The sequence below is a fragment of the Eptesicus fuscus genome, chromosome 9 (genome assembly GCF_027574615.1).
Source record: "Eptesicus fuscus isolate TK198812 chromosome 9, DD_ASM_mEF_20220401, whole genome shotgun sequence".
Taxonomy (NCBI): Eukaryota; Metazoa; Chordata; class Mammalia; order Chiroptera; family Vespertilionidae; genus Eptesicus; species Eptesicus fuscus.
In genome coordinates, this window is record NC_072481.1 from 28,690,085 (window position 1) to 28,812,501 (window position 122,417).

General features: G+C 46.2%; 5 protein-coding genes, 2 long non-coding RNA genes and 2 pseudogenes across 10 annotated transcripts; 5 read left to right on the forward strand and 4 right to left on the reverse strand.

Moving 5' to 3' along the window:
• Nucleotides 1-406: 406 nt before the first annotated feature.
• TMEM125 (transmembrane protein 125) lies at nt 407-3,613 on the reverse strand. Of its 3 annotated transcripts, none has more exons than XM_054720817.1 (3): nt 3,599-3,613; nt 2,023-2,173; nt 407-1,793 (listed from the first exon to the last, which is right to left on the reverse strand). In XM_054720817.1, exon 3 carries the CDS (start codon nt 1,647-1,649, stop codon nt 990-992), a length of 660 nt encoding a protein of 219 aa, XP_054576792.1. In that variant the 5' UTR covers nt 1,650-1,793; nt 2,023-2,173; nt 3,599-3,613; the 3' UTR covers nt 407-989. The 3 variants fall into 3 exon arrangements, with proteins under 3 accessions (XP_054576792.1, XP_028016031.1, XP_054576791.1); XM_028160230.2 differs by lacking the exon at nt 3,599-3,613 and adding an exon at nt 3,520-3,592; XM_054720816.1 differs by lacking the exon at nt 3,599-3,613 and adding an exon at nt 2,415-2,536.
• Nucleotides 3,614-8,921: 5,308 nt separating this feature from the next.
• CFAP57 (cilia and flagella associated protein 57) lies at nt 8,922-66,304 on the reverse strand. 2 transcript variants are annotated; one of them, XM_054720811.1, is made up of 22 exons: nt 66,148-66,304; nt 62,975-63,291; nt 61,277-61,563; nt 58,557-58,764; nt 56,367-56,519; nt 53,291-53,430; nt 52,358-52,523; nt 50,208-50,321; nt 47,321-47,533; nt 45,250-45,423; nt 42,107-42,268; nt 38,232-38,387; nt 36,960-37,053; nt 36,165-36,355; nt 33,435-33,608; nt 32,293-32,451; nt 29,833-29,976; nt 26,465-26,548; nt 24,823-24,957; nt 24,603-24,746; nt 17,253-17,385; nt 8,922-9,307 (listed from the first exon to the last, which is right to left on the reverse strand). In XM_054720811.1, exons 1-22 carry the CDS (start codon nt 66,302-66,304, stop codon nt 9,078-9,080), a joined length of 3,735 nt encoding a protein of 1,244 aa, XP_054576786.1. In that variant the 3' UTR covers nt 8,922-9,077. The 2 variants fall into 2 exon arrangements, with proteins under 2 accessions (XP_054576786.1, XP_008149486.1); XM_008151264.3 differs by having other exon boundaries at nt 26,465-26,581.
• LOC129150216 (uncharacterized) lies at nt 27,144-30,404 on the forward strand. Its single transcript, XR_008556940.1, has 3 exons — nt 27,144-27,183; nt 29,959-29,982; nt 30,369-30,404. It is a non-coding gene; the product is annotated as an uncharacterized LOC129150216 (long non-coding RNA).
• A 455-nt stretch (nt 66,305-66,759) lies between the features above and the next one.
• On the forward strand, nt 66,760-73,999 carry EBNA1BP2 (EBNA1 binding protein 2). Its single transcript, XM_008151265.3, has 9 exons — nt 66,760-66,999; nt 67,087-67,170; nt 67,394-67,563; nt 68,117-68,240; nt 69,302-69,391; nt 71,206-71,281; nt 71,505-71,598; nt 73,467-73,629; nt 73,761-73,999. The coding sequence occupies exons 1-9, from the start codon at nt 66,934-66,936 to the stop codon at nt 73,809-73,811; spliced, it is 918 nt and encodes a 305-aa protein (XP_008149487.1). The 5' UTR covers nt 66,760-66,933; the 3' UTR covers nt 73,812-73,999.
• A 4,724-nt stretch (nt 74,000-78,723) lies between these two features.
• On the reverse strand, nt 78,724-87,656 carry CFAP144 (cilia and flagella associated protein 144). Its single transcript, XM_008151268.3, has 4 exons — nt 87,403-87,656; nt 84,687-84,746; nt 82,159-82,262; nt 78,724-78,918 (listed from the first exon to the last, which is right to left on the reverse strand). The coding sequence occupies exons 1-4, from the start codon at nt 87,533-87,535 to the stop codon at nt 78,808-78,810; spliced, it is 408 nt and encodes a 135-aa protein (XP_008149490.1). The 5' UTR covers nt 87,536-87,656; the 3' UTR covers nt 78,724-78,807.
• Nucleotides 87,657-87,755: 99 nt separating this feature from the next.
• On the forward strand, nt 87,756-89,512 carry LOC103294832 (spermine synthase). Its single transcript, XM_008151269.3, has one exon. It carries the CDS (start codon nt 87,995-87,997, stop codon nt 89,090-89,092), a length of 1,098 nt encoding a protein of 365 aa, XP_008149491.2. The 5' UTR covers nt 87,756-87,994; the 3' UTR covers nt 89,093-89,512.
• Nucleotides 89,513-90,534: 1,022 nt separating this feature from the next.
• On the reverse strand, nt 90,535-91,802 carry LOC114235050 (uncharacterized). Its single transcript, XR_003621232.2, has 3 exons — nt 91,238-91,802; nt 90,940-91,093; nt 90,535-90,685 (listed from the first exon to the last, which is right to left on the reverse strand). It is a non-coding gene; the product is annotated as an uncharacterized LOC114235050 (long non-coding RNA).
• Nucleotides 91,803-114,526: 22,724 nt separating this feature from the next.
• Nucleotides 114,527-115,406, forward strand: LOC103294920 (putative olfactory receptor 2B3; annotated as a pseudogene).
• On the forward strand, nt 115,357-120,720 carry LOC103294921 (protein N-terminal asparagine amidohydrolase-like; annotated as a pseudogene).
• The last annotated feature ends 1,697 nt before the right edge of the window (nt 120,721-122,417 follow it).

Consider the following 122,417-nt stretch of genomic DNA (forward strand, 5'->3'; position numbering starts at 1 on the left):
CAGCCAGTGCCGCGAGGACACGGACCAGGACCAGGACCAGGGTGTTCCGGTTGCAGGGGCGGGTAGGGAGCTGCTGCCTCCCGCGTCACCAGCTGACAAAACCCCAAACCTGAGGCTTCCTCGTGAGCCAGCACATGAGCTAATGGCAAGGACCCCCCTGCCCTCTCTGGGACCAGAAACCCACCATCTTCCCGAAGCCAAGCCCCCCTCAACCCCCATCTCCCCTCAGCTTCATAGCAGCTAAGAGGAGGAACCCCAGGCTTTACTGAGGACACCTCCAAGATGCTTTTGGCGCAGAATAGGCAAGAGTGTTCACTTCGGATGGGGTGGGGGGTGGGGTGGTGAGAAAGGGAAAGGAAGGTCTCTAGGTGAGATGGGGATGTAAAGACAGTAACAGTAATAGCAGCCACCACTTTTAATGCACACCTGTAATGTTCCCAGTCCTTCCATACTCGATCCTCAGCATTGATGACCCCAACCATGACTCTCAAAAACTGAGGCGCAGAGAGGCTGAGTCACTTGCCCAGGTTCCCCAGCTGGGAACTGGTAGAGGGGGATTCCAACGCAGGCCTGTCACGCTCCGGAGCCCACTGCGCCACCAGTGACTCTCCTCAATGAAGGCTTGCTGGTGTGGTCTCTGGGGTGGGCAACAGTCACTCCTGGGGAAGCCCCTGACGAGTGCTAGAGGGCAGGATTGGCTCGAGGGGTGCTGGGAATAGGAGCGAGCTGAGAATCTCCAGGGGCCCCAGATACTTGTCTGCTGGAGACCCCGGATGCAGACAGGCAGCCGCTGACCGTTCCGTGGACACAACACCCAGTTCCAAGAAGACACACACTCACCTCCCGTAGAAGGGCTGGACAGTGCTGGGGACGTGCACACACACAGTCACACACACTCACACTCACACACACACTCACACTCACACTCACACTCACACGCCAGCACAGGTCCACGAGGCTGAGGCAGCTGTGGCAAGGGCCCGGCTTGGTCAGATGAGGCTGGCGATGCTGGATGTGGTCTCGTGACGCTGGCCAGCGGAGAGCCGCCCTGAGATGCTGAAGATGCTGCCGCTGCCGCTGCGGTCACTGCGGGCGGAGGGGGCAGCTGCGCGGAGGGGAGGGCAGTGTCCACTCACGCCCACCTGATACAGCAGCAAGCCCAGGAGCAAGAGTGAGCCGGAGGCAGCCAGGGCGATGCCCACAGACAGCATGACGGTCAGCGGCCGGGCGGGGGCTGGGGCGGCGGCCAGCCCGGCCAGCGTCAGGCCGGTGACCAGCAGCACCAGGCCACTGAGCAGCACCACGAGGGCGTCGGCACCGCCACCGCTGCGCAGCAGGGCCACATGTTGGGGCTGGCGTATGCAGTTCATGTCCTGCACGGCTGAGCTCATCAGCTGCTTAACCAGAACCAACAGGGCCAGCAGGCAGAGCACGGTGCCCACTGCCAGCCGCCACTCGCCCGAGCGACTGCTGGTGGAGGCGAGCAGTGCCACGCCGCCGGCCCCGCAGCCAGCCACGAGGCCCACTGCCATGGCAAAGCAGAGTGCCGAGCGCCGCGGCTCCTGGGACCACCATAACTCCACCTGCTCCGCCAGCACATCTGGGGGCAGCGCCCGGCCCCGCGGGGCAGGAGCCTCTCCTTCCGACATGGCCGGGTCTGGCGGGAGTCAGGGCAGAGGGCAGCACCAGCGGTCAGAGGGTGCAGATCATGGCCTGGAGCCCCCGCCACCTGCTTGGCAGCTGGGAGCCCGAAGTCCTGTTCCTCTCGCAGTCCAGGGCAAAGTCACCATCGTCTGTGAGGGAGAATCACTGTTGTTACCTCCCCAGCCCACCTGCCCCCCATGGTCTCTCCTGGGGGCTGTGGGGATGATCCCTGAGAATCCTCCCAGGTCCCCTGAAATACTCCCCAAGAAAGCCCCCTCCCCAGCACTGCTGCTTGGGAATGCCTCCCCAATGACCCCAGGAGAGTTTCCCCATAGAAAGCACCCCCACCCCTCCGGGGAACCCCCTTCCCCAGCTGACCTCTCTGGCTCTCTCAGTTGCCTGTCCCATCCCAGCTGGCCGAGGGAGCTGGTGCCATGGTGGATGGTGGACGGTGGCCGATGACGAAGAGCCAGAGATAAAGCCTCATTCAGGATCCGACTCACATGGCTTCAGCTGTCACCACTGACTCCTGGGGGGAGGGTGACGGGACGGGAGGGGGGGGGTGACTTAACCCTTCTGGAACCAGCAGCCTGACCCTGAATATTCTCTCTTAGGGCTGTGGTTCCTTCTCTGCACGTTAGGATCTAATCCCTAACACCCTCCTTCCCCTAACATCCCATCCAACCTCCCAGCCATGGCCCTCAAATCCCAGTCTCCCTCCTGGGCTCCCGACCCATAAGCCAACTGTCACCTTGATGTCCCATAGTCACCTCTGATGCAACAGGTCCAACCCGAGCTCGTCATCTTACCCAAACCTGCTCCTCCTCTTCTGTTCGTTCCTCACGTATGCACGTCCCAGGGAGGCCACCTCTAGACATTTCTCCATCCCAGTCCCTGCCCTCATCCCCTCTGCTTCCCGACGCTTCAACACCCCACCTCCTCACGGGTCTTCCTGTCCCCCAGCTCTTCACCCCCCGGCCCCCCCCCCCCCCCGCCCACCCCATCCTCCTCCTCCAAGATTTTTCTAAAGTTGTGCAAAGGGAAAGAAGGGCTCTGGACCTGAACCCCAGCTGCAGTCCTTACAGCAGGGGAACTCGGGGAGGGACCTCAGAGTGGTTCCTCATTTACTCATTTAACTTGTCCCGAAGACACCAGGCAGCAGGACTGGGCAAAATGGAGCAGCCGGGGTCCCTGCCCTCAAGGAGCTTCGGTTACAGCAGGTTCGCGCCATAAATGCTGGGTGTGGATTAGTCAGAAAAGGGGTTTGGGGGAGGGTCAGGGAAGCTCCCTTGCGTTCACCTCTTAGAGCCCCAGGCTCCGTATCTTAAAATCGAGGACAAAACATTTATCTTGAGGGGTGGGGGCGAGTCATTTGATATCTCCATTTACAGAATTTCAGCGGGAATTCTGGGGCCTGCACAGATGCCCAGAGCATGCTTTTTGAATAAAAGAACACAACGTTCGTTCTCTCCTCCAGTTCAGGATGGGACTCCTGCTATATACTTAGGACCCAGGCCCTGGGTCACTTCCGGAATGTGACTATGAGGCTGTACATGGGTTACGCCCCACGTGAGGCATCACCAGTCCTCCACAACCCCTCCGCAGGGCAACCCGGCAACCGGGTAGGAGGGGCAGGTGCGAATGCCCCTAAGGGAGATGGAGAAGGGGCCGTGGGCGGGGCGCTGGGGTCAGTGCCACATTCCCCAGGGCGGTGACTTCACTGGTCAGAAAGTGCTTGCACAAGCGTGCTGGGACAGTGGGGCCAGGCTGGGGGTGAGGTGGAGGCTCTCAGGTGACGAGCCAGTGGGAGAAGATGGAGGCGGCCGGCGGGGGGCGGGGGGGGGGGGGGAGTAAGGGGGGCCCAGGGACACTCACGAGAAGCCTGGGAGTGCTGGATCCAATCCGAGCCCGGCAGGTGGAGCGTCCCAGCTCCGTTTCCGGGGGAGGTGCTCACCTGCCTAACCTGCACCCTGGTGAGCCCTGGCAGGGGGGTGGGGAGGGGAGGGAGATCAACAACAGGTGTTTCCTAGTCCGGGCTTGAGCTGATTGGCTGACGTGGCACTCCTTCTCCAGCGGAGGCATTCCTGGGAAGGGAGGGGCTTCTGTCAGCTGCTGTTAGGGCTCCGGCAGAATTCCCAGACCTGGGCAGCAGGAGAAATGTCTCTGCCCCAGCGCCTGGGCCCGAACCCATCCCCCCCAGCTCCAACCCCATCCTAGATTTAGCCCCAGCTGCAGTTTCAAACCCTAACTAGAACTCCTAGCTCCAAACCCCAGATCTTACCCCACATCTTAGCCCCAACCCGGAACCTTGAAACCCAATCCCAACCCCCAGCCTCATTTCCAAAGCTAATTCCTGTCCCAGCTCCCAACCCAACCCTGAATCGGGCTTGGAACCTCAGCTCAAATTCCTCACCTGACCCCAGCTCCAAATCCTGGAATGAGGTCCTGGACCCCACTCTCACCGCAGTGCCGGCTTTGCCTCCTGTTCCTGAACCCAGCCCCCAAATCCCAAATCCGGACTCAGACTGAGCCTCAGCGCCCCCCGCCCCCCCCCCCCCCAGCCCCCAGCTGGTCCCTAAGCCCCAGTCCCTCCATCCCTTGGCACTTTCCCTGGGCCGAGGCCCCCACAAGCCCCCTGCTCATTCTCCTTCAAAACTCCATCCAGTGCCTGACTATGGCAGGTCTGCCTGCCCCCACCACCCTTCCTACCCCCCTAACCGCCCCCCCCCCCCGTGGCTCCCACTGGGGGGCAGGAGGAGGCAGGATTTGAGCACAGGAAGGAGGGGTAAAGGCACTCCTGTGGGAAACAGGAGCTCCCTTGCTTAAAACACTTGCAGAACAAACCTCCAGATAAATGCCACACTCCTTCACTGGGCTCACAAGCCCCTGCCATACACACCAGGCCAGCTAATTGCCACGGGTCCCTGCCCTCCAGCCAGAATGCATGTAGTTCAGTTCAGCATGCTCTGCCCTTCCGGTTAGTTCTTGAACCCAGAGTTCCCTCTGCCTGGGATATTTGCCACGCCCAGCCTCAGTCAGGCCAACAGGACTTCTTTAACTGAGATGTTACCTCCTCCAGGAAGCCCTCCGTGACTTCAAGTCTGGTGGAGGTGCCCCTTTGGAGCACCTATGGTCCCTGTGCTTCCTCCACAACTGCTGACATCGCATGCGCTGTAATGTTCCTTATTTACTTACCTGTTAGCCCCCACTAGACATGTGGTCCCCAAAGGGTACAAGTTTATGCCTATTTTGCTAACCATCGTGGCCTCAGCAGCCAGCACTGTGCTCGGCACATGGGCAGTAGTCAGTAAATGTTTGCTGAATGAACAGAAGTGTGAACTGACAGGGTTTTGAGCAGGGAGCATGTGAGCTGAAGGGCAAAAATGAGCTGCACTGGGCCTTGAATGCCACGGGGAGGTACTGGGTCTCGTCTGAGGTACCGATGGAGGGTCCTGAAGTATAAGTGGACATGGTCAGGGCTCTGCTTCTAACAGGTGAGCCTGGCACCACACACCACATGTGCTCTGGGTGGGCTAAGGCGGGTGCTGGTTGGAGCTGGTTGGAGGCCGTCACCCGTCCCCTGGATTGAGATCCATGAAATGAACGCCTCTTGCGCTCTCTCCTCCTGATGTGTTTGAAGGAGACAAGAAACCAAAACCGAAGTTACCTTTCCACCAGCAGCTCGCAAAGTGCTTATGCTTGACCTGTCCATGCTTCTCTTCGCTTTGTGCTGTGGAGACGATTGGGGGTCAGTCCCAACTCGAGAGCAGTGCTGTCCAGTAGGAACATAACATGGGCCGCGTATGGAATTCAAGGTTCCAGTAGCCACGTTAAAAAGGTGAAAAGAAATCGACGCTACTACATTAAACTTGTTATTTAACCCCTAAATATTTTCACTGTAATATGCAAATGATTAAATGAGCTATTTCAGCCTTTCATTTTGTATGAATTGTTGAAAATGAGTTGTGGACCTTAGACTAGCCCCGTTTCAAGCGCTCCATCGCCACACGTGGCTTGCGGCTCCCTTACTGGACGGTGCAGCTCTGGGCGGTTCTGTCCCTGGGAAAGGTTAGGGTAGGCTGCCTAGTGCGGGGCACGGTCTGGGGGCGGGGGGACCACGGTCTGGGGGCGGGGGGACCACGTGGTTTGCCATTTTGCAAAGCGTTATAAAGGTGTCCCCTTCCCTGGGAGGAGCAGGGGGCCTGGCAGGCTTGCTGGCTGTGTATTCCCCTTGCACATGTCTGACATCTATGAGTATTTATCTTCCTGGTCCCAAGGAGGGGCCAATCCCGGGCAGACCCACGGTCCAGCTGTCCCAGGTAGAGCTGGGCAGGGAACTTGTGAAAATTCCCCTCCCTTTCCCCAGTCCTGGTCCCGACATGTCTTCTCTCTTACCTCTCACTCCAAATCCAGAGCAGTGAGTGCCAGGGGGGTCCTACCTGGACACACCGACATTCCCATGCTCACCAGGGTCCCTCAGGTACTACTTGGGAGCAGCTGGCTGGTAATGGCTGCTCACACTCTATATGGGGAAAGATGGACACTGATGCCAGAACCTCCTATGGGGCAGGGTCTTCGGTGCTGGGAGAACAGGATGGCAGAGGAGGCTCAGCTGGGAACCCACATGGTGTGGCCAGAGCTGATGCTGACTCTAGAAGAAGGGCAGGAGAGCACATGGCGGTCTGGGGCCCAGGCAGAGGGCAGCCTCCAAAGGCACCCGCGGTCACCCCAGCATTGCACGAGTTCCCAGAGCTCCATGATGGACTGCAACCAGAAGAATGAGAGTGGAGTCCATATGCCAATGCCTGGCCACTGGAGTGGCCAGCAAGGTTCCTAAGGCTGCGGGAGGAGGGACTGCCAGGCCCACTCAGTGAGGCGTCAACTGGCTGAAGAGACCCCGTGAAGGAGGAGGTGGCACCGTGAGGTGAGAACCTGCCCCTGGGGTCAGCACAGGCCAATGGACGGAGGTCTCAGGTGCAGCAGCCACCCAATCAATGCCACCCAACAGGTGGATGTCGGAACACACAAGACAGAGCGTGGAGAGGTAAGCAAGGTTATTCCTCTGGCCCCAGCTTTGCTAGCAAGAAGCTGTGCTCACCCTGTGCAGCTGAGAAAACACCTTGCGGACGCGCTGGCCACAGGGCCAGGTTCTGTTGTGGCGGGCTCTCCTTGGCTGGGCTTTCTCCTCCACCTCCTCCTCCCCAGCTGGGCCACAGCCAGCCTCCGGCTTAGGTAAGCTTAGCTGGCAGGTGTCAGCGCCGTTTTCTTCTGGGCTGGACTCTCCAGATGTCACCCTCCTAATACCGCCAACACTTGGCCCAGTGCTCTGTTTGGACGCGTCTCCGGGGCAGGCTTACGATCATGGGATGGGGAGGCCACTGGGGAGATGGCCTGCAATCCTGGCTCCATCGTGTGACCCTGCGCTGGTGACTTCATTCCTCCTTGGTGTCGGTTTCCCCATCTGTAACCTAAGGCTCATCTTACAGGGGAAATGGGATATCTTGATTCTAAGGCATTTTTAAGTTGAAAAGTCTGTCATTTGAATGTTGCTACTTCATAGCCACAGCGAATTCATTTCCTTCTGGCCCTGAGAAGGGCCCGTTTCTTTGGCACGTTCCTTCTTACTGGGTCTTTCTCCCCCCCACCCCCCGCCCCCAGCCCCCCTTGCTTGGACAACTCCCTCTGGTCCTAAAGTCAGGATTCACTTCTCTGCGTCTCCACCGCCACCATGTTGGTTCCAGCAGTTGTCCTCTCCCATGTGGTCAGCCACCGTGTCCTCCTAACTGGTCCCCCTGCCTCCACTATTAGGGCCCTTAATCAGTGACCCACCCAGGTACCCAAGTGAACTTTAAAATCCGACAGAGCCTTGCCTCCGTGGAACGAGAGCCTAGAAGGAGAGGCAGCATCTACAACTGAACGGATCTGTCACAGAGGGTTATGAAAGGAAGCCATGTGGGAGTGTAATATAGGGGGGGGGGAGGGCAGAGTCAGGACAGTCCCCCGACATTTCAGTTATCATCTGAAGGATGAGTGGAAGTTCTCTGAGTGAGGTGTAGAAAGACCTGGAGGCAGGGAAGAACTTGGCCTTTTGGAGGAATTGGAAGGAGGCCAGTGTGTCAAGAGCCTGGGAGGTGGTGGGGAGGGACTCTCGGTGGCTCAGCACTGGCCTCTGTATGTGCCTTCACTGCCCTGCACCATCTGGCCCTGCTGACCTCCCCAAACTCATTTTGAGTCCGTTTCCTCTACAAAGGTCAAGGCAAGGTGCTGGCCGGGAATGGAGAAGTCCGACTCCCAGAAAGCCCGTCTGCCCAGCGTGGCTGTGGTCCTGGTGGGCGAATCTCTCAGGGTGCCTGAACGTTGTCCTGCTTCCTGGGCCTGGTCTGGAGGAGATAAGCTGGCCACTGTGGCAGGTGTGGGCTGGGTGGGGGTGTGGAACTGCGGAGAGAGAGAGTCCCGTGTACACTTTGCTTTACAGCCTCTGCCCTGTGCCTTCTTTCTGCTCTTCCCAGCCCTCAGGAGAGACTTGCCAAGTGTGACAGCCATGCCTCGGCGCTCACTGGGGAAACTAACCCGAGAGCAGTGCCCAGAGCAGATCGGGGAAGCTGGGGAGATGGCCTGGGGTCACAGGTTTAAGAGGCAGCAGGGACCAGCAGGGTATTAGAAGGGTGCCTGGCCTCCGCAGGTGGGAGGACAGGGCCGTCTGGGTATACTGCTTTGCTCTTTAGTGCATAAAAACGACCTTTTCTGGTATGTGTGGCTGGGTACCCAGGATGGGTCCCAGAGGAAGAGGTGTCCCCCAGAATTGCAGGGGGGGGGGTAGGACCTTGGGGAACAAGTCTAGAGTGGCATGGAGGTGAGAGAAATAAGAGTGGGGCTCTACTTCTAATTCTAACAACAGGGTCAGCAGATAAGGGACACTTGAGGGAACTTTGCCATGTTCTCTCTTTTACTCTGATCTTTACACAAACCCTCAGAAAGCCTCCTTAGGTTTCATAAAGGAGGACAGATGACGGAGGCTGTGTCGGGTCCTGTTCTGGCTGGCGGAGGAGAAAGCCAGGTCAGACACGCGGGCAGTGATACTTAAAGTGGGAGCAGGCAGCCCATCTGTGGGGCCCAGAGAACGTGGTGGCAGGAACCAGCTCCAAGTTCAGTGTGATTTCCACAGGGAGAGGTGGCTTTGGATGAGCTGGAGACACCCCCAGTCCTCAGAGTCCCCCCCCCTCCCTTTCCCTTCTTCTTTCCCCAGCTCCTTGGCTAAGCAAAGAGGTGGGCACAGCTGTGGGCAAACACCTTTATTCTGACCAAGTCTCCAATTCCCCAGGGCAGGAGAGAGGCTGGGGCGGTGAGTGCCGCAGGGACTGCAGCCCAGAGTCGGCCCGGGGGCAGATGCGCAGCTTCCCCTAGTGTGGCTGGAGGTGGCTCACCAGAGGGAGTCACTTGTTGGGCACCTCAGCGTCCACCTTGGCAAAAGAATGAAGCCTCGTTCCGAGGGAAGGAAGCCGAACTCCACCGATGGAGTGGAACCCTGGGACTTGCTCCTGTTCTTGGATCTGGTTTCTGAGGCGCTGGATTTCTAGGCGTTGCATTTCAATAATTCTCCCAGTTTCTTCTTGCTCATTCAGTCTCATGGTGGGAGTGACGCGGTGTGTGGCCTCACTGGGCCCTGTAAGGGACAGAGCAGGATGAATGCGGGCCTGTCATTGGACTGCAGCATATCCTCCCTTCCTCCCTCCCTGCCTCCTCCAAGTTTTATTGAGCACCTACTCAATCCCAGATGCTAGGGATCCAAGGTGGAGAAGTGAAGAGACACACCTGAGAGTGATAGCCAAATACTGACCTCAGCCCAGCACCTCTCCGGAGCCCCAGGCTGCTGGCCTTGAGGCCCCTCCCGTGCAGGCCGCTCATTCTCCCATTCCCCACCCCAATCAGGGTGGCGCTCTCCTGTTGACGTTGGTTGGCTTCTAAACCTCCAGTGCTCCTCCTCGGGTAAAACCCCTGCTCCTGGAGACAGACCCCTCTCTACCCCTCCTGGTGTGGCCACTCATTCATGTTTCTTGAGGACTTTCCCTTAACTCTCCCGTCCCCAGTCATCCTCAGATGCTGCCATCATCCTGGGCGACGCTGGTGTCCACCAGGGTCCAGGGCTCATCCATTACCTAGCCTCACAGGCTGGACCCTCAGCAGGAATGTTCTTGGCTTCCACGATGTGTCAGCACCCACTCCTGTAGTTTCCCCTCCCTTAGCACACACGAGGTCTCCATTCTCCCATCATGACCTCTCTTACTGCCTTGTGCTCAAGGCATCTGTTCTTTGACTGAGTTTGGACCTCTTCTTCCTGGACAACTCTATTTCTTACCTACCAAATGGGATCTTTTTACATCCACTCCCTTTTCTGTCCAGTTAGATCCATTTACAATAACATCAAAAAGAATAAAATACTTAGGAATAGACTTAACCAAGGAGGCAAAAGACATTTACATTGAAAAGTACTTTTTTTTAAAAAAAAAAAGGAAAGTACTTTCCTCTTACACTACAAAGCCACCGTAATCAAAACAGCCTGGTACTGGCATAAGAATAGACATATAGATCAATGGAACATAACAGAGAACCCAGAAATAGACCCAAGCCATTAAGTTCAATTAATATTTGACAAAGGAAGGCAAGAGCATATAATGGAGTCAAGAGAGTCTCTTCAATAAATGGTGTTGGGAAAATTGGACCGATATATGCAAACAACAACAACAACAAAACTAGACCACCAACTTATACCATATACAAGAATAAACCCAAAATGGATAAAAGACTTAAATGTACTAGTAAGTTGTGAAACCATAAAAGTCCTAGAAGAAACCATAGGCAGCAAAATCTCAGACATCTCTCATAGCATTATGTTTACAGATACATCTCCTAAGGCAAAGGAAATTAAGGAGAAAATGAACAAATGGGACTATATCAAAATAAAAAGCTCTGCACAGCAAAAGAAACCATCAACAAAAGGAAAAGAGAGTCCACTGTATGGGAGAACCTATTTGGCAATGATACATCTGATAAAGGGTTAATATCCAAAATATATAAGGAACTCATACAACTTAACAGAAGGAAGACAAACAATCCAATTAAAAAATGGGCAAAGGACCTAAATAGACACTTCTCCAAAGAAGATATACAGATGGCCAAGAGACATATGAAAAAATGCTCTAAGTCACTAATTATCAGAGAGATGCAAATCAAAACAACCATGAGGTACCATCTCACACCTGTCAGAATGGCTACCATCGACAAATCAACAAATGACAAGTGCTGGCGAGGATGTGGAGAAAAGGGAACCCTACTACACTGCTGGTGGGAATGCTGACTGGTGCAGCCACTGTGTAAAACACTATGGTGTTTCCTCAAAAAATTAAATATGGAACTGCCATTTGACCTAGTGATCCCACTTCTAGAAATATATCCTAAGAAACCCAAAGCACCAATCAGAAAGAATATATGCACCCCTATGTTCATAGCAGCACAATTTACAATGGCTAAGATCTGGAAACAGCCCAAGTGCCCATCAGGAGATGAGTGGATCAAAAAGCTGTGGTACATTTGCATCATGGAATACTATGCAGCAGTAAAAAAGAAGAATCTCTTACCCTTTGAGACAGAATGGAGGGACCTGGAGAGTATCATGCTAAGTGAAATAAGTCAGTCAGAGAAAGACAAGTATCACATGATCACACTCATGTGGAATCTACATAACAAAATAAACTGGTGAATGGAGTGGATCCAGAGACATGGAAGCATGGAACAGAGGCAGAATCTCAGAGGGAAGGTTGGGGAGATAAACAACCAAAGACCTTGTATGCATTTATGCATAACGCATGGACACAGAGAATAGGGTGTTGAAGGCCTGGGGTGAGGGGGCTGTGGCGGGGGCTGGAAGGGGTCAATGGGGGGGGAGGGGGAAAAGGGGACATATGTAATATTTTCACCAATAAAGATTTATTTAAAAAATAAATAAAAATAAAAGTTACAATGATAGAAGAACTGGGCTGGCAGTGAATTGTTTTTTAAAAATAGAAAAAGGAAAAAAAAAGTTATTTTTTTTAGTGTATAGAAATGCAACTGATTTTTGTGTGTTGATTTTGTATTTTGCAATTGGAATTTTTGATCCTTTGCATGAAATCTCCCCTTATTTTCTTTGGAAGGCTAACATTTAATGATGATGGCCCTATTGAAGGTCTATCATTTTTTTTCAATCCTTACCTGAGGATACTTTTTAATTGATTTTTAGAGAAAGTGGAAGAGAAAGGGAAAAACAGAACTATCATGTCAGAGAAGAAACACATCAATTGGTTGCCTCCTGCAAGGGCCTTGACCAGGGCCTGGGCCAGAGAGGAGCCTGCAACCAAGGTATATGCCCTTGACTGGAATCTAACCCAGGACCCTTAGGTCCGCAGGCCAATGCTCTATCCCTTGAGCCAAACCAACTAGGGATGGCGAGGGTCTATCTTTAACCATTCTATTAGATACTGGGCAGATCAAATAACTTTTTAAAATGTCCCTTTTGTTTTCAGGCCCACTTTACTTCCACTTCCAGAGATGTCAGCTTCTGCTAATTTCTGAGCCTTTTGAGGGTTCTGTGATTAGGTTTCCTCTAGTTTTCCCAAACCTGGCTTAGGAGTCAGGTTTCTTGTGCCTATGAAGTGGAGTTACCACTCATGTATCCATTTTCAGCTTTCCAATTTTTGTGTCTTTCTTTCTTTCTTTTGGGTTGTTTTTTTTTTAGATCTTATGGTTTACTTGTGCTATTTTAGTAGGTTTTCAATGAACCATCTTTAATTAGAAGTTCTAATGATATGGTTTTAGTAATTGAAAACAAGCAGGTGTATCTAGCAGACCTGTTAGTTAATTGTGTGAATAAAAACTTAATATGCTGCTGAAACTAAAATGGTGGTTTGGAGATGGCAACCTCTCCTGTTTGGAAAAAAAATTCTTAAAAGCCAACCAAACTCATCAATTCCTTAAACAACTTGAGGGTGTAAATTTTGAGTTAGCCTGTCTTGGCGGGCCCATGTTCAAAATCAGAGGTTTGACTTAGGCTGTACATGATCAAGGCAGGCAGTTGGTAATATATGTCTCCAACTGTTATCCTACCTTATAATAGACAAATATGCAAATTGACCGCACCTTTGCTATGCCCAAGCCACGCCCACCAACCAAGCCACGCCCACCAACCAATCAGGACGAGTATGCAAATTACCCCAACAAAGATGGTGGCTAATTTGCATATCAAAACAGCATAGAAAGAAGCCAAGATATGCTGAAGGGAGCAAAGCTGTGGAGAAGCAAGCAAGCCGGGGGGAGGAGAAGGGCAGAGCGGAGGCGGGGCCTGGGGAGAAGGAAGGAGAGCGGGGCGGGCTGGTGGGGAAGGCGGGCCGGGGGACAAGGGAGGAGTGGAGGCGGGGCGGGGTAGAGTGCAGCAGGAAACCCTATTGCAGGATTTTTCCTGCAACGGGAACGCTAGTCCTATCTAATAAAAGAGTAATATGCAAATTGACCATACCCCCACCACACCCACCACCAGCCAATCAGGAGTGAGTATGCAAATTAACCTAACCAAGATGGCTATGGCCACAGAGCGAGCAGGAGGCTTGGGTTTCCCCGGTAATGGAGGAAGTCAAGCTTTCCGCACACCCTGGCTGGCCTAGGCCTCCACTTAAGGCTACAAAGTTTCAATTATAGAAGATAAATAAATCCCAACAAAAATGGTGGCAGCCATGGAGCTGGAGAGAGCAGGAGGCTTGAGTTGCCCCTGGCGATGGAGGAAGCCAAGCTTTCTGCACACCCTGGCCGGCCTAGGCCTCCACTCAAGGCTACAAAGTTTCTTTCTTTTTTTTTTTAATTTCTTTATTGATTAAGGTATCACATATTTGTCCTCATCCCCCCATTCCCATCCCACCCCCCTCCCCACGCATGCCCCCACCCCCCTGTTGTCCTTAACCACTGGTTAGGCTCATATGCATGCACACAAGTCCTTTGGTTGATCTCTCCCCTTTACCCTCACCCTCCCCTGCTTTCCCTCTGAGGCCCGACAGTCTGATCCATGCCTCCTTGTTTCTGTGTCTGTTCTTGTTCATCAGTCTATGTTGTTCATTATTTCCCCTAGATGAGTGAGATCATGTGCTATTAGAAATACACTTATAAGAACCGAAAATGAGAAAAGCAATAATGGTTATGCTGACAGGCAAATGAATCAGTCTGTAGTGAGTTTCTTTCTGGGCCAACAGTTCTTTTGAGACCCAATTTCAATGTCAAGGCTACAAAGTTTCAATTATAGGAGATAAATAAATCCCAGATACCAGGGCCTACACTTGGGTCGCTGGGGGGCGTGGCCGACCTGCAAACCACCACAGGACCCTCGCCCAGGCCACCCCATGCCCCAAGGGAACCCCCACCCTGATCCGGGACACCCTTCAGGGCAAACCAGCTGGCCCCCACTTGTGCACCAGGCCTCTATCCTATCTAATAAAAGAGTAATATGCAAATTGACCATCACTCCAACACACAAGATGGCTGCCCCCATGTGGACACAAGATGGCCACCACAAGATGGCCAGCAGGGAAGGGCAGTTGAGAGGGACCAGGCCTGCAAAGGAGGGCAGTTGTGGGCGATCAGGCCAGCAGGGGAGGGCAGTTGGGAGGGACCAGGCCTGCAAGGGAGGGCAGTTGGGGGCGATCAAGCCTGCAGGGAAGGGCAGTTGGGGGGGGACCAGGCCTGCAGGGGAGGGCAGTTGGGGGGGACCAGGCCTGCAGGGGAGGGCAGTTAGGGGTAACCAGGCCTGCAGGGGAGGGCAGTTAGGGGCAAACAGGCTGGCAGGGGAGCAGTTAGGCATCAATCAGGCTGGCAGGGGAATGGTTAGGGGGTGATCAGGCTGGCAGGCAGAAGCAGTTAGGGGCAATCAGGAAGGCAGGCAGGCGAGCACTTGGGAGCTAGCAGTCCTGGATCGGACTAAAGTGTCCTCCTGTATCAGGTCACATCCACCTGTGAGGACCTACCACATTCAAATATACGCAGGTCCAAAATCCTTAGAGTTAGCCACAGTGTCAGAATCTTTCAGATCTTAGAGCAGTGATTTTCAACCTTTTTTCATCTCGTGGCATGCAGAAACTACTAAAATTCTTTGGCCCATCAAAAATATATACTAGTATTTTTTGCTGATCTGACAAAAAATAGGTATAATGTTGATTTGTTCACATTAGACAGCTATTTTTGTTGGCTCTTGTCATTTCTTTTATTTGACAATCTAAGGGAAAAGAGGCCCCAGGGGAGGGCAGTTAGGGGCAAACAGGCTGGCAGGGGAGCAGTTAGGCATAAATCAGGCTGGCAGGGGAGTGGTTAGGGGGTGATCAGGCCTAAATGAGCAGTCGGACATCCCTCGAGGGGTCCCAGATTGGAGAGAGTGCAGGCTGGGCTGAGGGACACCCCCCCCCCCCCGCCACCATGCATGAATTTCATGCACGGGGCCTCTAGTGAACTATAAATATTTCCCATGAGAAAACTACATTACATGAGTGCCATGATGTTTGTTTTATTTAAAAATAATCCATGGTGGGTGTGGGGGCAATTACTGTGGGGTAGGGACACTGATGAAGCAAGAGTGACAGAAATTGATGCTTGTTGAAGTTGGGGGATGGATTCATTAGACTTTTCTCTCAATTTCTGAATATGTCTGAAAATTTCCATGATTGTAATAAGAATACCATAGATAGATATATCATACCTCATCCTGAGGATGTCTCAATGAATTATTTGCTAGGACTCTCAGGCATATTCATTTTTAAAAAATATTTTATTGATTTTTTACAGAGAGGAAGGGAGAGGGATAGAGAGCTAGAAACATTGATGAGAGAGAAACATCGATCACCTGCCTCCTGCACCCACGCCCCCCCCCCCCGCCCCCCCGCACTGGGGATGTGCCCGCAACCAAGGTACATGCCCCTGACTGGAATCGAACCTGGGAACCTTGAGTCCACAGGCCAACACTCTATCCACTGAGCCAAACCAGTCAGTGAAATGCATTTTAAAATTATGAAGTTTAGTGTAAATATACAACTGTTTCACAAAAGAAACACTACTCTACGCCATGCCGGAGGCTTCTGAAAGGCCTGGTGCACTAGCAGACAGACACCCAGCTCCCCCATGATCAAAAGCAGGGAGCTGTGTGTCCGCTCTGGCACCAGCAGACCCCCTGCCATCAAAAGCGGGGAGCAGGCTGCTAGCAGTGTCCACGGAGCATGCTAGGCTTTGCGGGGCAGTGGATATGGCCTGGATGGCAGGTTAGGCCTAGGGGACCCTACACGTGCATGATTTAATCATGCACTGGGCCTCTAGTCTTATATAACCTCAGTACATGAGACAACTCATATTTGAAAGACCCAGTCCTCAGCAATGGGCTGTTTTGTCAAGGTTTCTAAGCTTTATTCCTGAATGTAAATCACCAGAACACAATATACTTGAACCACGTTGGCTTACTTTTCCACAGAAATGCCTTACCCTCTTGGTTTTTATTGACTGTCCAGGTAAGAAAGAAATGGACACCTGAAGAATGTTTTTTTAATTGTCTGAAAACCTACAATTATAGACTATCAATTATATTATTCAACACCCCTTTCATAAGCATCCATGTGATAAGCTTTTCATGCAATTTAGTGCCAGGGAAAGGTTTTTTTCTCCAGAAAAAGAAAATTCCTTTATCCATAAATGAAAACTATATAAATAATCATATTTCTTTGTTTCCTTTTTTGCCTTGGTTGTCAGAAATTCAGAGGAACTTTAGGATATAAGTACAGTAATAACTCATTTATAATTTCTAATATCATTTCCCCCTCTCCCTTTAAATAGTCTCTGATTTTTTATGTGTTTTTAATTATACAGGTCTTCCATCCCTTATCCATAGTTCTAAGAGGCACAAAGCTCTAAAAATGAAATGCATTTTAAAATTATGAAGTGTAGTGTAAATATACAACTGTTTCACAAAAGAAACACTACTCTAGGGCTGCCATGTAATATACAGTATACAGTATGCTCTAAGACAATGATTTTCAACAGGTGTGCTCCAAGAATTTTTTAAAACATGCAATACCTGACTATTTAGTCAGGGCCACTGACCTCTTTTCCCTTAGATTGTCAAATAAAAGAAATGACAAGAGCCAACAAAATAGCTGTCTAGTATGAACAAATCAACATTATACCTATTTTTTGTCAGATCAGCAAAATATACTAGTATATATTTTTTGATGGGCCAAAGAATTTTAGTAGTTTCTGCATGCCACGAGATGAAAAAAGGTTGAAAATCGCTGCTCTAAGATCTGAAAGATTCTGACACTGTGGCTAACTCTAAGGATTTTGGACCTGCGTATATTTGAATGTGGGAGGTCCTCACAGACCCTTTAGAGAGCAGGTGTGTGGCATGAGAGGCTCCCAGAAGGCCATGGGGTGGATGTGACCTGATACAGGAGGACACTTAGGAGAGGCTACCTCGGAAGCCAAAAGGTGACCTGCCCATGGCTGCCATTGGTCTGTTTGTCCCAATGTCCATCTCCTTTAGCCACTGGGGACAGTACCTGTTTCTGGAGCCTCTTGTTGTTGGAATTTCTTGGTCGGTTTCAGAGCTGCTTCAAGGTCATAGACCTGGGAGCGGGTGAACTTCAGCTCCCTGCGGAGCTCATTAATCTCCTTGATGAGGGAGACATTTTCCTGCATAAAAGGAGGAAAAGAGAGTGAATATGGATGAGTGATCAGTGGGCGCAGGGCATTGCCCTGGCTAGGGGCCGAGGGTGTGGGGAATGGGTGGGGTTGGTCCTGAACCCAGATTAATTATCTGGTGCCTCTATTGGGGTATGAGTCTTCGTCCTAGCTCATGGCTCAGCCTCTTGAGGCATCAGCTAACTTACCTTCAGGTGGACTCTAGCAACATTAGATACAGACAGTACACACAATTTCCATCCATCCAGGCTCTTTCCAACACCAACAGTGACAACACTTTTCTAAGAACTTCATATGAATTTAATGCATTGAAGAAGCATAATAACCCTGTAAGTAGATTCTATTATAATCACAATTTTACAAAAGAGGCAATCGAGGCACAGAAAGGTTATGTAACTTGCTCCAATTACATAGATAGTAAGTGACTGTGTCAGGATTCTGAGCCTGACAGCCTGGCTCCAGAGTTACAAGCTCTTAAGTACTGTGCTATCCTTTATTCATTTTTTTCATTAACTGCTGAGCCTATGTTTATAGGGTATCTGCCATGTCCCTGAGATGTAGACAGAAAAAGACATGGTTTCTGCCCCCCACAGCATACTGTTTAGTTAGGAACCCAGAAAAGTATGTGGATAATTAACATTTGCAACATCCATCTGAAGTTCACTTCTCTTGTGTTTGATAATATCCATCCATCCATCCATCCATCCACCCACCCACCTGTCCATCCATGCATCACCCATCCCATATGTATGAGTACCAATTATGTGCCAGGCACTGCGCTGACCCTGAGGTATACAGAAAGTGAGACCTGGTTTTGAGGAGGTTAAGGTTTCGTGGGGGACCTGGCACAGTGCAATGCGTGGCTGCCCTGCTGAGATGCAGGAGTGGGGCACAAAGCACAGGTGCTTAGCTCTGCCTGAATGACCAGGGTGGATTCCTAGGAATAGGTCCGTGGGCTGAGGCTTGAAGGAGCTGCCAAGGAGAAGGTAAGGGGGTCCTAGACAACTGGAACAGCAGGAGAGAGGCACAGAAGTAGGACACGGCGGGTGGGCGACTAGCAGCAGTTCTGCATCCTGGAACACCCAGTGAGAGAGGGGAGTGGCAAGGAGTGAGGATGAAGGGCCTGCTGGGCGCCGGGTGGTGGGGGCTCTGCCCCTGGGAACACTCTTCCCTTCCCACACCTCAGATCACTGCCTTCCTTTTCTTACTCAGCACGAGGGCAGCCAGGGTGGCTCTGCGGAGGTGTCCCCTTCACCACAGGCCCAGAGAGACACTGGCCATGTTGCTCTGAGCCCACAGCCTCAAGTACTTGGCTTGTCTACAGCGGCACCTCCCATAGATCACGCAGAGGAATCACCTGAGGATCCTGTTAAATGCAGCTTCGGACTCGGTAGGTCTGGAGCTAGTTCTGAAAGTCTCCATTTCTAACGAGCTCCTGAGAGATGCTGCCGCCGGTCTGTGAGCCAGGCCATCAGTGGGTAGCAAGGCCTTGGAGGTCTGACTACCAAAACAGTCAATGCGGGCCAAACCTACATGGAGCGGACTTGTGCCGGGAACAAGCTGTGCTTCCACAGGGGACATTGTGAGTGTGGAGTCTGAGCCCAGAGAATGGGATGATCCCAAGCACTGTTCTCACTGAGTTCTGACAGCACGTCTGGGTTATGGGGACAGGCCCGCGGAGCCCAAGAGGAACACCCCATCATAGTCTTTCCCCCCAGAGCCTCTTTGTCTAAGCATGTCAAACATACCTTCCGATTTTCAGTGTATCACTTAATTTCAGTGTTCTTCTTCCCTCCCTCGTGGATGAGGTGCCCAGTCATTGCCAACCGCCTGTTCTCAGGCAAGGCCCTGTGCCTGTCTTTGTAGACAGTCAGCAGCTTTTCTCCATCTGATCTTTTACCCTTTTAACCCACCCAGGCCTGGGTGATGAATCGGCCACATTTCCTCCCAGATGCTCTCCAGTGAAAGTCTCTGCCAGCCCTCCCCGCCTCTCCCCATCAAACTTCTCTATGCTGACTTTGTATCATGACACGATCAATTAAATGTGTACTAGTATTTATGGGGTTCTAAGACCTTGGACTCTGCCTTGCCCCTAAGAGGTGCTCCATAAATATTTGTGGAATGGGTAGGCAAATGAATAACGAATGCAGTGGATACCAAGTTGAATAAGACGAGATTCTTACTAATGAGGAAATTATAAACCAGGGGTAAAGGTCAGGCAGGGGAGAGAAGACCGAGAGGAGGCTCGGGAGAGCTGCAGTGAGCTCATGGGCCACTCGCACACTCAGGGGCTCTCCTCTCCTCTCACTTGGTGTCGCTTGGCTTCACTCTCCTGCCTCATTCCACAGAGTAACAGTCATCAGAATAAAAATTAGAGGCTGAGGGTACCATTTCCCCAGTCCTCTCCATAAACTTCTGTAGTTACTTCTTCTTGGTCATCTCTATCCATTTGGTCACTGAACCCTGTGGATTCTGTGTCTGAACAGAATTTCGTGTCTATCCTTCCTGCTGTGATTCCTAACCAGCTTGCAGCATCTCTCCCCTCTGCTACTGTCATGCCCCCAAGTGGACCCTGCCCTAGTTTTCTCCCCCACTCCACCCTCCACAACCCTGTCACATGTCTGGGACTTCTGGCTCCTGATACCTTTAGGTGTGAATGCCTCTTTCTGACCCCACTATCAGCCTTGGGCACCTCCATGATGCTGGTCACCTAACGAACCTCCAGGACATGGCTCAGTCCTTATTAGAGTGTGACCGAGACCCATGCAGCCTGATTCCCCTGTTGTGTTCGTTCATTCATTCATTCATTCACTCACTCACTCATCCATTCATAAAAAATCACTTAAGAACGAGTTCCTGAAAGCCTACTATGCACTGGTCATGGTGCCAGACACAGGAGGTCCAGCTTGGATCCAATGCCAAGAGATGCCCTGAGAGTTTGAAGAGGGGTGCTCACCCCATGTGAGGAAGGCGCCATGGGGTGGCAGGGGACCGGGAAGAGTGTTTCAGGCCTGGAGTCAAGAGGGAGCAAGCAGGAGATGAGGCACGAAATACTTGATGAAAATAATAATAAGAGTAATATAATAAGAGTAATCATAATTTCAAGGGTTGATTTGGCTCCCTAAGGAGTACTTTCTGGGGTGGTTTGTGCTCCGAGGAGTCCAGAGGTCACACCGAAGTCAACTGTACAGGCAGGCATACCTCGGGGAGATAGTATGGGTTTGGTTCCAGACCCCCACAATAAGCGAATAACACAACCCAAATCGCATGAACTTCTTGGCTTCCCAGTGCATATGTTATTTTTACCCCACACTGTAGTCTGTTAAATGTGCAATAGCATTATGTCTAAATACAACGTATAGACCTTAAGTAAAAAATACTTTATTGCTCAAAAATGCTAACCTTCACCTGAACTATTGGAAAAAATGGCACCGATAGTGTTGCTTGATGCGGGGTTGCCACAACCCTCCAATTTGTAAAAAACACAGTGTCTGTGAGGCTCAATAAAGCACGGTATGCCTGTGTAAGCTTTGAGTGGCTTTCTGAATTTAAAACGTGGACACAACAGTTTGCCGAACCTTCTGTTCCTGATCCCTCCTCAGTCAGGATGGCCTACAAAAGCCCTCCAATTCTCCAGGTCCCCACTCAGCAACTCTGGCAGGGAAAAGCTGGCCCAGGCCCGTCAGGTGCCAAGTCACCAGGTATGTAAGAGAGACTGGCTGGGGATGCTAAAGTCTGTTTATACAAAAAACCTTCTACATAAAGGGGCTGTATCAAGCTGGCCAGGTTTGCCTTTTGTGGAGACTGTCGCCAGAGAGCCACAGATGGGAACAGACTGGCAGTTATAACACCCACGGTGGGCAGGGAAGGGAAAGAATGCCTATAGCACCCCCTACTGGCTTTTCCTGAGTTGACATCTTTAAGAATGTGTTGGGTGGAAAGAACAGGCGACTGATTGATTCTGTGAACGTAGAAGCCCTGCATTGGTGGCATTTTTCTGGAACCCACAGGTCTCGCCATCTGCCTCATTGCGCAAATGAGCCATTTCTCTGCTCCTCTTTCAACCTTCTCACATGTCATCTGACATTTCTATTAATCATTTCTACTCTGAAATGTCTTTTGACATTTTCCCCTTCCAAGTCCTTCTCGTCTTCCTTGAACATGGGTTTTCCTGCCACCCGCCTTTCCACCTGCCAACGGACTTAACCCCTTTGTAATACCCCTGCCCACTTAAGAAACCTCAGATGTCACCTGCTTATAAGATAAGCTCTATGCTTCTTGGTGTGGCATGGAAAGCCCTTTCAAAGGAACCCTAAACTACATACTGTTCCAGTGGGTCCTTTCTCCCTGCCCCCACACTGTGCAATAAAGTAAGGTCTGTGGACTCCTGAGTTCCAACCACCCCACGGGCCTCTCTCTTCTCTGCCTGTCCTCGGGCAGTGCCCTCTGCCTGAAAAGCCCTTCCCCATTTGCTCCCAGTCCACTCTCTACTCATCCTTCATGGCCCGCTCAAATGCCACGTCCCCTAACTGAAGCCCACCTCCGTGGTGAGCTCACAGCACTGGATACACGGTGTGGAGCAGTGCTTACTGTATCTTGCTCACGTTTCCTGGCATAGAGTTCCCTACGATGAGCTCCCTGAGGGTAGGCACACTATCACACTCATCTTGGAATCCTCCATGGACGGCCAGAACTTGCCATGTAAGAAGCCCTCAAAGCATGTATACTGAAAGAGCAAAGTATGTGTCCTAGATATTTGTATTCCATAGCAACTCCTATTTTCATATCTGCAAGTGTGCTGGAGAATGAGTAGGGAGGCCCCGTGCTCCCGTCTGAACATGCAAATGAGACAGTGACCTCATTTTCTGTTTTCTAATGAGTTTCTCTCAGATGCCATGTCCGCCCTGGCCTTCTTGCCCTTTATTTGACTGAAGTGTCAGGGCCTTGGAACCTGCAGACACAGCTCCTTACCAAGGCGCCAGGCATCCAGGCCACCAGCTGGGGGCTCTGGGGTCAGTTGAGTGGCCCCCTCTCCTGTCCTCTCAGCCCACAGGTACCCCTGGTCCGTGTGGTGGCCTTCCAGGCTCTCCCTCAGGATTTCCTTGGTTTGTAAATAGATCTCTTGCTCGGGGGACAGGAAGGAAAGAGCATTTCTGAGCACCTGTTCTGGACCTGGCCAGTGCCGAAAGCATCCTATTAGATCTCTCGTTCAAACCTCGCATTACCTTGCTGAAGTTGGTGTTTTCTTCCCCATTTTATAGATCGGGAAGGCATTCCTGAAGACGTGAAGGAATTTACTCATGGCGTCCCCACAAGAGTGGCTGAGGCAGGACAAGCGGGGTCTGCCCAGCGCCAGTGCCTGCCCGACTCCTTGCCTGACCCTCTCCTTCAACTCAAGATTAAAGAAAGGAACAATTTTTAAAACCTAGACCAATGGTTTTGAAAGTTTTCCTTTAAAAAAAAAAAATCTTCCAAACAAAAGTTTACAGAGCCTGCTGTAATAAGCAAGGAGGCCTCCCCGGTTGAGGGTGGGGACCCTGCCTCCCGGTTCCCCTCTTGCTCCCTGCAGTTGCCTGGGGCACTTCTGTGGGCTCCGGGGCACGAGGGTTTACAATGCTGCTCAAGAGAACACTCTTCCAGGGATTTCCGTCTGCCCGTCACCGGGGAGTGGCAGGGTTGGGCAGGAGCCCTGCCTGATCTCCTCTGCTCCTTCTACTCCGACTTGCACCCTGCCCAGCAGGAGTGGGCACACAGCCTCTGGGGCAGTGAGGAGCAAAAGAGGACATTATGCCCACCCCGAGCAGCCTCAGGTGATGCTTGATCCTGGCTAGCCTGCAGTCTTCACTTTCTTTCCTGTTCCTTCTTCTCCTCGGACTGACACTTATTTCGGGCGTCTGCTTGGCATGGAGACAGGCAGCTCACCCCTAGCCCCCTCCCCCACCCACCCAGGCCTGTGCGCTGAGAGCTCAGCAATGTCCCCTGCTGACACCTGCTCCTGCAGTCCCACTGCCCCACTGCCCCACTGCCCAGCACGTTGCACTCCCTGGTGGGCTCTTCACGCGTGGGGGCACTTGAGACCCTTAGCCACGGCTCTGTGTGTCAGCTGCTCGTGCCTAAGGGTCCCACCAATGATCCACTCCTGTCTCTGGGCCTCTGACTGCTTTCAGGGCCCTGCCGTGGGGCAGTGGTTATTGATGGTGTGGGCTGCTTTCAAACCGGGGCTGTTGGTAAGATGGCGCGAGACCTACCATGCCTGGGCCTGGCCTGAACTGCAGTGCCCTCTGCCCAGTAGTGTGTGGGCTGGCCAAGCTGGGCACTGGTTTGTTTCCATCCAACTGCAGCCCATCCCCATTCCAGTATTTTAATTATGGCATTAAAGACATATAAGCATTAAAAGGTATGTGCCTTATATACGGGATTCTGATTAATTCATATTAATTGCCTCAGACGATACTGATACCCAAACAGAAATCTGGCAGGAGAAGGCCTGGCAATCCTGATAACGCGCTTACGTGGAGGCGGCAGTAATGGGGTCAGGCTCTCTGCACAGACTATGGAGGATCCGGGAGGTGGGTGTGGAGAGCTCATTAAATCAGAGTGAGGCCAACTCTTGGGGTGGGTGTGGTTAGCTCTGCACCCAAGAGATAAGGGTAGGGACCTGAGGCACCAGAAAAGTCAGGCGAGGTGGGTGGAGACAGGCGTGTTCAGAGGAGAGGACTTGGCCAGCAGGGACCATGTGATACCAGCAGCAGAATAAAAAGCAGCAGAACAAAGTAGGTGACATAAGAGTTGGAAACAGAGGAAAGGAAAAGGAGAGTGTGACTCAGGAGAGCTAAAATCACGGGGATGAAGGTCCAGAGGGGACGGGGCAACAGGAGGAGTGAGGCAGAACACAGGAGTGCTTCAGATAAAGATGGAGCAGAAAAAAGAAACGGATGAAGTTGGGGGGATGCTTGGGCATTGGGGGGCAGGCCTGGGCATAGAGACGCCTAGGAAACCTCCTTGGCAGGCTCTGGGCCATGTCACAGCCAGGACAAGCTCTGGGAGGTCAGAGGAGAGGAGTCAAAGATAACGTTTTAGGGAAAGCTAGTGGGTCCCCCGGACCCTTGGGGAGCCCTGAGTGTTGGGTGGTCTCGAGGGGCCCTTGACAGGCTCTCTCATCGGGGACGCTCAGCCTCTGAGGGAGCTGACCCGGAGCGTGCAGGTACCTGCATGATGCGGACGTAATCGCTGCGGTGCAGCTCGCTCTCCTTGACCACCTTCTTCTTGAGAGTGGCCAGGTTTCGCTCCAGGTGCTCCCGCTGGCGACTGTACTCCAGCTGCAGGTCTGTGTTCAGCCCTGCGATCTCCACCTGATGGGGCACAGGGGCCTCTGAGCGAGGGGAGACCGGGAGAGAAGGGGAGGGCGGGGAGGGAGGCAGAGCTCACCATGTCTGCCCGCTGCACGTACTTCTCAAAGAGACCTCGGACCTTCTCCTTCAGGGCCCGGGCCTCCTGGATGTATGCCACGCAGTTGTGAAGGTCCGTCTTAAACCGTTTAACCAGCGCCTCCAAGTCCCGCTCCTGCAATCAGAGGCGCTTACTTCTGGCGCTGAAGGGATGGACTCTCCTGGGGCGGGGGCTGCAGGCTAATGGCTGCAGAAAGGGACAGGAGGCACCACATCTGGGACCACACCGGGCACAGAGGTGGGCACACAGCCCAGAGGTGGAGGCACTAAACCTCCGTGCACCTGGCCTGAACAGCGTCAGCTTTAAGAGGCCGACACAGACTGATTCTTTTATTGGCTCTGGGTTCCCATGGGCTTTAAAAGATGAGAGGAAGCCCAGTAGTCACCCTTATTCCTTTCTGAGCCGAACTGGAATATCGATTCTCTCCTGCAGGTCCCTGGGCCAGGGCTTCCGGACCCCCTTATTACAAAAGCTCGCCCAGGGTTTATCCTTCCTGAGGGCTGCTGTGAGTGGGTAGGGGAAAATCTGACAAAATTGGGCTAGACGCGCCCCCTCCCCCGCCCCCCGCTTCCATCATGCTTTCTCTGATACCCATCTTCCCCTATCTCTGACATAGTGAGTCCCTCCTTTCTCCTGGCTTCCATAGCCCTTTATTCACATTCCACAATTTTCCACTGTGCATTTTAACTTTTATGCACATGCCACAAATCACCTGTCAACCTTTTCAGTTTGGGAAGGGCAGGATCTGTGTCTGTTCATGTTTGTAGCTCTGTAGCAGCTTCTAGCATTACCTAGTACAGAGCCAATACTTATTGTGGGGAATGGAAAAATCCAGTCTGATCCAAGCAGCACTGCAGGGTGCCCTGTGCCAGTGGGTGAAAGTGCAGCCAAGTCCTGGCCCAGGGCCAGAAGACCTGGCTCCCAGTATTGGCTCTCGGCTCTGTATGAACTATGGGTGCCAGGTGAAGTTTCTTAACTTCCTAATCCAGTGGTCGGCAAACTCATTAGTCAACAGAGCCAAGTATCAACAGTACAACGACTAAAATTTCTTTTGAGAGCCAAATTTTTTAAACTTAAACTTCTTCTGACACCACTTCTTCAAAATAGACTCGCCCAGGCCGTGGTATTTTGTAAAAGAGCCACACTCAAGGGGCCAAAGAGCCACATGTGGCTCGCGAGCCTCAGTTTGCCTACCACTGTCCTAATCCTTCTGGCACTGCTTTCCTTATTTCTTACAAATAGGGACTAGAATAGGTGATCTCTGAGGTCCTCCAGCCGCAGCATCGATTTGATAGTCAAGGCCTTTAAGCACTGACTACAAATGACTCTGAGCATGCTCCTTCCCAGGACAAACAAGCCAACGCTGAGGGCATTCACACGAAACTGGTCTCCCACCCTCGGGTCACTTTACCCAAAGTCATTGTATAGTCTCAGGAGGGTTCAGTCATGTGAATTTGCATGGGCCTGCAATCTGGCAGGGCTGTGAGCAAGGAGGATGCAAGTTAAAATGGGAATGTGTCTTAGCAGTGGTCTGGCTCTGCCTCTTAGAAGCCAGCTGCCCACGGCAGGCAGGTGCCAGATCCTGAATCCAAGAACCGCCAGACGCTGAAAATCCTCACACCTTCTGTCTCTCTCTGCGCATCTCCTGATCAGTGGCTCGTAATTTCTGCCACAGTTCTGTGATGTTCAGCTCCAGCTGCGTGTTCTGCTTAAAGAAACGCTCCAGTTCAGATTCCATCTGTAGAGAACAAGGAACAGAGTCAAGAATAAGAAAGTGAGAGAATGAAAATTAGGTTTGAACCGAAGTCTTTCTGTGGGAATGTCTCCCCTGATAACCAGGACATGTCTTTTCTAGCTCCCACCTGTCCTCTGGAGTAAAACTTTTCTTCTTGCCCTACCAGGTTTGGCTCAGTGGATTGAGCCTCGGCCTGCGGACTAAAGGGTCCCGGGTTCGATTCTTGTCAAGGGCACATGCCCAGGTTGTGGGCTCAATCCCCAGTAGGGTGTGCAGGAGGCAGCCAATCAATGACTCTCTCTCATTGATGTTTCTATCTCCTTCTCCCTTCCTCTCTAAAATCAATAAAAATATTTAAAACAAACAAACAAAAAACCTTTCTTCTTACTCCTTGTCTCCTCTAAAGCCCCCACCCCCTTGGCTGACATGTTAACCCAGGTCACGTGTTCTATAGCTGGGCCATGAATTTTCCCCTCTTAGTTGCCTGGTTACCTTCTTCGCTTACATTCCTTATAAACTGATAACTCTCAAGTTCTGGAACCTCAACTCCACCCGGAGCAGGGTCCTACAGGGAAGCACCTTCCTTGCCTACCTCGTGACGTTGTGTGAGTGAATCTTGACCCTCTGGGGCCACAACTCATCAGAATCGATTCTAAAGCAGAAAGTTTGGAGGGACCAGCATGTAGGCATCCCCAGCCAAAGGCATAAGACAGGAAAGAGGAAGCTGAGGAGGAACCTCCGCCTCACCGCTCTGTTGAAAAGGTCTTAAAAAGTACAACTGAAGAGCCGAAACCGGTTTGGCTCAGTGGATAGAGCGTCGGCCTGTGGACTCAAAGGTCCCGGGTTCGGTTCCGGTCAAGGGCATGTGCCTTGGTTGCGGGCACATCCCCAGTGGGGGGTGTGCAGGAGGCAGCTGATCGATGTTTCTCTCTCATCAATGTTTCTAACTGTCTATCCCTCTCTCTTCCTCTCTGTAAAAAATCAATAAAATATATTAAAAAAAAAAAGTACAACTGAAGAGAGTGTCCCATCTTCAAAAGAAAAAGCAGAACCCACAGGAACTTCTGCAAGATTTATTAGTTGCTGCAGTTGTAGTGACCAAAGATGTGACTCACACCTGGAGCTTCTGATTAGAGTGAAACCAGCAGTAGCTGAGCTCTCATCTGATTTAATTCCTCCCAAAAGGGAGAAGTGAAGTTCATTTTCACACGAAATCTGGTGGACCCTAGTGTTCCTGTTAATAGAGAGGTTCACTGTTTAGGGGGCTGGGACATTCACTGGTTTTGTTCATGGATGGATGGAGTAGCCCCTCGAGTCTATTTCCGGCCCTCTGCTCAGATTTCAAGGCTCCTGGCCACCTTCTGGGCATCAGGAGGTCCTCATGAGCCACACTCACGTTGTGAACACAAAAGGTCAGGTTTTAGAAGAACTTTATCCTCATTATTGAGAGCACTTTGTATAGACAGAGAAGCCCAAATGTGTCTCTGACACTGCCCCTCCCCCCCCCCCCTCGCCCCGAGGTAATCCTCGAGGTCAAAGGACCTCGAGGAAGGAGTCAGGCCAGCTATCAGCCTTGGCAGCAACTGGTACCAGGGTGGGGTAGGAGGGCCTCTGTTTGATCACTCCCCAGGTTCGGGCACATCCCCTGCCAAGAATCAATGCCATGGTTGGCGCAGTTACTGAAGGGAAGTGAGTAAGCTCTCAGGTATGTTGGGGTGGGAAGTAACCAACTAAGTCTTAAATCCAGTTGACAAATATGGCAATGAGGAGGGAGAAACGGGCAGTGATCTCCAGGGGCCTGCAGCACATTGATTCCAGGCAGGGGGACCTCTGCTCTCTCTTTCATATTCTCTGGCTACCATTTTTGGGCCCTGAAGTCACTCAAGAATGGCAGGAGGCCCAGAGGAGGCAGCTCTCTGGTCAGCTGGGGACATCCTTCCTTATCCCAGAGGCCAGGGAGAAAGTCATTGCCAAAAGGACATATGTTCTCTGGACTGCCCTAGCCCTGGACTGATCCCATGCCTGGCTTCTTTCCTAGAGAAAGGGCTTTGCCTTCTCCACCATAACTCTTGTGCATCCAATTCTAGTTGGGTCACCAATGCTCTCTGACACCCTTTTACTTGTTATTCTTGCTCAGCACAATTAGAGAAAATGGAGGGGGAGGAGGAGGTCATTTTGCATAGGGTGGTCAGGAAAGGGCTCCTTGAAGAGGTGGCCTATAAGCTGAGACCTTGAAAGACGAAAAGAAGCCAGTCATGTGAAGACCTGGAACCTCTGAAACAGCATTGCAAAGGTCCCGAGATGGGAAAAGCTTGGCTTACCCTAAGAACTGTCAGAAAGCCTCTGGGCTGGAGAAAGGGAGGGAGCCTGGAGATGAGGCTGGAGAGGCAGGTAGAGGCCTCCTGGGCCTCAGTAGGGAGCTCGGAGTTTATTCTAGATGGGATGGGACACCATTGTGGTTCGCTGTGGCCTCTATGTGGGAGTAGACTGGAGGCTGGAGTCAAGTCCAGACCAGAGATGACGGAGGCTTGGACCAGTGTGATGGCAGCAGAAAGGAAGAAGGATTGGATTTGAGAGAGCTTTTGGAGATTGATCAGATAGGCATTGGTGATGGTTGGATATAGGGGTTAAGGGAAGGGCCAAGAAGACTTCTACACTTCTACCTTAAGCCCCTGGGAGGATCGTGGGACACTTGTACCTCACTGGACTCTCAGAAGCCCTCTTCCAGTTGCTCTTGTTTCTAATCTCCTAGCTACGTTCATCCTGTTTGCTTTCCAAACAAACTTAATTATGCCACTCCCCTGCACAAGAGCCTTTGATGACTTCCCATTCCTATCAGATGAAGTCCAAACATGGCTTTACATAGGGCCTGAACCAACATTTCCAGTCTGAGAAAAAAATGTTGGAGGGGTGTACTTTCCAGTGCTCAAGGCTGGTGGCTGAGTACACATCGCCCCCTGGTGGCTTAAGGCCCCAAAGCCGCGGTTTCCCTTAGAGGGCCCAGAGCACGCACCTTGAGGTGCTGGTAGGGCCAAAGTCCACCCCCAGGACTGGCGAAAGCCAAATCCCAATGCACTTCGCTCTTGCACAATTGAACACCTGGTTGGGCCTTCTCTGTGGCATCCTCTGCACACACGTGGGAGCAAGGGGGGACTGTGAGGAGAGTTTTCTTTCTGTCCCTCCAGGCCAGCCAGGAATAGTCGGACAGGTGGCTATGGTTTGGGGAGGGCAGGGTGTGGCAGATGCCTTCTCACCTCCTGAATCTGTTCCTTCATCACCTTGATCTCATTCTCTCGAGGTTCTATTTGCTTCTTTAGCTCCTTTATTTTGTAGTCGAGCACAAACTTGAATTTCTCTAGTTCTTGATTTTTCTTTTTCAGGTCATAAATTCGCTTCTCCTACAGGTGAGATGAGAGAAAAGCGAGGTGTCAAGAGGCCCGGGATATGGGATCCTGTTAGGCAAAGAACATCCATCCTGTGCCCCCCTGATTGAGGAGGCCACGGACAGCTCTCCTCGCTGGGGATACAAAGGCTGTGGCTCTGACTCCTTGGCTTCTGTGCCAGGACTGCGTGCATTCACTCACTCACTCACTCACTCAAGTACAGGCTGTGGCCGACGGTTTCCCAAAGCTGGCCTCGACAGCACTTCTCGTCCCACATGTTCTTGTACAATATGACCTTATGCTCCTCCATTAGGAGGTAGGATCTGATTCCTCCCCTTGCATCTGGCTGGACTTGCTCGCTTGTAACCCACAGCATGTAGATCACATGATGCTGTGTGGCTTCCCAGGCTAGGTCAGAAAAGGCCAAGCAGCTGCCACCGGTTCTCTGGGGGAGGCCATGTGCTAGGTAAGCAGCCCCACTGCACTGAGACCTCCAGGCTGGGGAACACATTAGGTGCTTTGGTGGGTGGTCTTGGCTGATCCCAGCCTCCCAGCTGTCCCTGCTAAGGGCTGGGCATGAGGATGAAGAAGCCACCTTATATGCTGATCTTCCCACCCCCAGTTGCTTGCGTCCCCCTGACTGAAGCCCTGCGAGGCCCCAGACACTGAGGACAGACAAGCCATCGTGTCTAGTTCCAGACCCACCGAACCTGTGAGCATAATAAAAGAGTTGTTGGCTTTTACCACCAAGTTTTGGGGTAATTTGTTGCAAGGCAACAGTCACCAAAGTGTATGTCTATTTATCCATCAAACATTTACCAAACGAAGACATTTTATTAAGGTCTGAGATACTAAATAAAAATATGACACAGACCCTGCCCTTAAGGAGAAAACACTAGCTGGGGAAGCAGGTGTGTCCACCAATGTACCCTGCGCGGTGACAGGCGTTGCCGAAGAAGGCGTGGAAGGTGCGTGTGTATTGAGGGTGCTGAAAATAAGGCGGTGGTTCATGGGGAACGTGAAGAATGAGGCTGGAGGGAAGCAGGGGACGGAGGCAAGGGTCTTGCGTGTTAGATAAAAGGTTCAGAATTTATCCAGGAGGCCAGGAGTTGGCAAACTACGGGCCTCAGATCAATTCTGACCTGTTGCCTGTTTGCACAGTTTTATTGGAACATGGCCAAGCCCATGCATTTATGGGTTGTTTCTGGCTGATTTGGATGGCAGAATTGAGTAGCTGTGACAGAGACTATACTGTCTGCAAAGAGTACACTATTTACTACCTGGCCCTTTACAGGAAAAAGTTTGCTGGCCCCTGCCATAGGCCATGGGGAGCTAGGGAAGAATCTTAAGAGGGAGAGTGACATAATTACAGAGTGTGGTGGCAGGGAGGTGGGAAGAAAGGCCTTTAGACTGGTCAGGAGGCTGATGTAATTTTCTAGGTCAGAAGGTATTAACCTCTTTCTTGTCAACCCCTCACCCTCTTTGAGAATCTGGAGAGAGCTTTAAACCCTCCTCTAGAAAATGCCCAGATAAATACATAAACACTCACATGTAGAAATTACATGCAGGAACTGTCATTTCATCCCATCAGATGCCCTGAGGGGCCCCATTTCACAGGTGAGAAAACAAAGGCTTAGAGAACTTGCCTAGGATCCCTTGGCTGATAACAGAAGAGCCTGTGTTGGAACCTAGCTAACTAGGCTAACGCCCATGTGTTCTCAAACATTTGACAGTAATGGTAGAGCCTGGACTTGCTCAGGAGGATGATGATATAAAATCAGGAGGATATTGACGTGGTATGTTTTACAAAATATAATGGGTCTGTCTTCTAAGTGTTTTGTGAGAAAGGGTATCCTAAAATGTGATACAAGTCTTCTGGGGTGCCCAGGAATTATGGGGCCAACACCAGGGAGTTCCTCTCTGACCAGGGGCTCCAAGTGGGCAATGGGGCAATGAGCTGCCCCCAGTCCATGGGGATGGCCCCCCCTAGGATACCTGGCGCAGTGGAGAGCAGGGGCCTTGCAGTCAGCTGACTCAGGTTCTTATCCCAAGTCTGTCACCTACAGAATGTATGGTCTTGGGCAAGATACTTAACCACTTGGAACTCAGTTTCCTGAGCTTTACAACTGGGTTGCTCCTGGCCCCTGGGGTTGCTGGGAGAATTCAATGTGATGTGTTTACAGCAATCAGCCCAGTGCTAAGCACACAGTAGGTACTTTACTGACTGCTTATCCCTCATCAAGTTAAATAAATATGTTCTCCTGGACTTTGTCCTCATTGACAGGGTTCATCTAGGCTGCAGTTGAGGGCGGACAGGAGATGAGCCTTCACCTTATCTTGAATCGTCTCATCTCTTTCCTGGATCTCCCGCTTAAGGCCCAGGATGTCCTTCTCCAGGGACTTAATGACTCCTTGCAGCTTCATTTGCTCTCCCTTCAGGCTCTCGATGTCATTGGCTCGCTCCTCAATCTCCTTCTGCAGGCTGCTGAACTAAAGATACAAATGGCAACAACAAAGACAACAAGGGCTTTGAACTGTCTCCATTCCTCCCAAGTGTCTGTGAATGTAAAGAGCTCCCCATCAGAATTTGGGACAGTCAGGAATGTCCGAGGCCAAATGGAGGATGTAGTGTTCTGTCTGATAAGATCCAGTTCCATCCCTTTATGCGAGGATGGACTGTCTTCATGGGGAGGCTCTGGAGACCAGCTCCCCGAGTGGGCCCAGAGTTTTCCATGACCACACCGGCCTTGAAAGGTTGGAATCCCTGCCTCATCGGGGTCACAAAGATGGAGCCTTAACTGGTGAGTCTTCTTAGCCATGTCCAAGAGGGAAGACATGATTGTCCCCCGGACTGAGTAGTAGTAGCGTGATTTCTAATAGGAAGGAACGCAGGCTTGCTTACTTGTCTTCTCTATTACTACACATTTTGGGAAAACTGTGGCAATTCTATGAGGATCTATAAACTGAGTCCCTCCTCACCACAACCATCAGTGGCTATAAACACATTGGCCAAGCCCTGTAAACTAAGCATCCTACACCCCCAAGCCTTCTCCCACCCATGGAGTCTAAACTGGAGCCACCCAGGACTCCCTGCACCAAGAGCCTGAGGACACCTCCATGTGAATGCCAGCCCTCTCACCTCCAGAAGACCTCATTTCCATTCCTATGGGGGGGGGGGCGGTTAGCTCTGATGACTAAATCCTACTGGCCAATAGATGAACGCCCAGAGCGCGCCCATCAGTGCCACCGTGAACCTCACTATCCCTGGGAAGAGAAGGGGAAGCCCCGATGGTTTCCCCTTAGGAGGACGCGGTAAGGAGAGCCGAGAGAACCCTGACGCCAGGCCACGCTCCTTTTCTAACCCACTTGCTGGAGGGGAGGCCCTTCAGGCAGGCTCCACCCGCCGCTGCCCCTCGCTTTCCCTGCAGTACTGCCCTTGCCCCCGCCAGGCCTCTGAGGGAACAGCCTAATACCTTCTTCCTCATGATGCCTGTTTCTCCTTTGAGCCGAAGGTTTGACTCCTTTTCATCCCGAAGCTTTTTCTCATACTTGGTTTTGATATCTTGGATTTCTCGGTCTTCATCTTCTTCAATCTGTTTCTTGGTCTCTTCAAACTCCCGAAGCTGCTGCCTGACATCTTCCTGTGCCTGGCTCAGAGAGAGGGAGAGTGTGTGCTCGGGGAGAAGGGGCGCAGGACACCTTGTGATAAGACAGCCTGGGGCGAGATGAGCACAGGGGCCCCGCGTGGGGAATGGGAGACTGAGGTTATTATAGAAATGGAAACGGAGGCCATGGGTCCCTTGACGCTTCCACATTCTTCCTGTCTGTCCTTCTACCTTCCCTTCTTTTCCTACCAGATTAGACCTCAGGCCCCATCACTTCAACCACTGTCTTACCAACACCCCCAAACCCTCTTCTACCTCTAGCCTTCAAATGGACACCCAGGCCTCCTCTATCTTTCCTTCACTGAACTTGGGACACTTGTGAAATTATTTAATTGTCTCTCCCATTAGATATAAGTTCCTCGCGGGTAGAAACCCTGTTAATCATGCCCACCATTGAACTCCCAGTGTACAACACATACCAACACATAGTAGGTTTGCAGAAAATACCTGAATGAATGAGTGAAACTTTAATTCTGACCTCCAGATTCTAATCCAGTCAACCCTGATCTTTCACCTCCCACATGGTTCTTGAATCCATCCACTTCCTTTATGCCTCCACCACTGCCCAAGCTACTTGCCTGGATTGCTGTCTTGGCCTCCTAACCAGTCTCCCATCTCCAGTCATGCCTCCCTCCCGTCTGTTCCCACTCTCTACTCACAGGGAGCTTTCTAACTCACAAACCTGATCATGCTACCTCCAACTTGAAAGCCTTCCATGGCTCACCTTGTCCTCAGAATAGAGTCCAGACTCTTGAGGTGGGTCTACAAGACTGTGCATGAGTTATAGCACCAGCTCACCTCTCAGCCTCAGCTGACACTCTGCCCCAAGCTCTTGCCAGAGTAACCTAACTTCAGTTCCCCCAAACATGCATGTTCCTCAGCTGCTGGGCTTGGCACACGCTGTCCCTCTGTTTTCAGCCCTCCTCCCGCAACTCTCTCCTAGCTCTTGACTCAGCCATCATTTCTTGCCACTCCGTCATCACTTGGTTATATTGGAATTGCCTGTTTGACAGAGTCCTTCACTGGAATGGAAGCTCCTCAATGGCAGGACCACATCTCTCTGCTCACCACTGTGAACAGCCAGCACAGCATCGGGTCCATAATTGGTGTTGAATGAGTAAAAGCCCAGAAAGCTCAGATGCTGGGAAAACGAGCTCTGCCTGGTGGAGTTCGGCAAGTGACTAGGGCATGACTCCTCGTTGCTCACTGCCATCAAGGGGTGGAAATTTCCAATTATATCAGCATTGACTGCTTTCCTCCCAGGCCGATCCTGGCACTCACTCTCCCAGGCTGCATGTGCCATCCCTGACTGTGTGTTTCCAGGGTTGAGAGAGAAAAGATGATCTGAAAACTGGGCTCAATAGCCTCTTAAGGCAGGCTTCTCTTTGCCCATCGCACGTTACCACACCCCTGCCAGACAGAAGCCTGGCAAGGCCAGCTCTGCCTGAAGCCTTAAGTGGCCCACAAACTCCTGCTCTTTTTCTGGTAGATGTTGCTAAGGCATAAAAGCAGCCCAGCCAGGTTAGTTAAGATGATGTGCCAGGTGGAGGCTCCTAGGAAAGTTCTGAGTTGAGATCTTATTGACTCAGAAGAAGAAATGCATTGTGATCAGTGTGGGAGGTGCTAGGAGGAAGGCCAGCCTCTCTTCCCTCTGGGTGGATTCAATATCCCTAGAGGCAGAGCTCTGACTCATTCTCTTCAAAAACTACTCCATACCTCAAGACTCTCCTGCCCCTCACTCTCAGCACCACCTGCCACCATTTCATGCCAAAAGGAGGCCATCTGGCCTCTCTCAATTTTCTCTTCATCTTGGGAAACTAGGTATTTTGGCAACCCACAGTGCCTGAGCATCTACCCCATTGCTCTGCCTGGGTGCCCTTTACCCCTGCATTTCCCAGGCTCCTGGTCATGCTAACTTACATTCCCCCTGGATCACGTGAGCTCCTGCAATCCTTCCCTGACCTCCCAGGCCAACGTGGTCGGTGCCCTTCATCTGCGTGCACACCTTTATGAGTGGCCATGAATGTGACCGCCTCTCTCGCCTACCTAGAACCAGGCCTCATGTTTTATTTTTCTTGGTCATCCAGCACTCAGGCTGGTAAACCAACAAGACACTCTTTGTCTTTGCCAAGCCAGCAAAGGAATGACTTCATTTTGTAAGACACAGAAGTTATTAAGGGGCTTCAGACAGCCACCTTCCCCATCATTCCGGGCCCTTGTTCCTCTCCAGGTTCTATAAGCTTCTTCTAGAAAGGTGTCCCCAATTCTTAAGGCTTGAGGGTACAGCTGAGATAGAAATAGGCATGCACTTAGTCTGTCCAAGGAATTTTAGTCTCAAAACCAGAGCACCCCCTGGCTCAGTGAGTCCCCTGGTCTACAGACAAACAAATGCATGAAACAGAGGTCGAAGGGCACACACGCTGAAAGGAAGTTGGGGGAGGAGGTCAGGTAAGGCTTCCCACAGCTCTTGGGTTGTTCAGAGGCCGGGCCTGCAGGCCATGCTGTGGGAGGGAGGCACAGCTTGGCTTCTGTGAGTACCTCTTCCAGAAGGCCGGTTTTCTCCTGTAGTTTGGCCTCATAAAACTCGGTCAACTCCTCCAGGGCCTGGCTCTTGGTCTCATCGTTATCCCGAAGCTGTTTTTCATACTCCTCTTGCATCCTTTGGGACTTGAGCTGCAATTCCTGGTACTTCTCATACTCCAGAAGCAACTTTTGGTTGTTGCAACATTCTGAAGAGAAGCAAGGAAGGTGTTTAAGGTGAGACAGTGGCACCAACCTCAGGGACACCTAGGAGCCTTGGGTGCTTTCCACCCGCTTCCAGCACCAGCTAGAACATCTGCCTCCAACGCCAAGATCCAGAGCCTGCCTGTCTTCCTCTCCTGCCCACAATTCCATCATCTCATCAGGCAGCCAAACCCCCTCCCCTTTGCTGCCTAGGTAGCAAGGTTTTGAGGAAAGTGCAGATGGGATGCTTGGGGGTTCAGGGCTAAGAAGAAACGTCTATCTATTTTGAGTGTTCAAAATAGATAGTAGTATCCTCATTTTACAAAGGAGTAACTGAGGCCTGGTGAGGTTAGGTGACTCCACAGAGCTCCCGGCAAGCACATGGTGAGTCTGGGACAGTAGATCAGGCTCCAAACCTGCACTTTTCTGTATCTCCTACTGGCCTGTGTTTAAGGAGTAAAATACACAGGAGTAAAAACCACGGTGAGTTCCAGGGGATAAAGGCAGCCTGTTTATAGACAAAGCCTCACCATCCAGGACTTCTGCCAGGTCTGGGGACTCTCAGACATCTGCTACCTTCTGCCCACGTGGCCTCCACTGTGGACTCACCCAGGTCCTGCAGTTCCCGGGTTTGTTTGTCCAGGAGGTCATCCATGCGTTCACGATGAAATATATCCTGCTTTTCTTTTTCTGTTCTTAAAACCTAAAACACAGGGTCAAATGTTCTCGTTTCTACACATCTGCTGAAAGCACTGCTGAGGTGAGAACACATTTTACAAGTGACGTCCACCTTCACCCACAAACATTTCCCAAGCTCGTGTTTTGTTCCAAGCACTGCTCTCTGAGCGGCGACCAAGCTACCCCTTTTTATTTACATTACATTCTGCTCTGAAAGTTCTATACTTTCACTATTTACATGCTTCTACTAAGTGGGTCTTAATGAGTTCAGTTTTGGACATGCAGCAAATGCATTTTGGGGTGAAAAAGGTAAGGGTTCAGTGGGATTCTCTGTTGTCAGCACATTTTTAAACAAAATCCTTGGATATGTTAATGTGTCAGCGTTTAAGGAAGTGTTTCCTTTCACAGAGCAGGAAGCTCCTCACAGGCAGGGGAGGTGCCATCTCCAGCTCCTAAGTTTGTGCTTAGCTCATGGAGGGCACCCAATCAGTGTGCTGACCAAGTGAATGAAATAGTAAAATCAACAGCCAGGTTTGTGGGTTGTGTGTGTGTGTGTGTGTGTGTGTGTGTTTGCCAAACTGTGTGACCCACAGAGATAACTTAAAATAACAAATATCCCTTGAGCTAAAAATAGGGAGTTTTGGATGAAGGGCCAGGCAGATTAGTGCAGAACAAAGAAATGATTCTGAGAGAGTCCTGGACCAAAGCTAACCAGAGGAAGACCATTTAGACTAATTTTATTTAACCTACTGACAATCTGGAGATCAGTACTCTGCTAGTTTTTTTCTTTCTATACTTACTTTTTCTTGTGACCTTTTTATTTTATTTTAAAATAAGTTTCTCTTGATCATAAAGGTAATATATTCTCATTGAGGAGAATTTGGAAATTATATAATAGTATAAAGATCATTTAAATTACTCATAATTCCAATTTCCAGAGATAATCACACTGTTAACTATTTTCTGAAAAAATTGTTCCATGTGTATTTCTTTAATTTAATACTATTCACTAGAGAGTTTTATATTTTGTTTTTCACTTAGCACTTTGTCATAATCATTTCTGATGTTATCAGCTATGCTTTCAAATCACACATTGTCATGGATCTTATTGCATGAGCATATACCAGTTCCACCTTGAGTACATGGAAGTGAAAAGAAGATTTCTTGATATTTGTGGTTGCTGGTTTGGTCTCTTGAACAGACCTGGTTTTTCGTTTTCAAGGACTCCATTTCCTGGATGAACTTGTCGGTTAGCTCCTTAATCTTCTCAGAATAGTTCATATCCTTTAGTCGCAATTGATATTCATTCTCCATTTTTAATTCTTCCACACGAGTCTTCAGCTCCAACATGACCTGAGCCTTTGGGAGAAGGACACAGGATCAAGAACACTGACAGTGAGAGTGACTTGGACTATTTACACCTGTGGCCCTGAGCTCTCTGAGACCGGCACCTCTGTTTAGCCTCCAATTCATGTGTCTCAACTAGAACTTGTCATCATCCTCCACAAGACACACAGACTAAAGACTAGGAGACATATGAGCTTCTTCCTCTACCCTCACAACATACATTCAGTGAGCCCTGCTGTGTGCCAGGCATTTATGCTAATAACCATCTCCTGCAAACATGAATACATGGCACCTGCTCAGTGAGGTCTATGTGGACCACACCATTTAATCCTGCTACTCTCCCCTTCTCATTCCCAGCACTCATGACCACCCTTCCCCCCAACTCTGCCCTACTTTTAATTATTTCCTTACACCTTGGCACTTTCTAATATATACTTTATCATTTTGTTTATTGTCTTTGTCTTCGTCCCCCACTAGAATTTAAGTTCCAAGAAGTCTGAGATATTTGTTGGCCTTGTACGCTGATATATTCCAAGTACCTAGAACAGTGCCCTACACCTAGCAGGCATCCGAAAACATTTGTTGAGCCATGATTCCTGCCCCCATGGAACTTACAGTCAGAGAATACACACAGCATTATGAATTGTGATAAGTGCCCGAAGCTGGGCGGTTCCGAGGACTGTTCATTTGTCCCTCTCAGGGTCTGTTATGCTTTGCCTGGCTTCACTGTTATTATTTTAATGTAGGTCCTAAGTCTTTCCAACTTCCTGGTTCCTATGTCTAATGTCTTCTTCCTCCAATCCACAGTATTCACCATTGCCACAGTTTTATAAAAATACTGTACTACACACCCCCTCATTTAAAAAAGAGTTAATGTTGATGACAGAGGAGGCGAGAACACAGGTGTGTGCACCCCCATTCATCTCTTTTGGTCTGTTTCCCCTACTTCCTGGCCAGTGGACTAGTGTGAATCTGGCACACAGGAAGTGCTGAGATAAGAGATGAACACAAGTTGCATGTGCAAAGTCAGGAAGGTAAGAGCGAGGATGCCTGGTCAGGGCACTGCATGCGATTTGGTAAGGTAGGAGGCCGAGGGTGAGAGAGGAGGCTGAGACCGGGTCAGACCATCAAGGTCCCTGTAAGCCGTGCTAAGAAATTTTGATTTTACCTACAGGGCCTCCGAAGGCCCTTGTCTAACCTGATTAAGCTGACTTTGGCCGTAGAAAGACCTCTCTGATGGCAGCGTGCAGCACGGGCTAGATCAGAGGACTGAAGGCAGGGGTACTGCACAGGTCTGTGGGGATGGCAGAGGCTTGATTAGAGGTGGGGTAGGGGGAGCAGAGAGCAATGGAAAGATTCGAGAGAGATTTTAGGGAACGTGGGGCCTGACTGGGTGTGGGTGAAGGTGTGAAGAGAAGGTGAGAGGACTGGGGATGAAGACTGTTTCTCTGGCTAGACTGTTTCTGTGGGTGCATTTGGCCTGTCTTGCTTCACTGCTTTATCCTCAGAGCCTGGCACAGGACCACAACATCGTCAGCACTAAATAAATATTTATCAAGTGAATAAATGACCCGGGATCTGCCTTAATCTAGTGAACTACATTTATTGTGGGGGTGATTGGGTGTTTGACATGAAGTACTTGCTCATCGTCCTTCCTCAGTCCCTTCTCTATGCTGCTGCAGAGTAGTCTCTCCAAGACATAAATCTATCAAGTCCATCCGTGGGTCCTTAGGAACAATGTCCAAAGTCTAAACCATGGTATAAAAGGCCCCTCACAATCTCTCTGCAGCATCTGCATCCCTCCCTCCCGCACTCCCTCTCTTCTCCAGTGCCACCCCCCTACCTGCACCCCGCCGTGCCCAGCCAGGAGAATCTTACCCAGAGCAACCCTCTGTCATCTCTCTGCACATACTTATTCCTCCGTGTTAAGATCCTTCCCCATTTGTTCTGGAAGGCTCCATCCAAGGCTCACTTCCTCTGGTACCACCTGGCCTGGGTCAGGGTCTCCTCCCTGGTGCCCCCACAGCATTGTACCTTCATAACGCCCATTACACCCTTAATTCCCTTTTTAAATTTCACCTATACTTCCTCCCTGGCTATAAGCTAAAGGGCCCTCTATGCCCTTCATTTCTGTGATCCTAGACCTTAATACAGTGTCTGGTACACAGCAGACTCCTCTGTAAATACCAGCTGCATGAATGAATAAATGAATGGCTGAATGAGTGGGTAAATCATGGCCCGAGAGAGAGAGTGACATAGACTGTCATAGAATATAAAGAAAGCAAGCAACCTGGCAAGTCTGGGAATGTGACTTTTAAAGGTCAGGAGGAGGATGAGCCAGGGAGGAGCAGTCAGAGAGGCTCACAAGGAATAATAAGAACGTGGTCTCGGGGACGAAGGGAGTTTCGGGATGAGCGGTGCATACACCAGTCATTTCCCAGCTGGGGGAGGGGGCAGGCGGCAGCCCAGACTCCTCAGACTTTCGGTGCAGGCTGGTGTCTCCTATTTAGTCTCTTCCCCTCCCCTCTGGGAGGAAGAGAGAAGAAAACAGAGAAGGAAGAGGAAACCTATTTGCCTGCCTGCAGGAGGTCAGACTCCAACTCTCAAAGGCTCTCCCCCTCCTTCCCTCCCACTGTGCCTTTCCTGCAGAAAGTTCCAGGGAGCTCTAGGAGGGACCCCCAGAAAATGCGAGGGTCCCATCATCCTGCTTTGGGGCCATTTCGGCATTGCTGGTCTGATGGTTTTACTTGTCTCCACCCCTCATTTGACTGTGAGTTTCCTGACCACAGGGTCATGCCTGTTTCACACAGGCATCCCCAGCACCTAGTAAACAGTAGGTATTCGGTAAATGCACTTTGGATTCTGGGTGAACAGCACCGAGAGCATAGTTTCCCCACCTGCCGCACGCCTCTTGAGTTTATCATCCATTCAGCTCCTCCTTAGGGAGTGAGGCACAGCTATGCACTCGAAGCCCTCAAAACACGTCTGGATGGAGTTTTTACATGAACAGGAGGGAAGGCCCTTTGGGATAAAGAGAATGGACTCTAGACTAAATCTGGATCAGAACTCTGGTCCTGCAAACTATTAGCTCAGTGACTTTAGACACATCACTCAACCTCTCTGAAACCATTTCTTGAAACATGGGAGAATAACAGTAGTATCTTCTTCATAGATACTAGTGAGTTTTAAATGAGAAAATGCTTATAATTAGCACAGTGCCTGGTGTGTGGCAAACCTGAAAAAATGTTGGTTATTACTTCTATGATTTTATTAAGAGGAATGGGTTTCAGGAATGTTTTATAAATGCCTCCTTTTTCTTTTCTTTTTTTTAAAGAAGGCTTCATATATTAGCAGTTACTACGTTTCACAGATACAACTGGGATATTCAGTGTGTCCGTTCAGTTTTATCAGTATTTATTGATTGTCTTACAGGGCTAGAAACTGTTGGTCATACAAGAGAATTGTATGTCATGGTTCCCACCTTCAAAGAGTAGGAAGAGAAAAGCCAGGGCACCGCATAAGATGACCATGTGGCGGAATGACAGGCAGGTGCGGTGGGAACAGACCAAGGGCCAGTGAGGAGGGCAGCATGGCCATGTGGGCAGAGAATGTGCAGCAAGCTTTGGGCACAGGTGCAGCCAGGCTGTAGAGGGCCTGGAATGCCTGCCCAGGAGTTTGGACGCAATCTGCAAGGAATTTCCACATCTCTCTTCATCAGATCCAATTCTTACCTTCTCCTCCATGTCTGTTTTAGTAACGAGCACCTCTTCGGCGAAGCCCACCTCCCTCTCTCGCTTGATTCCCCGACCATCCTTATCAAAGACCTTCCAGGTGAACAGGCAGCCATCCTCAGAGACCGTCAGCAGGAATTGGTCATCGAAGGTGAGCAACATCTGAGAAAAAGACCATGAAGAGGAGGCTCTCTGAGGCCCGGGATGACAGGACTGGCTATTGTGCAAGGCCTCCCCTCATGTAATCCCAGGCACAGTTCATGGGGAGGAAGATGCAATGCTGGGTAAGAATGACACAAGCCCTCACGGGTTCCTGGTAATTAATAAAAGAAGCAAGACTGTAGATTTAGAATTTTAAGAGTCAGTTATTATCTAGACTGTACAAAGAACTCTCAAAACTCAATAGTAAAAAGCCCAAACAATCCAACTAGAAAGTGGACAAAAGATATGGAGACATTTCACAGAAGAGAATGTACGGATGGCAAATAAGGACACAAAAAGGTGTTCAACAGTATTAGCCATTAGGGAACTGCAAGTGAAGACCATGATGAGATATCACCACACATCCATTAGAACAGCTAACCTACAAATAGTGACAACACCAAATGCTGGCAATGATGTGGAGAAACTGACTCTCATGCACTGCTGGTGGGAATGGAAAACAGCTGACAGGCTCTTAAAAAATTAAACATATATTTACAATATGATCCAGCAATGGTACTCCTGGGCATTTATCCCAGAGAAATGAAAACTTAGGTCCACACAAAAGCTTGTACATAATTGTTCAGACAACTTTATTTGTAGTAGCTCAAAGCTGGGAGAAATAAAAATGTCCTACAATAGATGATGGTCGGGAAAACTATGGCAAAGCCTTACCGTGGAACGCCACTCGGCAGGGAGAAGGAATAAACTATCGAGACATGAAATACCTTAGAGGGATCTTAAGGACATTAGGCTGAGAAGGAAAAGCCACTCTCAGAAGGTCACATACATGTGATTCCATTTATGTAACATTCCCAAGATGACAAATGTTAGAAATGGAAAACAAATGAGTGGCTGTCAAGGATTAGGGCTGGGGGTGGGAGGGGGCTGGGGTGACTATAAAAGGGCAGCATGAGGGAGCTCTTTGTGATGGTGGCATAGTTCTGTATCTTGATTGCAGTGCTGGGTACATAGATCTATGCCTGAGATAAAACGGCAGAGACTTACATACACATCTTGTCCCAATGTCAAGTTTCTGGTTTGGTATTGTACTATAGTCAGTTTAGATGTAACTACTAGGGGAAACTGGGTGAAGGGAACACAGGACCTCTATGCTATCTTTAAAATTTCCTGTGAATCTATTATTATCCTATATAATAATAGAGGAATATGCAAATTGTCTGGGATGCCATAACATCACGACCGCTCAGCAGGCAGCATGCACAGCAGGTATGCGTGGGCGGGGCCTTGCAGCATTGGGGATGGGGGCGGGGCTGCGGGGGGAGGGTGGTTAGGCAGGCACATATAGAGGGAGGCCTCCGCCGCGGGCCTGGCCCGGAGGCAGGGTGGCAGCGGAGGCCTCTGTTTCCGAGCACCGGCACTGGGAGTTAGGCAGGCGCACACAGAGGGAGGCCTCCACTGCGGGCCCGCCCCCGGTCTCCCCTGGCTCTGGCCTACTTCTTTGGGGCAATCCATCGAGGAGCCCCAGATGGGTGGGTGGGACCTACCTCTTTGGGGCAATGGATCGAGGGGCTCCCACACTGTGACAGGGCATAGGCCAGGCTGGGGGATTCTTCCCCCCCACCCCCCCACTGCCGAGTGCACGAATTTTGTGCACCAGGCCACTAGTTTCAAAATAAAACACAAAAAACAAAAAACAAAAGAGCCAAGTATGAAAATATCTTCCTACAATCAGTAGCATGTGTCAAAAACCTTAAAGATGGCCATGCTCTTGCCCTCAGGAATTCTAGGGAATTAGCCTCAGGAAATAATCAGAGATGCCCTTGGAAATCTGTAGACTAGGACACTCATTAGCATTTATAAGGTAACTTAAATACCCAGTTATATGAGAAGAATTAAATAAGTTATGGTTCATCACATAAAAGAATATTTGTGTAGCTACTAAAATCATGCTTTTGAGGACAATTCAAATACTGAATATGGCAAAGTGCTTATAATAGCATTAAGTTTTTTAAAAAGGCTACAAAGGAGTGTATATATAGTATAAACTCAATTTTTGTAAAACACACTCACTATATACATAAAAGAGTAGACGTTTCAAATGCACCCAATTATTAATGATGATATTATTATGAGGATTTTTATTTCTAAAATAAACATGCATTGCTTTTATAATCAGAAAACTGAACATCTTATCCATAAAACTTTGTAGATCTGAAGGGAAGGTGGGAGGGACTATGTCATAGGAATTTGCTTTGGAACAAGAACCGGCTCAATACAGGAATGTTCCAGTTTATAATGAAAAATCCTTTCCTAGTAAGGATAGTGCCTAGGGCAAGCCAATAGAATTTGGGACCTAATAAAAAGCCTCAGGTGTTGGTGTTGTTCAATCTGGAGTAAGAGGGGGTTGGGGGAGGAGCTATACATTCTCCCAGTGCCTGTTCTTCAGAACTCCATGTAAATAGAAACACTGCTATTTTAGAAGGGAGAATGAAGGGACAATTTACAAATGTGTGCTCATGTTGTTACCCCAGGAAGGTCTCAGGATGGGGGAGGGCTCATCTCCTGGGCTATGACTCCTTTTAGTCCAGGGCACTTCTGTGGAGGAGATGGAGAGCTGTGATCAGCCAACACTCAGAGCTGGGAGGAATGCCCTGGCCGGGGAGAGCAGGTCTGGGTGAGGCACCTCCAGCATCTCTCAAATGGCCCTTTATTATCCATAATATTGCGGTGAACAATCTGTGCATAAATCTTTAGGCGCACCCAATTATTTCCTAGGATAAATTTCTGTGATTAGGTTAAACAAAGAATATTAATAGCCGATAAATGTCTATTGAATGGATGGCTAAATGAATAAGTAAGAAGACAGAAAAGACACTGCGGGGTTGATGGGGTGAAGAAGGTATGTGGGGACAGGATCAAATGGATCTACTGACAGCTGGTTCTGGGACTGGGCCCCTGAAGAGAGGGGACTCTCTCACCTTGGTGATAGGACCACCGTGGGCCTGGTAGTCATTGAACTCTTTGGGCAAAGGCAGAGGGTACTTCATTGCACGTATGGTTCCCACTGAGGTACCCACAAATATCATGCGCCCCGAGTGAGAGACAACAATGGCTGTGTAGACGACATCAAATGCTGGTATCTCCCGAAGGACCTAGAGAAAAGACAGCTCTGTTCAGTGTGAGGGGTGAGCCATGTCCCCAGGTTCCCAAGTCATTCGCTTCCTCTCCTCTAATAGCAATGTTAGAGCAAGTTCTATATTTAAAAATATGTCTCTGCCCGGCCAGTATGGCGCAGTGGCTGAGTCTTGACTCATGAACCAGGAGGTCAAGGTTCGATTCCAGGTCAGGGCACATACCCTGGTTGTGGGCTCAATCCCCAGTAGGGGGCATGCAGGAGGCAGCCGATCAATGATTCTCATCATTGATGTTTCTGTTTCTCTCTCCTTCTCCCTCCCTCTCTCTGAAACCAATAAAAACTTATTTTTTTTTTTTAAATGTGTCGCCCTGGTCAGTTTGGCTCAGTGCATAGAGCATCGGCCTGCGGACCAAATGGTCCCAGGTTTGATTCCCGTCAAGGGCATGTACCCGGGTTGCAGGTTCCTCCCTGGCCAGGGTCCTGGTAAGGACACGTGCAGGAGGCAACCAATTGATGTGTTTCTCTCACATTGCTGTTTCTCTCTGTCTTTCCTTCTCTTTTCCACTCTCTCTAAAAATCAATGGAAAAATATCAAGTGAGGATTTAAATAAAAGGGTCTCCTATTTCTGACAGCATCTGCAATAGTGCTCAGCACATAAAAGGCACAAACTAAATATTTCTTGGCTGCTTGATTGATAATAAACAGTCCCACAGGTTAGGAATAACACTAATAAAGGGAAACTTCCAAACAGCACCTACTAGGTGCCAAGCATCGTTCTATGGCTTTTATATGTTGTAACTCATTAAATCCTCACAAAACCCCTTTGATGGAGTAACTGTTACCCCTGAAATAGAGTCACAGAAATGGTAGGTTATTTGCCTCAACTCACCCACCTAGAAAGTGGCATAGGGCTCCAGAGTATTTGCCCTTGGCTGCTCTATTACCATGCACCTCAAATACAGAACAGGATGTGGATCATAAATGCATTCAGCAAGCATTCATTCATGTCCATTACATAAACAAAGCCATACTATCAAGGAACTCATTCCTGCACATATTAAATCACCCCCACACCCACCCACCCACCCATGTGCCTACCCACCAGACAAGTGATCGAATGTTTGCGTTGGGCCATGCAGTGGATGCTGGCTGGTAGGCATATCAAGAAGGGAGAACCATGGCTCTGCCCTACCAGAGCTTTGTTCTGGTGCCGCACTGTGAAAACCACCACAGAACCAGGACTAAGCTACCGGGGCACGGTGGTGAGGCACCCTGCGCCAAGCTGTTTCGATCATGGGGAAACCTGCCTCAGGTCAGTTCGCTGCCGCGGTGTATCTGTCCTTCCCCAGATATCAGGACCCGGAGAGTGACGAGCACCAAAGGAAAGCGAGAGAAATCAATGAAGACCAGCTGCTGCTGGGCTCCTGGAGAAGGACACAGCCACATGAGTAGGAGGCGTCCTTGCTGGGCTCTTCTCTCCTCCCTCAACTACTGGGAGCTTTTGCCACCATTTCAGAGTTGGGGGGTCTCAAATGAATACGGTGGCAAGCCTAGGTGACAGCAATAACTACAGCTTTGCTTTTACCCCAGGAAAGTAAGTGCAGATCTAGAGTAAGGGGGCAGGTTCGAAATGCTGCAGAGCTCCATGCCTGGAGGGTGGAGAGAAGGTCTAGATAGCAAGCAAAATCCAAGTGAAAAAGGGCCCCACAATTTAGCCCAGTCAGGTAGGGCGCTGGGCAGAAAACTCCAGAAGTAACAAGAACTGAGATGACCGAAAAGGAATGGGAGCCAGGTGTGACTCCATGAAGAAGAGACCCTGTTCTCACAACCCTCCTCCTGCTGTAACCGTAGGGGCTGCCCCCTGCAGGTCAGTGCAGCAGCTCAGAGGCGGGGCAGGGGCAGGCAGACTCACGGAAGAATCGGCGATCTCCTTGAGGGTATGGTCAGATCCAACAGCAAAGATAATTTTGCTATCAGGGGAGACGGTTACACAGTTGTAGCTGCAGGACTTGAGCACACATTCCGTCTCTCTCTTTCCTGTGGACAGATTCCATTCATATACAGCACCGTCTGTGCCACAAGAAATCAGTTTGCTGTCATCTGCATTCCACGCAATGGAACGAATCTGCAGGGGATGAAGACATGCCCAGTGAAGGGTACACACACACGTGCGCGGCCCTCACATGGAAGAGGCGGATGAACTCTTCACGTGTTCCATAGACTGAGGCAGAAGGTCCTTTCCTGGTACGCACCCTCCAGTAAGCACAAAACAGAATATTAATACTCTGTTTGCCAAGATGCTTGCAAAATATGGTAGATGAAATACTCCCATGTCCTTTTTACCTTAGAATGGCAAGACTAAATTGTAATGGTTCCTATAATGCTACAACTATTCAATTATGACTGTTTAATAAAACACTTTTTTTGGGGGGAAATAATTTTATATTCACAGGAAGTTACAAAAATAGTAGAAAGAGAAGGACCTCTGAAATAGCAGAGTAAGTCTCTTAGCTGACCTCTCCCCACCCCCCCCCAAAAAAAATAAGTTAACTGTTAAAAATAATGCAAGCAATTATTTAAAGTCTCTGGAAATTGTCCTAAGGGCATATAGCAAATGTAAAAACATTCATTCAAGTAAATCTACTCAGCCTCAGTAAGAACAGAATCTGTGGCATTTGAGCCATGACCTGCTCCTTTACCTTCCTCTGCTCCAAGAATTCTATTCTTGTGCACTCTGGGCAGGTGTGGCCAAAAGATGGGGCTCCCTCTCCCTCCAGCTCTCAGTCTTTGGCTACGGTGTCACCCTGGGAAGAGCAGACTGCTAGTGTTTCTTATCCCTACTCAGAAGCTCTATTCTAGGCAGGCATGGCCAAGAGGACTGGTCTCCCTTCCCCCAGCCAGTCCCGACTGTTGGTGGAAGCTCTACTCCAAGTGTAGGAGGCCAAGAATATAGAGCGACTGAGGATGTTGGTTCCCAATCATGAGGGGAGAGCTGAAAAGACCAGGAGCTGCCATCCCTTCCCCTCTGCAAGTGCCACTCAGACTGAAGGTGTCACTCCTGAAAAAGCAGAGCAGGGATTCTTCCCAGGGGATGGTCAGGCCATAAAACAAGAGCTCTCTAGCTCTGCTTGAGGGGACTGCTTTATTTGGAGCAGAGCACAGTGTGCAGCGTCAGGTGAGCATCTCCACAGTCGCTTAGAGACCAATCCCACTGCAAAGCAGCTCTCAGTAACGCTCGTGTTTATAGCACTTCCATGGCTACAGTCAGCGGTCAGTTTTCAGTCTTTGCAGGACCTCTCTCTGACATTCCATGCCAGCGACCGCTTTATCCTTTTGGAACTAGTTCCCTGGCCTCTTTGATACAAGTCCCTGATTCCAGGTTCTCTTTGTACCTTCATTTGAGTCTTTCTGTTCTTTTAACAATCCTTTAAATGCTGGACATCTGTCTCTTGCCCAAGATTCTTCTCAGATTCCACACAGGCCCCTGGTGATCTAATCTACTCCACCCTAATCCCCGGAATCTTAATTTTCAGCCTTGACTTCTTTCCTGACCTCAATACTTCCTGGACATGTCAAACATAATATGTCCAAATGGGACTTAATATCTTTTTTTTCTCACTGTCCCTACTACTAAAGCCATGGTTTAGTTTCTAACTCATCTTTCACCCTCACTTCCTAGCTTGTCTCCATCATTCAACTTTCCTCCTGTCTAAGTCAACCTCAATACCATCTGCAGAATTACCTTTCTGAACCCATTACATCCTTTCTTAAATCCTTTCAGTTGTTTCTCATCACCTACAGACCAATGTCCAATTCCTTGGCCTGGCATACAACACTATGATTCAGGCAATTTCTCCAGCTCTTTCTTCTATCACTCCTCAAGTGTGCCCAATGTGCCAGCCATAGAAACCACAAGCCACCATCCTATTTTATACTCCCATTCTATCATCTGTAACACGTCCTCGAGTCTAGAATGCCTTTCTTTTTCTATTGCTTTTTTCTCTCCAAATTCATCTGCTGACATCTTCTTAACCCTTTTAATCTTTGGCCCCTCCCTTTTCTTCATGCCCTATATCCGCTCTGTCTTCATTAACTATTGGTTTTACTTCCTAAATATCTTTTGAATTCATCCACTTCTCCCTATCTGTATCAATCACCTCCACCCTGGTCCAAAATACTATCTTCTATCATGTTTCTTTAAATGCATTCTTTACTCTATAGCCAAAGTAAGTTTTTAAAATGCAAATCTGGTCATATCATTCTCTGCCCTGAGAGTCCTCGGTGATTTCGAGGAACAAGGATAAGTATAAAAATCCTTAAACACCTACAAGCTTCCATGAAAATGGGACTCTGCTAACCTCTCCAATCTCAGCTCATCCCAAGTTTTATCCTGATACCTATGTTCCAGCCCCACAGACATTTCAGTTCCTCTGACACACAATGCAACCGCCCACCTCAGTGCCTTTGGAGCCCTATCTGCAATGACTATCCCACCAGCTCTGTGTGGTTAATCCCTACCCATTCCTTTAGGACCAAGCCTTTGTGAACACCCAACTTCCTTCATTATGCCAATTCCTTCATTATTTCCTCTCATAACACCTCATGTTTTCCTTTCATTGAATTTATTGCAACTAGTAATTAAATTTGTCTGTGCATTTGTTTTATTGTCTCTTCCCCCAAGTAGACAATGAGCTCCAAGAGGAAAGGAATCTTTTCATCACTTATTCCTTCTCTTTTCATCACTTATTCCCCATTGGCTAGCATAATGCTGGACTTTGTGCTCCTCCACACGGACTTACCTTCCCTGTGTGTCCTTTCAGATTTGTGATATTCTCCAGGCTTGTGGTGGTGAAAAGGTGAATCACGTTTCCATTGACTGCAGCAAACAGGTGACCTCCATTGCTAAAGGCACTCTACAAGGAAATACAGCCAGAGAGCAAGCATGAAAAAAGTGAGCAGTCTTGTTCCGTTACCGTCAAATCCTCCTTTTCTCAAAGAGTTGAGGCTGAGCCCTAGCTGGTTTGGCTCAGTGGATAGAGTGTTGACCTTCGGTTCTGGGTTCGATTCTGGTCAAGGGCATATACCTCACTTGAAGGCTTGATCCCCATCCCTGGTCAGGGCGTGTGTGGGAGGCAACCAATTGATGTGTATCTCTCACATCGATGTTTCTCTCTCTGTCTCTCCCTCTCCCTTCCACTCTCGCTAAAAAAATCAATGGGGGAAATATATATACACCGAGTGGCCAGATTATTATGACCACCTCATCAGTACTTCGTTGGGCCACCTTTTGCCATCAATACTGTGGCAATTCTTCTTGGCATTGACTCCACGAGATGTTGAAAGATGATGCGAGGAATCTGACACCATGCCTGATGAATAGCACTGTCCAGTTCTGTGAGATTTGATGGTTGTGGAACCAGCTGCCTGATGGCTCTTTTAACTTCGTCCCACAAATGCTCAACTGGATTGAGATCTGGTGATTGTGGGGGCCACCTAAGCAGGATAAAGTCTCCCTCATGTTCTTGAAACCACTCCTGCACAATACGAGCACCATGGCATGGCGCATTGTCTTGTTGGAAGAAGCCATCTCCATTGGGATACGCCATCAACATGATAGGATGAACTTGATCAGCAATGATACTTAGGTATGTTGTGCTATTCAGACGTTATTCCACACGAATTAAAGGGCCCAAATCATGCCAGGAAAACATGCCCCAAACCATAACACTGCCCCCACCAGCTTGAAGGGTTGTACTCATGCATGTGGGGTGCATGCTTTCACGCTGTTTCCATGAAATTCTCACTCTGCCATCTGCATGATGCAACTGGAAACATGATTCATCAGACCACATGACTTTTTTCCTATGCTCGACTGTCCAATCCTTGTGTTCCTGTGCGAACTGGAGACGTTTTATCTTGGTAACTGCAGACAGCAAAGGTGTTCGAACAGGCCTTTGGCTTCCATATCCCATACAATGCAGTGTACGGTTAATTTGCCTACTAATGTCAGGTGGCCAGATTATTATGATCTCTGAACGCATAATAATCTGGCCACACAGTGTATATCCTATATAATAAAAGGCTAATATGCAAATTGTCCCCTCAACCAGGAGTTTGACCAGAAGGCAGGCCAGCCAACTGCCCATGTCCCCTCCCCCTGGCCAGGCTGGCTGGACCCCACCCATGCATGAATTCATGCACTGGGCCTCTAATATATATATATAGAGTGGCCAGATTATTATGCATTCAGAGATCATAATAATCTGGCCTCTCTCTCTCTCTCTCTCTCTCTCTCTCTCTCTCTCTCTATATATATATATATATATATATATATATATATATATATATATATTAGTTCAGGCTGAAACCATGTGTGGAGGTGGGAATTGGGGCAAGGTACAAACATTCTGAGAATTGGCTGACAACTATTCCTGTAGCTCACTGCCATGTGCATTAAGTATGAAGCTGCTTGGTTCACAGAGTAGAGCACTCATTTGTCTGTAGAAGTTTCAGAGTAGGGAAGTGATTCCTGGGACCAACGTCTTGTTCCTGCAGGTCATCTCTGGGAAAGCTGATGGACTGCTTACTGCCTCTCTGCTGACTTCAGGGCTTCTCCCAGTCTCCAGCCTCGCCTTCCCAGCTGTGACTCTGATTCTGTGGTAAGTCTTCTTTTTCAGTGCTTTTGTATTACTCCACAATCACAGAGAGGACCTATTGCAGGTGGGATCTCACAAGCCTGGGCTCAATTAAATATTTTGGTGAGAATAAGAAAAAGGCAATAGAGCCATATACTCAGTAAGTTTGTTGGGAGAAGAACTGGATTATTTTCTTTTTAAAGCCACTAAAGTTTTCTAAGACACCTTTTGGTCCCACCTCCCTAAAGTGTGTTAGTTGATATTTCAGCCCTGGCTTTCCAAGAAACTGGACCCTTATCTCCAGCAGTTCTTACCTCTTTGCATCCTCTGATAGAGTATTCTTTGAATGAACGTATATCGTCAATGAGTAGATTCATGAGGCGTAGTTTGTCAGCAAACCCTACTACAATGAAGTGACCAGATGGGTGAAGGCTGATTGTATAGGCCTCTTCCTGGTATTCCTTGTAGAGTTCCAGAGTGCTGTGAGAAAGGTCAATTACTGAATTATAAGTCTAGCCTGCTAAATCCCTTGAGCCCTCCCCTGTACCTGGTATGTATTTTTATCATAGCATTTGAGATACTTTGTTGCTTGCAATGATTGCTTTCCCTCTTTTCTAGATTTTGATTGTTTGAAGATAGGAGCAATGAGTATGGCAAGTAGGGAGACTGATCAGGGGCTTATCTAGTGATGTTGAATGTGCAGCTCCATTTAGATTTCCCAAATCAGAAGGATTTCACATTTTATCTTTCAGCAGCCCCAGCAACTGTGTACAAGAACAAAGAAATTATAGTGTGGGGCCAATCTAGGTCATAGATTCTCAGGGAAGCTATGCCAGGAGGCAAAAAATATCACCAGGGTGTTGAGGGGGGTTGCAGGCAATGAGGAGGGAAAAAAGGATAAATAAGAGTCTGGCGAGCTCTCTGAGGTCAAAAGCAGATCTAGTGGGAGTCAGGGGGTAGGAGAGCTGGACATAGGATGTCATGGAAGAAGGTGAGATACTGGAGTCCCTAGAGTCTAGCGCAGTGTCTGGAATGGAGCAATCATTTAATAAAGCACAAAGTAATTTTCTAGCTCATGTAAGAGCGAAAAGAGAAGGCAGGTTGACTGACTTGACTTAAAAAAATTTTTTTTCCCAACTGAAAGCTTCTAAGTAATTAAAATTTAAAACTCTCTAAAATAACTCACATGAAAAATTTAACAACCCAAATCCTGCATATTAAAGTAACAAAGCCTTTGCATTCCTTACTTTGACTCATAATTCCAGATGCGGATGGATCGGTCCAGAGAACAGGTGGCAATGAGGGGTTTGCGGATGCAAGTAGCCAGACCGGTGATGGATGCTGAGTGTAATGGGTACATCAGATACTCAAAGTGGGCCGGCTCCCCCTGGAGAAATCATAGAGAATGAGATCCAGCAACGTGCCCAAAAGACTGGCTGTGCATTTCAGCTTTCATACTATCCAAGGACATTATGAGGTTGGGAACCAATCATGTTAATATTATGCATATTTTCCTAAGCCTATATTATTTTAAAACATTATTCCAATGGCAATAAAATATTTCATTCCAAGAATATACCAGAATTTTTAATTTAGCCATTCCTTTACGGTGGGGACATTTAAGGGGTCTCCAATTTTTGTTACTTGGGAATAACTAGACTAATTTCCTTGCAGGTAAGTCTGTGTACCTCTGATTATTTCCTTAGATACTGCCGACATGAAGCTTTGTTATTGTAACTAAGTGCCTGACAGTCTGCTTTGATTGTTGAGGCATCTGTTTGAAAACATCATGTTGAAGAAACACATTGCCAGCTGTATAAGCCCAGCAAAGCAGCCAGATAAGGAACCACGCTGCCCCCTTCTTTCAGAAAACCCTGGGTAACCTAGATAACTGATGACTTCAGTGATACCGCTTCTCTCCTCCATGCCCTAATTCCCACTCTTAGACTGTAAGCTAGGCACTAAAAAATGAACCTGAAAAACCCTAGACACCCCACCCATGGGCCCTAATAAAGGCAGAGAGCCCCAGGTCTGTGCTCTCTCTCTATCTGTGACCTCTCTGTGAGGCCCTGGGCACACATGCTGTGCACCCACCAAGACCTGTTCTTCCAAGTTCCCTGATGGTTTTTGTTGGAGTGCATCCTGCAATCATAAGAACCACAAAGGCCAGTCCAGCTACAACACTGGCCCCTGTGGGGGAAACATGCGGGCCTGGGCCAGTGCCTGGGGCTTTCCTAGCTGATAGCATGACTATCAATTGACACAGTTCTAGAATGGAATGCAGGGAAACGTGGTATGAATGATTTTAAGAATCCTGATAAGTACTGCCAAATTTCTCCCCAGGGAGGCCAGTTACTCTACCTCCAGCGGCAATGAGACTTGGGTGAATGACTTTAAATTAAAATGTATCCTATTATACTGCTCGTATAGGTTCCAGATGTCTGCCATCAGAGGCATTTTACCTGGGACACCTGCATGAGGAGTGATGACTGGGAAATTTAATGAGGTGTACGTATTTTGGGTCTGTTCACAAGACAAAGCAAAAGCTGAGATGCAAATTCCTTCACATTCTGCATCACTCCATCCTTTTCTACTACCTCAGAGAAAGAGGCGCTGTGCTGGGGTGGGGGGCAGGCACAGATTATTCCCATTCTTCTCCATCTGTTACCCCTTCTTTCTCTAGTACCTTCAAACGCTTGCCTCTATTCGCTTTTTTGTTCTCTGAAGGATGAGCAAGAACTAATATGGGGAAGAGAGGAGGGAAGAGTGTTCCAGGCAGACGGGACAGTGTTTGCACAAGCCTCCTGGCAGGAAGGAACATGCAGATTGATGGCGATTGGAAAGGTCAGCCTTATGAGGTGGACTGATGGGATGAGGCTGGGGCAGCCAAGTTTGGTCTTCTCAAGAGCACAGGGAGGCCACTGAAAGGTCACAGCTGTGATGACGGTGGTGGTGATGGAGGAAGTTGTATCTTGCAATGACCAGATATGGGTTTTGAAAAGACCACTTTAGCATCAAAATGGAGTATAACTCAGGGGCAGGAAGGTAGAGCGTATGTATAGGCACAGGCAGAAGACTTTTACAGCCGAGGAGAGAGAATGGAAATGCTCCCCTCCATAGAAGAGCCAACTTCTCTGGCCTAGTTCTCTCCTCCCTGTGCAGACTTCCTTCTCAGAGGCCCTGCCACCTGGAGGGAGAGAGGATCTGCAATGAGCTCACCCCTCCAGACAGAGAAAGTGAGCAAATTGGAGATCTGGCCATCAGATTAGTCTTTTTTGAGTGAATCAGTTCCCCCAGGTGAAATGATAAAAATAGTTTCTAAATCTGCAGGTTAAAAACAGCGCTGGATTCAAGGTACCACGAGAGTAGGTGGCCAGAAAGGCCCCACCTGAGAGCACTGGCCAGACAGCATTATCTCCTTTTCTTACTTCTTATGAAAACAACCTGTGTCCATTGATGGACAGACAGATAAAGATGTGGCATACACATACAACAGACTACTACTCAGCTATAAAAAAGGTGGAATCCTGCCATTTGCCACAACACGGATGGACCTTGAGGGTATTGCGCCAAGTAAAATAAGTCAGGTGGGTGCCCTCATGGGAAAAGACACATACCATATGACTTCACTTGTATGTGGAATATTAAAAAACAACTAACAAGCAAAAAAGCAAAAACAAGCTCCTAGAGGCAGATGACAGATTGGTGGTTGGGGTGAAGAGGGGCAGGAGGGCAGAATGGGGAAAAGGGTTCAATTGTATGGTGATGGATGGAAACTTTTGGTGGTAAGCACGATGTATTATGTACAAATGTCAAATTATAATGTTAGACACCTGAAATTTATATATGTTACCGAAAAAAAAAGAAAAAGAGGCTATGTCTTACAACCTCCTGCTGAAAATATGTGGAAAGTGATGCCCAGAGAGGTTTAATCCAAAGAAATTTATCCAAAGTCACATAGTAACTTTTAAGTAGCAGTTCCCAAACTTTCAAAAACTCATTTGATGTGTGATACTTTCAAAATGCTCTACTGGATAGCACATTTTAAAAAAACTGATATATAACTGACATATAACATTTTGGGATATACAACATGATTTGATATATGGGCCTGTTAGCTTTTAAATACACTTAGATCTCGCTTATCTTAAAAACAAAACAATTCTCTCTCTTTAGCCTCATCTCTACACCTCATTCTATGAGGCCAATATTACCCTGAGGCCAAAAGCAGACAAAGGCATCAAGAAAAAAAACTAGAGACCAATTCTGCTATGAAGACAGATGAGAAAAGTCTGGACAGAAACGTTGCTGGGAAAGACTTGCCTTGCTGATCTCCGTCAGGGACATGGTGATGCTGTAGAGTTGGTTCTTACTGGTGCTGACAAGCAGGGTTTCCTCTGAGGGGCTGAAGCACAAGCAGAGGATGTCCTGCTTGTCAGACTGACTCGGGTCGTTGCTCTGCGGGTCCACAGGAATCTGCCCACGACACAAGACGGCTGTCAGTGACGGGCCCGCATCATCGGTGGGTCCTCTCAGGTGTAATGAACTAGGACTCCCAGACCAGCATGGTTCCGGTCCCCCTCAGAGGTGGGGAAGGGAGGGCTTGGGTTGCCTCTGTTTCTGTGTGTTTCATATTCACCTTTAAGTGATTAGTGGCTGAACAATAAGACAACGACATACGTCAAAAGGATCGATCTGCACATGCCCAGCTGAGATCTCCTCTGAAAACAAGTGCTAAGTCTAACTCCCACTCACTCCCACTCTTGTATTCACGTGGGATATGTTGTGTACCCCAGGGTAGGCGCCCACCTGCACCGAGGATACCAGCGTGCGCTTCAGGGCGGCAGAGGGGAAGGTGACAGCCCTTCTTCCATATGGGTAGGTGCCAGGGCAGAGAAAAGAGAAGGGGTCACACAGCTCCTGCCAGCAGTCTCTGAGGGGGGCTGTACTTCCCAGGCAGACATTATAAAATTCATTTCCCTTTCCCTGCTATTGCTTTTCTTCTATTAACAACCAAGCTTCTTGAGAGGTTGGCCTACACATACCGTCTCCTCTTCCTTTTGACTGTTCTAGGGCCTGCAGCTGTGACGGCGGCACCGCCTCCCTGGGGTCCGCTCTCCTGTTTCCCTCCCTCTGCCTGGAGTTCTTCACCCTCTTCACATAGTCAACTGCCTCTGCTCCGCAGGACAGGGAAGGCTCTGAGAAGCCCCTGACCTGCGCTACGCTGGGCTGGGCGGCCATTGATATTCCCTCAATGTGCCCATAGCACCTGATAGTTCCCTCTGTGGTCACATTTGTGTGACACTCTACGCTGTGGAGAGTAGAATGGGAGCCCGCAGACCTAGGACCTTGTGTGTGTTGCCCCAGTGCTGTCTCCCACACAGGTTTTGCTGGATTTAGATGCTCATCTTAAGCAGCAGAGTCATGCCTAACTCATTCAATGTGTTTTTAGCTGCTTCCTGTCCAGGGCCCCGCAATGGCCCCACCCTCTCTCGCAGGCAGAGCACTGTACTTGAGCTTATGCTTCTCCACTCAGGAACAGGCTGTCTGACACGCACTCCTCGGGTTGGAGATCTTTCACCCACATGGGTTCTCATCTTTTCCCTTCAAGTGATGTCAGTCCCTCTCTATTGGGGAACACGGGTATCCCCAGTACGCCACCTGCTCCCTGTCAGTGGTGGCTTTGCTTAATTTGTTTCTTCCACCTGGAATTCCTAATCTGTTTCTTTCTGTTAAGTGCTACCCATCCTCTAGGGCAGTGGTTCTCAACCTTTCTAATGCCGTGACCCTTTAATACAGTTCCTCATGTTGTGGTGACCCCCAACCATAAAATTGTTTTCGTTGCTACTTCATAACTGTAATTTTGCTACTGTTATGAATCATAATGTAAATATCTGTGTTTTCCGATGGTCTTAGGCGACCCTACTAGTGGTCTCAACCTGTGGGTCACGACCCACAGGTTGGGAACCGCTGCTGTAGAGCCTAAGACCATCGGAAAACACAGATATTTACATTACGACCCTAAACTGTATTAAAGGGTCGCGGCATTAGTAAGGTTGAGAACCACTGCTCTAAGGCCTTTCTTCAACAATTACAGTCAAACACCCAGAAGCCTTCCTGGTTCTTCCCGAACTAGATATGCCCTCTCCTCAAAACAGTGTGTATCATTTATTCCACACACATTTACTAAATGCTCACTGTGTGCGTGGCAGTACGCTGGACATTAAATATCAATATGTATCATCATAATATAATTTTTTATGGGAGCACTAAGCTTCAAAGAGAAATAGAATTTGCCAAAGTTCTCTCCCAGTATTGAAATCCAGATCATCCCAATTCTAAACCCCAATTCTGTCCAACCCATCCTAAAACTTCCTCAGGACAAATTGCTCAAATCCCCATTGCTGCTCGGTGCTACACCCCCTTCTCCCCATCAGACTCCTTGTCAGTGCTCTGCTGCTGGAGAACAAATGTCAGTAGGACCCCAGTTTTGCTTATTGCTTCTCTCCTTACCCGGATTTCCCTGCTCTCGTGATAAAAATCCTTCTCTTCCATCTTCTCAAACAGTAGAACTCTCCCTGGCCCAGCAGAACAGGCAAATCCCTTTGAGTAGGCTGCAATGGCAAACACCTGGGGCATGGACTGCTGGCTGTGGCTATTGGTCTCCAAGATCTGTTCAAAGGAAGGGACTGGGGAACTGAGTGTTGGAAATTCGATCAAGCTAGAAAAAAACAACAACACAGCATGTAAAGTTTACAGAGACAATCCCCAGGAGAGGAATCCTGCTAGGGATGAGAAAGAAGGGCTGTCCTTGGGTGTGGGAGAAACCACCCAGTGTGAACCCCTTTCCCATTGCCAAAACACTACCCTTTGCCCTGGGAATGCTACACAAACTCCAAAGGAAGACTGGAAGGCTACACATTTATTTGGTAGTCTCACAACCCCGTGTGGTCACTATTATTATTGTCATTATCCTATATAATAAAAGCCTAATATGAAAATCGACCGAACAGCGGAACGACTAGTCGCTATGACATGCACTGACCACCAGGGGGCAGATGCTAAACACAGGAGCTGCCCCCAGCCCGTTGGCCCCAGGCCAGCCAAGGCAGGTGCCAGCAGGCCCCCCCCACTCAATCGCTCCTCTGGTCGCCCCACAGAGAAAGGCGACCGGCATCAGCGGTGGGGCGATCAGGGGGGTGGGGCTGGCTGGCAAGAAGGTGGGTCCAGCAAGTGGGTGGTGCCAGGCTGGCCAAGGTGGGTGCCAGCAAGGGCCCCCTCAATCACCCCACCAGTCACCCCACAGATTGGCCCTGATCGCCAGCCAGGCCTAGGGACCCTACCCATGCATGAATTTCATGCACCGGGCCTCTAGTTAGTAGTATATTATTAATATCCTCATTTTGGTGTTTAGAAAAAAGTGGCTCAAGGAATTGAGTTTTCTAAAATCACACACTTAGTAAGTAGAAGAGCTGAGATTTGCATCAAGGTATCCATTTCCACCTTCCCTCTCTCTCTCTACTCCTCTCATTCATTCATCTAACAACCAGAGGCCCGATGCATAAAATTCATGCAAGGGGCTTGGCCCTTGCAGCCTCGGTGGCTTGCCTCAGCCCTTACGGCCATGGCAGCTTGCCTCAGCCCTCGCAGCCCCAGCTTCATCTGCAAGTTCGTCCGGAAGGTCATTTGGCTGTCCAGTCTAATTAGCATATTGTGCTTTTATTATTATATGGTGGTAACAACTCTGTGAAATAATCCTATATAATAAAGAGCTAATATGCTAATTAGACCGAATAGCCGAACGACCATCCAGACGACCTTCCGGATGAAGCTGGGGCTGCGAGGGCTGGCCAGGGCTGTGAGGGGCTGCGAGGGGCTGTGAGGGCCGAGCCCCTTGCATGAATTTTGTGCATCGGGCCTCTAGTGGTAAATAAGATTGATACAGTTTCTGCCTTTAGAAGGTTATAGTCTAGAGCAGCGGTCGCTGTTCTAGAGCACATGTGATAGGACTGTTAGCGGGTAGCTCAGTAGGATGGGAACAGCCAGTCAACAGGTAGCAAAGATTTTCTGAGGATAGTTACAGGGAAGGTGCACTGACCAGAGATATGCAGAGGCTAAGCCCTCCCAGCTAAGATCTGAAAAACGAGCAACAGTATGTCACATATGTGTATGTATCCATGGGAGTGGGGTGTGAAGGGGGGCAGGGGAACTACACATTACCAAGCTCAGAAGCAAGAGCATGCATGAGGCATGCATGGTCTGTAGAGGGCAGAGCCAATGCTTTAGAAGTAAAGAAGGGGCAGAGTTGCAGACATGTGGACCATGTTCAGAAGTCTGGACCCACTGAAGGACTGTGAACTCAGCAAACTGGAGGGCATGGCAACTTATTAGGAAGCTCTTAAGCAAATCACAACAGAAAAGGTATCATTGGCAGGAATGGTGAAAATGGTGGACTGAAAAGTTATTGAAGAAGAAGGAGCTATAGTATGCCATTATGGTTGAGGGCTCAGGCTCTGGAATCAGACAGATCTGGGTTTGAATCCTGACCCTGCCACTTCTCAGTGCTAACTGGGCGAGCCAGTTAACCTCTTTGAGTGTCAGTTTCCTTGTCTATAAAATGGGCATGATAATAATATGTACTATATAGGGTAAGACTCATGAGAATATATATAAAGTGTTCGAGGCAGTGCCTAGTACTTACGATGGTACAGTCCGTATGGGTGAGAGGCTATTGGCAGAGGTAAGATTGATAGCTCCCTCCTGAGCCTCTAATTTAGCCCATATGCTTCTGTTGTCATTTCCTTGCACCTCTTCATTGGTCTGTTGCCTCCTACTGAATTGCAAGGTCCTGGGGGATCTGTGTCCCCAGCACTTAGCAAGATGCCTGGCACACTGCAAGTGCTCAGTGGACATTTATTCAATTGATTCAGTAAATTAGGCAGCCATTAGAAAATATAATTTGGAAAATCTGTAATTTGGAAGACTAGTCACACTGAAATGCTTATAAAATGAGGTTAGGTATAAAAAAAATAAATGTATCTAGGCTATGGTCATAACTGTCAAATTTGTGCTTGAATATGGATGAACACTAGAAAGGCAGAGGGAAAATGAAGAGTTGATTTTTAAGGTAGAGAGGTAATGAGTGATTTTTAAAGAATGCTGGTTTTCATGTGATGCTATTAGTACAAGGAGTATATGTTTACAGGAGCATCAGCCCGGAGGGGTGCCATTACCTCTCTGATTCCTGCATCATCTCCAGGTTCTTCAGCTCACTGGTGGACTCCTTGACCATTATACTTGTCTCCCAGCGTTGATCTCCAGATTCAAAGAGGAAGAGCCTGCCTGTATCGGTGCCAACGACAATCTTGTCATCAGACACCCAGGTATGGGCTAGGTAGTTTTGGGGTTCTCCCCTCTGAAAGTTGGTTTGCTTCAGGGTTCCCTCGGCAAAGCGGAGAAGCTTAAACATCCCATTTCCAGTGACACACACCTGCGTGTTATCCTGAGGACTGAAGCTCACCTGTAGAGGGTGAAAGAAGGAAAGACAAAGCTTTATAAAACTAATCTTAATGGAATTACTTCCCATTTTACCAATTAATATTTATTCCAGGTAACTCGGAGTACCCTTGAAATATCACTAAATCATGTAATTTTGATACCATATTTAATAAGAGCACAGATCTATATCCATTATATTTGTGGGGCCAGTTGTTTTAAACTAGGAAACCTACAAAAGTCATTTTACAAAGGCCAAAAGCAAAATGAGCAGGTCCTGACAATGGCCGAGCACTGCGTCAACAAAAAGGAATGAAGGCTCAGCTGCAAACACAGAAACAGGAGGGTCTGGCAGGTTTATGTGCCCAGTCCAGGGGGAAGGAACCAAATGTCAGGGACTGCTATGTGGTCTCCTGCCAATGGAGCTTCCTTTACCTGTACCCTCCTCATCCCCGTGTACAGGGACAGGCAGTCAACCTGTCACCCCCATTAGATGGTGAGCAACTTGAGGGGCTGTGGCTTTCTCATCTCTGTATTCCCAGTGCTGGGTTCACAGCGAACATCTAATAAATGCGCACTGAGTCTATTGGAGCAAAGGTACTCTCTGCTCTGAATGGGGATGCTGCACAGGCCTCGCCAGGGCCTGGAGGAAACGACCCTCGGCTCTCCCTGATTCTGTGATCACCAAGGAGCCTTCTAATTGCCAATTTCTCTTCCAAGTTCTCCATTCCCAGGGTGGAAATACACTGGGTAAATGATGTGAGAGCTCTGGTCTTGAGGTGCTGGTTTATGCACTAGCCTCTTGTGAGAATGACTGAGTCCACTGAATTAGAGTCGAGTTCCTGAAAACCTGTGGAACTGAGTTCTAGATCCTACACTGGGTTGACTGCACCAAGATAAAACTCCTTGGGACCCACTGTCTTAGCAGTGAACCAGCTTCCTAACCGGTGCTCTTTATTTTGCCTTCAAACCACAGTAGAAAACTCTGCTCCCCATATAACCACAATTTCATTGACAGCTTCTTAAAGATCTACCGCTTCACATTACTCCCTGAAATCTTCCCCTTGCCTGGCAATGATGCTGAAAAGAGGCCAGAGCCAGAAAGGGAGAGCGAGTTTGATCACTTCACCTCTGGGCTGAACCTGTGACCAGAAAGCAGACCCAGGCCAGAGTAAAGAATACAGGCACAGGACTCCTTGGCCCTGCCATTCAACACCTCTGTGATCTTACGTGTGTAACTTAACCTCTTGGAGCCTCAGTTCCCTCATCAGTGTAACAGGGATAATTATGCATACCATAAACGATTGTTGTGAGACTAAAGTTAAATATGCATGTTAAGGAATTAGCACTGCTTCTAGTACATAGAAAACATTCAATAAAATACAGCTCATGCTATTTTTTACAATTTGCACGATACTTGTTACATTGGGAGGTACCTGGTAGACAATGTTGTTCTGAGTGTCGGTTTTAACAATGGCCATTACTTTCTGTTTTTCCCACAGCCAGTAGACAAGGTTGGACTCTGGAGGCGATGATTGAGCCAATAGGTATTTGGAGTCTGGAGAAAAAGCCATGCTAGTAAATCTCTGAACTGGGAAGTCAAAGTTACTAAGGACTTTACGCTTCCGGCAAGGGATGGATGACAGTTCATAAATGGTGATGATGGGTTTTTCTTGCACCAACTCAGAGATAGCGAGGTATCGCCGATTGGGACTGATGGACAAGGCTAACATGGCTTGACTCTTGTCTGAGCCTGCAAACAGGTAAAACGGAATAATGAGGGTAGATCGCCAAGATTCAATATGAACCAGGCATCGTGGTAGGCACTGCTGACACAATAGGAGAAAAGTGCAGAAATAGGTAATGGTCAACCTGTGAAGCTCCTTGGTACAACTATGTCTGGGGTATTATAACAATGCCTTGGGTGGGCACCTCCCTGAGGCTAAGGTAGGAGGAGAAGTCAGGGATCATTCCTGGAGGACAAAATGGGACAGGGAAGGGGTGGGGCAGGTGGCAGGAAGAGAAAATGTGTGGCTGTGAGAAAGTGGGATGTTGCTGGAGCATCCCATGTGAGCCAGGGCTGGTCACTGTTAGGTAAGTCTAGGGCAGAGGAATAGGGCCATATTACATAGGCCTTTATGCCTTGAGTGGGCAGCACTCAGTACGCTTCCTCTGCTGTCAAGGCTGGGATGCTAACTACTGGATTCCTCAGCCTTCCGTGCAGTTAGGTGATCTATGTGACCTTCTGGCCATGAGAGAGATGCAGAAGTTTGCTGGACTGGCTTTATGGTAAAGCTTGTGCTTTCCTGAAAACCAGGGATGGATACATTCTCTCCCCCTTTCCCTGGAATCTAGGGGTGATATCTGGAATTACAGCAGTCATCTTGCAACCATGAGATAACAAACATGAGAATGCAAGTTATGGTCCTCTACATAGCAGCACCTGAGGCAACACTGAAGTGCACATACTTTATCGGGGAAATGCAATCACGTTATGATTTTCATGGGCCCTACATACGATTGCTTTCAGGAGCCCCTTCCTCCAGTAAAGAACGTTAAAAAGTATATTTTGTGATTGCATTGGTATAAAGAGAAATATAGCCAGGCTAGATTCATTATGACGTATTTATTATTATACTCTTTTCCTGATTTTAAAATAAGTTAAAATTAAGACATTTTCTTGGGTCCTAGGCTCTGTGTGGCTAAGCTCTCTTTCTCACTTAACAGCAACTCAATCCTTCTGCTTAATGAGGCCAGAAATCTTGCTGCTTCTTTTTCTCTTCCACCCTACACCTGGTTTCTGAGAAAATCTGTTACCTCCACTTTCAAAATATATCCAGGATTTGATCTCCTCTCACCATTCCTATTACCTACAACCTGCTCCTCGACACCATTTTCTCTCACCTGGATTGAAGCAATAGTTTCTCAACTGGTCTCCTGCTTCTTCCCTTGTCCCTCCTTAAATCTATTCTCTACCCAGTGGCCAAAATGAACCTGTTGAAACATAAGTCAGATTATGCTACTCTCTCTGCTCAGACTCCCCCCCATGACTTCTCATTTCACTCAGAGTAAGAGCCTATGGCCTACAAAGCCCTCTGTGATGTTGCTCCCCATTACTTCTCTGCCTCACCTCTCGCTCCCTGTTCCTCCATTCCCTCCACTCCAGCCACACTGACTTCCTTGCTATTCTCCTAACACACTAAGCACCCTCCTAACTCAGAGCCTCAAAGGTGAAAGACAAAAGTATAAAGCATAAAGGATATAATATAGGAGAATATATTCATAAGCTTGAGTTAGGGAACAATTCCTGAAGAAGACACAAAAAGGAAAATGTTGATGAACTTCATTAAAACTAAGAATTTCTGTCCATCAAGATACCATAAGGAGGGAGAAAACACAAGCCCCAAACTGGGAGACATTATTTGTAATACATAGGATTGGTATAAAGAATATAGAAAGTGTGCCCAAAAGTCAATAAGAAAATTACCCAAAACTCCCATAGAAAAAAATGGATAAAAGAGATGAATAAGGCATTTCATAGGAGACTAAATAGGACTAGCCCATAAGCAAGTGAAAAAATTCATCCTCTTTAGTAATAGAGAAATATAATACTAAACCCAATAAAATAACCTTTCTCAATCACTAGATTAGCAAAAAAATAGAAATTTGGACAATACCAAGGGTCGGTGAGGTTGTGGAGGAATGGCAAGTTTCATGTACTCCTGGTGGGAGTGTAAATTGGTATTACCATATTACCCACTAATTTTTGTCCTGGCTGTGTGCCCTGAAGAATCTCTGCACAAGTGGACAAGCACATATGAATGCAATATATTTTATACTAGCATGACTTGTAATACCAAAAAACTGTTGTTTCCCAAAAAGTCCATTAACACTGGAATGGACAGATATATTTGAGACATTAGATTCATAGATGTAGCAATAAAATGAACTCAAGATGCAATGTAATATTCAGGATCTCAAAAGCCTGATGTTGAATAACAGAAGCAAGTCATCGAACACATATACTATGATTCCATTTATATAAAGTTAGTAAATAGCAAAAACAAAACTCTATCTTACATGGGGCTACACGTATATGGTCACACTATATGCAACAAAGAGTGGAAAGGAAATAAGTGATTAAGTTGTGGAAATCATGTATATCATCAGCAGGACCAATATGAACAAAAACAATGTAACATTATACAAATAGTTATATTTGTGACTTGGGATAAAATCTCCAGTGTCTTCATCACACATGAATTCAAAAGGTGCTGGAATGAGGGTGGTATGCTCTAGAAAACTGTGTTAGACAACTCAAAAATTGGCTTAGGTGATGACAAAGACAATGATATTGAAGAAGCATGAAAAGAGACTCGTTAAAATAATGTTTTTCATTAAATCACAGCGAAAAAGTGCTTTTAAACTAATATTATTTTACATGTGATTTTTTGCATGTAATGCAAGTAGACATGTATTTCGTCTACATTTAGAGAACTATACGTTTAGGTGAGTTGGCCCGAAAACTTTCCTTTCAATCTTCGTGTTGGAATTAATGAGGTTATTTTTGCCACATAAGGTTAATGTGTCAGGATGGAAAGGGTTTTACCTGGAATGAATTTTTGCCATTTCTGATCCATATTGTACTTCACACAGTAATTCCCTGAAGGAAATATAATGATCTGTTCATCGAAGAAGAAGATATTGTTGGCCACGTGGGATCGAAGACCAAAAGCGTGCAGCGACTGTGCTACCACGGCCGACATGGTCCCTGGCCAGAGTTCTGTGAAGACCCAGCGCAGCGGGTGAGCGTCGGGAGGCGTATCGCCCCGCCCCTCCCAGCCCCGCCCCCGCCCCCCAGGACACACCCCTGACCCCGCCCCCGCCCCGCCCCCGGAGTCCTGCAGGGTCGCCTCCCCCGCCACCCCCCCCCCCCCCCCCCGCATCCCCAGCACCCCTAACCCTCAACCCCACCGCGGCTTAGTTTCTCCCCTTTCCTTTGCGCCCTAGCGGCTTCCAGCTCCCCCGGACGACCCCCGGGTACCCCTTCCCACCTTACGCTTCTCCTCCAAGTCACCGGACCACTCGTGTACTTAGGGGTAGTTTTCCTACGGATCCCAAGCAACTCGGGCACTTTCCGACGCCGGAGCGGTTCCTATAGCAACGGAAAACCGGAAGTCTGTAGGTCCGCGGCCGGAAGCGGAAGTCTGATCTAGAAACTCTGCAGCGGCGGTGTGTCGTGGGCGCCGGAGCGGTTCTCGTCCACGTGGAGCCGCGGAGGGAGGGTAGGGGGCTGAAGGCCGGCGGCGGCGGCGGCGGAAGGCGCCCTCTTCCAGCCGCGCGGGCCTGGGCCCACCCCGGACCTCTGGTAGGTGTAGGGCGTGCGCGCTGCGAGATGGACACTCCCCTGCCCTCCGGCTCGGACTCGGATTCTGAAGAATCTCTTGTCACCGACAGAGAGGTAAGTGTCAGCCGAGCTCGCGTGGCTGGGCAAGTGGGGAGAGGGACGTCCTTACTCCCCTGTACTGACGCCGATCGTGCCCTGCAGTTGCAGGATGCGTTTTCCCAAGGGCTTCTGAAGCCAGGCCTCAATGTCGTGCTTGAGGGTCCGAAAAAAGCCGTGAACAACGTGGTGAGTCGGGGGTCCTGGGACGTGAGATGAGCACAAGGAACTGTAATGCTTGGGTGGCTGAGTTCTTGTCCTAGGAAGGATGCAACCTGTGCGTTGTCAGGAGGGTCGATTACGTGTTGGGGTAGGGGAGTTAGCAATTTGTCCGTGGGCCTAGCGCCCTGGGCTTGGGAGAGACATATGAAGGGTCCCCTTCTTAGGAGCTCAGTGTCTTGAATTTTTTTAGAATGGCCTGAAGCAGTGTTTGGCAGAATTCAAGCGGGATCTGGAATGGGTTGAAAGGCTTGATGTCACCCTCGGTCCGGTGCCAGAAATCAGTGGACCTCAGTCAACACCTCAGAACAAGGATCAGAAAGCTGTTGATCCCGAAGATGACTTCCGGCGGGAGATGAGCTTGTATGTTTGTTTTCAGATGTGGGGAGAAGTTGTGGTCCCTGTGCTACAGGGGGAGGGGGAAATAGTGAGCCTGTACTCCACAGAGGGTACCCTAAGGGTAGGAGCAGGGAGGAAGTCTTCTTTTGACTAAAAAGAGCTAAAGTTGTGGGTTTGTTTTGCGTCTGTGCGTATTCAGTTACTAGAACAAAAGTTTTCTAATGGAAGGTCCTTATGTAGACTTCTGTAGTGACTACATAAGAATTCCTAATTCGTTTGTAAATTGATAGGTACTTTTAGAGTGGTCGTTCTCTGAAATTACTACTTTATTTTCAGCAGTACTCCTTGCCCCCCTTTTTATTCTCCACACCCCCCCCCTTTTAAAAGAGTGTACAGTTAAGTCTCTTCCAGATGCCAAGTTAATGAGGTTTTATTACAGTTTTTGTTTGTGTCTTCTTGCTGGTGGAGGTCAGATGTTGAGAGCCCTGCTGACCTTGGATAACTCATGAAACGGAGTGAGGAGGAATGTAAGGCCTCTCCTGCCTAGCTGATTTCACACATTGTCCTCTATCCTCAGCTACCGTCAGGCCCAGGCTGCAGTGCTTGCTGTATTACCTCGGCTCCATCAGCTCAAAGTCCCTACTAAGCGGCCCACTGATTATTTCGCAGAGATGGCTAAGTCTGATCAGCAGATGCAGAAGGTAAGAAACAGAAGATGTTTTTTCCTGGAAAGCTGAGGCTTTGTCCTTTTAAATATATTTACCTGGCTAATCTCCTATAATGTTTAAAAAAAAGACTAAACCTAATAATAGGGAACTGATTGTCAGAGGACAATTATTATCTCTATTGTCTACTTCAGACTCATGCCAGTCACCACCAATTAGATAAATATAAGGCTGATTTTTTCCTAATTTAAACAGCTAAGGGGAGGAAAAGTGCAGGAAGAAATGAGATCCATTTTCTAGCTGGCATGATCATGGCATGGTGCGTAGAAAAATTACAGATCTTGTCCTGCTTTTGCTTGCGGGGAGTGCTGCAGCTTGTAGACAGTTCATTTTCTCTGGGCTTCAGTTTTCGCTTCTGTAAAATAGGGATTCGTATATGGCTCAGATGTAGTATCATTTGGAGTTAGGTAGAACTGGTCCTTGTTTGACTCTGGGAGGAATTGCCAAAATTTAGTCCAAGATGTATTGAATAGTTCCCTTGGTTCTCAAGCCGGATTTTAGGGAGCTCTTGTCTTGGAGGTACTTAGGTACTTAGTCTAGAGATGAGCGCAGACACATCTCTGTACATTCACCCTGACAGCAGCTTATCCTTTAACTGGAATGTGTATGTTTGATAGAAAAGGCTACGTGCCTGATATCTGTTGGTGTTTTTAACATGTATATGGAGAAGGGAACCAGGGCTGCATGCTGTTTTAACAGTCGGTAGACAGTAGGGATGGGCAGAAGTTAGTTTCTCTCAGCAAAACTGTGGGCAGGCAGTTTTGTATAATGGAGCAAATGGCACATCAGGAGTGGGAAGGTTGCTTGCAAGTTCTTGCTTCGCCACTGATACACTCGGTATGCTGGGCAAAGTGCTCAGTCTGTGGGCTGCATTGTCCTCATGTATAAAACCCAGGTCTTGGAATAGATTATTTACAAGGTTTCTGTGAGCTCCATAGTTTGCAGAACAGGGAATATCTGTTTCCTGCTCCAGGGCACCCAAAAGAGCAGTCATCCCAGATTCAAATAACATAAGCTGACAACGTTTTGTGTTTTAGATTCGACAAAAGCTGCAGGCTAAACAGGCCGCCATGGAGAAGTCAGAAAAGGCTAAGCAACTTCGAGCACTTAGGAAATACGGAAAGAAGGTAAGAAGGAAAGTGGCAGGGGGTAGAATGATGCTGAGTGTGTGTGTGAGGTCCGATTGCCGCGGTCTGGTTTGGTTCCATGACCTGTATGTGTTCGATCTTGTGTTTGTTATCTTTTTATTTTTTAATATATTTTTATTGATTTGAGAGAGGAAGGGAGAGGGAGAGAGAGATAGAAACATCAATGATGAGAGAGAATCATTGATCGGCTGCCTTCTGTATGCCCCCTACTGGGGGACCAAGCCTGCAACCTAGGCATGTATCCTTGACTGGAATTGAACCTGGGACCCTTCAGTCCACAGGCCGATGCTCTATCCACTGAGCCAAACTGGCTAGGGCTTGTGTTTGTTATCTCATAGTGGGGTGTGTGTGCTAGTATTAATAAGCACAGTCTTTCCTTGATGGGGTAGTGTGATAACTGTAGCAAATCATTTATCTCTCCAGTTTGCACTTCTATACAGTGAAGAGTTGGGGGGTCCAGACCAGTGGTTTCCAAACTCAATCTCACAGCAGAATCACCTGGGAAAATTTTTCAAAACAGATTTCTAGGTTTCAGTATCTGGGAATCTGTGTATGTTTTCTTCCCTTCCTCCAAAAGACTCTCAGATGATCACTGGCCTACATGATTGTGAAGTCCTTGAAGAAATCATATGGATTGTCATTTAGTCAGAAAAAGCAAATGGCACCAGCGAGTTTGAACTATGACTGCCTTGAGTTCTAATGTAAAACCGGAGCAGGCATACCAGGAAACTTTTTAGTTTTTCTTCTTTGTTTCATGGTCACTTAAAGAGATGATAGGAATTAAAGTTAGGGGGTGTGGGAAGAGATGTGTGTGAGGAGATTCAGCATGGGTGTTAAGACTTTGTCCATCTTTTGTACATAAACATTATGATTTGGGGTGTTGAGCTGTTCTCCTCCTTAGGAATCATTCACTGGTAGTTCCTCAGTGGAGTAACAGTAGAGGGTAGATTAGCATCCTGTCCTTTGCAAACAGGAAGCTGTGGATTTATTACATTGAGCTGGTGGTCAGTAGCTGAGATCAGCTCAAAAACATGGGCAGTTGGCTTTAACACAAATTATCAAAAGCAAGGAAAAACTCAGGCTAATTAGCTCACTCTTTCTAATTTGAGGAATCTCAGGGTACTGGTTCTGAACTGGGGACGATTTTGCTTCCCAGGGGTTTTTGGACATTTTTGGTTGCATCTTGGTGGGGAATGTACAGCTGCCTCTGGTGGGTAGAGGACAGGGAGGCTGCTGAACACCCCACAGTGCCCGGACAGCCTGTCTATCCCCCTGCAGAGAGCTTTCCTGTCTGAACTGTCAGTAGTGTTGAGATTGAGAAACCTGCATCTCCTTTTGTCCTTAAAGCTTTTCTTTTCTGACTTTTGGGGAGATTGTTTTTTTCCTGTTGGTACTTTTGTGCCTAGCAACAGTAGGTTAGGTATTTAATTGACCCAGATACAGTTAATGGGGAGAATTGGATGTGGACCTAAACATGATTGGTTACAGTTTTGTAGGCAGGATTGTGTATTGGGGGAAGAGTGCAGACGGCCTGCGTGTGAACCTCAGCTCCCCGCTTTCCTGCTGTGTGTCTGGGGCAAGTGGCTTTATCTCTCTGTGCTTTAGTTTCAGGAATGTTTCAGAATTTCTGACTCATTGGGTTGCTGAGAAGCTAAACTTGAGTGTTCACATAGTTTTGTCGCACAGTAAATATTCAGTAGTGGTGGTATTTTCACGATGTTGATACTGGGAGAACATAGGCACTTGCTGTGATGGTTTGGAGTGGGTGTAACAGGCCTACGTCCATGTCCCAGGTGCAAACAGAGGTTCTTCAGAAGAGGCAGCGGGAGAAAACACACATGATGAATGCCATTAAGAAATACCAGAAAGGTCAGTATTTCTCTCTCCTAAGGACACAGGGGGCAGGGTCCCTGCTAATTCTGACACCCAGTGCTTTGGAGAATTGATTAATTTGGAGCTATTGGACATAGGGTTTGGGAAGGGTATGGGGAACAAGATGTACCTCTTGAAATCCAGTAAGCAACAATCTTCTTTTGAAGTTTAAGCTTTTCTTAAAATGTGATGGCACTAATCAAATACAGTTCACTCCTAGGCTTCTCTGACAAACTGGATTTCCTTGACGGAGATCAGAAACCTGTTGCACGGAGCTCGAAGGGAGGAGCTAAAGGCCAGCAGATGAAGAAGGGGTATGAAGTGTTTGTTTTGTTTCATTTTGTGGTGTGTGCTGGGCAGCAGTTCACGAGTATGGCAGGGGCTGCCATAGGAGCATCTGCAGGGCTCAGAGCATGGCACTGCTGCCTGCGACCCAGGCTTACCAGGCTATGTGATGGTCCTTTCAGCCATATCAGTCTTTGAATATTAAAGTAAGGTGATTTAAGGATTTGCACATTTGAGTGAATCTGTATATAAAGAGCCAGAGTCTGTAACGACCAAGGCTCGACCAAACACCAGAAGTCAGTGCTGGGTTGCCATGGTGACCCAGCACTGACTGCCAAGGGGGCTGTGGATCAGGCCCAGAGAGAGGCCTGCAGAGAGAGAGGCAGGGTCTGATCCCCAGCCTCAATGGCAGCTGTTGACCAGCTGTTGAAGCGGCACCTCTGTTTTCTCTCCGGGCCTCCTGGGGGGCTGTTGATCAGCCCTGCCTCTTTGATTAGGCCCAGAGATAGGCCTGGAGACGCTGACTGGCATAGAAACCGACCAATCAGAACCAAATCTGGGCAAAGTGCCAGGAGCCAATGGCTGCCTAGGAGGCGGAGCTTTTGACGCTGACTGACATAGAAACCAACCAATCAGAACCTAATCTGGGTGAACTGCGAAGGCAGAACCTAAGGTGGTGGCTGATCAGGCAGGCAGGCAGGTGAGCGGTTAGAAGCCAGCAGTCCCAGATTACAAGAGGGATGTCCAATCACTGGTTTAGGCCCGATCCTGTGGGATCGGGCCTAAACCAGTGGTCATTCATCCCCTAAGGGGTCCCCAATGGGAGAGGGTGCAGGCTGGGCTAAGGGAACTCCCCCGCCCCCCGTGCACGAATTTTGTGAACCAGGCCCCTAGTGTTTAATAAAACAGTGTGATGGTTAAGAGTACGGTTGAGGGTTCAGATCCAAACTCTGCCCCTCATTGGGAAGGTAGCTGTCAGCAAGTTATTTTATCTTTTTAAATGTTAATTTCCTCTTCTATGAAAATGAGAAAATTGTATGTGCCTCATGCTGTTATAAAGATTAAAAGGGATAATATTGGCTATTATTATTACTCTTAGTTCACTTTTATGCATTCCTGGAAACCAGACCCAGGGTGATGATCCTGGAGGAGGATCCCACCTGAGCTTACTCTGAAAGATGAGTAAGAATTAACCAGAAAGGAGAGGCTCAGATTTGGGGAATATGGAAGAACACAGATGAGCAAAACTTAGAGATGAGAACAGCAGGTTTGCCTGTGAGGAGCAGCAAGCATTTGGTATCACTGGGAATACAGTGTGAGACAAGGAGTGGCAAGACATAGCTGGAGTCACAGAGGCAGAGATTGTCTTGTTGAGAAGCCTGGGTTTTAGCCAATAGGCAGCAGGGAGACACTGATGGGCTTTCCTCAAAATAATGTGCAGGTCATAGTCACATTTTATTTTATTTTTTAAATTTATCTTTATTGTTGAAAGTATTACAGATATCCCCCATAGTCATGTTTAAAAAAAAAATTATTGTGGTTCTTGTGTAAATGATAGTCTTGAGAGAGGCTGACCAGTTTTAAGATTTATTACATTGGAATGTATAACTGCATGTAGAGTAGAAACAAATGAGGATGATTTACCAAGATTTAGTTAAAATAAGGAAGCTTTTCAAAACTTTCCTGGTCCTTGCTTTGTTTTCCTGCTCTGGTAGTTAAACCTGTAATTAGATGAGCTTGCCTGGGGAGTTTGTTGAGTGGGAATGTAGGGCCAATGATGAGATTCTAGGGGACAGTAATGTCTACTTACAGACAAAATACCGAGGGTGTTGTTGGGGCATAAGATTCATCAGGATTTGCAGGGCTTAGGTAACCTGTAAAACCATTTTTTCCCCAGTCCCAATGCCAAACGACGCTATAAAAACCAGAAGTTTGGGTTTGGTGGTAAGAAGAAAGGCAGCAAATGGAACACTCGTGAGAGCTACGATGATGTATCCAGCTTCCGGGCCAAGACAGCTCATGGCAAGGGCCTCAAGAGGCCAGGAAAGAAAGGATCAAATGTAAGTGAGCCTGGGTACCAGGTGAGGGGCTGGACTCACACCCACCCGCTCCACCCTTTTTCTGTGCATCCTGATCATGGGCGGAAGTACAGGCTGCCATGTGACCACATGTGGTATTTCTTTTTCTGTAGAAGAGACCTGGAAAACGGACAAGAGAGAAAATGAAGAGCAGAGCACGCTAAGCAGCATCTTCAAGAAAAAGGATGAAGACTTGGGATTTCACAATACCATTGGGTCCCTTTTTGTAAAAAAATTTTTCAATAAACAAAAAAATTATCAAAGAAGCATACACCCTTGGGTGAAAACACAGTTAAGACTAAAAGATTTAGAAATTACTTTTATATATTAAATAACACCTCTATTTATTGATAATTTAGATGTTGAGTCCAAGTTGTCTTCTTTTTATGATAGATGAAGATTTAACACCCACCCATCCTCCCAAATAGTTGCATCATGATTTGAGATAAATCAGCTATCAGTGTTTATATCATTAATATCTTTTAGCAATCACTGGAGAGCTAGATGGCTATGATAATATTTCCTTTGTGGTATAGTTTTTGTTTTTTTCTTGGGTTGTCACCTTATTTATTTATTTGTGAACCAAATTTTCCTTCTATATTGTTAACTTCTTTCTAGACATTTCATTTTATCCATATAATTTTCCCACTGTAACCCAGGTCTGTCTGTCATACAGCTGTCACCTTATCCCTTTTCTAGACTTTCTAGGTTGAATCCACTGGATCCCGTATAATGCTGGTGCGTATTTCTTGGCATCTGCAAGGGGTTCAGGAATCTGGAGAAGGTGCTATGTGTAAATTAAGAGTCCAGAGATGAAACATAATTTAGGAAGGCATTTGGGGGGCCAGAGGAGCTTGGATAAAGAAACCAAGTTTTCCTGTCTCTCTGGACCCCTTGCTTTTTATTAACACAAATTGTCCTAAAGCAAGGTAGATATACATATCAAAGGGTAAGGTTTGGTATACAGAATCCATTGTCAGATTGGAGGAATTGCCTAAGGCTGTTCAGGTGTTTGGCCAGTAGGAGGCAATAATATGTAGATTGAAATGCCCTCAGCTGTCTGGCAGCAAGCAATCATTTATGCAACCTTTTCAGGATTGGAGAAATTCCCTCAGCCATTTCCAGATGATTCAGCCCTGCTTACATGCTGGAATTGGCTTCCGGCACCCGTACTCTCCTGTGTCTTAGCCCAGGCCTCCTTTGCTCTATACCATTTTCTAGTATCTTTCTAAGAAAGGGAACGAGGGAGGTGAATTTCCTACCTCTTTGTATTTCTTAAGTTGCCTTTAATTTGGTGGGTATGCCTTTCCCTGAGAATGCTGCAGGCATGCTTTGTCTGTGGCTCCCGTGTTGCCACTGAGAAGGCCATGCCCTTCCAGTTCTCATTCTTGTCTCTGGAAGCTTTTTTTCACCCTGTCATCTGAAATGCCATTGGCCATGCCTTGGTGGCCCCTTTGAATAGGGTGTTTGGAAGAATGTGCGCTCTTCCATTCTGGTAAATTTCTTAAGGGATAGCTTCCCCCTATTTTCTTTGTTCTGCAATTTCTGTCAGATGTTGAAATCTGATGATCTAAGTTTGTGTTTATATTTAAATTCTCCTTTGGGGGAAGATTTCTTTGATTCTTTTTTTCTGATCATTTTATTGAATACTTACTTTAGCATTCATTTTTCAGTTTATACCCAAGAGTTCTTTGTTTCTAATTTGACTCTCACATAATTTAATTCTATAGCTGTGGGCTCCAGTCATCTCTCTCAGAAGATGAATTACAGTTTTGGTTTTGAAAAGAGGTTTCTGTTCCCTTCATTCTATTACCTTGGGATTCCCTGAACCCCTCTCTGTGCATTTGTGTTTCCCTTTTCATGTTGAGTTTCTAGTACAAAAATAGTGAATTTAGCTTTTATAAACTAATTTCACATAAAATTCTGAGTAGAGGCCATATTTTCAGAAGATGAAATTATTTCCCCTAACTTGTTTTTGACTGTACAATATTAGCAAATGGGGTAAAGCATAGGATTTCAAACAAGGAACCTTAGAATTCGTTAGAAACTTTGAATTATGTTTGGAAGATGTTGAGAGTTTTAAGAAAGAAGAACATAGGTTAACAGCATTTCACAAAGGTAAGGCCAAAAGTAAGTTATTACTGCTATGTACATTTCAGCCCTCAAAGTGTAATCAGGGTGCAGGCACTGTCATTCCTCATGTTCTTTAGAATACTGCTTCATGCAATGCAAGGTAGCAACCTAGCAGTCCCCAGTACCCAGGACAGGCTGTTCTTGGTTCAGTTCCAATATCCATGGGTTTCAGTTATCAAATGCAATTAAATAATAGTTTTTCAACAACACTGTTCAAATTGCAATTGTCAAAGTATTGTTAACTGTGAGAACTTGCAGAAAGGAGTAACTTCTAGCCTTTCAGTCCCAAGTCACTTCGTGAATTACAGATGAGATGCATTAACGATTACAAAGTCTAGGTGATTGGTCACCGCACAGACAAGCAATGTGTGGAATTGTGTTGCCTCTGTTTTGCCCAGTAACGAACCTACATGGCATTTTATAAAAGTAGATAATTGAGAGAATTGATGAACAAAGATGAAAGTGCAGTAAAGAAATGGAAAGTGATAAGGCTAGAAGCAAAATTTGAAAAGCATGCAAATGGAGTTGAAGTCAGCCGAGATGGGCGTGGGGACTCTGCTGTCATTCCAGAGTGGCTGTGCAGCAAGCACAGGGAGACATAATGAGGAAGATGTCCCAGAAATAACGACACTAACAAAAATACCATGGAAGGGACTTTAGGAGATACTTTGTCACATTGAAAGTAGAAATGATGAAATGTTGGAAACCAAATTTAGAAACAAGCAAGGCAATTTGCTGGGGTGTAGAAATGATGCCTGCTCCATGTCATGTACAACAAAAAAAAGAAGGCAAGCACTTTTTTTACAAGAAACATTTGATTCTCAATGTTTTGTTTTCGTTTTCTTATGCATTTAACAAGATGTTTACTAGTTCGACAAAAATTGGAAAAGTAATCATGAATATATTTTGAGGAATGCATAAAAAGTGGATTAATTGATGTAAATTGTAAGAGTAGCTACCAGATTCTTTTCATCATAATGTCCTTAGCTCTGAGAGTGAAAGTGCTCAGGGTGCTCCTGCTTGTGTTTCTTTAAATAGAGCAGCCACATTTCATCTGCTTTCACCTTCTTCCCAATATCACCAGAGAGAGAGAGAGAGAGAGAGAGAGAGAACTGTTACTTTGTTCACACGCTTCTCTAAAAAGACATAATCTTCACTTTGCACGGTAGGGCAGGACCACAAAGTGACCACTTGCTGGAACCATGCAGTGACCTTAAGGAATTTTGACATTTTTTTAAATGTTGGGGGTTGTGCAAGGACCTTCCATGCCTCTCTGGGCCCACCATCCTCCCAGCACCAGGAAGTGTTCGCAAACACATAGAAGCCCTGTAGTTAGCAGGGTTTATGGAGGATTCACCATGGAGGCATGACTGATTAAATCATGACCATTAGTGAGAAAGTCTATCTTCAACCCTTATTCTCTCCCCACAAGTTGGAGGTGGGACTGAGAGTTCCAAGGTTCTAAGCAAGGCTTAGTTCTACTGGTGAGCAGCCCCCATTTCGGATCTACCTAGAGAGGCTGCCAAGAGTCAACTCGTTACAACAAAAGCATTCCTGTCACTGCTGTTACATATGCAACTGCTAGGGATTTAGGAGCTCTGTGTTATGAACCAGAGAAAGGAAATATCTTTCTATGATACCATGTCACCCCCTGGTCTTTGACCATGGATCCCTTAGAGCAGAGATTTTCAACCAGTGTCCTACAAGAATTTTAAAAAATGCAGTACCTGTCTTTCCCTTAGGTTGTCAAATTAAAAAATGACAACAGTCAACACATCAATAGCTGTCTGGTGTGAACGAATCAAAACTATACCTATTTTTTGTTAGATTGGCAAAAATTATCTTTTTTGGTGTGCTGCAGAATTTCAGTAATTTATGTGTGCCATGAGGTGAAAAAGGTTGAAAATTGCTGCCTTGTAGCAAAAGGATATTGCCCATTTCTAGATGGCCACACGGGCATTAATAATTAGCCTAGTCCATGACATTGTATGAAGGTGTCTCGCGGGGAGGCCACGCAGCTTTGCAGGCTCTCACTGGGCAGTGTGAGGCTCCCAGAGCAGGAGTGATTGCAGCTGTAGACGGCTTCACCCTTTCAGCAGCCAAGTGGGAGAGAGACAGGGCGCCGGAAACTGCAGCATAATTACGGGCTAGGGTGGGGAGGGAGCATGGAGCCTCCATGTCCTCCCTGGGTGCACCACTCTCCCAACACCTCCACGTGCTCCCAGACTGGCCGCTCCCTGGCTCTTTCCTAAAGGACCTTTAAATGGGTCCGTGTGGGGGTCTTTTCTTTAGAGCTGTTTTATTTTTTCAGAGAGGGTTCCATTAACTTCAAACCTTGGGCAAAAATGCAGTATAGGTGTGGGTTAGGGATTCAATCCTCCCTTTCAGATTTTCATACCTCTTTCCTATTCTGTGCTTAAGTTCCCTCAATGCTGGGCTTCCCACATTTCTCTAAGAATAACCCTCCAGCGTGGGAGATGTTAACTGCCTGGATGCTGGTGTGTGTGGAGTGGGCCTACCGATGAGCAGCCCCCATTTCAGATCTAGAGGCTGCTAAGAGTCACCTCACCAACATCCACGGTCATTTCCCTGCTTCACACCCGCCTTGTCTAAGGGTCCAAGGAGGACTGGGACATGGGCTCTGTGCTGAGAGGTGTCCCATTGAGCTTGCATCTGGTGGCTCACACCCTCTCACCAGCTTTCTAGCTCCCCATCAGTGTTCTTGTTTACCAATGTTCTCTCCTCTTCTGTTGTGGATTCATACTTTCGGTATCTCTTTATTTCCTTTACTAGGGTCTGGGAAGGCAGAGGAGATATTTTTGCAGTTAGTTTTCCATCTTTAATGGAACTTCTCTGACTAGTTTAGAAGGTTAAGAAGGTTAAGGACTTGAACCAGTGGACATGGGCAGAAAGGAAAAAGGTGAGACTCTGGATAGGAGAAGGTTAGACTTTAAAGGAAGGACCTTTATTTATCTGGGCAGCACACACTTTGGCCATGAAAGGGGGGCAGACACCACTGCTGGCAAACTACTTGTGGCGATCATCTTCTCCCAAGCTCCACATTTTAGCCTTGTACAGAGTGATGTCATTGTAGACCTTGAAGTGATTCAGCCTGGCGTCATCACGTTCTGGGTTGACCTGGACAGGAGAATGTAAGTGTCAGACAGCAGCCTGTAGGAAGGGGGAAGACTTGGGTTTGAAGTTGATGGGCCTGGACTTGAATCAAGGCCCACTCTGCTGATGCACACCCCCTGGTTCTCTTCCTTGCGAAACCCAGTTTGCGAAATGAAGACAACAATGACATCAAAAGAGCTGCAGGATTGAAGGAGAATATCCTGTGCAAAGTTGCTGCCCTCCTCTTTCCACTGCCTGAGCTGGAGGCCTATGGACTCTTTCCCCCACTGGAACGTGAGCTGCGGGGGGGGGGGGGGGGGGGGGGGGAAGGGCAGGTGCTGTTTGTTTTAGTCACTGCTTATTCCTGCACCTAGCACAGTATGCAACACACAATAGGGACTCTGTACATATTTGTGAATGAATGTGTTGTAATTACACCCAGAACTGAGTAAGAGTGAGAACTCTGGCATGTAAATGGTATAGAAGCTCCACTGTGCAATTAACCTAAAGGACTCTCATTCAGCACAAGTTACTAGGAGACCAGAGGCCAACGGTATTCACTGAGTGTGCTTCCCCAGTGTCCTATCATTGGGGGTGGGAGTTCTCTTCCTGTGTAGGCTGGGGTCCTGCCAGGGGGCAGGGAGCCCTAGTGAATTTGGGGCTGATCAAGCCTTTTCTGCCCTCCAGTGCATCACTTTGAAACTCCAGCGTAATTAACTTTATGCTTGCACAATGGATGTAATGGTATTGGGGTATACTTTACTATGCCACCAGCGCCATCTTGTGGCAGCGTCTCCAGTTTATAATGATGAACATGTTAGCTTATCTGCAGACCCTTCACAACTCCATGGTGGAGACCTGATGTGAGGGCCCACGCAATCAGTTATCCGCAAGGCTAAGGGGGTTGAGCAGGGCAGGCTGGCCACAGCGGTGACACTAGTGACTGTCATTGCATGGTGAGCCTGCTGTGAGATGTGCTTGTCAAAGATACGTTTCCACATGCACACTTTGTACCCCCGGGAGCCAGGCCTTTATCTTTAAAAAACAACAGCAAAGAACAATGAGCTAAATTATTGTGCTTCGTCATACTTTTAGAAGTTGCAAAATTATCTAACTTGGATGGTTTTTAATTCCCCTTCTTTCCTTCACAATCATCCTCTTCTTTTATTCACTGTAAGTGAATCCCTCCCCGTCTGCATGCACACATCCTCCCCTACTTCCCTTTGAACATTTGTCTCTTCCCCGGCCTCTCCCTCTAGACTCAGCCCCTCTGTGAAAGGGGTGGGGCTCCCGCTGGAACCCTCACCCTGCCTCCCGAAGTCTCCTCTCTCCGAGGCGATGCCCCCGTGTCTGAAGAGCAGCTGCTGCAAGTGCGCAGCTATTAGCTCTCTCCTCACTGGCAGAACGGACTTACGGAGACACTCATCCCATGCCCATGCAGTCGTCCTGCGGCAGAGCCACTTGCCCCAGGCTGGAGTGTAGAGACGGTGGAGAAGGCCAGGCCCCCATATAGAAATAAGAGAAGGACTGAGTATGGGGAGTGGTGGGAAGGGTGTACACTACATAATTACTCAGTGGACAAAGACAACCAGGAATAAACCAAGGGGCCAGGGGACGCACCTGATGGCTCTCGGTGGGGCCATGTGCCTTCTTTTCTATTCTTCACTGACAGCATAGTAGCCCATCGTTATCGAGCCCTTACCATGTGCTAGGTACTATCCTAGCAAGTTATATACATTTCTGGTTAATCCTCACAACAAACCTTCAAGTATTGATATTTTTATCCCCATTTGATAGTAAATAAATGGAGTTTCAGAGTTTCAGTTCACACAGCTAGAAAGTGGTGGAGCTGGGATTTGAACTCAGGCTGTCTGGCTCCAGAGCCAGCATGTTACACTGAATTAAGTTGAGCTGTAATAGCAGGAGGCACAGGGTGCTGCAGAAGCACCGGGAGCAGTGCCCAACTCTGCCAGTGGGGGGCAGAAATCCCTCAGTGGGACTTTATGGAGCTGTGTCGAGGATGAGTAGGACTTCCCCAAGGAGTCCTCTGGGGGTCCAGAGCTGGGCTGCAGGAGCAGCACATGTGGAGATACAGGGTGTGTAAGCTCGTGGCACCTTTGAGACCATGAAGGAAGTTCCAATACAGCTGTGGAACATCATGCCACCCACAAAATACACAGATGCACTAAAATCCTCGTGTTAAAAAGCACAACATTTAGGGGGAAATGTAAAAGAAAAATTAGTTGTTTTGTAACTCAGGATGTTGAAGGTTTTCCTAAGCAAGGCACAAAACCCAGAAACTGTAATACAAAACATTGGCACGCTGCCTACTTAAAAACCAAAACCTCTATGTGATGGAGACATAAGCAGAGTTAAAAGACAAGACTGGCAGGAAGTTCTTCGAGATGTCTATTTAAAAGTCTACATTTTTTCCTTAGTAACAGAAGCCCTGAATCATTTAGGGTGATGATGTGCTAAAGGCTCCTTGTAGGTAGTGGGGACCTTTCAATCCAATGAGATGAGTACTGTTGCCATCATTCCCACATTACAGGGAAGGGGTAGAACTTAGAGGTGTTAAGTGACATGGCCAAGACCAGCCTACTAAGTACTGGTAGAGCAAATTCAGGCAGTCTGTTTTCAGCAACCTTTGTTCAATCAACACTTACATGGTGAAAGGGTTAAAGAGAATAAAACAGAGCAGAGAAAACGTACTGTGCTTAGCAGATATCTTGCAGAAAGCTTGCAGCCTTGAACACCACACAGCCTAGATAACAGCTAGACATCTGGCACAGGGAGGAGCCCAGGATGGACCAGACTCTCACGTCAGCAGAATGGCTTGCAGCCAGTAAGGACTAATAAAAACCTTTCTCTCCCTTCTGTTTTCGCCTATTCCTTTCTCAGACTCAGCCCACCTGCACCCAGGTGCCTGGCATAAAATTTCTTTTGATACATTATGGCCTCAAGTCATAGGTGCACGGCCCCGGCCCACTCCGAACCTTCCACACAGTACTTACTATGTGGCAGGCACTGTTTTTGCACCTTACAAATCCTACTTCATTTATTCCTCATAACCTTGAGATATGTCCTGTAATATCTCGTTTACACGGAGAAAACGGAGTTATAAAATAGCTCGGTCACTTATTCAACGTCACACGGCTAGCAAATGGTAGCCAGAGTTCAAAACCAGGCATCAGGTCCATACTCTGCTATCTCAGCCCCCAAGCTCTGTTGCCTCTGAGCTTCCTAAGTAAAGGAGACACTCACCAAGGGCTCTGAGAACCAGCCATATTCTTGGCTTTCAGTCTGTGTCTCTGGGTATTTCTTGCTGGGCCCCTGGGCAGCATGGTGAATAAGCTTCAGAAACCTGTCTGGAGGATGCGGCATGAGTTAGAAAGTCAGTCTTTGGGAACGACACCTGGTCCTGTGCCCTTTTCACTCTGGACACTTCCTTCCTTAGAGGCAGAGCACCTGGGCTCAGAGGCTTGCTTAGGCCTCATGCCAAGGGTGTCTGGTTCCTCCATTAATTTTTCAACAAATATATGCTCAGCACAAACTGTGCCAGGCATTGTCTGGGCCCTGGAGGGAGAGCAGAGTGAGACAGACATGGTCCCTGCTCTCCTGGAGCCCCTAGTCTAGGAGAGGGGACAGGGGACACAATGTACAAGTACACAAGCAAACGCGACGGTGGCAAGCAGTGAGGTGAACTGTGAAGAAGGGGGCAGTCGAAAGGGCACCAGAGGTCAGCTGGCGAAGTCCACGGGATCTTTAGAGGATGCCTCTCTGGATGTCAAGCAGGAGCCAGCCCTGAGAGGCAGAGGAAAAGCACACCACTGCCGGCGTGAGAACAAAGGCCTGGGGCATGAATGAGTTTGGACAATGTAGCTGTGGGCCAAAGAGTGAGGAGGAGGGCTGTGAGAAGTAAAGTCAGCCCTGGCTGGTTGCTCAATGTTTAGAGCATCAGCCCACAGACTGAAGGGGCGTGGGCTCAATTTCCAGGGACAAGGGTGCGTACCTCAGTTGCAGGTGCAGGAGGCAACCAATCGATGTGTCTCTTTCTCTCCCCCTCTTCTCTCCCTTCCACTCTCTCTAGAAATCAATGAGAAAAAATATCCTCCGGTTAGGATTAAAAAACAAAAAACAGCAACAACAAAAAAGTAAGGTCAAAGCCTTTTGTATTGAAATAAGTCTGGCTGCCAACACCAGGTATATTTGTAGCTCCACAGCTTAAGGACTTGAAGAATTTTCATTTTTTATTCATACCTTATCAAATCTCAATTTGAGAGAGGCAGTTTGACATCAGGAAGAAACGGGGGTTTATAGTGGGGCATTCTGGATCTTCTATTATTAGCTTGTCAAGGGGTTTAACTTCTCTGGGTCTCACATGCTCATCTGTGAAATGGGAAGCAAATACCCACTTCAGCAAGGTGACTGGGAATGGACTGAAGGAGTGTGAATGAAGGGCCTGTGCATCCGACCAAGCTCATCCTTAGCAAAAGGGAGCTAGTAATGAACTTCTGCCTGGCTTTCAAGACCTCACTACCTGTCATTTTCCTTATTGCTACAAGTCCCCAGGCCTGTCCTTTACCTAGGCTGGTGTCTTCACTACAGATAAGAACCATACCTTTTTAATTGTGCTCTTTTGATAGTTCACTTTACTTGTCTGTCTCCACGCTGCTGTGTGATCATCCATGCTTCCCCCACCCCACACCTCCCACCCCATCCTCCTGCATGTCCTACATCCTTTCTCCTTCGTGTTCTACTCTAAGAACATAGAGGGGAAGGAGAGCAGCTTTCCATAAAACATTTCTCTTCCCTCATTCCCACACATGGCCCGTGTCCACCTATATACTGTGGCCCTGCCAAACTACTCAGAGTTCCAGGGCCATGGTGGTGTGTCTCGTTTCTGTGCCTTTCCATGTACCTTGGAATGTCTTTCCTCATCACCCTGTTACCACCTCCTTTAAGAAGACTTTCCAAAACCCCACTGCCTGACTTAGGCACCTGTTTTCCATGCTGTTGCCATCCCAGTCCTAGTCTCTAATCTATTCGTCTCTCTATGGTATGAGATCTCCTCCCCAGCCCCATCACATAGTGCTATGACATAGTGACTATTACTTAGTAATAATGAAAATAATTACATGAATCTACAATTACTGATCACCATGTACCAGATAGTGTTCTAAACACTTGAAGTATTTTGTTTAATCCTCACAACAACCCTAAGAGATAAGCTCAGGGAGGTATAAAAATCTTGCCCAGCCCCTGGTCTGGTAGCTCAGTTGGTTAGTGTGGTCATGGTACCCCCGGTCAGAGAACATGCAAGAATCAAACAAGGAATGCATAAATAAGTGGAACAATAAATCAATGTGTTTCTCTCTCCTTCCCTCCCTCCTTTTCTTCCCTCTTCTTCCTCCCTTCCTCTCTCTCTTCCCAAAATAAATAAATAAAAAATTTTAAAAAATCTTGTCCAAAGTCACACAGTTCATGAGCGGCAGAACCAGGATTTGAATTAAGTATGATTCCAAATTTTGTGTTTATAACAGCTAATGTTTGATGAATGAATGAATGCAATGTTACGGTCATTAGAAACATGTCTGTTGGCTTGAAAGTTAATAAACTGGAACTATGGTGGAATATGTCCACCTCTTATGAGCTGGGTTAGATGAGCCCAGTTTTCAGATGATCTAAGCAGAGGATTATTTGCTCTAAGGTGAGACCCCCCTGAGAGGAGTGTGCAGCCATCTGCCTCTCTTTGTTCTATCTCAGTGGTGTTCTCAAACCCCAGGACCTACCATCTGCAGGTTCCTCCAGGTTATCGTGCCAAGACATGGGCTTTCTGGCGATTGTGTGAACTAGAGAGAAAATAGCATCACAAGTTCACGTTAAAACACTAATCCTTGCCCTCTCTAAGACCCACAGTAGGCCAGATACCCACTTAGTATTTTCTCAGTGACTGTCACATGTCAGATATTGTGCTGGACATGAGGGAATAAGGCCCTCAAGGACCCCACAGTCTAGAATGTCACTGTCCAGTTCACAGGCCATCAGCCACATGTGGCTACTTGAATTTGAATATTTAAATACAATTAAAAATTAATTCCTAAGTCACACTAGGCACATTTCAAATGCTTAATAGCACATGTGGCTAATGGCTACCATTTTGGGCAGTACATTTTCATCACTGCAGACCATTCTCTTGGACAACATTATTGTTCGGGGATGCAGACACACCCATCAGCCAAACAAGGTTAGACAGAGAGTGAGGCCACATGGTAACAGAGGTACAGAATCCATAGACATCTACTCAGCTGGTAGTTACTGGTACCCTGGAGACAGGGAAGGTTCCCATACTCCCTGAGTTTCCATTCTATTTGTGGTGATATATACAAATAAACCATTTCAGGCAAATCCAAGTAAGATGCAGAACAATAAAGCAGGTTCTGTGGATAGAGAGTTGGTGGTGGGGTGGGGATGGAAGATACATTAAAGCAGAGTCCTGCATAAAGTGAGGGACTGTGCTGGCTGAGGATATGGGAAGAATCCGAGAGTGACCCTGGTGAGTTTGAGAAACATCTAAAAGGCCAGAGTAATTCAAGAGGAGGGAGCTAGGTAGAGAGTGGGAGGAAATGAGCAGAGGCCAGAAAGAACCAGTGGTCTCCAAAGTGATTTTATCTCAAACTCCTAGTAAAAAGCTCCTGAGCCTACATCCCTATGATTATCAGTATATTAATAAAGTATAATTTCTTTTTTTCTACATAAAAGTAAACATAAATACAAGTTCTAGTATTTTCTCACTGCACCACAATGGACCATATTTGTCATGTTTTCAAGGGGCAGAGTTAGGAGAGCAATGCTTTCCCCTGAGGGATTATTTAAATTGTTGGAATGGACCAAACTTAAACAAAATTGGACATTAATTTGTTATCTTGAATTTAGTGGTTAGGGACTCCACTAGAAAACCAGGTTAAACTGTAAGAAAAGTGAAGACATTAGATTTTTTGACTGTTGTAATCATTTCACTATGTATATCAAAACATCATGTAATGCGCCTTAAATATATACAATTTTAAAGTTAAAAATGACATTACATTTTTCTCTATGGGCTGCAGTGGACTAGAGTTAATTTAGTCTAGAAGTTGGGGTAGAAGTTCAGGAAGGAGGAACCATTTTTATAAAGGTAAAGAGGTTGGGAATGACCGGATGTGTTAGGAAATCCATTTATTTAGACGATGGGAGAGAAGGGAGCATGTGGCTGGTGCAGAGTAGGCACTGAAATATTTCTCAAAGGAAGAGTGTATGGGTGGGGAGGGGAGTGAGGATGAAGCTGGTGGGCAACAGAGGCAGATCCACAGATCAGTTCAAACCTCAGCTCAGCAGCTGTGGGGCCACTGAGGATTTTGCAGAGGGATGGCAGGATCAAATTAGCGTTTTAGCATTGCTCTCTAGCCAGCAGTGTAAAGGTTGCAGGAGAGGGGAGTTTGGGAGAAAAGAGTAGTGAGGAGCCCATCAGATCAGGCCAGGCAGAAGTGAGGAGGCTCTTTGAGGCCTGGGGATGAGCATGGAGACGCAGGCACTATTTAGAGGGCAGAATTAGGTGAGGAGAGGTGCGATGTCTCCATGTGCACGATGGAGTGTTTCACTGAGGAAGGAACACAGGAGGGGCGGGTGAGAGAAACGTTAATAACCGGGACTGTGAGGACTGAGATGTGGAGTGAGGGACAGAGTGACTGAGGATGGCTTCTAACTTGGGAGAGCAAATGGTTGTGGTGACTTTTGCTAAGACAGGATATTCTGGAATAGCAGCAGGTAGGGAGGGGGTGCAGGATGTGCCTATTTGGGGAACTGGTGAATCTGAGGCACCCATGGGTTGTCCAGGGGAAGGGGGAGCTGGGAAGTGTTTGGGCAAATGGGTCTGGGGCTCCATGTGAGCCTCAATGGCATTCAGGGGGAGTTGATGTTACAGGACCACCCAAGGAATGGGAAAGTGAAGGTAGGGCCATTTTATCAAGGGGACACTATGGGCCCTGAGTCTACTCCCTCTGAACTTGCCAAAAGTCTAAGGCAATTTAGAAACCTGAAAAAAAAAACAAAAAAAAAAAAAAACAACAACCCTCAAAACTTCTGCTCATTAAAAACAAACCAAAATTACAGGCAAAACAAAACACATAAAATCCTGCCAAATAGAATATTTCAAACACAAAATTATAAAAAGCCTTTCAACTTTTTTTACAACAAAAATATTTCATCATGACTATTTAAACAAACATCTAATATATCTGATGTGATGTGGGGGGAGACACCCCCGACCCCTCTCCCCAGCTGAAAGTCCGGAAGTCTAGGCAGGGGGGTGAGGCAGAGAAGGCCTCTCCTATGGTGCTCCGCCCCAACCCCGCCTTCCGCCGACCCGCACCGGGCCGCTCCTCCTCCCCTCCCCCCACACCCCGTACTCCCGGCCTCATCCCAGCGCCCCCCCTCTTTCCCCTTCCTCAACCCCGCGGCACCCCTCACCCTTGCGCAGGGGGTTCACGTGATACTCCGTGTAGAGTTTCTGGGTCCGCAACTCTTTGAGGAACAATTCCCGCAAGATCTGGTTCTGACGCACCTCATCTAGCATCACCTTTTCCTTCTGGTGTCCGGCCATGGCCTGGGCCCGGCTGGGTCTGACCCGGCTTCCTCTCACCGCCTCCCGACGCTCGCGGAGCGCCGGGCCACCGGCCGCCCTCGGGCACGCAGTCCCCGGCCGTCTCCAAGGCAACAGCGTCCTGGACGCCCCGCCCACAGACCTCGCTCCCGCCCGCCGGCCCCGCCCCCTGGAATCTCCCCCAGGCTCCGCCCCCTCGGGGCGCCGGACTCACCTTCCGCCCCTTCTCTGGACGTAGCCTGGTGACGGGGACCGCCCCTGGATGCGACCGGAAAAGGACTCTCCCCGCGGCGGCCGAGTGGGGCGGGAATGGACTTCTGATCGGAACTCACCTGGGTCAGTCATTTGCTGCAGAAGATTCTGGAAGGGGTCGGAGCCCTCTCCCACGTCGGGGAGTCCCGCCGCCGCCCGAGCGGCTGCGAGGTCCCGGCGGCCGCTCCCTCTCGGCCGGGCCGCAGGATGGCCGCCGCGCGGCACCGCACCCTGGACTTCCTGCTGGGCGCCCGGGCCCGCGGCGAGACCGTCCTCGCAGCCCTCCGGCCCGTGTTCCGGGAGCAGGGGATGACCGAGTCGCTGCACACCTGGCAGGACCATGGCTGCCTAGCGACCTACACCGGCGCGAACGGCAGCTTCGCCAACTTGAGGATTTACCCGCACGGACTGGTGTCGCTGGACCTTCAGAGTTACGATGGCGATGCGCCGGCCGAAGAAGTTGACCGTCTTTTGAACCAAGTGGAAGGAAGAATGAAAGAACTGAATCGGGACAGCCCCGGGAAGGTGAAGCGATTGCCACCCATAGTTCGGGGAGGGGCCGTGGACAGATACTGGCCCACCGCTGACGGCCGCCTGGTGGAGTACGACATCGACGAGGTGGTGTATGATGAAGATTCGCCCTATCAGAACATCAAAATTCTGCACTCGAAGCAGTACGGGAACATGCTCATCCTGAGCGGGGATGTTAACCTGGCCGAGAGCGACTGGGTCTATACCCATGCCATCATGGGCGGCGGCAAAGAGGATTACACTGGCAAAGACGTCCTGATCCTGGGAGGCGGAGATGGAGGCATTTTACGTGAAATCGTCAAACTGAAACCAAAGATGGCCACCATGGTGGAGATTGACCAAATGGTGATTGACGGATGTAAGAGATACATGCGAAAAACGTGCGGCGACGTCTTGGACAATCTTGCGGGAGACTGCTATCAGGTCCTCGTGGAAGACTGTGTTCCGGTACTGAAGAGGTACGCCGAAGAAGGCAGAACGTTTGATTATGTGATTAATGATTTGACAGCCGTTCCAATCTCCACATCTCCCGAGCAAGATTCCACCTGGGAGTTTCTCAGACTGATTCTTGACCTCTCAATGAGAGTACTGAAGCAGGATGGGAAATATTTTACACAGGGGAACTGTGTCAATTTGACGGAAGCCCTTTCACTCTATGAACAACAGCTTGGGTGCCTCTACTGCCCTGTGGAATTCTCCAAGGAAGTGGTCTGTGTCCCTTCATACTTGGAGTTGTGGGTATTTTACACTGTTTGGAAGAAAGCTCAACCTTGAAGATCGATATGCCCTTATCCTGTATGTTGCAAATAGCCTTCCTGACCTTCATATGCTGCACATGCCATCGAATGGAGTCAGGCAATTGCTGGTGAATTTCTTCAAGTTTTTTTTTTTTTTGGTCTAATTATTACTTTTAATTTAAAAAAGCAAATGGAAAATGTATATTTTTATGAGCGAGGGTGCTTTTGTTTTTGAAAGCCAGCTGAAGATAATGAGACAGTTTGAAGAAGGCTGCTCAATGAACCCCTAAATGTGATTTTGTTACTTTTTAAAAATGCATGGGCTTTTCTTGCTTTTTGTTTTGTTAGACTTTGATTGTTTGGAGGAATGAACATCATTGTTTTGTTCTGGAGGAAAGTCTCTATGATGTTTCCCAAAAAGTTAACTTAAGACATTAAACTTTGGTGATTATGCCCAGCTGGTGTGGCTCAATGGTTGAGTGTCGTCCTATGAACAGGGAGGTAACTGTTCGATTCCCGGTCAGGGCACATGCCAGGGTTGCAGCTTTAATCCCCAGTGGGGTGTGTGCAGGAGGCAGCCAATCAGTGATTCTCTCTCATCCTTGATGTTTCTATCTTTCTCTCCCTCTCCCTTCCTCTCTAAAATCAATTAAATATATATATATATATATATATATATATATATATATATATATATTTGATGCTTATAAAAATAGTTAAAAAGGAATGAATTAGCAATGCATTGATTAAAATTACAAATGAGAAAAAAATATGAAACAAAGAAACCTCTCTCACTTTAAAGCTGATGCCCAGAATCCAACCCTCTATGTCTATCTCACAAAACAGCAGGGGTCTCATATCTAAGAAGACATTCTGGCCCAGATCATCATGTGATAATATAGAAAGAATAACCCTTTCCTAACTTAAGTAACTTAATTGTGGTAAAATATACATAAAAGATTACCATCTGAACCATTCTCAAGTACACAGTTCAGTAGTGTTAAGTGTATGCACATTGTGTGAGAACATCTCCTGAACTTTTTCATACCCATTAAACAACAATTCCCCATTTTCCCTACCCCCAGCTCCTGGCAACTATCACTTTCTCTTGTATGCATTTGACTACTCTTAGATACCTTATGTAATATAGTTTATTTTAAAAGAACAAAAAACAGGCCTAGCATAAAGAAAGGAGCCACCGTTGGTTTTAAAGGTAAGCATCTAAACACTGACTCCAAAGCCTGTGCTCTCCCCCAGTCCTTCCTTCCTCCATTCATTCATGCACTCATGCATTCATGACACAGTGTGCTCCAGGATGTGTTTCGGTCTGGGGGACACAGTGTTGAACATGACAGGGGGTGCGAGTCATAGCTCCACTGTTTCACTTTTACTTTTCCCATATAAATTATGGTCAGCTTGTGAAGTTACCCAAAACTCTATATTCGAATTTTGATTGAAATTGCATGGAAACTATAAATCAGTTTGAGGAGAGTACTTTAAAAAATACATATCGTGTATTCTTCTGATGCTGTCATCTGGGCAGCATCTGGACATGCCCTTTCCTTGTAGATTCTGCTATCTGCCGCAATCTGGAGTGCAGGCAGCAGACTGAGAGGCTCCGCCTTCAGAGCTGTGAAGAAAACACAATGGAAGGTTCCCTTTATTGCAGGAGGCATTTTTCAAGAGCAGAACTTGATGGAATTCCAAGGTTCAAGAATTTTAAGATTCAAAAAAGAAAATAAAAGGCATTTTAGAGAAACCAGCCTAAAAGAACCTTGAGTCCTTATGTATGGATGAAAGGGACTCTTGTGCCCTGTGTGTGAGTTCTCAGGGGCCACCCATTCTTGCATTCAGTTTAATTTGGGGTAAATCTATTGGACTTACTCTTCTAGAGATCAGATTAGATGTTTTCCACTCTTCACTGTTCTTGCTGTTTTCTCTGTGGTCACAGACTGAGTTCCATGGAGAAGCTAATGGCAAAGGTAGAGGCCTCCGCAGGCTGACTGATGGATCAGGCAAACGAGGGAAGAAACAGACTCTATGGAAATGAAAATTTGTTAAAGGTGTCTTGGACATCTGAAGATGATTGATAGGATGAGGATGAGGACAAAATACAAACAAGATTAAATGGATGGGGTAGTCATGGCTGAAAACAGGGGTTCCTGTAAGTAATTGAGCTTACCCTCTAAGCTGAATGTTGGTAGGTCATCATCTCGAATGCCTTATGTCTTCCAGGTCAGGCTAATGCAATTCACTGTCCTAGAAATTCTGAACTGCACCAGAACTGTCCACTGGTAGGGAAAGTATCTCTCTAGGGTTATATTATGAATTAGGAGGTCTGGATGGGGAGCGAGCTGGAGTGTTGGTGAGGAGCAGAGACCAACATACTAGAAAGAGGGGCTAGTTGGGAGGAGAACAGGCAAAGATAGAGGAATAAGAAGAAAGGAAATCACTATGAACAGAGGGGAAAGAGGGTAGTCTGGAAGGCACATAAGAACTGGGTAGGTAAATAACATGGATGGGGTAGTGGAAAGAGTTCCTATCATTCAGTGGAGGGAGAGTGGTAGGGCAGAAAATACAAAGAGGTGAGTGCCACATGGGAGTAGAACCAGGAGAATTCGGATCCAGTTTAGGAAGGTTGCTTAGAAGATGAATTTTTTTAGGAACATAACGAGGCTGGAGTTGAGATGAAGAAATTCGAGGTAGCTTGCTTCTCATTTTTCCAAAATATTATTCATCTTGTCAAAAGCGAGGGACTGCACATAAGCTCTCACCTAGGCCTGAAGTTATCTCACATACTAGCCCTCGCCTCATCTTGTGGCAGAATGCCCATTATGACATGCACACAGCTATCCATTGGGCAAATCAGGGAGGCCCCATAAAACCAGAGAAATGGTCCCAGGTTCTAGTGATCATGGAAAATTACAGCGGAAATGGGGCTATAATACTTGTTCACATTCCCTGGGAAAACGCGTACCTATGGCCCTCAGTTGGCAAAGATTGATCAAAGGGCTAAGATAGAGTTAGGGTATTGGGACCCAGGAGAATGGATCTGAGGCAGGATTGGACAAAGTGGGGAGAACTCAATATTCCATTTACTTAATTTACTACATTTTTCAAATGCCTTTCCTATCATTTATATCACTCCATGAACACGAGGCATCAGAGAAGAGATAATATGTCCATATTATGACTGAGGAGGAAATTGAAGCCAGAGAGGGAAGTGTATAGCAAGGCAGCAGACCAGAACTTGGGCGAAAAATCAAACAGTAGGGGGCATGAAGGAAGAGGAGAAAATGGCTCAGAGAAGCAGCATGACCTCCTTCCATTTCTGGACAGGATGTTCTAAGGGTGCTTCAGAGCAGAATTTTACAGGGTACTTTCCGGTTAGTGCCTGTGGTTCCTAGATTGATTTGTTGCCTGACCCTAAGATGGTACTGGAAATATAAGGCCAAAGCCGATGTTATGGCTGCCCATTCCTGATGCCTAGTGGCAGTTTTCGGCTTTCTTACTCACTTCTCGAGATGCCTACTTTATGTCAGATGATTTAGGAGCTACTGCACCCTCCCTTTCTATTTTGTCTGTAGGAATTCTCTCCCCTTAAAACGCCTGGTTCCTTTGAGCACCACCCAAATCATAAGCCCCTTTGGTCCCCTATTCTTTTCTGTGTACCTTTTTTTCCCAGAGAAAATAAAACTATTTCCATTTTATTTTCAAAGTCTAATTTTAATCCAGACTGAACAAACAAGCAGAAAAGTGAGAAAACTAACTGTAGGTATACCAAATGTGAAGGCGTGGGTTATTAACAGAACTTTTTACCTGCATATTTACAAGCCATCCTTTTGTAGCTAAGTTTTATTTTTAGTTAGTTGGAAGAAGATTTTTGACATTAGGTAAAAATAGGCCTGAAGTGGTACCACATTATATTAAAGGTATTTAGAAATGTGATCCTCAATGTGTATCAATTATAAACTAGATGAAAATTTGAGTGACAAAGATCTAGCAAAATTCTCTAGTGAAAAAGTCAAATGCAATTCATGCTACCAAATAAAAATAAGAAAGCCATATAAATAGAGCAGAATAATGTCCTAGGCTTTTGGGTAATAAGGTTAGGTGAAATTGAACAATTTCGAATTGCAAAAAATCCTCAGTGAAGAATTTTGGTTGTTTAGTTGAGAGTTCCAACTTTTTCTTTTCTTTATTTTCTTTAAAAAAAATATTTTTATTGATTTCAGAGAGGGAGTGAGAGAGAGAGAGAAAAAAAAAAACAATGATGAGAGAGAATCATCGATCAGCTGCCTCCTGTATGTCCCACACTGGGGATCGAGCCCGCAACCCAGGTATGTGCCCTGACTGGGAATCGAACTGTGACCTTCTGGTTCATAGGTGTATGCTCAACCACTGAGCTATGCCAGCCGGGCCCAACTTTTTCTTTTAATGACATTTTAAAAGTCTTTGCTATCAAATAACACCTGGATATGTAAATCAGTTAATGACATATTCTAAGACTTTAATGCCAGAGATTTTTTATGATTGCGATTCATATTTTAAAACCACTTCTTTGAGACACTAAATGTAAAGCTAAATGCAAGCTATGTACTCACATCTTAAAAAGGAATGCTACATTTCTGCAATAATATGTATTTCCAGGCAAAGACGTTTTCCTTCAAGAAAAGTTGAATTTAAAGGATAAACTTCTAACCAGCTAGCTTCACTTTCAATGTTCCATTTATTTCAGAATCAATTTTATTGTAGCCCAAACAGTGGAATTAACTGTGTATAACATACTATTTTTTATATATACACATTTTAAGTTATAGGAAATAAAGTTTATTTTGGCAGATAGTGTTAAGCAAAATTAAAGTTGCATACAGTAGTAACATAACTGAACATCCTTAATTTGGCATAAGTGTTTCACACTTTCTTATTTTCCTATGTTCTGCTAAATCACCATAACCTAAACTGCTAGCAAAATTCTGATTTTATAAAACTGATACATTGAAATTTAACTTGCTGTTGTTGCTTACGCTCTGATTCCCAACAAAACTTTTCATAAGCTTCTTTGATCTCTGGGCCCATCTCATTATCAATATCATCCAAATATGGATCACTAGCCCCTGATAAATCTCCTCCATTTTCTTCATAATCTGGAAAAAAAAATTTTCGCTTTCAAGTAACTCTTGTTATTTCTCTTGGTAATCTGAATCAGCTGCATTGAAAGGAACACCATCAGATGTATAAAGTGTTGGTTCATTCATAAATAGAATCATTTCAGGTATTGCTTCTCTGTATGCTGAGGTTACATGGACTCTACCCCAGTTACTGACTGGAGTTTTCTAAGCTTTAAGAGCATCTGTTTTACATCTCTGCTGCAATGTGCATCCAGGACATTTTCAATCCTCTGAATAATTTCTTCCATGTCATTTTCCGCACAAATTAAGTTATCATTCATAGGATTAGAAAAGAGGGCATTCAGCAACTTCTGAAGACAAACCTGAGAAATATCTGCTCTTGTACTCTGTCTGTTGGACCCCAGAGCAAGGACAATGGGCCAGGTACAGAAACTCCCCAGGGCAGAAAGCTCTGGATGCTTAGCAAGAGGCAAAACGGGGAAAACAGGAACCCTGCCCTCAGGGTAACCTATTCTCCCCTAGCATATCACTGGTCATGTGGTTTGGATCCTGGATCTTTCATATCTCTGGTCAGGCAGTTTAGAACCCCTGACCTTTTCCTCCCTAAAGATAACATCTAGACCTCAGTTGTATTTCAGCTCTCTAGGCCCAGAAAAGCAGCAAAACCAGACAAGTGGCCCATGGGTACCTCAGGATCAGCTACATTGACTAATGACCCCTTGAAAGAGCACACCAGGAATGCTGATGAATATTCTATTAAAGCTACAGGAGCTGATGGGGAGCTGGCACTGGGCCCCTGGTGCGGGCCGTCCTGGGCTGGTGCCGTGGGGCTTTGGGCTGTGGTGGCACCTGGTGACAGGTCTCTTCTGCAAGCCCTGTTCTGCTCTGCAGGCCCTTTCGGTTCCAGGAAGCACCGGCCTCAGGCCTGCTCCCTCTGCAACCAGGCCAGGCAGACTAGCACCGGGGGTCCTTTTGAAACCATGGGACATGCTCCTCTTCCTGCTAGGGCCCAGGGTGCTGCTCTGCTCAGGATAGCTCAGGGACTTCCGGAAGAGGAGGGTGCTGTCCCTGCTTGGTCCTCTGCGCACCCTACACCTCCAGGGAGTGGAGGCACCTGCAGCATCCACAGCAGAGCACCTGCCCTCCCCTTGGACTCTATCTATATATATAAAAGCCAAGCAACCGGAAGACGGAACAACTGAAACAACTCATCGCTATGATGCGCACTGCGGCGGCCAACCAGCCTGATCAGGGCTTCAATCGGTCCCCCCAACCACCCGCAAGCCCTCCCCTTGGCCGGCCGGCCCTGCCCCTGATTGCCCCCCATCGGGGTGGGCCGGCTGGACCCCACCCATGCACGAATTTATGTACCAGGCCTCTAGTGTTATATGTTATGGAAAAGCAACGTTCTTTGTCAATTGCATTATAATCAAATCTGTAACCATGTCATTTTTGTTGTTGCTAATCCTCACCTGAGTATATTTTTTTCATTTTAGAGAGTGGAAAGGAGGGGGAAAGGGAGAGAGAAACACCAATAGGAGAGGCACATCTATTGGTTGCCTCAAACTGGAAACCCAGGTACCTGCCCTTGACCAAAATTGAACCTGCAACCATTCAGTGTGCCAACGCTCTAACCATTGGGAAACACGGGCCAGGGCTATAACCATGTCATTTTAAGTTTTGTCATTTATAAACAGTCATTGTTTTACTTTGATGCTTTTGCAAATATGTCTCATCTTAATGATCCATGGGAAGGATCCTGACTTATTCTAAAATAGAGTTTTCTGAGAATAAATTTTCAGGTTATACCTTTAAGCTGGATGAAGTTTTACAGAACTCTAAGGAATTAATTGGATTCATAAAGTGTTGGCAGAAGATTATGATAAATAAGAATTAATTATATGGTACTAAACTGAGGATAATTATTATTTTATGCCTTTTTGTTGAAAATATTGCTGATTTTTAATTTTTTTGTTTTCCAGATATAGGAAACATGTTTTTTTTTCTTAGAGCAATTTGGTAAATTATACCTTTGTAAGCAATATTGAAGCATATAATATTTTTCTTTCTACTTGATCCTTTCAGAATTTAGAAACTCTTAATGAGTATGATTATGTTCATGGCAATGTTTGTTAGCATAAATTCAATAAGAAAAGGTTCTTTTTAAAACAGGACACAATTGGAGACTGGTTTTATTAACCAGGGCTTTGACTGGAATATCATGTTTGAGAGAGATATGCATAGACTTGGGTGTCACCAGAAAGTTTTAAGGAATTAAGATGGACTTTGGAAGCCAATAAAAGCCCCTTGGGAAAAGAGCCTGGTACCATGCTTACATGCATCACAACAGTGTTTCCAGATATGGAACGAAGGTTGTTTTCCTAAGAGATGGCAAAGGAAGAATCTCAAGACATTTTGGGAACCTTAAGAACCCGAGGAATTCATCCAAACCTATAGGTATTACAGGCAAAGCCTGTGGTGGCAACTATATGGCTTGGCTTCTTGACTTTGAGAGGCAATCTGGAGGCCCTGGCCATGTTTTTCAGTGGTTAGAGCACTGGCCCAAGTACTGAAGGGTTTTGAATTTGATTCCTGGTCAAAGGCACATACCTGGGTTGTGGATTCACTCCCTGCCCCCAGTCAAGGCATGAGCGGGAGACAACCAGTGGATGTGTCTTTCTCACCTCTCTTTCTCTCTCTCTCTCTCTCTCTCTCTCTGTCTCTCTCTCTCTCTCTCTCTGTCTCTCTCTCTCTTCCTCTTCCCCTCCTCCCCTTCCTTCCACTCTCTCTGAAAAGCAATGGAAAAAATATCCTCAGGTGAGGATTAAAACAAAATTCAATCTGGAGATTCCTTATAAGATTCCAGCAAAGCTAATTAAAGAAAGCCTAAATAATCAACTATTAATCTTATTTTATTTATGAAAGTAATCAAGCCAAAATTATTGAAACTGTACTTATGCAATAAATAAATTAGTCTTAATTTGGCCATCATTGATAAAAATTAGGGGGAAATTGTGTTTCAATAGAAACTAAATATATACTAGTAGTTGTGGATATTAGATTGTAGTTCAGTCAGTTGTCTTTAAAGTTTTATTTTTTTTAACCTATAATCTGGACTGGATCCTGAATCTTTCTAGTTTTCTTAAATATTTGGCTATAACCCTTTGAACTACTATTTCATTGTTCTCTCATCCTTTGACTTTGAATTATTGAGAACTATAACTTTTTTCTCTGAGTCTTGCAGCTAAGACTTGAGGAATTGCCACAACTGCTCATGTTTCAACAATCTCAGTGACTAACGTGGTGTAAGCCATGCAGAATTTCCCTGAGAACCTGATGACATCACCAGAGACATTCAAATTGCAGACCAGGGGAGTCAGATAGTCACTGCCTGCCTTCATCCCAGCAAAAGAAACTGAAACATCCAGATCTCTTCTCCACTGACAGCCTTAGAGACTCAGAAATCTATAATAATCTATAATAATAAAAGTGTAATATGCTAATTAGACCGGATGTCCTTCTGGAATGAAGCCAGGGCTACAGCCGAGGGATCGAGGCAGCCATGGGATTGGGATTGAGGCAGTGCTGTAGCATCGAGGGAGGGATCCAGGCAGCTGCCCCGGGCTGTGAAGGCCCACTCTTGCACAAATTTCGTGCATCGGGCCTCTAGTTAGTTTATAATTTGCTCTGATAATTAGCCTTTTTTCTTGTTTTCATAGACATACCCCTGGTTAACTACCTGATTGCTTGCTTACACAATATAGGTCTTGATTTGGGAGGTTAGGTGCATCACTGCCTCCTGAAATGAGACTCAACAATTTAACTGAACTGACTTATTCATAGGACTGAATGATCCAATCAATGAAATATGGGGCAATATACCAACTTAGCTTCTAGAATGTGAAATTTTATTATGTAAAGCTTCAGAGGCCAGACTGAAGGGACCTAAATTCTGTCACCCTGAAGCTACTTTTCAGGATATTGGTTTTAAGCTTGTTTATTAAGAAACAAAAGATTAAGAAAGAACTTTTGACCCTCCCCCGTTTCCTGCTGGAAAGATTCTGACAGAGAAAACTGCTTCAGGCAAAAGATGTTAGGATGTTTGCCTTAGCCTAACTTGAATTAAGTCTAGTTTACAAGAGGGGAAAAAACAAACAGACAAACAAAAAACACAAAGCAAAACAAAACCAAAAACCACAAGAGGGCTCAGGCAGTGCCTGTTAGCTAGATGCCCACCATGTCCCATTGTTTCTGAGTTTCCTAGCAAGGATTTTACTGCCGTGGGTGTTCCGGTCTCCCTACAAATCGCCCATTTTCACTTCTGAAATGTAATACCCTGTTCCCCTTCCCTTCTTTCCCCCCCTTTGTCTAAAAATGTCTTATGTACCTAATGCTTCACTACTGTTTTTGGAATTTTCATGGAATTAATGTATCTACGTCAATTCCCCATGCACATGTATTAAACTTTGATTTTCTCCTGTTAATCTGTCTCTGTTAATTTGATTATTAGCCCAGCCAGAAGAACTTAGAAGGTGGAAGGAAAAGTATTAATATTTTTAGCCCCCACAGGATAAATGTGAGAGAATTATCAGAGATAGCACAAAGAGATTAAAAAAAAGAAAAACATGTGATGTTGTGATTTAAAAGAAACATATATTTGACCATTCAGATGACCCAAATATATTTCTCATATGTAGTTGGTTTTTGTCTACAATTCCTGAAAACTCTTGGAATTTCCTGAGCAATAAGAGCAATGGGAACACCTTTTCTTATATTTGGTGTCTTGACCTTAGTTCCTGAAATCCTTTCAGAACCCTAAAAGTGAAATAGGTGTCTTATTACTTAAGATAACCCTTTCCACTACAATTGGGTAGTCATGGGTGAAGTGACTTTGGGAAAGCACTTAAGAATGGGGGTTGGTTTTCAGAGGAATCAACCATGTGATTATACTAGTAGGGTTGGAACTTTCAGTCTCACCCACTCTGTCCTCCAAAGAAGGGGGTGGAGTTAGAGGTTAAATCAATCACCAATGGCCAATGATTTAATAAATTATGTCTGTGCAGTGAAGCCTCCATAAAAGCCCCGAAGGACCGGGTTTGGAGAGCTTCTGAGCTGGTGAACACATGGAGGTGCTGGGAGGGTAGTGTGCCTGGAGAGGGCCTGGAAGCTCTGTGGCCTTTCTTATATAGCTGTTCTTGAGTTACATATCTTTTCTAATAAACTGGTGATCTTATAAGTAAAATGTTCCTCTGAGTTCTGTGAGCCTCTTTAGCAAGTTAACTGAACTCGAGAAGGGGGTTGTGGGAACTTCTGATTTATAGCCCGTGGGTCAGAAGCACAGGTGACAACCTGGACAAGCAATTGGCATCAGATGTGGAGGGCAGTCTTGTGGGACTGAGTACTTTATCTGTGGAATCTGATGCCATCTCTGGACAAATAGTGTCAGAATTGAGTCGAATGGTAGTGAGACATGAGTCTCGAGAAATTGACAAATGAATTCCCAGACAAGGGAGGGGTAAGCAAAGGGAAGCGAAGTTTATTACAGCAAAAGTAACGAAGCTCTGGGTGCCTGAGAAGCTCACTGGTCTAGGGGTTTATATTTTCTGCTCTTGCCCTCTATTGGCTCTCTCAGAAAAACACCAGCCAATCTCCTTTTGCCCTCATCTCCCCACTTTTAGTTCCTACTCTTGGGTTCAAGGGGAAGGGCACTCTACGGTTGACTGGTACATTCTGCTTACCTTGCTCACATTCTGACCATCTGGCTTATTCCATCCTTATCTACTATCTTCCCTCCTCCAGGCCCTTGCCTGATCCCATCTAACTCCACAGTAGGACATCTAGCTGGTGAACAGCCCCCGCCCCCCTGGCCTGCATATCAAAATTTGATGATCAGAACCATTTAATATGACAGTAATATTGAGAAGTATGTAGAACAAAATTTGAAAGTCTAACATGTCTAATAAGTACAAAAAGGAGAAACTAGAGAGACTGAGGAAGAGAAATATTTGAAGTGATAATAACTAAGTCTGTTCCAGAAATGGTAAAACTCATTAATCCTCAGATTCAGGACACACACTGAATTCTTTTTTTTTTTTTTTTCAGTTAATATAATTCTCCATTTATTATTATTTTTCTAACATATAGTGTACAGCATAGTGGTCAGACAATCATATTATTGGGGACTGGAAGAACAGCACCAAGTGTTAGACTGGTGGGGTCAGACTGGACCTGGGTTCAGCAACCTCGGCACTTGAGTTCTCGATAGGAAAGAATTCAGAGCCCAGACAACCTATGAGAACATTTATTTGGAAAAATCACAGAGGTAGAAGAAGTAATTCACAGAAGAAATGGGTTTAGGAAACAAATTATAGAGGTAAAGGAAGGGCCGTTGGAACTTAGAAGTGAGGAAGGTAATGGTAAAGTGCCTGGGGAACAGCGGGGAGGAGGGAAGGGGGCGGAGGAGCAAAGGGGGCGGAGGAGCAAGGGGAAGGCTCAGTGTGCTCTCTGAAGGGAGAGCTCTCTGCCCTGGGTCCTCAGTCCTCGGGGTTTTCAGGGTGGAGATCTTAGGGGAGGTCCCAGGGAAAGATCTCAATAGAATATTCAGCAGCTTTCCAGGTGTGTCCTTTCAGGGTAGGGGTCTCCACAGATGAATTGGTGAGTGCCAGGGTAGGAGGTCATAACTCAATGCAGCTCATCCTGAGGTCAGCCTTGGCATTGCTTATCTGGTTTTGCTGCTTTTCTGGGCCTGAAGCTGAAATACAACTGAGGCCTAGATGTTATCTCTAGGGAGGAAAGGTCAGGGTGTCCAAACTGCATGACTACGATTATGCTAGGGGAGGAAAAGTCACCTGAGTGTGAGGTCCCACCCTACAATTGTCCTTTGCTAAGCACCCAGGGCTTTCTGTCCTGGTGACCTTTTGTACCTGGCCTATCGTCCTTACTCTGCTCCTGTCTGTCTAACTGCCTACCGCAAAAGTACAATATATCATGACCAAGTGGGACTTACTGTAGGGATGCGCAGTTGATTTGACATTAGAAAAGAAATCACTGTAATTCATCATAATAACAAACTAAAAACCATATGACCATCTCGATAGATGTAGAAAAAGCATTGACAAAATTCAACATCCATTTCTTATAAAAACTCTCAGCCTAGGTAGGAATAGAAGGGACTTCTTTAATCTGAGAAAGAACATCTATGAAAACTCTATAGTGGAAATTATACTTAATGGTGAAAGGCATGAATGATTTTGCAGGAATAAGGGGGATAATGATAATACTGATGATGATGGTGGTGAGATGATGAGTTAGGTGGTAATATGGAGAATGATAATGCAATAGGGAAAGGATGAGACTTAGGAGCTGATGATGAATGAAAGTGAGAATACACTAATGGGGTGATGAGATTATGATGATGTAATGTATGATGAAAATAACAGGGTGTTGGTGGTGGTGAAAGTGACGGTGCTTTGGGTATGTGCTTAGTAGCTAGTGCACACACCTGGGATAAAATTAGATAAAAGTTAAAGCAAGTTTTTTTCAGATGCCTCTGAGGGACACTGAGTCACTTCTGATCTTCCTGCTTAGCCACTGATATTGGCCCAGCTGAGTAATAAGCTAAAGTTCTTAATGATGCTCCTTCCATATTCTTAAGCACCGAATTTAACAAGCCTCCCAGGACTTCTCAACTTTGGCTTAATTGGGCCATAGCCATCGAGGAGGACTTCTGGGACACAGGCACCAAGAGTGGCTCTCAGTAACTGGGGAATAAACTTGGAGACTCACAGCGGGGGTGGAGGGGAGGAAAAGTGATTAAGATAGTGTATCCAGCTTAATTGGGATACGAAGAGTGTAGTTCTCTGTATAATTGATAGATCTTATATCCTCCTGGGAAGTGGCAAACTAATGCAGAGCTCATGAGGAATTCTCCATGGCTCTAAGTCAGGAGCATATGATTGCTCTTGGAAAGCCACATACACAGTCTTAAGGCAGGCGTTGAATTCAGGTGGCTACATTGCCTGAGAAGTTTTTCTCCACTTTGAACGAACCTTGGCATGCAAGTCAGTTACTAAAGATCAGAGCTAGTAGGTCCCTAAAGGTGACAGTGATAGCCTGGTTACATCAGAATCCCCTAAAGTGTTTTCATTGCTATTACTTGTAATTTCTTTAAATTTTTTTTCTAATTATCAGATAAACATTAATACACTCATTATAAACATTCAAATAATATAGATAATTAAGAGTCCCCTTTGATCCTCTCTTCAATATTAGTCCCCACACCAGAAGTTAAGTCTGCTTGCAGATTTAAAAAAATATGCTTTAACTTTGTATACATGTGGACATACAGAAATATAATTTTGTTCTCTTTTTCCTAAGGTGGAGGGGTAAAATGATATCATAACATAATAATGATATAAATGACATTTTTACTATTAGGTCAAAAGGTATACATACTTTAATTTTTTCAGCTTTATTGAGGTATAATTGACATAAAATTATAAGGTATTTAAATGTACATCATAGTGATTTGATATACATATGCATTGTGGAAGGATTCCCCCTAGCTAGTTAATTAACAGATCCATCAACTCATATATTTATCTTTTGTGTGTGAGAACATTTAAGTACTAATGTCTTAGCAAATTTCAATTCTATAATAGTCTTTTTAAAAATATGTTTTTATTGATTTTTAGGGAGAGAGAAAGGGAGAGGGATAGAAACATTGAACATCAATTGACTGCCTCCTACATGCCCCCTACTGGGGATTGAGCCTGCAACCCCGGCATGAGCCCTGATTGGAAATTGAACTGGTGACTTCTTGTTTCCTGGGTCAATGCTTAACCACTAAGCCACACCAGCTGGGCCGAGTTATAATACTGTCTTATCAACTATAGCTACCATATTTTACATGAGATCTTCAGACCTAACGCATCTAATAGCTAAAATTTTGTATCCTTTTACCAACCTCCCCCTATTTCCCTTACCCACTCTGGCAACCACTTCTCTATCCTCTCTTTCTATAATTTTGAAAAGTTTTCTTTTTGTTTTTTAGATCCCACATATGAGTGGTACCATACTTACTTGTCTTATTTCACTTAATGTCCTTAAGGTTCATCCATGTTGTTGCAAATGGCAGGATTCCCTTCTTTCTCGTGGCTGAGTAATATTCCATTGTATAAATATATACCGCATCTCCTTTATCCACTCAAGTGTGGATGGACACTTGGTTTGTTTCCATATCTTGGCTATTGTGAGCAGTGCTGCAACAAGCATGGGAGTACAGATATCTTTTCAACATCCTGTTTTCATTTCCTTTGAATATACACTCAAAAGTGGAATTGTTGAGTCAAATGGTTGTTCTGTTTTTATAATTTTTGAGAAACCTCCATACTGTTTTCCTTAGCGGAGACATCAATTTATATTCCCACCAACAGTGCACCAGGATCATCTTTTCTTCACATCCTTGTCATCTCTTGTCTTTTTCATTATAGCCATTCTAAAAGGTGTAAGTGATATCTCATGATGGTTTTGATTTTCATTTCCCTGGTTATTAATGGTGTTGAGGCAACTTTTCGTATACCTGTTGGCCATTTGTATATCTTCTTAGAAAAAATGTCTATTCAACCCTATACCTATTTTTTTTTTTTAATCTAGGAGCTCCACATTGCCCAAGTAGGGTACTAGATTCTTATCATGGTTTAAGAGCATTTTAAAACCTAGCCCTGCTTTCCTCTTCAACTTCTCTCCTAATTCCAACTCAGATGTCCACTCTCAGATCAACCCACCAAAGAATGTTCTGTTTCCCAAACATGCTATGTGTACTTTGATATTACCCAGACTTGGTTTGCCTGCAGTGTCTAAGATTCTCACTCCTTTCCTTGTAGAATATTTTATTGCATGCTAAAGGCCTAATGCAAATGTCCCTCCCTTGGAAAAACTTAGCTGCTACATCTTCAGAGCCCTTGCATTGGGTGCAAACCTCATTGAACACCCTGAAAACACTGGTTTGTAAGTGCTTATTTACGGGTAAAATTTTCCTCTTGGCTCTAAATTATCTTTCTTCAGATCTGGCCCAGGGGAGACATGTGAAACGTGTGTTGGAAGATAGAAAGTGGAGGTGCCCAAGGGAGCTGGTATATGTTGAGACAGAAGTCATTCAGTTGTAGTAGGCTGGAGGGTGCAGCTGGACCCCTTAGAGGGAAGGGCTCCTCACAGGTCACTCAGGAATCCCAAGAACAGTGATGGAGAGTAATGCATAGCAGGAGGACAGAGAGGGTCAAAGTATTCCTAGCTGCTTTCTTGAGGAAGGTGAATCTGGAATTTACGGGAGACTTGAAGATATGAGGGAAGAGGATCTTTAGGTGGGGAGCATAGCAGGTGCATAATTGGGAGATTAATCACTTTATAGATCACTTACAATAAGCCAGGCAGTCCTAAAAGCTTTATACTTATTGACTCATTTTATTTTCACCTAAGACCCTATTAATCAGGTTTTATTTTACAGTCAAAAGGCCTCGAGTCCCAGACAGGTTTTTGAAACGTGCCCAAAGTCACAAAGCTGGTAACTGTGAAATCAGGGACCCATGCAGTCTGACACGAATCCAGAGAAAACATGGAGCATGGGAGGGCATGGACAAGCAGAAGACTGGCCTGACTAGAGCAACAAGGGCCTTGGGGAGCAGTTGAGGCTTGTCTGGGAGGCTTAGGGACTGGCTGTACATAGTCTTCAGTACTAGGTGATGAAGTTCACACTTGATATTGAGACCTCAGGGAAGTCAGAGGTGCTGGGAGCTCATTGGGAAGTCATCAGATGTGTTGCCCAGGGAATCAGGGCCCCTGGGCGCAGAGTTTCAAAGGAGAGCTCCTCACACTCCTGGCCCGTACTCACCCAGAGCCCAACAGCAGGTAAAGAGTGGCAGGGGCTCCCTCTACTGTCTGTAAATCCTCACATCTGTGTGTCCCTTCCTGCCTGTGCTTCTTGCTCTGTCCTTTGATCTTCTGCTCACTTCTCTCTCTCTCTGACTCGCTTTATTATTATTATTATTATTATTATTATTATTATTATTGTCTAAAGTTTTACATATGTCTTCTTCTTCCCCAGTTGACACCCCCCCCAAAGCCATGCCCACCCCAGGCAAGCCCCCACCGCCCCAGTGTCTGTGTTTATTGGTTATGCTAATATGCATGCATACAAGTCCTTTGGTTGCTCTCTAACCCCCCAACTCCCCTACCATTTGTCTCTGGATCTATTGCTGTTCATCAAATTATGTTGAACATTATATCCCACATATGAGTGAGATCATATGATATTTATCTTTCTCCGACTGGTCTATTTCGCTTAGCATAATGCGCTCCAGTTCCATCCATGCTGTCGCAAGCGGTAAAAGTTCCTTCTTTTTTATAGTGGCGTAGTATTCCATTGTGTAGATGTACCACAGTTTTAAAATCCACTCATCTGCTGATGGGCACTTAGGCTGTTTCCAAATCTTAGCTATGGTGAATTGTGCTACTATGAACATAGGGGTGCATAAATCCTTTCTGATTGGTGTTTTTGTTTTCTTGGGATATAGTCCTAGAAGTGGGATCACTGGGTCAAATGGGATTTCCATTTTTAACTTTTTGAGGAAACTCCATACTGTTCTCCACAGTGGCTGCACCAGTCTGCATTCCCACCAGCAGTGCAGGAGGGTTCCTTTTTCTCTGCATCCTCTCCAACACTTGTCGTTTGTTGATTTGTTGATGATAGCCATTCTGACAGGTGTGAGATGGTATCTCATTGTTGTTTTGATTTGCATCTCTCGGATTATTAGTGACTTTGAGCATGTTTTCATATGTCTCTGGGCCTTCTGTATGTCCTCTTGTAAAGTGTCTATTTAGATCCTTTGCCCATTTTTTGATTGGATTGTTTATCTTCCTTTGTATGAATTCTCTGTAAATTTTGGAGATTAAACCCTTACCGGTGATAACATTGGCAAATATGTTCTCCCAGGCAGTGGGCTTTCTTGTTGTTTTGTTGATGGTTTCTTTTGCTGTGCAGAAGCTTTTTATTTTGATGTAGTCCCATTTGTTTATTTTCTCCTTAGTCTCCATTGCCCTAGGAGCTGTATATGTAAAGATATTGCTATGACATATGTCTGCAATTTTGCTGCCTATGGAGTCTTATAGGATTTTTATGGTTTCCTGTCTTACATTTAAGTTTGTTTAGCCATTTTGAGTTTGTTTTCGTGTATGGTGTAAGTTGGTGATCTAGTTTCATTTTTTTGGCATGTATCTGTCCAATTTTCCCAACACCATTTATTGTAGAGACTGTCTTTATTCCATTGTATGCTCTTGCCTCCTTTGTCGAATATTAATTGAGCATAATGGCTTGGGTCGATTTCTGGGTTCTCTGTTCTGTTCCATTGATCTATATGTCTGTTCTTGTGCCAGTACCAGGCAGTTTTGAGAACTGTGACTTGGTAATATAGCTTGATATCTGGTATTGTGATCCCTCCAACTTTGGTCTTCTTTCTCAGGATTGCTGCAGCTATTTGGGGTCTTTTTTTATTCAAGATGAATTTTTGGAGAGTTTGTTCTAGATCTTTGAAATATGCCATTGGTATTTTAATGGGGATTGCATTGAATCTGTAGATTGCTTTGGGTAGTATGGACATTTTAATGATGTTGATTCAACCAATCCATGAACATGGTATGTTCTTCCATTTGTTTATGTCTTCCTCTATCTCTTTTTTCAATGTCCTGTAGTTTTCCAAGTACAGGTCTTTTACGTCCTTGGTTAAGTTTATTTCTAGGTATCTTAATTTTTTTGGTGCAGTGGTAAATGGGATTGTTTTCTTTTTTTTTTTGCTTCTCTTTCTGTGAGTTCATTATTGGTGTATAAAAATGCCATAGATTTCTGGGTGTTAGCTTTGTATGCTGCTACATTGCCAAATTCATTTATTAGGTTCAGTAGTTTTTTGATGGAGTCTTTGGGATTTTCTATGTATAGTATCATGTCATCTGCAAATAAGGACAGTTTTACTTCTTTTCCAATGTGGATGCTTTTTATTTTATTTTTTATATTTCTTTATTGATTAAGGTGTTACATATGTATCCTTATTCCCCCATTACCCTCCCATACTCCTACTCATGCCCTCACCCCCCTGTTGTCTGTGTCCATTGATTAGGGTTATATGCATGCATACAAGTCCTTTGGTTGATCTCTCCCTCTTACCCCCACCCTCCCCTACCTTCCCTTTGAGGTTTGTTGGTCTGATCGATGTTTCTCTGTCTTTGAATCTGTTTTTGTTCATCAGTTTATGTTGTTCATTATATTCCATAAATGAGTGAAATCATGTGATATTTATCTTTCTCTGACTGGCTTATTTCACTTAACATAATGCTCTCCAGTTCCATCCATGCTGTTGTAAATGGTAAGAACTCCTTCTTTTTTTACCGCAGCGTAGTATTCCATTGTGTAGATGTACCACAGTTTTAAAATCCACTCATCTGCTGATGGGCACTTAGGCTGTTTCCAAATCTTAGCTATGGTGAATTGTGCTGCTATGAACATAGGGGTGCATAAATCCTTTTCTAATTGGTGTTTCTAGTTCCTTGGGATATATTCCTAGAAGTGGGATCACTGGGTCAAATGGGAGTTCCATTTTTAGTTTTTTAAGGAAACGCCATACTGTTCTCCACAGTGGCTACAGCAGTCTGCATTCCCACCAGCAGTGCAGTGCAGGAGGGTTCCTTTTTCTCCGCATCCTTGCCAGCACTTGTTGTTTGTTGATTTGTTTATGATAGCCATTCTGACAGGTTTGAGATGGTATCTCATTGTCGTTTTGATTTGCATCTCTCAGATGATTAGTGACTTTGAGCATGTTTTCATATGCCTCTTGGCCTTCCTTCAGTCTTCTTTCGAAAAGTATCTATTTAGGTCTGTTGCCCATTATTTATTTGATTGGGTTGTTTATCTTCCTTTTGTTAAGTTGTATGAATTCCCTGTAAATGTTGGAGATTTAACCCTTATCGGTGATAACATTGGCAAATATGTTCTCCCATGCATGCAGTGGGCTTTCTTGTTGTTTTGTTGATGTTTTTTTTTTTTTTTCTATGAAAAAGCTTTTTATTTTTATGTAGTCCCATTTGTTTATTTTCTCTTTAGTTTCCATTGCCTTAGGAACAGTATCAGTGAAGAAATTGCTTCAGCATATGTCTGAGATTTTGCTGCCTGTGGATTCCTCTAGTATTTTTATGGTTTCCCGTCTTATGTTTAAGTCCTTTATCCATTTTGAGTTTATTTTTTTGTATGGTGTAAGTTGGTGGTCTAGTTTCATTTTTTTTGCATTTATCTGTCCAATTTTCCCAACACCATTTATTGAAGAGACTGTTTTGACTCCATTGTATGCTCTTGCCTCCTTTGTAGAATATTAATTGAGCATAGTGGCTTGGGTCAATTTTTGGGTTCTCTATTTTATTCCATTGATCTATATGTCTGTTCTTGTGCCAGTACAGGCTGTTTTGAGAACAGAGGCTTTGTAATACAGCTTGATATCTGATATTGAGATCCCACCTACTTTGTTCTTTCTCAGGATTGCTGTGGCTATTCGGGGTCTTTTATTATTCCAGGTGAATTTTTGGAAAGTTTGTTCTAGGTCTGTGAAATATGCCGTTGGTATTTTAATGGGGAGTGCCTTGAATCTATAGATTGCTTTGGGTAGTATGGACATTTTGATGATGTTGATTCTACCAATCCATGAACACGATATGTTCTTCCATCTGTTTATGCCTTCCTCTATCTCTTTTTTCAGTGTCCTGTAGTTTTCTGCATATAGGTCTTTTACCTCCTTAGTTAAGTTTATTCCTAGGTACCTTAATTTTTTTGGTGCTATGGTAAATGGGATTGCTTTTTTGGTCTCTCTTTCTGTAAGTTTATTATTAGTGTATAGAAATGCCATAGATTTCTTGGTGTTAATTTTGTATCCTGCTACATTGACAAATTCATTTATTAAGTCTAATAATTTTTGATGGAGTCTTTAGGGTTTTCTATGTACAGTGTCATGTCATCTGTGAATAAGGACAGTTTTACTTCTTTTCCAATTTGGGTGCCTTTTATTTCTTCATCTTGTCTGATCTCTATGGCTAGCATTTCCAGTACTATATCGAACAGGAGTGGTGAAAGTGGGCATCCCTGTCTTGCTCCTGTTCTTAGGGGAAATGAGTTTAGTTTTTTGCCCATTGAGTATGATATTGGCTGTAGGTTTGTCATATAAGGTTTTTATTATGTTGAGGTATGATCCCTCTATTCCCACTTTGCTGAGAGATTTTATCAAGAGAGGGTGTTGGATTTTGTTAAATGCTTTTTCTGCATCGATTGATATGATTATGTGATTTTTGTCTCTCAGTTTGTTTATGTGATGTATCACATTTATTGAATTACGGATATTGTACCATCCTTGCATCCCCAGAATAAATCCCACTTGGTCATGGTGTATGATCTTTCTAATGTAATGCTGAATCCGATTTGCTAGAATTTTGTTGAGGATTTTAGCATCTATGTTCATCAAGGATATTGGCCTATAGTTCTCTTTTTCTGTGGTGTCTTTATCTGGTTTTGGGATTAGGGTAATGCTGGCTTCATAGAAAGAGCTTGGAAGTGTGCCTTCCTCTTGAGTTTTTTGGAATAGTCTGAGGAGGATAGGTTTTAGTTCTTCTTTGAATGCTTGGTAGAACTCCCCTGTAAAGCCATCCAGACCAGGGCTTTTGTTTGCTGGAAGATTTTTGATTGCTGCTTCAATTTCTTCAGTAGTTATTGGCCTATTCAGGTTTTTTTATCCTTCTTGATTGAGTTTTGGGAGCTTGTATTTTTCTAAGAATATGTCCATTTCATCTAGGTTGTCCATTTTGTTGGAATAGAGTTGTTCATAGTATTTTTTCATAATCGTTCGTATTTTTGTGGGATCGGTTGTTACTTCGCCTCTTTCATTTCTGATTTTGTTTATTTGGGTCCTCTCTCTTTGCTTCTTGGTGAGCCTGGCTAGAGGTTCATCAATTTTGTTTATCCTTTCAAAGAGCCAGCTCTTGGTTTTGTTGATCTTTTGTATTGTTGACTTGCTTTTTTGTTTACTTATCTCTGTCCGACTGCCCTTATCGCCCTCTCCGTCTTTTTCTGACTTAATGTGTACATCTCCCTCAAGGCATCTGGCCTTCAGTTGCCAGTGAAGACACAAAAAGGAGGAGGGACTGTTGTTGGAGAGGCTGAGGCAGCTAGGCTCTCCCGTGTCCCCTTCCCAATCAGTGGGACCCTTGGAGGTGGGCAAGACAAGGGGGTGGCAGAAGGAAGGGGGGAAGGATGACAGGACAACATTAGGATATGTAAGAGGAAAGAGGGGGTTGCAAAGAGATCTCAGGGAGGCAGGGATTTGGGGGACCACTTTGAAATTGGGAGTTCCTATGAGGTTCTGTTATTGAGGAGGGGTTAGCAAGGCAGATGCATACCACCAATATACCTGCAGTCTGGGGATGCTCCCTGCTAGTCACTAGGGAGGGTGAGGCTGAATGTGCTTTTGGAACCTGCTCACCTATTCCTTGTTCCCACTCCCTCTGCCTCTTCCCCTGTTAGCACTCCTGCTCTTTCCCACATACATCTTGCACCATGTTATGGATACTCGATTAGACAGAGATTACAGCGAAAATGCTATCTTGTTAAGATTGCTCCCAGCAAATGCTATAGGACTGAGTGATTGGGGACTGGAGGATGGAAGTCACAAGTGGCAAGTTGCTGCAATGCTGTGGGCATTAAGCATTGGGAACAAGTAAAGTTAGATAATAAAGAGGACAGAGAAGATTAAAAAGTCCTTCCGGGTGGGATGGTCCTCAGCAGTAGTTCTTTATGTCTAAGTCCAGGTTGATCCCAGTGCATCCCTGACACACATGGTCAGCTAGATTCAGCCTGAAGCTCATTGCATCTCTCTATGAACAACTCTGAGTGCCAGAACGTTTTCTCTAGTCAATCTGAAGCTTGTGACTCTGGTGAAATTTACACTTAATTCTAAATTTGGGGCTTTGTGGAGCAATTCTTATCCATCTTCTTTAACACAACTTTTTGGATACTTCTGTAGACAGATCACAGCATCCCTCCTAGCTGAAATTTCTGCAGAGAAAATGTCACCAGTAGCTTAGATTTATTTCTTTACTATGTTGTAATACATCTTCCTACATGCTGCAACTTGTCCACACACTCCTCTAAAACATATATCAGAGGTGTGAATTCTACATTACAAATGTGTTTGCCCCACTGGAGAGGACAGGTGTCAATCACCTCTCATCATCCTACCACCATCCTATCTAATAAAAGAGTAATATGCAAATTAACCACCACTCTGTCACACCCACGAGCCATGCCCACCAGCCAATCAGGAGCGAGGATGCAAATTAACCCAACCAAGATGGCTGTAGCCACAGAGAGCAGGAGGGAGGCTTGGGTTTCCCCGGTGATGGAGGAAGCCAAGTTTTCCACCTGCCCTGGCCAGCCCAGGCCTCCACTCAATGCTACAAAGTTTCAATTATATAAGGTAAATAAATTCCAACAGAAATGGCGGCAGCCACAGAGTTGGAAGAGCAGGAGGCTAGAGTTGCCCTGGGCGATGGAGGAAGCCAAGCTTCTGCAGCCCTGGCCGGCCTAGGCCTCCACTCCAGGCTACAAAGTTTCAATTATAGAAGATAAATAAATTCCAACAGAAATGGCTGCTGCCACGGAGCAAGCAGAAGGCTTGGCTCCACTCCAGGCTACAAAGTTTCAATTGTAGAAGATAAATAAATTCCAGATATCAGGGCCTCTGCTTGGGTCACCGGGGTGTGTGGCTGGCCTACAAACCACCACAGGCCTCTCACCCAGGCCACCCCACACCCAAAGGGAACCCCCACCCTGATCCTGGACACCCTTCAGGGCAAACCAGCTGGCCCCCACCCATGCACCAGGCCTCTATCCTATCTAATAAAAGAGTAATATGCAGATTGACCATCACTCCAACACATAAGATGGCTGCCCCCATGTGGTCAAAGATCCTGCCCCTATGTGGACACAAGATGGCCACCACAAGATGGCCAGCAGGGGAGGGTAGTTGAGAAGGACCAGGCCTGCAAGGGAGGGCAGTTGGGGGTGATCAAGCCTGCAGGGAAGGGCAGTTAGGGGTGACCAGGCTGGCAGAGGAGGGAAGTTGGGGGCAAACAGGCTGGCAGGGGAGCAGTTAGACATCAATCAGGCTGGCATGGGAGTGGTTAGGGGGTGATCAGGCTGGCAGGCAGAAGTGGTTAGGGGCAATCAGGAAGGCAGGCAGACAAGCAGTTGGGAGCCAGCAGTCCTGGATTGTGAGAGGGATGTCCGACTGCCCGTTTAGGGCAGTCGGACATCCCTCGAAGGGTCCCAGATTGGAGAGGGTGCAGGCTGGGCTGAGGGACAACCCCCCCGTGCACAAATTTCGTGCACCGGGCCTCTAGTCTATATATATAAAAGCCTAAGCAACCAAACAACTGAACAACTGAATGACCGAACGACCGAACGACAGATGCACACTGACCACCAGGGGACAGATGCTCAACACAGGAGCTGCCCCTGGTGGTCAGTGCGCTCTCATACCCAACCTCCCATAGCCCCTCCCTGGCACGGGCAGGCCCTCGATCACTGGTCAGGCTGAGGGACCCCACCCATGCATGAATTCATGCACTGGGCCTCTAGTAGTGTTATAATTAGGTTGTCTATCATCTTACTACTTGTTTTTCATTTGTTCCAAGTGTTCTTTGTTTCTTTATTCCACTTTTCCTGCCTTTTTAAAAATAAACTGAGAACTTTTAATTATTCCTTTATATTCAGTATTACATTTTGAGTTTTACTATTTTTTATTATTCCTTTGGCATTACAGAACAGGGATTGGCATTTTTTAAAGGTTTAAAAAACAAATAAAAGTATGTTACAGTGATTGCATATTGCTTGCAAAGCTTAATATATTTATTATCTGACCCCTTACAGAAAAGTGGGTTAACACCTGATCTAGAGACTAAAATATGCATCTTTGACTTATTATAATCTCAGTTATGTTATCCTTTCTCAAATATTGCAAAAATATTCCAATAGCTTAAGTCCATTTCCTCCTACTACTCTTTGGGCTATTTTTTATCACTATTCTACTTCTGTGTATAAATTTAATGCTCTACATAATATTGCTATTTTTGTTACTTTAAACAAACAGTATTTTATCATTTTACCCCCACATTTACAATTTCTAGTGTTCATTCATTCTTTCAATTGCACACTTCCATCAGGGATCATTTTCCTTCAGCCTAAAGAGGTTCTTTAATATTTCTTTTATTGTGAGTCTTTTGATTATTAATTATCTGGGGTTTTTTGTTTTGCTTTGAGAGTGAACAGCTTTCATTTCTTAAGAATATATCTATTCATTGAGCATAGCATCCTAGAATAATAGTTTCCTTCCTTCCTTCCTTCCTTCCTTCCTTCCTTCCTTCCTTCCTTCTTTTCTTCCTTCCTTCCTTCCTTCCTTCCTTCCTTCCTTCCTTCCTTCCTTCCTTCTTCTTTTCTTCTTTGCATTTCATATCTCCCCCTCTCTGTCTCCCTTCACCTCTCCCTCTCTCTTTCTCTGATATATCACCCAACTCTGGTCCATAGAAACACATGATGTTGACTCTTCATGGAATATAATTTATTTACAAATAATAGTTGTTTTCTGGCTTGAGTCAGATATCTGATAGCTGTGTCTTTATACACCAGAATACCTATTAAACTATTCAACTAGTCCCACTGAAACCCCTTTTGGAAGGAGCTTCAAAGGGGGCAGACATCCCCATTTGTTATGAAATTCACAGTAAATATTCTCAAATACCCAGTTCTTTCCTTGGCCTCTTTGAAATCTTTTATAAGCTTCATGAACTATTCATGAAACACAAGACACAGTTTTAGACCCTCCTTTTGCAAGTTCTACATTTTGAAGTGTGGAATTTATATCTGTGTGTCTCAGAATAAATTGGTGTTAAATAGTATTAATATTAACATGCTGTTTCATATTAAATAAAAATTCTTTTTAAAAAATTGGTCCCCAGCTTTGCAGGGGTCCTAAGATGCAGTTACTTTGCTACTAGATTTGGAGATTTCACCTTATTAATGATGGTTCTGTTCTTTCTCTGCAATAGGAGAGGGATGCAAGATTTCCTCTGGGGAAACCACAGCTCTCTTACTGAGTTTATTCTTCTAGGATTCTCCACTAACAGAGATAAATGTTATCCTATTGTCTTCTCTTTTACCTCATCTCCCTCTGGGAAATGGGCTTATTATCATCTTGATGTGCATGGATTCCTGCCTCCACACACCCATGTGCTTTTTCCTCAGTCATATCCATTCTGAATATGGGCTATGTCACCACCACAGTGTCCCAAATGCTGGTACATCTGGTTTGCAAGAAGAAGACCGTTACCTGCATTGGATGAGTGGCCCAGATGTACAGCTTCCTGACGCTTGGAATCACTGAGTCTTAACTTTTTGCAATGGTGGTTTATGACAGGTGTGTGGCCGTTTGCCATCCCTGAGATATAAAGTCTTCATGAGCTCTTTGTTGTGTGGGTGAATGGTGACCTTCTGTGGATTCTGGGGTATCATCTGCTAATAAGTCTTCCCTATTGTGGTCCCAATGAGATCAATCACTTCTTCTGTGAAGTACCTACAGTCTTGAAATTAGCCTGTGTGGACACATCTCTCAGTGACCAGGTGAACTTCATCTTGGGCTTCATCCTTCTGTTGGTTCCACTTTTCCTCATCATCATTGTATACATCAGTAACTTTGCTGCTTCCCACATCACCATGGTTACTATGTTCTCTATTCCATTTTTGGTTATGTAAATAAGACCTGGCTCTGAGGCCTCCCCATAAACGGACAAAAAGCTGGCTCTATTCTACAATGTCATTTCTGCCTTCCTCAACTCCATCATCTACAGTCTTAGGAACTAAGATGTGAAGAGGGCTTTCCTAGGAGTGAAAGACTGGGGCAAAGCTCTAGAATGAAGTCACAGAAACATGGGTACCAGCAACAAACCTGGGACACAGCCTACATGACTTTTCCATCCAAATTCTTTCCAACATCAGTGAGCACATGTGATACATGAATGGGCTAGATTCAGTGAGATGATGAAAGAGAACCCCCAGAAGGCTGTGGCAGTAGGTGTTCCTCATGCTTGAAGACACCAGACAGTGGACTGACTTACTGAAGGCAAGTCATACGTTTGATTCATTGTTTAATTACCAGTTTGTAAGACCTGGCCAAGAATTGGCATAATTGTCATCTTTCTATTACTAAATGAATAGGAGATTGAGTGATTGAGCTCTGGACTCATAAAACAAATTCAAAGTGGTGGGCATATGATAACTCCTAGATCAGTGACCTCACTATAGCTCAACTTAAGAAAAATGTAAGAACAATTTGAAATAAATAAAAGGGAATCATAAAATAGAGTTCAGGGAAGTGATATATGGGTCATTTTTCAACCAGTACTAGAGTATGAATTTAAGGCACATAAGCCCTCATCTCATTAAAGAAAGGAGCTTTGCTTTACTGGAATGATATCTGTATAAAGGAGTGAAAATTGGGTGAAAATATCCCACCCAGATACTTTCATAATGCATTTTCAACTTTATTGAAATATACTGACATACAATGAACAATAGATATTGAAAGTATACAATTTGATGAGTTCTGAAATATATCCTATATAATAAAAGGGTAATATGCAAATCAACTGAACAGCAGAACGACTGGTAGCTATGACGTGTACTGACCACCAGTGGGCAGACGCTCAACACAGGAGCTGCCCCCAGCCCGCAGGACTTAATCTCCAGATTAGAGCTGCTGGCCAACCTCTTGGTTCCTTCCCCCAGCCAGCAGGCTCTGATTTGGGAGACCGGGGAACCAGGGGAGGGTGGTGGAGGGTGGTGGGGCCAGCTGCCGGCAGCCAGGGAAGATGGCCCTGATTGCAGGCCAGGACAAGGGACTGTACCCATGCACGAATTTCATGCACTGGGCCTCTAACAATATATATATATATATTTGCAAAACCATCACCATAATCAAGATCATTATCATCATCATTCCCCAAAGTTTCCTTATGACTCTTTGCAGTTCCTCTGTATTAGTTAGTTATTTATTGCTGTGTAACAAATTACCCCCACAATTTCATGGCTTATAACAACAAACATTGATTATGTATATTTTTTGCAGTTTCTGTGGATCAAGAATATGAGTGGTTAGCTGGGTCCTCTGGATTATGGGCCCTCACAAGACTGCAATGAAGGTACCATTTGGAGCTGCAGATATCCTAAGGCTCGACTGGGAAAGGACTGCTTCCAAGCACACTTGATTGTTGCTAAGATTCTGTTCCTGACAGGCTGTTAGACTCAGGGTCTCATTTCCTTCTTGACTATTGTACAGAGCATCCATCAGTTCCTTCCATGTGGGCCTCTCCCTAGAGCAGCACACCACGTGGCAGTTGGCTTCATGAGAGTGAGCAAGAGAGTGAGAGAGATTGAGAGCAATGCTGAACCAGGGTCTTTTGCAACCTAATATTGAAAGTTACTGCCCCCTCACTTTTGGGGTATTGCGATTATGAGAAATGAAATACTAGGTTCAGCCCAAACTCCAGGGGAGGGGATGACAAGGGCATCAATATCAGGATGCAGGTGTCATTGGTTCATGCAAAATGTTTCTCCCTTGTGATTTAGACTTTTGCTAATCAGGTAGTCGCCTGTGGATTAGCATCACCAGCATCACTTCTGAGTGGTTAAGAAATGCAGTCTTGGCACCCTCCACCTATGGAATCAGAATTTGCATTTGAAGAGATTCTATAGGTGATTTCTAGGTACTCTTAAGTTTGAGAACAAAGATTTAGCCAACACTGCAAGGACAATATCATACCACCTATCTCAGTATACCTGTAATATAAACTCTAGACTTTTTAATTTAAATATTCAATATACAGTGTGTGTGGGGGAAAGTAGGTTTACAGTTGTGAGTATGCAAAACACAGTTTATTCTTGCATTATGTATTAATTATTATATTATTTATTTGTATTATAACTGTAAAACTACTTTCCCCACCCCTATGTTTTGTATTTAAGTAATATATTTAAGTCATTCACTATTACAGAAGTATTTTTACATAAAGCCAGATCCTCTGGCAAAAAGATCAATTTATACTCCCACCAGCAATGTGTGAAAGTCCATGATTCATTGTCTTCTGGTCACCCTGGATTATTTAAAAACTCTTAGCCAGTTTCAAAGGTGGAAAACTGGTATCTCATTGGTATTTTAATGTGCATGTCTTTGGTGGGATTTTCCCATATACTTATTGATTATTTGAATTTCTTCTATGAACTGTTCATAGCTGTTGGCAGTTTTCTGGGGTGTTTGACTTTTTCTTACCAATTCATAAGAGCTCCTTCTATATTAATGATATTCTTCGGACATCTGCAAGCATATTGCAGTTATATACCTTGTTTTGTTATCTGCCTTTTACTTTTGCTTCATTATTTACACAACACTATGGCTGGAGGCCTCAGAGCTGGAGGCCTTTGCCTGCTCCATAGGGAACCTCCTACCTCTGGAGGACTGTTCCTTTTCTAGCATTTCCAGTGGCCTAGGATAATATCTTCGAGGACAATGTAAACCTGTAGCCTTGGTTTCTTGCAGAAGGCACAGGCATTCGTCTTAAGTAATTCTGGCCAGTACAATTTAGTTTTTTGCAAGGAGTTTCATAGGAATGTGCATCAGCAAGGGGCTGGGGAAGAAGGACCCAAGGGGCTGCATGTTAACTTATGGGAGTTGTCCCTAGAACGTCATGGGGACTGCGTTGTTGGATGCTGGAGTTCCTGCACCAGCAAACAAAGGCAAAAGCCGGTAAATATGGGTGATGCCCAGTAACATGAACCTGCAGATTGGTGAAGCCTGGGAAAAAACAACGTACCTTTGTAAAGATTCCATTAGGAATAAACAGAGTTTTGAGGAAGGTCCCTCCAAGCCAGAGGGAACAGAGCACAAAACTCCCCACTGAGTTTTAACCTCTCTCTGGACTACCTAAATTTCGCATCTGGGGATAACAGTAGGCTCACTCTCCTGTCTCTAATTTTCCTCAACCTTAAGTGGACAGAGTAGAGTCCTTTTTCCTTGAGATCACCCAAGACAGGCTGTGGTTTTCCAAAATGGATTTTATTAGAAACAAGAGGAAAAGGGAAATCAAAAAGTATAAAAATACAAATGAACAGAAACAAGTGGTCATAAAATCATATTTTCCCCCTTTCTAAGATAATTTCAGTCAACCTCAAAGTCAATGGAAACTCATGTATATAAGATGGTAAGATTATATATAAGATATAGAATTCTATAACCTGCTATATAGTTACATAGTGCTAGATTCATTATGTTGAATGTGGAATATGGGTACATTTTAATATGACTTATAAAGTACGGTGCCCATGGTGGTCTTTAACTGCCCAGTGGCCTCTCAGGTCGCAGCCCTTGGAGGGTGTGTTCTGTCTGGCATTTCAAATCCCTTGGTGAGAAGCTTTTATCAAGCAGGAGAGAAGGGGCCAGTCTCTGGATGAGACACCTCACTCCCTAAGGACTGTAGCACCAAGGACTTGACAGGTGACAGGTGTGGTAAATATGTGGAGAAGGGTACACATGCAATTATGCACTAACACAGAAGAGGGTCCCACTGACTCTTTTTTCTCTGAGGGGTGTGGGTAAGAATTCACAGGAGAGGCAATACTTGAGATTGCCCCTAAAAGACGAATAGAAGTTTGATAGATGGAGAGGGTAGAGAAGGGCCTCCAAGATAATATGAGAAATTTAGAATGTTTTTCCATTTATCCCACTCCTGATATAAAGGTTATTGCTTTTTAAATTTTAATTTTCTTAGTTAACCCCATACGACATGATCAATATTGGTTTACAGAGACCATGTTCATTTAGATTCACCTAGATGCATATGGCTTTCCTTGCTCTTTATTCCTTCTGGCTTCAGACCTTCCATCTGCATTTACTTTCCTTCCTCCAAAGTTCATACTTCAGAATTTTCTTTGCTGGAGTCCTGCTGGTGACACATGTTCATAATTTTTGTTACTCTACACGTCTTTATTTCATCGTCATTCTTTAACGATATTTCGCTGAGCTCCCTGGGGCTCAGTCTGCCGGGGACCTCATCCAAGCCCACCTGCATCTGGAAGAAAGATCCAGACTTCTCAGAGGTCAGTCTGTTCAACAAGTGGGACCCCAGGGCCTTCCCTATGTTCAGCAGAGAAAGCTTGCAGTGACCTCCTGAAGGATGGCCCCATCTCCATCGGAGTTCTGATGATGGCACCACTTGTCACGTAATGGTACTGAGATACACAGGTAATGGAGCTACCTGCTTGATGCATTGTGATGGAACTGACACCAAAGCGGAGGTTCCCTTGATCATGAACTCCACACAATCCTTTCCACCATGCTCAGTGTGGAAGTCTGGAAGTGCACCTCGTGAGCAGCTTCAGTGACGATAGGCCATAGTCACAAAAACTTACTCATCAACTTCTTAGTGAATTTGACAGACAAGATGATGACATTCACTTAGTGACATTATGTGTGACAGAATTAAATGACTGGGAAGAGCCCTGGCCAGTGTTGCTCAAGGGTTAGAGGGTTGGCCTGCTCACCACAGAGTTATAGGTTCAATTCCTTGTTAAGGGCATGTGCCTGGGTGCAGGTTCCATTCCTGGCCCTGGTTTGGCTTGTGTGGGAAGCAACCAATCAATGTGTCTCTCTCATATGGATGTTTATCTATCTCTCTCCCCCTCCCTCCCTCCATTTCATTCTCTCTTTAAAAAAAAAAATCACTGGAAAAAATATCCTGGGGTGAGAATTAACAAAAAAAAAAATTTTTTTTTTTTAATGACTAGGAAGCAAATGAAAACCACTTTTCAAAATAATGCATGGCATTGCTGTCAACATTAAAACTGGAAATTTACAGAGCCTCCTTCCAAGATCGGGTCCAGAAGAGGAGCTGTGTGCTCCATGAGCTTTACCAGGAGGACCAATGATGAGTATTTAAGATGCAGAGAGAGAACAACTTGGTATAGGACTGTATTCCTGAATGCCACTTCCACGTGTGTATTTCTGGGCAGCAAGATGATAAGCAAATAGCCTGGCCGGGTAGCTCAGTTGGTTAGAGCATGTCCCTATACACCAAGGTTGTGGGTTCGATCCCTAGTCAGGGCACATACAAGAATCAACCAATGAATGCATAAATAAGTGGAACAGCAAACCTCTCTCTCTCTCTCTCTCTCTCTCTCTCTCTCAAATCAATAAATTAGAAAAAAGATGATAAGCAAACACTAGAGAACCTCTCCACTTCTCTGGCTGAGCCCTCCATTTTGTTGAACATATTAGATCTACCTTGATATTTTTTTAAATACTGATCTCCAACAAACATACTATTTCCTGGAAATTAAGCTCTGCTTTTTAAAAAAAGGAATAATAATAATAAGAAGAAGAAGATGGCTTATGAGAAAAGATCTCTTCTCCAGGAACCTAACAATAGGAATTACCAAATAAATTAACTTTTTGGCATGACAGAGACCAGTGACGGTGGTTGGACAAAATATGAATTTGGAATCTATATCCGTGGAGCCTTAGCATCTTTCAAATGACTTTCAAAATAATTTAAGTTAGCAAAAAAAGAGAGAGAAATAAATGAAAAACATGTGTGGTAGTTGTTTTCTTTTAGCACATTTCCACTGTTGTTATTCAGAAGAATGTTGGCTGTCATTTAGCTCTTTAAAAAAATCTGGCATTCCCCCCTCCTTTGGCTACACTTAGGATAGTCTCTTTAATTATAATGGTCTGAAGATTCTCTTTGCGGTATCTGTCTGTAGATTTCTTTTTTTATTCATCCTATTTAAAATGTGCTTGCAAAGACCAGCTTTATTTTGTGATTAGGGATAATATTTGAAGATTATTTAAATCATAAGGGTGAATATTGTCAGAAAAACATAATCTAAGATTTGCAAAGGCCCTCTTGGTGTTGCCTAGCAGATCCTCTGAGGATTATCTGACTTTATAGGGGTGCACTCCTTTAATTGACCTTATATGGACTAGGTCATTTTACAGCTTTGCAGGTGTAGTTGTGAAGTTATAGAAAACTATAGCAATGCAAATTATTCCTATCTAGAGTAATGAAATGATTCATATCCACAACAATGCAAATGTTCAGTAGAAAACATAAATTTCTATAAGTCAAATTATTCCTTGAACTAATCATAACATCTTATGAGTTTCTTCATGAATTAATGGGCTCAGGGAAATTTTTGACATATAAGAAAAAACATAAAGAAAAAAATTCATAAGTTCATTAAGAATTCTATTTATTAAGTTACTAGAGGCCTGGTGCACAGATTTGTGCACCGGTGGGGTCCCTCAGCCTGGCCTGCAGCGTCTCACAATCCGGGACCCCAAGAAATGTAGTAGTGCCAGAAGCGGCAGGCGGCTGGGGAGGAACCCGAGCCCGGGCCAAGCGCCACACTGCTCCCGCTCATCCCGTCCCCACTGTACCTGCCACGGAGGCAGGAGAGGATTGTGCCACCACAGCTGCACTTGCCAGCCATGAGTCCGGTGTCTGGCACCTGTCAGTCAGCTGAGCAGCGCTCCTCCTGTGGGAACACACTGACCATGAGGGGGCAGCTCCTGCATTGAGCATCTGCCTCTGGTGGTCAGTGGGCATCATAGCAACCGGTCGACCAGTCATTTGGTCATTTGGTCATTTGGTCACTTAGGATTTTATATATATAGATTATTCTATTCTATATATCGAAAGAAAGTGAAAAATATTCTTCAGCAGTAAAAATAAACCAACATGGATACATACCCAAACCTATTGTTGAGTGATTAAATCAAGTTACAGAAGAATACATACTTTATAATTCAATTTTTAAAATCATGAAAACAAATAATGAATTGTTTAACAATTGTATTATAATATATAACTTCAAAAATATTAATACAAGCACTTAATAAATTTTAAACCCTGAAATATAAACACTAAAATGTTAATAGTAGTTATCTCCAGGTCTAAGGTAATGGTCATTTTTCATTTTCTTCCTTTTGTTTGCCTCTGACTTTTGCAATTAAAAAGAAAAAACAAATAATTAGCTAAAAGAAGACA

Bases quoted from the DNA above. Each gene is read 5' to 3' on its own strand.
- TMEM125 (XM_054720817.1), bottom strand. From the start codon at position 1,649: ATGTCGGAAGGAGAGGCTCCTGCCCCGCGGGGCCGGGCGCTGCCCCCA.
- CFAP144 (XM_008151268.3), bottom strand. From the start codon at position 87,535: ATGGCCGGACACCAGAAGGAAAAGGTGATGCTAGATGAGGTGCGTCAG. The intron at 82,263-84,686 runs GTAGGTCCTGGG...CGCATCCTCCAG, and splicing joins CCTGGAGGAACCTGCAGATG to ACAGGTTTCTGAAGCTTATT. The intron at 78,919-82,158 runs GTGAGTGTCTCC...TCTCCTGTCCAG, and splicing joins GCTGGTTCTCAGAGCCCTTG to GTCAACCCAGAACGTGATGA.
- LOC103294832 (XM_008151269.3), top strand. From the start codon at position 87,995: ATGGCCGCCGCGCGGCACCGCACCCTGGACTTCCTGCTGGGCGCCCGG.
- EBNA1BP2 (XM_008151265.3), top strand. From the start codon at position 66,934: ATGGACACTCCCCTGCCCTCCGGCTCGGACTCGGATTCTGAAGAATCT. The intron at 69,392-71,205 runs GTAAGAAGGAAA...TCCATGTCCCAG, and splicing joins TTAGGAAATACGGAAAGAAG to GTGCAAACAGAGGTTCTTCA. The intron at 71,282-71,504 runs GTCAGTATTTCT...GTTCACTCCTAG, and splicing joins CATTAAGAAATACCAGAAAG to GCTTCTCTGACAAACTGGAT.
- CFAP57 (XM_008151264.3), bottom strand. From the start codon at position 66,304: ATGTCGGCCGTGGTAGCACAGTCGCTGCACGCTTTTGGTCTTCGATCC. The intron at 56,520-58,556 runs GTAAGGAGAGAA...TGTCGTGGGCAG, and splicing joins ACGAGAGCAGGGAAATCCGG to ATTCCTGTGGACCCGCAGAG. The intron at 9,308-17,252 runs GTACTGTCCCCA...TGTCCCTTACAG, and splicing joins ACAAGAGGCTCCAGAAACAG to GGCCCAGTGAGGCCACACAC.